Genomic DNA, 144,179 nt, shown 5'->3' with positions numbered 1-144,179 from the left:
ACTTTGACTAGAGGGAATAATAAGAGTAACAAAAAATGGCTTCAGACACTATGTTTGATTGGGAAACTCAATCTAATTTATAGCAATCCTGTTCTAATGATAGTAATACATTATTTCATGATTCTGGACTAACAAGAAGCAGAAGCGCACATTGGAGGTATGAAGGGTATACACTTCCCATAACTGAAAATATTGTGAATCTAAAACACAGGGGAGATATTAAAATTGAGAGTTCTTCATTTGTTCATTTCAACACAGATGATACTCCATGTAGGAGTTGCCACGCAAAATCCTTTAAAATATATATATATAAGGATTTTGCACCTTAAAGTCCCCTGTAATTGGATAATGAAGCCATTTTAGAGTGAATTTGAAAGTTTTAAGAACTGCTAAATTGGCCACGCTGTCTGTAGCTAAACTAAGGGATCAATGGACTGACATAGCTATCCTTTTGATAAAGCCCATTTCAAAAATGATCTGCCAATATATTTACTGAAAAAGTAGACAATGAATCTTGCTTATTTACAGATGGTGTCCATCATCAATGAAAGCTATATATCCATAGTGCTGACAACTGTTTATTTTCAAATACGTTTCATGGCCTTCCTGATAAGTCATGCTTCTTACCTCTGAACTCTGGAGAGCTGTATATTAAGGTAACATGAATAAGGAATGCTTGGAAGTATCACCAGAAAACATCTGGCTGAACTTATGCTTCAAATGTTCACTTCTCCATGTCAGTTTTTGTTCTCTGCAGAGAATCAAATCTACATGATGCCATCAAATAACACATTTACTGATGCAGCTAATTTTTATTGATTTTTTTAAACATGTAAATGCATTTGAGATCTGCTTGGACTCAAAGTTAACCACTAAAATCACACTATGGAATATCTTACAAGGTATCAGAAAAGAGAAGTAGATAGAGAAGTAGATTTAAGACATCACAGGGAGATGCGACGAACTCTTGAAATATCAAGTAATACTGTAGGACATGGAAAAGGAAGCCAAGATCCCCATGGTGTTCTTGATGTGTCTGATTGTATGGTAATGGAGAAAATATATATAGAGATAGATTTTCTCTAGCTGTGGAAGCTCAGAGTCAGACAGTTTTATACAACACAGTGTGCTATGATATGGTACTAAGCCAGTACACAATATGAACTCATTTATTTTGATTTGTAAGCCACACCTTATAGCTTCGAATGCTGTAGAAATGCAATCAGTTGTGGTATAATCAATAAACCATAGCTCATTAAGCTCTGTATAGAATAACAGAGTTGGAAGGGACCTTGGAGGTCTTCTAGTCCAACCCCGTGCTTAGGCAGGAAACCCTATACCGTTTCAGACAAATTGTTATCCAATCTCTTCTTACAAACTTCCAGTGTTGGAGCATTCACAACTTCTGCAGGCAAGTTGTTCCACTGATTAATTGTTCTAACTGTCAGGAAATTTCTCCTTAGTTCTAGGTTGTTCTCTCTTTGATTAGTTTCCACCCATTGCTTCTTGTCCTGCCCTCAGTTGCTTTGGAGAATAGCCCTCTTCTTTATGGCAGCCCCTGAGATATTGGAACTCTGCTATCATGTCACTCCTAGTCCTTTTCATCAAACCAGACATACCCAATTCCAGCAATGGTTCTTTTAGTCTCCAGTTCCCTAATCATCTTTGTTGCTCTTCTCTGCACTCTTTCTAGAGTCTCAACATCTTTTTTTTAATATTGCTTTTATATTTTAAAACTTCTATTAATAATTATTATATTTAATAATTATTATATAATGGTTTTAGGTTATTATTACATAATATATAATGTCTTTGGGTAATGATTGTTTTATTTATTTTACTGTTTTATTGGATTGCTATATGCTGTCCATGAGATGGATGGCCATATAAACCTGATTAATAAGATAAATTTTGCAAAATCACCAACTAGATCCAGAGATCATGCTAAGCTAACATTCAACCATGGTTTCCAGAATCATTGGCAGATATATCTGATTTTGTGCATCAGGATAAAATGAAAACCATAATTGCGAATTCGGTTCTTGTAGAATGGCTTCCACATTAAATCGATTTCTTAGTATTGTTTAATATGAATACAAAATAAAACAATGCCAATATGTGTCAACCTGATGTGTGAAATTAAATTAAATAATGGCTAGCAATGTTAATTTTAGCTCCATCCAGTCACCCGGACTCTACCCCGAATAGGGTCTACGGAGTTGTAAAGTAGGGAGTTTCATGTTAATTTTAGGTCCCAACTCTGAAAGTCTTACATTCCTTTACCAAATTTCTTTCTGTAAACCAAAGAAAGCATACTGAAATGATGCACAGCAACTTAGAATCAAATAAGACTTTTATCTCTACATAATTTTAATCAAGATTTCTTTTGAATACAATGGTCATTGAAGCTGTGCCAATCATGTTTTATGCAGCAGAGTAAAAAAAGAAAGAAAGAAACAAGTGAAGCCATGGGTCACATTAATGATAGATCTGAATAAATATCACCGTGCACCAATATTAGATTCCAGTTTTCTATTCCGCTGAGATTTCTCCAGCTCTGTGCATCAGTACAGCCTAATTTAAGATATTTGTGATAACAGAATTCATTTATTCCGATACGCTTACCAAAAAGAAAAAAAAAGAAAATAATCATAATTGTATTTTCCCCCCCGTGGGCGCAAAAGAACTTTGGAGAGGAAAATTTGTTCTGAAAAATTGTTGAATGAGGACTAAGCTGCAAAGATTCTCTCCATCACCCTTCAGACTTAAAAACCCTGGATTAGTTTGGGTTTGAAAACAATGGGCAGGGAGAGGAAGAATCTTTAAATATTCAGTTTTACTCTTGCCTTGTGCAGAGCTTTTTAACTAAAATTTCAGGCATACTTATGTCATGTGGACTCCAAAACACTGTCAGCTTCATCTGTAAATGAACCAGTTATAACTTGCAACTAACTTATGGAGAAGCCCATTTTATGAAGAACCACAGGCATATAAATTAATACCAGCATAACAGTTGAAAAACCTACTATTATTACAGGAAAGACATGATTATAGAATTGCTCTCTATTCTATTCTATTCTCACTGTTACTAAGTTCACACATTCTATTAAGATTAGTGTGGTTTAACATTATTTGTGAACCCAAATAATTGTGGCTTATGCAGGAAAAGTGGCTTAGCACAGAGGAGGAACCTAGCCCTTTTAAAAACCTGCAACAGTTTTTTTTTTCTCTGCCCTTATAAAATAGGATACAGATAGTTCTCGGTTTTCAACCATTTATCAAAGTTACAGCAGAAGTGGCTTTCAGCAGGTTCTGACCAGTTCTGGAGAACCGGTAGCGGAAATTTTGAGTAGTTCAGAGAACTGGTAGTAAAAATTCTGACTGGCCCCACCCCCATCTATTCTCTGCCTCCTGAGTCCCAGCTGATCGGGAGGGAATGGGGATTTTGCAGTATCCTTCCACTGGATTGGGGAGGGAATGGAGATTTTGCAGTATCCTTCCTCTGGAGTGGGGTGGGAATGGAGATTTTACAGTATCCTTCCTCTGCCATGCCCACCAAGCCATACCCACAGAACCGGTAGTAAAAATTTTTGAAACCCACCACTGAATTACAGCATCGCTGAAAAAAGTAACTTACAACTACTTCTCATACTTATGACCATAGCAACATCCTCGCAGTCACATGATCAAAATTCGGGCACTTGGCAATGAGCTGGTATTTTCCACAGCTGTTTGATCACAGGGTCACATAATCACCATTTCCCCACCTGGCTTCTGACAAGCAAAGTCAATGGGTTTCTGGGTTTGTTTAATGACCACTGATTCATTTAGCAACTGCAGCAATTCATTTAACAACCCTGGCAAAAAAAAGTAGTTAAATTGGACATGAGTCACTTAACAACTGTTTTTCTTAACAACAGAAATTCTGGTCTCAATTGTGGTCGTAAGTTAAGGATTACCTATATCGCCTAGGTGTCTATGGAGATTCTGGGTCATCCAGGTCACAGTTGTCCCAAAGTTGCTTTTTCAAGAGGCAACTGGACTTTCTGGGTTTTCTTTGAAGAAGTTTCGCTTCTCATCCAAGAAACTTCTCACCTGATTGCCTAGGAATTTAAATTTGTAATATACTAGTTAACCCTGAGCTGAACAAGATGCAATTCTGTGAAAGCAATAAGCATATCCTTTGAAAAACACAAGGGCCGATGCAGGGAGGAAACAGCAGAGAGGGGAGGGGCAACTTAAATTCCCTTTCCCAATGCACAAAGATATAGTGATTCTTTCCAACAAGCTCCTACTTACATGAGATTTTTGTCCTTGAGAACCACAATTCTCACCCCAACTTCATTTTAACATAGCATACCTACCTTGTCCAAACCTAAAGTCTCTTGCTACCTTATAAAAACATAATCAGGTAAGACCACACCTAGAGTACTGCATCCAGTTTTGGTCACCACTCTATAAAAAAGATGTTGAGACTCTAGATAAAAGTGCAGAGAAGAGCAACCAGGATTATTGGGGGACTAGAGACTAAAACATATGAAGAATGGTTACAGGAACATGGCATGGCTAGTCTAGTGAAGAGAAGAACCAGGGGAAATATGACAGCAGGGTTCCAATATTTGAAGGGCTGCCACAGAGAGGAGGGGGTCAAACTATTTTCCAAGGCACCTGAAGGCCAGACAAAGAAAAATGTTCTGACAGTGAGAACAATTAATCAACGCAGTGGTGAAATCCAAATTTTTTTTTACTACTGGTTCTGTGAGCGTGGCTTGGTGGGCATGGTGAGGCTTGGTGGACATGGCAGGGGAAGGATACTGCAAAATCTCCATTCCCACACCACTCCAGGGGAAGGATAATGCAAAATTCCCATTCTTTCCCCACTCCTGTGGGAAGGATATTGTAAAATCTCCATTCCCACCCCACTCTGGGGCCAGGCAGAGGTGGTATTTGCCGGTTCTCCGAACTGCTCAAACTTTCCGCTACCAGTTCTCTAGAACCTGTCAGAACCTGCTGGATTTCACCCCTGGTCTTCACCCTCTTTGGTAAAGAAATGATTTATGAAATGTTAAATTTGATGGTGGTTCTTGCTGATCCTAGCTGACCTCAACAGCTAAGCAGACTCAGATCTGATTAGTATTTGAATGGATGCTTGTTAGGAAATATTAAGAATTTAAGTGGAATTATTACGAATAATAATTATTATTATTATTATAAAGTGGAATGAATTATAATGACGAATTGCTCAAAATTTCTGCTACCGGTTCTCCAGAACCTGTCAGAACCTGCTGGATTTCACCCCTGAACCAACGGAACAGAAGTTGCCTTTGGAACTTGTGGGAGCTTCATCACTGGACACTTTCAAGAAGAGATTGGACTGCCATTTGTCAGAAATAGTGTAGGGTCTCCTGCTTGGGCGAGGTGATGGTGGTTAGACTAGATGACCTACAAGGTCCCTTCCAACTCTATTAACCTGTTTATATAATGATGGAGTCCATTTTAAGGTACAAAACTGTAAAATGCAGTTTACAGATCTTTTTTTTAAGTCTTTTTAAGGAAAGGGAGCAATTTATTTCCCAGTATAAGTTCTATCACACAGGAAGGACAAAACTGTCTACTTTAAACATACCCACGGCAAGATCAGCAAAAAGTGCTGCATTGCTTACTTGGGAGCAGAGGGTGATGGATAGATGTAGGTGATCCCGTTGGTAATGGAGCCTAAAATCTGTGTGATTTCTCTTCCTAGGCACTTTGAATGGAGCTTGGAAAGCAGTTACAGGCAACTTAATTTAGTCTTGTCACACACCAGCAAAACAACTGTTAAGGTACTTAACAGCAGGTGGTGATTCACATTAGAATAAGTTTTAATGTTGGTCAATGTTAGACTATCACTTAGATGTGTGTGAAACCCTTCAACATCTCCAAAAGAATTCCAAATGTGTTAATCGTATGCTAAGTGCAATTATCACTTGATAATCGGTATGAAACTGCTAACAGTAACCACAGTTTATAAAAGTGTTTATTAGTTCTTTGTTCCAGTACCCTAACCTTTTCACACCCTTGTCTTTAACCCCAATATACCACATGGAAATCAATTACTATTAATATCATCATCTTCCTTCTCATACAAGAACCAACTTCTGCTCTTACCCCGTATTATGACACACTACAATATTCATATTATCCTACTGCATTCAAATATTCAAACTTCTTGTGGCCAGATGATTATGATTTCTCTTTGCAGTAGCATGCTGGATTTCCATGCTTGAGGTGAAAAAAAAAACCCCATTTATCTCATGGGTGTCAAACTCACTGCGTCACGTTGCCATTACGGGACGTTTCATCACGTTTTCCCATTCGCAGCACTGTGGTGAGCGTGGCCTGCGCATGACACAGGCCACCAGTTTGACACCCTTGATTTATCTGATTCCCCAAATACTTCCTGTGCTGTGCACCCATTCATCACTCTGCATGTCATTCGTAGTCACCAATAGTGACTAGTACAAAATATAAAACTGCTTGGTCATAATTTCATGTATTTATTTTAGTTAAAACATTTGCAGGTAGTTCTCGACTTATGACCACAACGGGGACTGCAATTTATGGTGCTAAGCAAGGCAGTTAAGTGAGTCACACTAAATTTTACAACTTTTTTTTTTGTCAAAGTTGAGCGAATCACTGCTATTAAGTGGATCAAAGGGTCATTAAGTGAATCTGGTTTCTTTCCCCATTGACTTTGCTTATCAGAACTGGCTGGGAAGGTCACACAAATGATGATCATTTTACTCCAGGATGCTGCAAACATTTTAGATACATGCCAGTTGTAATTCTGAATGGTCATTAAATGAATTGAGGACTGCCTGTATATGCAGGTATACGAGCTAACAGGATCCTCTGTTGAAATTATGGTCAACCCATCTGTAAAGCTCATCTCCGTCTCCTTCCTCATCTACCCTCAAAATTCCATCTTCAGAGTCTGCACTTATGTCATGGAGGGAAGATTGTCCCATTCTGACTTGTTCAAAAATTCGGCTATGCAAGGTTTTCCAGAATAGAATAATAATTTCTGTCAGGAAATGTTTGATTGATGCTTCTCATCAAAAGTCCCGAATTGGCCTAGAATAAAGTTTAATTTAAAATTTCTATGGATTTTAGACAAGTTAATAGAAAACATACATTGAGAGATCATAGGAAATATACACTAAAAACGTCCTTTTTATGACCCTGCAGTGCAAGTCTCTTAATTCCAGGTAGAGTTGGGGCTGGATGCCCTTCCTGACACCTATGAGGAGTTCACAGCACATCTTTTTTCTTTGCGCCCTTGGAGATGAAAATCTGCCACTACCTAGAATTGAACTCAAACCTTCCGAATGGGAAGAGAGCGTCTTCACCACTAGGCCACTAGGCCACTCAATTGAAAATATACACTGTGTAAATAAATTCAGGAAGAGATATTGTTTCAGATACCATGGTCCCAAACCCGAAGTCTTTTAGGATTAAAAACAGCATCTTGACTTGGGACCAAAAATGAACTGGGAGCCAGTGAAGTTCAGAGGCAATGAAGATCAGGCAATGAAAATCAGACAGATCAGACAATGAAGATCAAAGAGACTTAGAATCAAAATCACATGAAGTATTAGTACTGCTTTATAAATCCTTAGTAAGACCACCCTGGAATACTGCTTCTAGTTTAGGTCACCACATTAAAAAAAAGACGTTAAGACCTTGAAAAAAGTGCAAAGAAGAGCAAATAAGATTATTAAGGTCTGGAAACTAAACTATATAAAGAATGGTTGAAGGAATTGAAGAGAAAAGAAGGACTAGGGAATGACATGATAGCAAGTATTCCAGTATTTGAGGGGCTGCCACAAAGAATAGAGGGTCAACTTATTTTTCCAAAGCACCAGAAAGCAAGACAAGAAACAACGGATGGAAACTAATTAGGGAGAGAAGCAACCTGGAATTAAGGAGAAACTTCCTAATAGCGAGGACAATTAACCAGTAGAACAGTTTGCCTTCAGAAGCTGTAGGGGCTTTATCACTGGAAGCTTTTAAGAAAAGACTGGACAGCCACCTATCTGAAATGGTAGAATAGAATAGAATAGAATAGAATAGAATAGAATAGAATAGAATAGAATAGAATAGAATAGAATAGAATAGAATTTTACTGGCCAAGTGTGATTGGACACACAAGGAATTTGTCTTGGTGCATATGCTCTCAGTGTACATAAAAGAAAAGACGTTCATCAAGGTACAACATTTACAACACAATTGATGGTCAATATATAAATATAAATCATAAGGGTTGCCAGCAACAAGTTATAGTCATACAGTCATAAGTGGAAAGAGATTGGTGATGGGAACGATGAGACGATTAATAGTAGTGCAGATTCAGTAAATAGTCTGACAGTGTTGAGGGAATTATTTGTTTAGCAGAGTGATGGCCTTCGGGAAAAAACTGTTCTTGTGTCTAGTTGTTCTGGTGTGCAGTGCTCTATAGCGTCGTTTTGAGGGTAGGAGTTGAAACAGTTTATGTCCAGGATGCGAGGGATCTGTAAATATTTTCACGGCCCTCTTCTTGATTCATGCAGTATACAGGTCCTCAATGGAAGTCAGGTTGGTAGCAATTAATTTTTCTGCAGTTCTAATTATCCTCTGAAATCTGTGTTTTTCTTGCTGGGTTGCAGAACCGAACCAGACAGTTATAGGGGTGCAAATGACAGACTCAATAATTCCTCTGTAGAACTGAATCAGCAGCTTCTTGGGCAGTTTGAGCTTACTGAGTTGGCGCAGAAAGAACATTCTTTGTTGTCCTTTTTTAATGATGTTTTTGATGTTAGCTGTCCATTTGAGATCTTGCGATATGATAGAACCTAGAAATTTGAAGGTTTCTACTGTTGATACTGTGTTGTCAAGTATTGTGAGAGGTGGAAGTATGGAAGGGTTTCTCCTAAAGTCTACCACCATTTCTACGGTTTTGAGTGTGTTCAGTTCCAGATTGTTTTGGTTGCACCATAAGGCTAGTCATTCGACCTCTCGTCTATATGCGGATTCGTCATTGTCTCGAATGAGACCAATCACTGTTGTATCATCTGCGAACTTCAGTAGCTTAACAGATGGATCATTGGAGATGCAGTCATTGGTATACAGAGAGAAGAGAAGTGGGAAGAGCACACAGCCTTGGGGGGCCCCTGTGCTAATTGTACAGGTATTTGATGTGATCTTGCTTAGCTTCACCTGCTGCTTCCTGTTTGTTAGGAAGCTTGTGATCCACTTACAAGTCTGTTCCGGTACCTGTAGCTGGTTTAGCTTAGTTAGAAGAATGTCTGGAATGATGGTATTGAATGCTGAACTAAAGTCTACAAAAAGGACCCTTGCATAGGTCTTTGGAGACTCAAGTGCAGAGCCATATTAACAGCATCATCTGTTGATCTATTTGCTCGGTATGCAAATTGCAAGGGGTCTAACAGCGGATCCGTGATGGTTTTCAGGTAGGAAAGCACTAGCCTTTCAAAGGTTTTCATGACGACAGATGTTAAAGCAACTGGTCTGTAGTCATTCAGTTCCTTGATGGTGGGCTTCTTCGGCAATTGGATGATGGTAGAGATGGTAGAGTATAGGGCAGGGGTGTCCAAACTTGGCAACTTTAAGACTTGTGGACTTCAACTCCCAGAATTCCTCAGTCAGCAAAGCAAAACTGAGGTTTCAGAGGCTGAAAAAAGCCTCTGAAACAAAGCTTCAGAAAAAAAAGCCTCTGAAACAGAGGTTTCAGAGGCTGAAAAAGCAAGGCACAGAGCTCACAACCAATGAACCTGTTGCTAAAATTCACCTCTGAGAATAGCTGATTGGGGGTATTCTGGGAGGCTGATCCACCCACCAATCTGCTTTTTTCTTATTTTCCTCCCCAAAAACTAAGGTGCGCCTTATACTCCAGTGCGTCTCATAGCCGAAAAATATGGTAATTAGTTACAAAGCACCAGCAATATCAAATTCCAGTCATTTGTTTGCTGTGATATTTTGTGTTAACTGAAGTTTCAGATCATTTTGCAAGGCCAGGAAACATAATCCGAGATACGGATTATGCAACAAGTCTACCTTGGGGTACTTTGAGACATAGCTGGCACACTAGGAAGAACATTGAGTGATAAAGGGCATCATTACTTTTAATTATTACTCATTACTTATTCAATTTATATGCTGCTCATGCCAAAAATATCTCCAGAAACAACCCCAAACTATGAAACTGATGCTTAAAGAGAAGTGAATACCACTCACCTCCAGAAATAGCACCTTTGTCTTTCTGGACTAAGGTTCAATTTGTTTGGCATTCACCCAGCCCATTATTGTACCAGGCATTGATTCAGCAATTCCACTGCCTCATCTGGATCCAATAAAAAAAGAAAAGTGGAATTGGTTGTCATCAGCATTAAGATGACATTTTAAATCTCAAAATGATCTTACTCAGCAGTTTCCTCTGGAGGTTGAACAGCTTGGAAGTAAAATATAGCTTTGCAGCCCCCACCCCCCCCACCCCGGTGTAAACTCCATGAGGTCCTACAGAAATCCCCCAGCATCGTAAGACCTACAAATAGGTTGCATTTAAGAATGTTTGAATCTGATCAGATATCACATGCTGAAGCACTTCACCCAGGAAGGAGATGTTCTGTTGGCTGTTGACCTATTTTTTTTAAAAAAATATATCTTATGAATATTATTCTCACTACAGATGTATTGTCGCTACAATTTCCCACAGTGAGTCTGGAACTACTCCCCCTTGTATGAATGAATTTATAGGGTTCTGAATCCAACTATACAACTCTTTCCTACTAGATCTGATAACTGATAAACCAGAGGTGTCCAACTCGCAGTCCGACAGCCATATGTGTCAATCACTGGCCACGCCCACCCCCATTTTAGCAAAGGGGGAAAAGTTGCAATACATCACATGACAACGTGATGATGCGGGATTGACACCCCTTTGATAAACCATGAGGAGTTGGGGGTCAAGTGAAATGAAGCAGGTCAAACTCCCATTGCATCAAGCCTAAGATAAATGGTCAATTGTAGTCTGGTGCAGCCTACATTCAGCAGACATTTATCCATAACTCAATAAACAGCCTTCACCAGTGGTGAAAATCCAAATTTTTTTACTACCGGTTCTGTGGGCATGGCTTGGTGGGCATGGTGTGGCTTGGTGGATGTGGCAGGGGAAGGGTACTGCAAAATCTCCATTCCCACCCCACTCCAGGGGAAGGATAATGCAAAATTCCCATTCCGTCCCCACTCCTGTGGGAAGGATATTATAAAATCTCCATTCCCACCCCACTCTGGGGCCAGGCAGAGGTGGTATTTGCCGGTTCTCTAGAACCTGTCAGAACCTGCTGGATTTCACCCCTGGTCTTCATCCTCTTTGATAAAGAAATGATTTATGAAACGTTAAATTTGATGGTGGTTCTTGCTGATCCTAGCTGACCTCAACAGCTAAGCAGACTCAGATCTGATTAGTATTTGAATGGATGCTTGTTAGGAAATATTAAGAATTTAACTGGAATTATAATGACTTCCATGTTGTGTCAAAGACATGTACACGGATAGTGGGTAGCAGTATCTGAATTTGAAGAGGGAAAAGTACTTCATATTTGGATATGGTCATTAACCTGGGAAAGCCAAGAAAAATAATTAAAACCATAAAAAAGTGAAAGTTAGAATATTTTGGACAAGTGATGTGACACCTGGAAAAATACGGCATCCTTCACTTAATCCTCCAAGGAAAGATTGAAGACAAACGAGGTCCAGGCAGAAGAAGAACATCATGGCTTTAAAATTTAAGGGACTGGTTTGTACAAAACTCAAACAGCGCTTTTTCATGTGGCTATTGATAAAAGTAGGATTGCTAACGTGATCGCCAAAGTCTGATGATGGCGCAAGAAGAAGAATTAGCATCTTAAAGAAAACCCACAGATCATTCAATAGCAACACCTACAGCCCCTTGAAAATACACAATTGAGTTAAACAGCTAAATTCACAGATCGTCATCCGTGACGTCACCACAAGATAGGCTGTGATGGTAACCCACAAGATTTTTATCTTTTACTTTTGACATTAAAAAAATTAAGATAAGCACCAAAATCCCCAAAGGAATATGCCAGGTTTTGCTAACTCAGAATGAGATGATCCCCAGATGGAAAAATCTACTAGCTGCTGATAAATTGCAATGATTCATGATGGCTTGCCTGTTTTCAAGCCAGAAGGTGGTTAGTTAGGTTTTCGCTTAGACGAGATGTGAGTAACTTACAGGTCAATTTTATGATATTAAGAACTGATGGCAAAAGGATTGATTTTCAGCAGTACAAATTTAGTGCCTTTTTTTTAAAAAAAAAAAAGTCTTAGAAATGGGATGTCCTGACCATGCTTATTTCCACCCTTTAAAAAGAGATCCAAAGTGATCCAAACGGAACCAAAAGATCCAAGTGTAATTTGAATCTTTTACTTTTGCAAAAGCTTGAGATTCCTGTTTCTATCTTTAAAAAAAAAAGAAGAAAACCATTCCATCATCCCACTTCCAAGTGACATCATGAATTGTGTTTGTCCACCAACGTTTTTTCCAAGGAAAGTTGCACATTATGTTAATATGGGAACCAAACAAACGATATGCTCATCAAACGATAATTAAAAAGACATAGATCAGGGGTGTCAAACTCCATTTTATTGAGGGCCACATCAAGGTTGTGTTTGTCCTTGGGGGGTGGGGGTGGCCAGGATGTGTGTGGCCTGCTTGACCTCACTTGTGTCAGGGGCGCCTGTAGAGGCCCAAGCGCTCTGCCAGCAAAATCTCCTAACAAAAACTCCCGAGCTCTGTTTTCAGCTGCAATGGCTTCTGCAACTCTCTTCCAGCGAAAACGGGGCTCAAGAGAGCCGCATGCAGCCCTCCCAAGCTCCATTTTTGCTAGCAGAGGCACTGCAGGCAGGTCCTTCGCTGTTTCCAGGCTGGCCCCGTGGGCCAGATTTAAGTACCCCGTGGGCCGGATCTAAGTACCCCGTGGGCCAGATCTAAGTACCCTGTGGGCCTGATTTGGCCCGCGGGTCTCGAATTTGACACCCCTGACATAGATTAACACTCAATGAAACCAATTTATGGTTCACCAATTGGCACACAACCACAGCAGTTTGAGCCCATGAACCTGTTTTTAAGAGATTTCAGAGAATAATTCATCTTTTCTTCCCTCCCTCAGAAATTGTACCACTGGACCTCACTCTTTAACAATCCCCACAGACCTGAATGCTGCAGCTAACATATAAAACGGTTATCAAGAAAATAAATCCAATTAAACTTTTTTCTATAAGGCTGAACTATAGGCTAAAAGTCCAAACCACGCAGTTTTATTCAGACAGAATATAACATGCAAGCATTTTGCACAACCTCACACTTTGACTCTTAATTATTGTGGCACAACTGCAACCTAGTTCAATCTGCTTTCTTGAGGCAAGCACAGGTTCAGGCCATTGTATTCATACATTTAAAAAGGAATCTGAAATGACGACAAGGACAATCCCATTGTTTTGTATATTTGATCCACTGTAGATAAAAAGATCTTCAAGTTACAAGGTAGTAGGAACCTACTATAGATTGCTCATGAACATATTGCCTACATGATAACAATCAGAATTCACAAAACTGTGGTTTGAAATAGGCTTGAATGAAAGACTAGTCTGTTAGCAACAACAAATCACAGAGAATTTCTCCATAAAATAAAGAAGAGAAGAGAGGGATTACTGGGCTGTAGAACAAAACATATCTGAAACAATCTGAGACTCTACAAATGTAAGAATCGCAATAAAGATATATTTCTCAGATTACTAAACCATGGAAGTGTGGGTGGGTGCTTTGCCTGAAGAATTTAGTATTCAAAAGACTCTGCTTTTGAAGAGTTTCCCTCCAATACTATAAATCAACTAGAAAAGTGGAGAAAAACCCTATTATATTGTTAATAAAATATAAACTCTGCAATATTTTATACATTTGCTGAGGTATAAACACTTCCCCCCCCAATGTCTTTCTGACATCAGCAAAGAATACAAGTATTGCTATTGAGTAAGTATTACTCAGTAAGGTACTCATAACTCCACAGAGTTATGGAAATAAGGTACTCATAACTCCACAGAGACCAAGAGTGGAATTCTATCTATACTATAATATTTATTCAGAACTAAGCTCCACTGAGTTCAGAAGAATTAACACCCAGCAAAATTGCCTAAATATGAAACCGGAGGAAAAGTTTGTATATGATGGGGCTACTGGAATAGAACATCTTCTGGGTTAATACTGTCCCATCTCAAAAGAAAGGAAAAAATGATGCATATACAGTGCACTTTATTGTGATGTGATCTAGCATTTTTTCATTATAGGTGTAACTCCTTGTAGAACATAGGAATAAGTATCTTGTCCAAGGTTTTTAGTGTCAATGCAATCAATGAAAGTATTTGCATTTAGAATCAGGCTGGAATTGGCTCCAGGTTCAATCCCAACATCTGCAATTAAGAGGAACTTCAAAAATAGCCTAAAAAATTTCTGCCTGCATTGATACAAAATATTTACGGGGATTATCTATTGAATTCCAAATTGGGGTTTGCCAAAGTTAAGCAGACTAAACTGCCGCTCAAACAAGCTTAGCATGGCATTTGAATATACCTGCATGATCTTCACCCAACCAAATGAAACATATTACATGAAAACCTCTAATATTGGCTAGTCCCAGTGTCCCAACAAGGAGGCCTCTTCTAATATGCCAGATGTATTCATTCATCACACCACCCACCTCACCTAAGCGACTCTGGGGGGTTTTCAATACAACAAACGTACTATAACATAAAACATAAAGAACACAGTTAAAACCAGAATTTAAAAGGTTAAGATTAAAAGTTGAAAAGGAAGAAGAAAAAAAACACGCTCAGGACCCCAACCACCCCTAACGGTTTCCTAACTTAAGACTCTTCCACCCTATGCCAATTGGCAGAACCAGGTCTTCATACTCTCTCGGAAGGCCAGGAAAGTGGGGATCTAACTCACCTCTATCGTAAAGAGTTCCAAAGGGAAGGGGCCATGGAAGAGAAGGCTCTTTATCTGGGTCCCTCAAGGAGAAATTCTTTTAACCTACAGGATCCACAACACACCCTTCCCAGATGTTTATGTGGATACAGGTAATATTGGGGAGTCTTTTGGCTTTATTGGTGCCAAAATATTACCTGTATCCACACAAACATCTGGGAAGGGTGTTGTGGGAGAGGAGGAAAAGAGGGAGAGAGAGAGAGAGGAGAGAGAGAGGAGAGGGAGGAGGGAGAGAGAGAGGAGGGGAGGAGAGAGGGAGGAGAGAGGGAGGGAGAGAGGAAGAGGGGGAAAGAAAGGGAGGGGGGAAAGAGGGAGAGAGAAGAGGGAGAGAGAGAAGGAGGGGGAGGGGGAGGGGGAGGGAGAGGGGGAAAAGAGAGAGAGCGCGCTATCCAGGGATGGAATGAGAACGGGAACGGAAGACGCACATTTTGCAAGATTTCCAAAGAGGATTTCAGGGGCAAACTAGCTGACACGTTAAACGATTCCTCGAGGAAGCGGCCGCCTCTTTTCCCCGACCTCCGTTCCCACCACCACCACCACCACCACCACCACCCCGACCCACTTACAGGTCGCGCCGAAGTTGCACCGATTCCCTGGTAGCCCCAAGACCACCAAATGCATCCTTCGTCGACCACCCTTCGTGGAAGAGAAGAGCTGAAACTTCAGGCGACCGTGCCAGGCGGGCAGGTGTCGCGGGAGGAAAGCCGGGCAGAAGCTGGACTGGCATCGGAGAACCGCCGCACCTCCCAGCGCTTCGAGGGCAAGGCTGACCGAGCGCCGCCACAAGGGAGCAGCGGCTGGAGAAAGCGACCGCTCGTGGCAGTTTTCGCCGGCTTTCTATCGCCCACCCGGCGGAGACTTCGCGGGAGCAACAGGCTCCCGACAAAGCGCCACCTTCTCGCTGCCGCCGCCAGAGCCTTCCAAATCACTTAAGCTCCCGCAGAACCAATCAGAAGCTTTCGGGATTTTCGAGCGCCCCGCCCACCGCTTAGAACGGATCGGACTCGGCTGTGGGCTCGAAAAAACGAAGTCGCTGGGCCGGTCGCTCCCTACGACGGTCGGCTGGCTCCTTGTTAGCACCGTCGGTCCCAAAGGTCCTTTTTCAGGAGACAGCTGGACTTTCTTGGGGTCTTTTTTCTTTCTTTTTTTTGAAGACGTTTCGCTTCCCACCCGAGAAGCTTCTTCAGCTCTGACAGGATAGTGGGGGATGGAACCTATCCTGTCAGAGCTGAAGAAGCTTCTCGGATAGGAACCGAAACCTCTTCAAAAGAAAAAGATCCAGTTGCTTCCTGAAAAAAGCACCTTTGGGAACAACCGTGACCTGGATGACTGAGAATATCTCTACAGATTGTTAAACTCCTTCTGTTTTGAGAAGGAATCAAATTCGCTTTGGTGTAACCATCCTTTGCTGTAGGAAACAGGTGGCTGCCTCCTCACAACACTTACACACCCAAGTAAACAAAGCCCCTTTGAGCTTATAAAAGTTGGTGAACTCAACTCAAAAGAGGTTTCCAAGGCTTTGCTCTTCCAGTAGCAAGTGGGGAAGAGCCTCTTAGAAGCTCTGCTCTATCAAAGTAGCTCTTCCTTTAACTTCTAAGGACCAAAAGGGGAATTGCATAAAGTACTATACATTTGTAAATCCATTGTTGAGATATTAGGGGACTGAAGGCTAAAATGTATGAGGACCCTTTGCAGGAATTGAGTATGTCTAGTTGAATGACTGGGGTGACATGATAGCAGTGTTGGATAACCATTTGTCTGAAGTGGTGTAGTGGTGTAGGGTTTCCTACCTAGGCAGGGGGTTGGACTAGAAGACCTCCAGGGTCCCTTCCAACTCTGCTATTCTATTCTATTCTATTCTATTCTATTCTATTCTATTCTATTCCAATATCTAAGGGGCTGCCACAAATAAGACGTGGGTCAACATATTGTTGGTTGCCCTAGTTGCTATGTTGCGATGCATTAACACAGCTAAAATCTCCATATTCCTGCAGCTCAATGAAGTTTTCCTCTCGATTCCATTCACTGGGAGAAAATTCTTCATTGCCAACTTTAAAATGTGCAGACATCAAATCATACATCTTAAAAGTTGCGAAGTTTTAAAAGCACTGATTTAGGCCAATACGATTAGTGTTGGTTTCAACTCTGACTTCCAACTGAGAGTCTTTCTGAATCTTAGCTAGTGATATCACAGATGTCTGGAAAACAGGATATTTTGCACTGAAAACGTAGGCACAATCACTGCATCTCCTCCAATCAATAGTAATTAGTCTAATTAGGTCTCAAATAGCTTTTGAGTTCCCTTTTTAAAGCAAACAACTAAGAGGACCAACAGCTTCCTGTTATTTTGTTACTCACTGAAGATGATCAGGGGCTAAATAATATGTTATGTAAAGAGATTTAATGAGTTGGATCTTGGGGGAAAAAATGACCCAGATGTTGGTGTAGAATATTACAATACCCTTCAAATATCCAAAATGATGTTATATTAAAGAAGGTCAGGATTTATTGTCTCTCATTCCAGAGCACAGAAGACTGGATTTAAGTTTCAGGAAGAACATTCCAAATGAATTATTTTTTAAAAAGATACTTAACCATTAAAAGCAGTTTGACAGTAAAAACAATTACTGTAGTAGGCTTCCTATATGTTTTAATTTGAATTTCTGCCCTGAGTGGTGATGATGATGATGATGATTAATTTTGCAATTTTAACAAGGTGCAGTACAGGACAAATTCAGAATAAAACAAAACTAGCACAATTACAAATCAACCTAATATTACCTCAGAATTCTTAAAACAATGCAAGAACAATACATTTAAATCAGTGCCAGGGTTAAGATCAAATCTATTTATATCTATAATAATTTAAAATAGATGATAACAATAGAACTGCCAGCTAAACAGGAATAGGGTAAAATACCAAAACTTTAGGGTAACCTACTCTACAAATAAAACAGTCTTTAAAACCCTATCACAGTGTAGCAATTGCATTTTTGCTACAAATATATCACTTAATACTTCGCTGAAGAATAGTCATAGTAACTTTGTGTAACTACAAGTAAATTCAAATGTAAATGAGGTTCCAGGCAGTTAATTTTAGCAAGCCCGTGCCATGACTTTTGGGAATATGGCCTCTAGTAGGTCAGTGAAGAGGTATTCTGTATTAACCTAATGTTTAATTTTACAGGATGGTATTTACTTTTGAATAAAAAATTAGGGTTAGATTGTGCTAACCTGAAATAACCAAAAAGATGTACAGTAAACATCATGATGGCCATCTATTTTTTACCAGCCAGCTGTTGGTAAAGAATGAGTCACATAGTTACTTTCCAAAGGATATTTGAAAGAACTTTCATAACATAATTTTCCTAAGTGCTTTTAACTTAACCATTTTCTGGTGTGACCATTTTTCATACTTACAACAGATGCAGCATTCTGCATCTGCACACTTACAACAGATGCAGGTCATGGGATCAAAACTCAGATGCTTGGCAACTAACTCATATTTATGATGGTTGCAGTGCCCCAGATCAATTTTTGCGACTTTCTGACAAGCAAGGTCAAAGGCAAACCAGAATCACTTAACACAGGGGTCTGCCAACTTGGCTCTTTTAAGACTTGTGGACTTCAGCTCCCAGACTTTGGGAGTTCAAGCCCACAAGTCTTAAAAGAGACAAGTTGGCACACTCCCTATCACTAATTCAACAATGCAGTAGTTCACTTAACAGCTGTGGCAAGAAAGGTCGTAAAATGGAGCAAAACTCACTTAATGAACATTTCACTTAGCAACAGAAATTGTGGACTCAGTTGTGGTCATAAGTCCTGTACTTTTTATGCTGCATTTTAGTAACATTCACATGTCAGATGTCATGTCTCTGACATGGAAGCAAGTTGCGCTATTAATGCAGAAATTTCACTCTTAGTACAACGGTAGGTAGTTGTAACTAAATAAATCTTGTTTTTAAAGCAACAAGAACCATTAATGGTAATAGATTTTTCTCAGAACTTAATACTAGGCTGATAGGAGAGGACCGTATTATCTAGTTATGATAATTATAACTTCTAGTTAGAAGTCCAAAACATTTTAAAGCTCCATATTTTTAAAAGAACAAAGTGGTTGAACAGAATTGCTATGCCATAAATGACTGCTTTCAGATTTCAGGTGAAGATTATGCTACTTTATTTCTGTTTCTCCTGTTTTTGCCCTAGGAAAGCCATCTATTCAGTGATGCTGGACTCACCTTGTGATAAAATCCGAAGCAATATATAATAGGGAGCGAAACAGACAAACATTGGCCACATCCTAGGGGATTTGTTTCAGGGAAGTAGGAATGTGTTCAAATTGCTCTTGCCTCAAATCTTTCATACTTTTATTTGTTTATTAAATTTAGAACTCCATGGCACTCTGGATAGCAGACATTAAAAATAGTAAGAACAATAAAAACGAGAATAGAATCAGACCTGTCCAGTACAATTTCAGTACATAAAGACTGTATTGACACAGTAGTTTTAAGGTGGTTGTTAAACATCTAGCAATTATATTCAGACAACTTGTTTAGCTTACTATGAACCTTGATTTATTTTTCCTGTGACTTAGCATATTTGGTCCCTCAAAAGTTAGTCCTGTTGCATTTGTTGATAGAAATAGAAAAATATATCTTTAAAGCAAAGCAAATGAGATAGAAATCACTCTAAACAAGCTACTGCAAATATCCTGAGACAGCCATGATTTCAGTCCAAGTTGACAACTATAAATTTGAAGGATGGAAGTTAGACATTCCACAGTATATATTTTTTCTAATATCTTCTTTTTTGTGCAAGTAGCATTCTACAAGCCCAGAGAAATAAGTTAATTTAGTGGACATAGTGTTTGAACACAGCCATAGTATTCCAACTATTTTTACTTTTGGAAGGTTCTCTTCAACAATTAGACAAGATGCAGGATGTGGACAGTGATGCTGCCAAACATTGGTACCATACAAGGACCACTGACTTCAAGCTTATTTCCACGATTAAGTCCAGCATTCAGACCAAAGCAGCACAGCCTCACCCAATGTGGCAAAATGGTAAATGACCTTCGCTAGGTGGTTCAAAAAACAATTCCATATCTAAATGCATGCTAAGAAAATACTCTACTTTCTCGCCAGCTCTTTCTTGGAGACCTAGGTACACTGTGGTGCAGATGGTTTGGGTGCAAACACTTGAATTTGGTTTAACTTCATCTCAGTTAACTTTTGACTAAAGGTAATTGACTGGAGCAATGGAACCTTTCGCGGTGTTTCCACAAATTCTCAATGCTTCCATTCGAACCAAGTTAATATGATGTAGACACAGCTCACGTGGGAAATCTCTTTTGCAGTCCAGAAGTGGAACAAAAAAAGAACCTCAGCTTGCTTGTAAAAGTCCACTTGGAGAAGCTTGTGCTGGTCCCTTAAGTCTCATATCTTGCTATTGCATAACACTAAATAGTATAGAAAGAAGTGATACAGTATGAATAAGATGTGATATTAGGATCTGAGAATACCCAGATTCAAGTGTTCTCTCTTGAAGTGTGATTTTGGCCCAGTCACTTACTCTTAGCCTAACCAACCTTACATGATTGCTGTTGTGAGGAGATTCCCAGGAAACCTCCCTTGATCCTTTAGATGAAAAGCAGGATATTTATTTATTTATTTGTTCACCCAGCTGGCTTTCATGGTTGAGATGGGACCAGAATGCATGGTGTCCCAGTTTCTAGCCGGGTGCTTTAACTACTAGACCAATTTGGAAATATACTCAAAATTACAATTTTTTTCCTAGGATTTGTCCATAAAGATTGACATCATCACTCTATTTCTCTCTTGGAATTTTCTTGCACAGCATATTTAATACAAACTGCAAGAATTACCCTTGTTCAGAATACAGCTCTCCTAAGTAATCCAGATACGTAAATAGATGCACATCATAATTCCTGATTCAAATGTTTATTTATTGAATATTAACAAATATTACTAATTCCTTAAATTTAATACAGATGCCCACTCTGGTGCATTCTCAGCAGCTTATAAAATATTAGATTAAAACAAACAAAACAAAAGGAAGACAGGAAAACAAAAATCAAATCCAGAAGCACTCACAGATAACTGATTCAGCTGGATTCATTAACTTCTTTATATACATAATAACAGATCAATGGTGAAATTTAAATTTGTTACTACCGGTTCTGTGGGCGTGGCTTGGGGGGGGTTAATGTGACTGGGTGGGTGTGGCCAACTTTTTTTTTTACTTTTAAAAGCATTTTTTCAGCTGAAGAGGTTGTAAAAATGCTTTTAAAAGGCTCTGATGTCTCAGCTGAGCTGCCTGAACGTCAGAGGCTTTTGTTTTCTTTTAAAAGCATTTTTTTGCCTTTAAAAGAAAAAAAAGCCTCTGATGATCAGGCAACTCAGCTGGGATTGTCAGAGGCTTTTAAAAGCACTTTTAAAACAACCTCTTTGGCCGAAGAGGTTGTAGGAAAAAAATGCTTTTAAAAGCCTTTGACACTCCCAGCTGAGCCGCGCGATCATCAGGGGCTTTTTTTTTTAACTTTTAAAAGCATTTTTTCGGCCAAAGAAAAAATGCTTTTAAAAGTTAAAAAAACCCTCTGATGACCGCACAGCTCAGCTGGGCATGGGGGGGAGGGATTTTTGCTACCGGTTCTCCGAACCAGCCACCGCCATCGCTATTAGATCGGGTGATCCAGTCCGAACCAGGAGCATTTCACCCCTGAAGACAGCCCAGAATGAAAACAACCATTAAAACAAAGCACATCCACCCAAAAAACAACCATGTTAATTCTAGAACTGAGAACAAAGCCAGGGGTTTTTTTGGAATCCCAGGAAAGTGGACCCCATGTCTATCTCTGGGGTGTTGTTCTAGAAGGTGGGGGGCTGTGACAGAGAAGACACTCCCTATGTCTTTTTAAAATGACAGGTTTTAATAGATGAGACCTGGAAAGTATCCACTCTACCTGAATGTACTGGGCTGGCAGAAACAATGGGAGAAAATGGTACCTCGGATATAACTAGGTCCTATGCCATGAATGATGTTAAACATCCCAGCCTTTTAAATTGTACCTGGAAGCCAATTGGAAAAATAAAGACAGTATCATGCAAATCAGAAAATCCTGTTCCATATTTATTTTGCCAGTTCACACAATATATATATATATTAGCAAGTACTATAGCACATAGAGGAGAAAAGCATATTGTTTTGCAGTTTTATAGACAACGAGAGTGCTTCTTCTCATATAGGATATGCCATGCATAGCATAAAGCAGAGTCAAGGCACCTTAATCTCCAAAGAGCAGGAGAGAGAGAGAGAGAGAGGGAGGGAGGGATAGATCGGCCTTAATTCAATGGTCTCAAGCAGGGCAGATATTTTAATCTCCAGTCATTGCTGGAAAATGTAAATGAAGTAATTGGAAATTGGATGGGTTTGGTGATCATGCATCCTAACACCAGCAAATTGTTGGGGCAAGAAATGACAGCTGTGTCATATTTATTTATCAGGAGGCTTAGAAGATCTAACAGTTACAATACCCAATAACAGCAAAAATGGTAATGCTACAGGTTAGAAACACTGCTGCTTTTTAAGGCAATACGCATCCCTGTAGTTATGCAAATCACATTAATGTGCAAATGAGATTAACGGTTCAAGGCTACGTATAAGCTCAAAGATAAGTCCAGTTATGTTAGAGGGTTCCAAAATTCAGAGCTGCACACATCTTTAAAGGATAAAATTGGCAGAATTCCTAACCTATCTTTCCATTTTCTTTTCTTCCCTGGGAGCCCTCAGGAGAAGATAAGTTGCTAAAACTCACAAAAGTTTTAGCTTTGCTCTGGATACACACATAATTCAAAATTAAAAAGAGAAAGAAAAGTGCTTGGTATTCAGAGGCGTCCTAACCCCATGAATCTGAAATGATGAAGCATTGTAACATCATGACACAAACTCTGTCTTTTCTGTTATCCACAAGTACACAAGGGGCATTGTGTGTACACAGTTTTATTGTGTGCCTCCTCCTCCCTCCTTCCTGCCCCAATGCAAATCCCTATGCCAGTAAGGAAAGTACACACCCAAGAATGAGGTATACACAATGTAGTAAATTCTAAAGCCAGCTTAACAAACACAATTTCTATTTCTTATAACAGGCTGAGGCAAGCCATATGGAACTATCCAGTGCCAATTTATCTTAGCTGTGCCTAATGTTCTGCATATATACAGCCAATATGTTCAATAGGGCAGACCTGTAGATGAAGTGGGCATAGGCTTATCTTGCTGTGTGGTTCTTTATATAAGTGGTTCTTGAAGATTTGAGATTCGTCCCTCTTTGTTCAAACCACAGTCCATTGAATAAGTCACAAGAGCTGAATTGACACATAACATTCAGCCATAAATCATAAAACAGCTACACTCTCAAATTCCATTAAGCCAAATGGAATCCACATGATAGCTTAATATGATGCTCAAACCAAGCACAAATCGGTCAGCTTCCTAGGAGCAACTGAGATGTTATTGTCAAGGTCAGCTATAAAAACAGTCTCTCATTTGGAGATCTTAATACCGCGTTACTTCCTTGGCTCTCCTCTCTGCCCTTCCTCAGCCCTTGCTGAGATGACACAGTAAAATAAATAATCTTTGTGCTTACAACGGGGTTGTCTCTCTGACCATGCTAGAGTTCCAGACCATGTTATCTCATGGAAATGATGGCAGAGTGAGGCAGACCATACACGGTCCTGTTTTTCAGTTTGGGTTTCTGTGTTGATGATAACCTAAGGACAGAGTCACCTGTGCATCAACACTTGACTTTTGTTTTTGCTCGGTTGAGAAGGTAGAGCTAATCTATATATTACCAGAAAAGTTCAATGCTTCTCTGGGTCAAAAGGCTAACCTCTGGTTGGGAAAAAAAATAATCCCTATTTAGATATGTCGCAGTCATTATGTTCCAGGCAATTTTCAGAGACTCACCTTTTCTACTTCAGTGCTTGCATCTGAAACATGAAGATAATAAATAAAAGTGTTGTATTTGCATATTTAAATATTCCTCATGCTGTAGTTATTAGCTGAGCTTTGGCAAATTGAAAGGTATTGTGCTGATGTTCCAGCAGTAAGGAATTCTTAAAACATGGTTAAGACCTTATTCAGAGCTAAAACAAAACAATACAGGTAATCCTCGACTTACAATGGTTCACTTAATAACCATTCAAACCATTACACTGAAAACACTGAAAAAAGTGATCACTTTTTTGCACTTATGACCCTTGTGGCAGCCCCATGATTCTGTGATTCATATTGACAATGGATTCACATATATGATGGTTGCAGTGTCCTGGGTTCATGTGATCACATTTTATGGCTTTCTGACAAGCAAAGTCAAGGGGGAAGCCAAATTCCCCCTTAACAACCACAATACTAACTTAAGAACTGCAGTGATTTGCTTAACATATGTGGTAAGAACTGTTGTAAAATGGGACAAAACTCACTTAAGCAATTTCTCACTTAGAAACATAAATTTTGGGCTTAATTGTGGTCGTAAATTGAGAATTATCTGTATTAAACAATGTGGAGCAAGATGAAAGATCAAAGAAAACAATAGGTCATTATATAAACCAGCTAAACTAAAACAACGTTCATAATCACACGATTAGAAAAGCTTTCCATAACATTTTAAAATGATCACCAAAAATAATATTTTAAACATGGCTTTGAGCAGACATCTCTGGGGAGGTCAATTTATGGCTGGAGTGCCACTGTGACAAATTCATACTCACCCATTGTGGTCTGTCTTGGTGAAGTTTTTTTTTTCTTTTAAATTTACATTTATATCCCGCCCTTCTCCAAAGACTCAGGGCGGCTTACACTATGTAAGCAATAGTCGTCATTCATTTGCATATTAAATACAACGTCAACTTATTGCCCCCAACAATCTGGGTCCTCATTTTACCTACCTTATAAAGGATGGAAGGCTGAGTCAACCTTGGGCCTGGTGGGACTCGAGCCTGCAGTAATTGCAAGCAGCTGTGTTTAATAACAGGCTGTCTTACAGCCTGAGCCACCAGTTACTGAAAGAAATACTGCACGTAGGTAGAATCAGCACTTCAAGTCCCAAGAAGTAAATGATTTTAGACCCAAGCTAGTTATTTGGACAGATACCTACAGCAAACTAGAATGAATGAAGATGACAAAGCACTAGCATAATTCATCCTGACATTTTGGGGAACTTCTTATTAGCCTTGGCAATTGTTTACAGACTGGATTACTGCAGTGCACACTATTTGGGCTACACTTGAAATCCCTTGTCTTTGCTTTCTGCACATAGTGCAGAAATGTAACCGCAAGGCTGTTAAGTGAGAAAGATAAATAAGATCAAGTAGCAGTAATCTTGAAAACACTTGGACTGATTGCTTCTGATCAGCCTGGATTAATCCTTGTACTAGTGCAGAATGCCTTACATCAGTGTTTCCCAACGGTAGCCATTTTAAGATGTCTGGACTTCTACTCCCAGAATACCCCAGCCAGCAATGCTAGCTGGGATATTCTGGGAATTGAAGTCCAGACATCTTAAAATGGTTACTGTTGGGATCAGTGCCTTACATGAATTTGAGTTTCTTGAAAGACAGTCTCTCTGAAACCAGACAATCTATGTTGAAACCAATAAGGAAGTTTCTGTTCTCTATCCCAAGCAAAAGATTTTGTCAAACTTTCTTCATTTTTTTAAAAAAAACATATATTTATTATGTTTTATCAATGAGAATAAAATACAAAAAAAACCCAGAAAAAACATACAACAGTAACAACAAAAATTGTGTACAAAAAAAAAAAGGAAAAAAATGGTCCAAACATCCAACATTAAACATTAAAAAAAAAATCCACCCTGGCTGGATGCTGGGAAAAAAATAAAAGAAACCTTATAAATTCTCCTCTCCTTATACAGTATAATGGGTCTGCAAATAGTTATAAATTTTTGCATCCTTATTTAACAAGAAAAATATATTATATAGACAAATATTTGAAGTGAAATATTTAATTTATTTAATAATTGAAATGACCCAAAATCTAATACTGTATATATAAAAAGTGAAAGAAAAAAAGAGAAAAGTAACAGATTAGCCCAAATATTATACTAGTCTTCAAATCCCTCTGTTAACCTGTACATAATGTACACAAATGGCTTCCAATCTCTTATAAAGCTGCCTAGTCTATTAACTCTAATCAAGGCAGTTAATTTTACCATCTCTGAGGTTCTTGAAATTGTTCTTGAAATTGGCTTTTTCAGGCCTCTTTACTAATTCAGCCTTCTTCTCTAACTCAGTACCCTCAGCTCAGTTGCTTGTGGACTTCACTTGTATAAATTATCTTAAAACGCCCTTCAATCCCTTTATCTGGTTGAAAGAAGTAAAAGAGTTATTTTTTATTCTGGTTTTTAGGCCTCATAATAACTTGTTATTTTCCTGTCTCCTTTCAATGTTAGGCAAGCTGTTTGAACTCTGCCTGATCTTGTTAAGCATCTGAGAAGAACATCTAAGCAGAAGGCAAAAAATCCACTCAAGCAAGTAAACAAGGACAAAAATATAGCATCAGTTTCTTCCCTTCATTCTGGATACAAAGGCAATGTTTGTAATTTCATTAAACCATAATGAGTAAATTTGGTTTTGGATTCGTATATCATCTGACTTGCCAAACGTAGATGATCAGTAAGGCATGGTTTATTAAATCATGGCTTAGCAATATGTGTAACTTTACACAGAATTCATGAGTTAATATATTAAGGAACAATATAGTTTGTTTCGTGCATGAGTAAGGACAATATGGTTTGTTCAACAAATGCTCAATGTTGCAACTTCAAGATGCTCTCAAGTCTCCAACATTTACATGGAAAATATTTAGCGGTGACATAATTGTAGTAAATACATATAGTAAAATCTGGCATTTAATCAGAAACCAGGATCAAGACTTGTGAGCAAAGAAATTGTCAAGCGCTGGGTTAATCAGGAGAGTCAGGCAATTTAAATGAGTATAAAGATTTATTGCAAGTTTAAGCTCTCTACAAGAATCTGAAATACTAACGGTGAAAAGAAATTAGCAGGAGTTAAGAAAGGAATTCGAGGAGGGCTGGACTTAGATGTCTTGTGGATATGCAGGGACTCATGACTGATGATGTGTTTGATCCCTCCCTTGGGCTCAACCTGGTCATCTCCTATAGAAATATATAATGTTTCAGTCTAAATAACATCATCTCACTTCTTCCCATGCATTCAGGTTAATACATTTGGATACATATTGTTTGTTCCTAACCCTGCCTTACTTCCAAACATCTATTATTTAAAATTTGAGCAAACTTGGAGTATGTTTGTCTTATGTACACAATTGTTACACTGCTGTTTTTTGTTATCATATCTATCTGTCTGTCCGTCTGTCCGTCCGTCCATCCATCCATCCATCCATCCATCCATCCATCCATCCATCCATCCATCCATCCAAATTTACAGAGATTGAAGAACTAGGCAGGTGAGAATTTACCAAATAGATTACTTGAGATTTTCTTGTTGATCCTAATCTGTTGACATTTTAATAAATTCAAAACTGAAACTTCAGGATAACCATAACTTTATTAATATTTAATTTAGAAATGCACAGTCCCATACTGTTGACTATTCATGGCAATAAAAGGATTCCATTTCATTTCTCAAGAATCTGTATTGCAGAAACAAACATCAGAATATAATGAGGAATCCACCTTGGACTGAAATCAGATATATAAAATGGATTTGGATTATTTTGTAATCTAAGGCAGCCTATAAAAAAATGAAATAAGTACTGGGATGTGCAAAGTGACTGCAATTTTTCTTGACAAGGTATTTCATACCATGAAACCAACATTATTTATCATATTGTATACCATCACGGGATGTGGTGACTCAGTGGCTAAGACACTGAGATCAATTTGTTGATCGAAAGGTCAGCGGTTCGAATCCCTAGTGCCATGTAACAGAGTGAGTTCTCGTTACTTGTCCCAGCTTCTGCCAACCTAGAAGTTTGAAAACACGTAAAAAATGCAAGTAGAAAAAGAGGGACCACCTTTGGTGGGAAGGTAACAGCATTCTGTGCACCTTTGGCATTTGTCATGGTGGCCACATGACTACAGAGACATCTTTGGACAGTGCTGGCTCTTCGGCTTTGAAACAGAGATGAGCACCACCCCCTAGAGTCGGGAACGACTAGCACATATGTGCGAGGGGAACCTTTACCTTTACCTATACCATCTTATGTTATCTCTGTTCCATAAGCCAGAAGAAGCTACTGCCTTTACCGATTCAACTGCTGGAAAAGATTTAAATATGATACAAAGCAATGTAGTCACATTACTTTTCGAAGCTAATGGCCATAAGTTTTGGAGGGGTGTTTTGTAAAAGGCTTTGTTGAAGCGAAGTATCTCTTTGAAACTTGGATGGGTAGGCTAAATACAGATTCAATCATTAGCTGGGTTCTCAGAAAATATAGTGTGGCATGTTGTACTCTAACTCAGACGTTATGCTTTGTAAACAATTTGAATTTGACATGATGAACGGATTAGAATAATAGCTGAACTCTGCTAAGATAGGTAAGACCATTACCCACCATTTATGTATCATTGCACAGAAAATTAGATGGAGATTGTTCTGTCTCCTTCCCCACCTCGAAGTAACGAGCTGGGCTTCAGCCAGTGGATTCATGGCTCTTATCAGTCCTGGCCGAGAAATCGCAGCTGCTTTCCAAAGTTCAAACAAATGACTCGCAGAGTAAGACTTCAGCTCTCTTTGAAACGGTTCAGCTAATCTTTTGCTCCCTGTGGAGTGCGACCAGTCCCAAAGCTCCTTATATATCCTGTGGGGTGGGGCTCCTGCCCCACCCTTCCCTTTGATGACGCCGCCTCTCTAATCTTCTGAAGCGCGGGTTAATCCAAGCTTGATTATTATCAGCTGTGTCTGAAGGCGTAGCCTGAGGAAGGGAGGAATCAGGAGATGATGGCCTCATTACATCCTGCGACTGGCCTGGTTCTGGCTTCTGGAGCTGGGCCAAAGGCATCGGTGCTCCCGAGGTAAGCCTTACCGGCCCTTCCCCCTCACTCTCGGAATCACTTTCAGGCATGGGGCCAGGTTCGGGGGCTGGAGTCACAACAGAGGTGCCCATGGTATTACTAGAAGTTAAGATTGTCTCAGACATTTGAGTTTTTTTTAATTCATACTTTAAGACAGGGGTCCCACACCCTCAAGCTTTGGCCCGCTATCAGGCCTTGATCCTTTCGGAACTAGGCCTTGGAAATGGTGGGCAACTGTACACGGACGCATCTCTATTTGCATGAGCAGCAAGCAATCATGTGCACATGTGCTTCATTTGCACGAGCGGTGGGCATGTGTGCCTGCCACTCACACAAATGGAGTTGCGTGCATGTGCACATGCTCACCACACATGCAGGATTATCCCCTCTTCCCCTCCCCCCCCCCCGCAGGTCTGCAAAGCTGAAAATATTGGGAAAATCTGCTTTAAGAAACCAAAAGCACTGAAACACTCCCTCTGTGCTATACCTCTGATCAGCCCATAAATGGTCTAAAATGTTGTGACCCAGGCCCAAGTAGGTGAAGCAAATTCAGTCAGTTTAAAAACAAACCAACTTTATGAGAACTTTATGAGGACTTTATTTAGTCCAAACTAAATCAAAGCAAATTCTTCCAAACACAATTCCTCAGTCTTATCACCAACCTTGGTCTAATTAGGCAAACTGCCAAAGGCCTTTCTTGGCAAAAGTTCAGAAGACGCCGATAAGAAACCAATGTAGCAAGACAAAGATATCAACGTTGTTTTCCGGCAAAGAGCCCAAATGCCATTGCTGGACTTTTAAGCCTTATGGGAGGGGCCAATCATCTCTTGGCCCTACCCCAAGTCATCTTCTTTGCTTTAGCTGCTCTTGCCTTCTGGCAGCTCTTCTCATGTGTGCATCACGAATAGGCTCCTCCTGTTCCTCTGCCACACTACTGTCAGCCTCTGGAGGCTCTGGAGTCCGCACATCACTCCCCGATGGCCCTGGCCCCATGTCTGCCTCTGACGCAGGGCCCTCATCCAGGCCTTCTCTAGCCTCCAGGATTGGCCCATGTTCTTCCTTAGCCTCATCGCTGTCTGACTCTGTTGCCAGCTCCACAGGCTGCTGGCGGACCACAACAAAAAAAGTCTTGAATGATGTTTGCATTGGAAGCTTTGAAAGGTCTATGGGAATTACATAAAGAATTATGAAACCAAATGATAGTGAACCAGTCTGAGGGGATTACATCCAAAGATCATTTGCAACCATTTGCTCTCTCTGTGGAGGTTTTTCAGATCTGTATATTTACAGATGCATTTTGCTCCCATGTACCTTTCTTCTTTAAGCAACAACATTGACAACTTAAAGAGAAAATCAATAGTAAGCTACTAAAAGAATTATTTATCTAGGTTTTTTTTTTTTACTATAATGCTTTGTACAGTATAAAAAGAACCTGAGAATCAAATTAATAGTGTTCAAGTAGTTTAGGTAGCACTAATCATTAGAATGAATTCATAATATGGCTATAACTCTTATGGTTTTATAACTAGTTATAGCAATTTATTTGTACACAAGTCTTTCCCAATAGTATACATTTTTCTTTCAAAATCAGCTGCTGCCATCTGGTGGGCATATAGTGGAGCTACACAATAACCGATAAAGATAATTAAAGTCCTTTCAGTAGTAAGTAAGAATGTCCTATGTCAAAGTTCTGGACATACATTTTTTCAGAAGGAGGAAGAAAATTTAGAGACAATGGAGCTGGGGTGGGTTCTACTTCGCTATCGGTTCGCAATGGGAGCGTGTGTGTGTGTTTGCAACAGGAGCACATGCACGCACTTCTACACATGTGCAGATCGTTCATGATGACGTCTGGATGGGTGGGCAGAGCCTCCCGCTGCCATTACTAATGGTTCGCAAGAATCGGACCGAACCAGGAGCAACCCACCACTGCAATGGAGCGAATGGATTCAAGTCTCAAGACCAGATGGATTATATCCCAGGGTACTGCCTGAACCACTCTTGTGATTGTTGTGTTAATCATTAAACCACTCTTGTAACATCTGAAAAGTCCTAGTAGGATGGGGGAAAGAGATTGAAAAAGGGATAGATTGGCCAATTTATAGTTAGTGTCTTGTCCGTATCCAGTCAATATTACTTTAAAAATCACTTTAATGTGATAATTTAGGCAATTGTGTTAAGTCATAGCTATGCTATGAAATATTGTACAAATGCAGTTTCCTCTCTCTCTCCCTCCCTCCCTCCCTCTCTCTCTCTCCACACACTTAACAAAGAATCTTGATACCTGCATGTATGCACACAAATGGTTATTAAGCCATTCTTTACCACCTGGGATTTTCAGGACCAGCCAATGAGTGCCAGTTTGGTCTAGCGGTTAAGGCACTAGGCTAGAAAGCAGGAGACTTTGAGTTCAAGTCCCAACTTAGGCACAAAAGCCAACTTGAATGAGTTTGGGCCAGTCCCTTTCCCTCAGCACAACTCACTTTACAGGACTGTTGTTGTGGGGGAAATAGGAGGATGAGGATGAAGATGTTCGCCATCTTGAATTATTTGTAAAAAATAATAAAGGCAGAATATAAAGAAATAAAAATAAATAATTAGCTAGGGAAGATGGACATTACAATTATAGTCCACACATATTGAGAAGACACCAATTTGAGGAATGGTGTTTTATAGATTTATAGCCCCACTCCCAATTAAGGTATCTAAACAAATGGAAAACTTATGCCATGTGTATATGAAGAATGCAAACACATATCCAATATTAGCTGGATGCCAGTGCTTCGCTACGAAACAGTGTGATTGGGCGTGATAAATTGACACTTAAGGCTTGAAACTTTATGTAGAATGTGTAACTCTGTAGCATCAGAGCGTATTAATATAGAGCAACTGGCAGTTGGAATAGAGGGGAGGGGGAGCAGGCCAAATGAGTCATGTGCTAGCCACACCCAGGCCCGGTTTAGCAAAGGAGTAGCATCAGAGCGTGTTAATATAAGGCAACTGGAAGTTGGAACAGATTTCTTTTCAGGTGGGGAGGGGGAGTAGAATGTCTAGCTCCTTAGCATCAGACCGTGTGAATATAATACTGTATACGAAATACTAATGATCTGATGGTCATTTTGAAAAATCCTTTCTTAGCGAGCATCTGGAAGCCAAGAGGAACATATGTGCCAAATTTGAAGTTTGTAGGCTTTACCATTCTGGAGATTCCGTGATGAGTGAGTGGTATTTGGCTTTTATATATATAGATAAGCATGGTCTAAAGAGCCATCTTTTTGATATCTTTTGAGTTACATCATTTATGTGAATGATGCTCACTATCACTCAGACTTTAGTTACTTCCTGACAGGATTACTACAATGTGCTTTATGTGAAACAGTGCTTGAAAAACACTCAGAAACTGCAATTGGTACAAAATATATCAGCAAATGCAGTTTTGGACCAACCAAGTTTTCCTTGCCTTACATCTTTGGCTACACCGACTCCCATTAATTTTTATTTATTTATTAAATTTATATGCCATCCATCTCACTACCCAAAGTGACTCTTTGGCATGTGTATGTTTCAGATGCAATCCAAGGTGCAGGTAATTACTTTGAAAGCCGGCATTGGACAGGTTACTAAATATTCTTGCACAAAAAAGAAAAATGTTCTCTCAGAGAATCCTTAATTGTGCTACTATGACAACAAATCACTATTTGCTTGCATTTTATGATCTCCTGTGGCTGCTGGGCATCAGTTTTCCATGTCCAAGTTAAAGTCCTTTCTGTCTTCTTGTGGTCAGACCTCTAAGACCTTCCTGCCCTATGATTCTAGTCTATTTTGGAATATTTCCACTAGGTGGCTTTTAAGTTTGCTTCTGGAATCATCTGATGGACTGATGCTCCCAGAACTGTGAGGAATTTGGATCTGCCCTTTGTTTATGAGGAGAGATTAAGTGTAGGTCTTAATTTTTTGCCAGTCCTGTGCAGTGGTGGGATTCACAGGTTGTGACAACCAGTTCACTGCGTGCGGGCAAACTCACGCTTCCGTGCATGCATATTACAATCAAAAGTTATCTTCTACTGAATCCAGAATAAGTAAAACAGCTGAGGTGCGGTAATCCACTTATAAACTGTGCTTAAAACAAAACAAATATAGGTAGGTTATAGTGCAGGGGCAGGTGGGCGGGCCCATCTGATCATCAGAGCGAACCGGTTTGCTCTCAGCTGATCATTGGAGTTACCGGTATGCCCGAATCTGTCAGAACCGGCTGAATCCCACCCCTGGTTCTGTGGATTGGATACTAGAAAAAGGAGTGTTGAATGTCTTGATGGGGCTTTGAAATACAATTGCATTAGATTGGGTTGTTTTCTATCTAGAGCAAGGCCTGTTCTTTTCCCAATGGGTGCAGCAGGTAGAAGTACAAGTAACATAACATAACATCAGAGTTGGAAGGGACCTTGGAGGCCTTCTAGTCCAACCCCCTGCCCAGGCAGGAAACCCTATACCATCTCAGTCAGATGGTTATCCAACATTTTCTTAAAAATTTCCAGTGTTGGAGCATTCACAACTTAGTTCTTCACTTACCACAATAGAGCCCCAAATCTATGTTGTTATATAAGATATTTGTTAAGCATGTTTTGCCCCATTTTACAACCTTTCTTGCCGCAATTGTTAAGTGAATCACTACAGTTCTTAAGTTAGCAGCACAGTTTTTAAGTGAATTTGGCTTCCCTGTTGATTTTGCTTATCAGATGGTTGCAAAAGGGAATCACAGCAACGGTCCTAAGTACAAACCAGTTGCCAAGCATCTGAATTTTGATCCCATGATCTTGGGAGCAGGGATGAAATGCTCCCGGTTCAGACCGGCTCGCTCGGTCCGGTAGCGATGGCGGCGGGTGGTTCGGAGAACCGGTAGCAAAAATCCCTGCCCCCTCCCATGCCCAGCTGAGCCGCGTGATCATCAGAGGGTTTTTTTTTACTTTTAAAAGTAAAAAAAAAAGCCTCTGATGATTGCGCAGCTCAGCTGGGATTGTCTAAACCTTTTAAAGGCATTTTTTCTACAACTTCTTCACCGAAAAGGTTGTAGAAAAAATGCTTTTAAAAGGCTCCTCTGGCGATCCCAGCTGAGTTGCCTGATCATTAGAGGCTTTTAAAAGCATTTTTGACAACCTCTTCGGCCAAAGAGGTTGTAGAAAAAATACTTTTAAGTTTTTTTTTTAAAAAGTTGGCCACGCCCACCCAAACACATTACCCCCCCAACAAACCATGCCCACAGAACCGGTAGTAACAAATTTTACATTTCACCCCTGCTTGGGAGGCTACAAAGGTCGTAAGTGTGAAAAACGATCATAAGTCACTTTTTTCAGTGCCGTTGTAACTTTGAACAGTCACTAAGTGAACCATTGTAAGTCAAGGACTACCTGTGCTGTTTTGCTTTAGCTCTGATTAAGAACCATTTTTTTTAGAATTCCTTACTACTGGAAGATCAGCACAATACCTGTAAATTTGCCAAAGTTGGCTAATAATTACACCATGAAGAATAATTACACCATGAAGAATAATTACACCATGAAGAATACTTATGTGCGGGCGATACAAATAGTATATTTTCAGAAATTTAAATTGTCACGGGGAATTTTATGAAAATCTAATGGAAATGTTTTTAAATAATGCTATGAAAACTTTTTAAAAAATCTATTAAATTAAAAAAAAGGCAAGTGCTTCAGTATCGGACAAAAACCTTATCACCCACCATGAAAGCTGGAACGCCCACTCGTGAGCGGTAGGGACCAGGATGACTACCACTGATTTAACCAGTCAAATATTCAATAATCAACTGTACATCCCAGCCCACCCGCTACAGGTACAACTTTTTTTCATTTTGTTTCACCATTGTCCTAAGCATTAAAAAAAGATGTTAGATGCACTGTCTGCCATGAATAGTTTGTTAATCCCCAGGCCACTGATTTAGGTTCTGTATTGTCTAACTACCTCCACCCTGCTGCTCCCATTTTAGCAAAAGAAGCCAAGAACATTAAAATTCTGCTTTCAACATTGCACGTATTCTGACTCTGGCTACCATTAATCATCTCAATGTAAGACTTATATCCTAATTTTATCTTGCATTTCATAAGAACAAGCCTATCCTTTTTCAAAATTCTCTGAGGCATGTAGACATTTGCACGGATAGATATTTCAGATCTGGAAATAGGACACAAAATCAGGTACTGCAAATAAAACTGAAACTGTAGAGATGTTTGCATAGCTTTGTTTGCTCACAATAGCCTGGGGAACCACTCTAGCTCTGAAGTCAAGCTATGTGTATACAGATTTTGACATCTCTGTAAATCCTTTCTTGAAATCCAGCCACTTCTCAATGTTAAGAAAAGGTGAATAGTTCAAGCCAAATGTATAAGATGGGGATATTTCAATTTTCCATTCATAAAAGGAGCCCTTTCCCCCCTGCTCTAGCATATTTCCAGATAATATTTCTTCTCACATATTTACAACTGAAACATAGCCAAGAATTCAACAAGCCTTTCTTGTTCCGAGTCTTTAAAACAATTGATATTTAGGAGTAAAACCTTGAAGCATTATTTAGCAACTGTTGTTAATATATATTATCTTCCGTATTTGTCCAATGCTACAGACACTTGGGAGAGCCATATTAACACCTAACCTCACCTCCCATCCTCCAGAAGTTCAGCTCATCCATCTAGACCAGGGCTGTCAAACTCGCAGCCTGTGGCCCGGATGCACTGGCTATGCCCATGCCCGGTTTAGTGAAGGGGAAAAAAGTCACGATACGTCATGTGATGCTGTCGTGACAACATGAGTTTGACACCCCTGATCTAAACCATTCAGAGTGCCGGATGAGTCACATCTATTTTACAATCGGGGTACTTTGTAAACAGTTGGTATCACTGTAGTTTTATTTCCTTCCTTCCTTCCCTCCTCTATTGCCAGTCATTTCTAAGAACGAGACTTAAGACCAGTGAATAAAACTGTCTTCACTTTCTCTAAATTGTTGGCTTGATTGTAGAATACAAATGTTTAATATGGAATATAAACAAAGCAAATCTTCCTCAAAATAGAAATAATACTTCATTATTTGAAAAAAATTCTTTCTATTCTTCCATTGCGGGTATCGAAGTGTCGATTACGATACATAGAAAAGCTGGTAAACTGTGACTTCATCAAGTAGAGATTGTGGATGAGATGCTATTGATGTCTTCTCTCAGTACCTAGAGAACAAAAGGCTTCAGCTAAACGTTGGCAAGATTTGAGTGGATTTGGGTTTTGGAGCCTCCTCTATCTGATTTATCATTTTTGAATAGGATTGCACTGCTTGAAAGAGATCCAGACCACAATCTAGGGATTGTTGTGGCCCACCGGCAGCCAGCAGAGCTGGCAGCAGAGTGGGACAGTAAGGAGGTTGAGGAACTTGGGCCAGTCCTGGGGGCTGGGGAAAACTCGGAGGGCTTTGCGTTGGAGGCAGAGAGGGAGTTAGACAGCAGCAAGGCAGAGGAACAACTGGAACCTGTTCCCAGTGTGCGCATGTGCAGAGCTGCCAGAAGACAAAAATAATTCAGAAAGCAGGGTCAATACGGGAGTAAAGCCACACCTTGGAGGTGATTGACCCCTCCCATAGGAAATAAAAGAGGAGCAAACAGGGAGTGGGCTTTTTCAGGAAACAATTCATTTGTTCCGTGACTGAAAGACTCCGTGCCAAGTTTTGCCTTGTACTTTGCCTTGGAAATAAGTTAGGTGGCAGCTTGCCGAACAAGATAAAGCAGTGGTTCTCAACCTTTATAGTGCTGCGACCCCTTTAATACAATTCCCCACGATGTGGTGACCCCTTTAATACAATTCCCCACGATGTGGTGACCCCAACCGTAAAATTATTTTCATTTTGAATTTATCGCGCCTGAAGCCGTATTGGCTAGCGATCTGAACTGTGCAATTGCCTTGAGGATGGAGACATTAAAGCGGCGACTCCTCCCCTATTAAGTTTATCGCGCTTGAAGCCAGATTAGGCTAGCGATTGGGAGTGATTGCAGCTGGCTTGAGAGGGAGACATCAGAGCAAAGATTTCTCTCTTTTTTAATTCATCGTGCCTGAAGCCGAATTCGGCTAGCGATTTGAAGAGCCTGCAGCTGGCTTGTGGAGTCAACCATTGGAGCGCGATTCTTCGACTCGCAAGTATACTTCCTGTTGTGTCTTGCCTGCCCTCAGAGCAGCCGGGGCCTTCTTACCTGCTCCCGAACACTGAGGAATGTATGCCTCCCGGCCCAAGTCCTGGCTCCATGCCCACACAAACTGCAGAAGGAGCATCTCCCTGCCCCAGCCCTGACTCCCTGCCCAGGCAAACGGAGCAGCTAGACCCCTCCCCCTCCTCCACAGCAGGTGAGCCTGAGGAGGGTTTACTCCCAACAACAGCTGATTGGAGTAATCCTCGCATCAGAAGATTGGAGAGGCGGAGGCAACAGAAGGAAGGGAGGGACAGGCCTTAATGAGTGCTGAGTCATGGAGCCACACCCCATGGCCTATATAAAGGATCTGCTTTCTGGCAGTCTCTGAGTCAGGCAAAAGTCGAACTTATCTTGCTGAAGTCACTTACTGGTCTCCTGCCTGCTCTGAGGACTTTGCTAGGACTTTGGGCAGAGCTGCAGAGGCAAGCCTGATTCGGATTTCCCTGACCCAGCCGTCAGCGGAGGAGTGGGACACGACACTTCCCATATTTCCGATGGTCTTAGGCGACCCCTGGCAAATCGTCATTCAACCCCCAATGGGGTCCCGACCCACAGGTTGAGAACCGCTGAGATAAGGTGTGTTGAGAAATATTCCTCCGAAAAACTGTTTGGACAAACCTTGCTGACTGTGAATAAACATAATTCACCGTCATGTAAATAAAAGAGGTTTTGCCAGGACCAATTCCTGCCTCCTGCTTGCTAAGGGAGCCTAGGTCAGAATAGGGATTCTTCTGGACTCATGACTCTTGCTCGAAGAGCACATGGCAGCCATGGCCAGCAATAGATGGACAAGAGTTACTGGTAGTTTGAAAGTTCTTCAACAAAAAGGAAACCAAGTGCTAAGAAAACTTTACCTAAAGATTGGAACTATTTATTCAATTAAATAAATCTGAAGAATTAAAAGACCAACCAATCAGCAAATGTTTTATTTCAAATGTAAATATTGACAAAAGCAAGTTAGTGGTACTCTCAAAGAAAGGATATTGTCATTGCAAATGGGATGTGGAGTCATTGACTGCAATAGGTGGGCATAGAAATTGAGTAAATAGATAAATTATGCTCACCATAATTTACATCCCATCTTCAAACCAAAACAATCTAGAGATAAAGACCCCCTTGAATGAAATTTCAAGTTTGATAATAATATACCACACCACAGTCATCTTTTGGGATATAATTTTCAACTTTCTTACAGCTCTCAATGTCTGGATGCTTTTCCCCCCATCTCAACACTATTCAAACGTGAACTGCTTACCTTTGTTAGATCAGCCATAGTTGACTGACTATGCTTTAAAGATTAATAGATTTATTAACTCATAAGGCTGGGGACGATGACAACTGTCATACAAAACTTCTAGAGGCAGAAAGTTAAACTTTTACTACAGTATATATAAATATATTCTTAAACTGTGATTTTTATGGCAATTACACCAACAGTGCAGCAATGCCGAGCTTCTGGAAACTATTCCAGTTCAAAGGCTATCTCTGCTCAATTGGTCAACTATAAACAGGCCACTCGCATTTTTAACTCATCTCTTATTCCACTCTTAAAGAAGTAGTAGCCCATTATTAGAACGAGGCTAAATTAATTATGGAGTAATGCATTGTGCCCATGCAGCAAAACCTTTTTTTAAATTAAGGTTTTATTTTATTACATACCAGTAAAATACAAAGCAGAGAAGAAAAAAATAGGAAATTAAGGGAAGGAAAGGGAGGGGGGGCAAGGGGAGTGAGATAAAAGGGGAAAAAGAAAAAGCAAGAAAAGGGGGCATTGACTTCCAACTCTTCTGAGCACTGCACAAGATAAGCACACTCCAACCTCAACTCTTTGCTTTTTTTTAACCCATTAATACATCTAACAGCAAAAACCTCCTTTTTAACCCATACGCTTATGTAGGTCTGCCGGTGCAATCCGAAGTTGCCTAAATAACATTTTAAATCCGCTGTATGTAAAAAAAGAAAAAGAAAACAAAAGTCCAAGACTAAGTGGGCCGTGGTAGCTCAGGCTGTAAGAAGCCTGTTATTAGAACACAGCAGCCTGCAATTACTGCAGGTTCAAGCCCGGCCCAAGGTTGACTCAGCCTTCCATCCTTTATAAGGTAGGTAAAATGAGGACCCAGATTGTTGGGGGGGCAATAAGTTGACTTTGTAAATATACAAATAGAATGAGACTATTGCCTTATACACTGTAAGCCGCCCTAAGTCTTCGGAGAAGGGCGGGATATAAAATGTAAATTAAAAAAAAAAAACTACTTGGAGACCGTCTTCTATAAACGTTGGGAAGCACAGTGCGAACGTATTTGGGTTGCAAAGAATTCGGACGAGCCCCCAAAACCCCACCCTCCAAGAAATTGCCAAAAGAGCCTACGCTTGGCTGCAAAATCGGCGCGCTCGATACACGTACAGTAGCCCCCCACCCACTACCCCAACGGCAGACCCGCTCGTATTTTGCTGGAAACCAGAGAACAGACCCACCAACGGCCGAATCAGAACGGCCTCCCTCCCCCTCCCCTCCCCTGCCCCGCACACATTATTCTCCAGGCGCGCGACGGCCCCGCCCTCCCCACCAGCAGCCCCACCCACTCCTCCATCTCTCTTTCCCTCCTCTTCCCAAAGCCGGGGTGGAGGGTGGGGGGAAGGAATTGTGCTCTCCGCCAGTCCAAGACAGACGCGCCGAACGTCCAATGCGCGCGCGCGCTGCTTTCCCCGAGAGGAGGGGAGTATCCAGAGGCTGTGCCCAATGAGGCGGCGGCCGGAGCGGGACTTCCTTCAGGGATCCCGCTAGAAGGGAGAGGGGTGGGTGGAAGCAAAAAAAAAAAAAAAAAGCAGCCCGGCAGCGGAGGTGACACGTAAGTGCGGGGTTTGAATGGTGTCAAAAAAAATAAAAAGCGAAGGCGGAGAAACGGAGAAGAAAAGCTTCCTCTTTGGGGCAGTTTGGCAACAACAACACACACACACACACACATACAAAAGTAACTTTAACGGGGAAAGGCGCTATTTCGAGAGTCCGGTTGCCTTGGTGGAAGAGACTCTCGCCTTCCTCCCTGCCAAAGAGAGAGGGGCGCTGGGCAGAAGAGCCCCCTCCGGTGCCGGGCTGATGCTTCACCTTGAGATCCGGCAGAGGAATTGACGGAAGCGAGGACGAGCCTGCCTGCAGATGTCCCGTTTCTTCTGAACTTGCCTCTCGCTGGGGACGATGCCTTCCTTTCGGATGCCCGGTGGAACCGGCCTCTTGTGAACCGACCCTCCCTCCCTCCCCTTCCCTTCCGTTGCAGGCAACGCCTGATCTCGGTCCCCTGGGAACCTGCAGCTCTTGCAAAGCTGGCTTGCTATGACCTTGAATCCCTGGCAAGGGTTGCAATAAGCTGGTTAAAGTTTGCACCGGGGCCTATGGCAGCAGCCCTGCCAGAACCTCCTCGTCCCTGAGGTCTCTCCCCTTGGTTCATCTTCTGATCCTGATGCTGCTGAAGTCCTAGGTGGACATCGACTTGGATTCCCACCTCCAAGGTAGGGACTATGGGAAACGGGATGTGTTCCCGAAAACAGAAGCGGATCCTGCAGTCTCTCTTGCTCCTCACCGTGGTGTTCAGCTTCATCTATGGGGTGATGCTTTACTATGAGTTGCAGAGCCAGCTGAGGAAGGCTGAAGCTGTGGCCCTCAAGTACCAACAGCATCAAGAGTCCCTATCCGCACAGTTGCAAGGTAAAGTTTGCTTTCCGTTCCTCCTACCTTGGAGAGCTCCTTTGGAAGTTCCACCTGCTTCTCACCTGGTGACTTGGGCTGTGCTCCCCCATTGCACCATGCAGAGGCTTCATTCACCATATTTTGCTGGCGTGCCTCAAGTTGGTTAACCCAAAGCCAGATGTGCTTAAGTGTGCTATGAGAACTTACTCCTTTGAGTTTTTGGGTCCCAGCAGGTGCATTTTTCTTGTGAGGTTGATGACACCAGTGTTGAAATAAACAGCAACAACAACAAAAAAACAAAAACCCTATGCACAAGCAACTCTTTGTTGGTGTGCACAAAGTCTGTTGGTTTACAAATTCCTTGTTTCTGCCAAGTTTTAATTTGTTATTCTTTTACATTAGTAGAGTTGTGGGCGTAGTGAAGTTCCATGTAGCGAACTGTATCTTATAGCCTTTGATAGACATAATTCAGAAGTCAGATTTTGAAATGTTCACTGTGTCCTTAGTTCCACTTGAAAATGATAATGGAATCAGTAATATCTGGAAATCTAGATTCCCTTTTAGAATCATCTTGAAAACTGTCATATCTTACAATAGACAAGTCCGTAAATTATCTCTGTATTGTGTAAGATTTGCTATTGAATAGTACTAATTAGCTAACGTTTCTTTAATAGGTTAAAGATGCTTTCAAGTTGAGTTTGACTTCTTGAAACTGTATTCATGCAGTATTCTGGACCTATAATAAGAATACTTTCCAACCGCTTTCTTATTTTTATTTTATAGTCTAGCCAACTGCTTGAAAAATTGCTAAGCTATTTGCTATTCAAGTGCCTTGTAGCGCCAAGCAGTGTTGAAAAAGCATACCTTTTCTGATCAGCCAAGGCAGACTAGGTGCTGCCATCTGCTGAAGAATTGTTATAATTAGATGATGCCAAAATGCTTAATTGACAGAGGACAACATCTTTGTTGCTTTATATTCTTTTCTTATGAAATATACATCTACATATTGGAGTTTTTGGTGCTCTCTGAGCTTGGTTGTTTGCTTGCAAGATTTTATTATTCAAGTAGATACCATTACCAGTGTACAGGTAGTCCTCTAGTTAGGACTACAACTGAGCGCAACATTTATGTTGCTAAGTGAAATATTTGTTAAGTGAGTTGGCCCCATTTTACAACTTTTCTTGCCACAGTTGTTGAGTGAATCATTGCATTTGTTCAATTACTAGCATGGTTGTTAAGTGAATCTAGATTCCCCATTGATTTTTCTTGTTGGAGGTCCTAAAAGGTGATCACATGACCCCGGGACACTGCAGCCATCAGAAACCAGTTGCCAAGTGTCTGAATTTTGATCATGTGACCATAGGGATGCTACAACGGTTGTAAATGTGAAAAATGGTCATAAGACACTTTTTTTAGAGCAGTTATAACTTTGAACCAGTCGCTAAATGAACTGTTTTAAGTCAAAGTATTCATTCTCTCTCCCTTTCTCTCTCTCTCTCTCTCCCTCTCCCTCTCCCTCCCTCTCCCTGCTTTCCTCCCTCCCTCTCCTGCTCTCCCTGTACTTTCTGGATAATATGGATTTCTCAGGAACACAAAAGTTAGAGATCTTGGAACTAACCTGCAGTAGAAAAATGTAGAAGCTAAAATTTGCACAAAAATGTTTAAGAGGATCCTCTGAAGAAATTGAATATATAATATTTTATTTGGCCAAAATCAACAGTCAAATAATGTAGGAAACAAATCCGTTTGCTTCTCATGTCATCCATTCTGTTCAATTTAACTTTATTTTTCAATTTATTTGATCCTTGCTATTGTGGTTTGTGAATAATGAATTATGTTTTGATATGATGTAGAAATCTATCCAGTTATAGTTCATTCAATAAAAAGGTAAGTAGGACCTGTAGATTTTATTCCGCCTGTCATTGCTGATTATAGGGGGCTGTACTCATCTCCATTTCAAGGCCATTGAGCCAGTGCTGTCTGAAGACATTTCAGTGGTCGTGTGGCCAGCATGACATCACATAGCGCTGTTACCTTCCCACTGAAGTGCTATCTATTTATCTACTCACATTTGAGTGTTTTTAAACTGCCAGGTTGCAAATTCATTCAATAAATACAATTAAAACCAAACCTGGGTTTATCATGTTTTCTGAATCCAGTCTGTGTAAGTGCCTTAGAGGCTACCTTCCAAATATTGAAGAGAAATAGCATTTTGATGAGAGTTGGATTGTTTTAAACTAAGGAATCTTGTTTCTCTGAAACCAGATGTGCCAAAGCTGAAGTCAGATGTGCAAAACGTAGGGGCTTTTAAATAACTTCAGAGATTGGGAGGGGCGGGTTAATAACCATCCCTTCCTCCTTTGTTTTATTGTTATGATGATCCTGGACAGGCATTAGATATGGGAGTTTAGCAACTAGTTGCTGAGTGGCTTTATGGGCAATCTTAAGTTTGATGATTGATCTGCTTGCCTATCTATCTATCTATCTATCATCTATTTATCTAGTTTAGAGGCTGCCCAACTTCAGAATTACATAGGGCGGCCTATAATTCAAATTTACAGCTCTATTTCTTGATAGTACTCGTAACCTGCCCCAGTTGCAAGAATTTCTGGGTAGCATACCATAGCAAAAAGGAATTAAAAAAGAAAAAGAAAAACTTAACAATAATACTCCAATCAAAAACAGAAGGAAATGTTTTTAATCAGCTAGGGCTCATTCGAATAAATTGATTAAATTGTTTTGGACTGTGGACAAGGGGGAGGTGACACATACTTTTGGGGACTACAGTGGAAAAAGCATTTCATATTGTCTACACTCTATGCACCTCACAAGGAGAAGAGACTCCCTATAGGCCTTCTCTAGATGATTGAACCAAACCAGCAATCCAAGTCTGACAAGACTACACCTGTATTGCCCAGTGCTGCCCTACAAAAGGTTTAAAAGTAGTGACCCATTGATTTGGTCCTGGAAATGTACAAGCAACTAATGAAGCAACTTCAATTTAGGTGTTATTTTACCTTGCAAGAATTAATCTAGCAATAATCTGTCACATTTTGTACCAGCTGCAGCTTCCAGGTAATCTCCAAAGGTAGGCCCAATAGAATCTATTGCAGTAGACCAACTGACTGATCAAGTTGTGAGTTACTGACATTTGCATAATATTTTGCACTAGGGATTAATAACATATTCCTCTTCAGATTTTGTCAGTCTCCAATTTCCCTCTATCCTGACTTGCGTGTTTAAAACACGCGAGGGTTATTGCTCCAAATATTTGCAGACTCGGATCCATTATACATAGCTGCCTGAAAATAAGGCTTGTTAAATTGAATCAGATATCCGAATAAATATGCATATATTTTTAGATGTATAATACATTATTACATCATTGCTTTAGAATTTATGAGATAAATACATGTTTTATAATTGTGAATCATATATTTAGATATATAATATTTAGCCATTTAAAAAGAGGCATATTGAAATAAAATTTCATCCAGATTTTCTGAAGTATTTAAGCCAAGACAATCTGCTGGGGAAAAATACGGTTCTAGTGATCAGTTTTGCTTGCTGGCTAATGACGTGATGCTATAATGAAAGATTGTTAATCTCTAATGCGTTTGTGAGAATTAATGTTCCATAAAGCAATGCTGAGAAGTGGAATCTAAAAGCATAATTACATTGGAATTTTGGAATTGGGATATTGGAATTTCCATTTAGTACTGACATAATGGATATAAACTTTGATATCCCATCTTGTGAAAATCAATTGTGTTGGAGATGAATATTGGAAATGCATTTTAAGAGGTCATAACATACAGTAATTAATATTGTTAAAGCATTAATTATTAGAGCCATATTAGTAACTATAGTAATTTTCAGCCTTTATATATATGGCATACAGATGCTTTTCCAAAAACATTGCATACAGAATCTCAATTAATTTAGTTACTAGTAGATCTGAAAATTAGTTCAGTTCTATTGTATCAGCTTCTATTGCAATCCAGTTAAAAAATTAATCTATATAAAAATAAAATAAGAACACAAATATGTATAATTTAATGTTTGTCATTACTGCATGGATTATTATTAGATGAAAAACACCACAAATAAGCTGTTAAATGATATAAGCCTTTTTTCCCCCTTTTTTTATGCTTTTAATGTAAAAAAGTTTAATAAAGTATATATACGCAAAAAAAAAATATTAATCTATAAGTTTTCAATTTTTTTTTATGTAACCATCCATAGACATATATGCTTCATAAGAATGATGTTTTCTGACTTAGTTCTGACAACCTGATTATGTAGATTGGCAGTAGGGCACAGGCAACATTCCTATGTCACAACTGCAAGACCCGTAGAATTAAATAAACATAATTTTAAAATTACTAGAATTCCATGAGATAATCATGTTAAGTCATTTTGTCTTTCTTAGACAAGCTCTTGCTTAAGACAAGTATGGCAAAAGAATTTTTTATGCTACTGCAGTCAATCTCCAAGATGAGATCATCAACAACTTAAAGATTTTGGGTGAATTACTTTGGAGAGTCGGTGTTATCATAAAAAAGGACACAAGTAAAGTCCACAGAGTCGGGGCACGCTCACAGGGCAAGGTCCAGGTTTCCAAGTCTAAGCAAGCTAATCCGGCTAAGCGAGTCCACAAAGCAGAATCCAGGCACACAACAAATGGCAGTCCTCAGGGCAAAGAGCAAAGACAAGGCAAGAAGCAGTCCTAAAGGCAAAGCAAAGGGCCAAAAGCAGTCCACAAGATAAGGGCAAGGTCCAAGACAGAAAGCAGTCCTCAAGACTAGGCAAAGCAAAAGGCAAAAAACAATCTTCAAAGCAAGGCAAGGCAAAAGGCACAAGTCAAAGTCGGGGTAGTGTAAGCCAAAACAAACCATTGTTCCTGGCAAAGACTAACTCTCCATGGCTTCTCCTTAAGTCACTCCACTCCAGGTGTTCCTTGTGAGGAGGAGTGGGGCGAGTAGACTTGCAGCCCTTCTCTGAGCTTGCCTACACTCTACTCTCTCTACCCCTTGGATGGAGTGGATGAGGCAGCTGTTCCTTATCAGAGGAGATCTGTTGCCTATCAGCACCACTGCCTGTCATCAGCTGATCCTCCCCTGTGTCTGTGCAGGCAGACAGCTCTTCGTCCGGTCAACCCCCCCCCCCCGATGCCTGAGGGGCCTGGGACAGCATCATCCTCAGCTAGTGGCCTCTCCAAACATGCCAAGGGAGACGTATCATACCTGTTGGACGGTCCCGTTTCCAACTCCTCTTCCGAACCAGGCTCGGATGGGGCCATGAGAAAAGATGCTGAAATTATATCTGGGAGCGTAGAAGATATATGCCCGTTCTTGATTGATATATTTATCTATATATATATATATATATTGATATATTGATCATCAATTGTGTTGTAAATGTTGTACCTTGATGAACGTATCTTTTCTTTTATGTACACTGAGAGCATATGCACCAAGACAAATTCCTTGTGTGTCCAATCACACTTGGCCAATAAAATTCTATTCTTCTTTAAGCGGTTGTTCTTTGTTCAGGCATGTGTCTAAGAATGTGTGAAAGATATTATTAATAAATAATTATGATATATTTTACATATAGGGGTGTACTATATACTAGAACAGAATATATGCTGTATTCAACACTCCGGGTTGAAACATGCTAGGGTTATTGAAAACTGGCAGACCCGTACAAGCCAACTACTGCGCCCCAAGTGATGAAACGGATATTTTGGCTAGAAACCGATGATGTGGCAGATGGACCACTCTGGCAGCTTGGCATGTTTGTTGAACGTATTTGGAGAGCAGTTGCCGAGTACGAACATCCTGTCCCCGTACAAGGTTAAAATTCAACGTGTCAGCTTGCTTCTACCAATTTGTTCTTGGCAATCTGGAAAACTACCAGTCCTTTCTCCTGATTTTTTTTTTTTCTAGTTACAGGAAACTTTGGCAAGTTGCTATTTTTGGAGCCAACGGTGGTATTTTTATAGCAAAATAAGCACACAGGGCCATTGCATCATAGTGGTCGGTCAAGAGAAAAAAAGATCATAGATCACAGGGCAGTTTATTTGAATAGGCATTCATGACATAATCTGTTAATACTTAATCTGAATACATTAGGTAAAGTCTCATCCAAGCTCTGTTGAATCTTCTGTTCAGACAAATAGGAGGCTAAAATTCTGGGAAGGGAAGTGTCGGGGGGGGGTCACTTTTCCAACTATGCTTCAATGTGTTTTTTTTAAAATAGTTTTATTGAGTATTTTACATTTTTAAAACCAAAAACATAATGAAAAAAGAAAAAAAGAAAAAAAGAAAGAAAAAAAGAAAAAAGGAAAGAAGACATATACATACATCAAAATACAAAACAAATATAACAACGTTATATAATTATATTGCATCGACAGTTTCCTTGCTATTAAATTCAGTCTAAATAATCCCTTGTTCTTGTATAACCGTATTGAGCATGCTTAGATACAATTTTGTTATATATACTTACATCCTGTATATTGACATGGTCAATATTTTATCCTTACCAATATTCAATACTCTTAGGTTTCAGTTAGTCAAAATTTACATTCTTATTATGCTTCGATGTGTTTATGGTAGGGAAAAGACATACACTTTTATATTTGTTATTACATTTCTTCTTTGGAGTTTTGATTTACCCACCAACACACACTGTTTGAGATTATCCAATGACTTGTGCTCCAGTTCAGGAATTCTGTCTTTGACTTTCTGTTGACAAAAAGTCATACAAATGTCTTTCATTTGCAAATGATCAAAGAATGTTGCAGTCATCAGGTGATGAATAATGAGTATTGTATGGTCCTTTTGCAATTCTCTGTCTTTCCTTTTGGGTTGGTTATTGCTCTTTGTCTCTTTTGTTCACATTAATAAGTTGAGGATAATGAGGATTGTGGAGCAGGGAGAGAAGGCAGCAGGAATGTTTTAAGCACAAATGTCTGTTCTGGATGACAGCACAAAAACCAAGGGTGTATTCTGCTATACCGGTGGAAAGCTCAGTAGGAGCGGAATGCTATATACCATTGAGAAAACTTGGGTTACAATGAATTAGATTCTTTTTTTCAGTTTGGGGTCAAACTAAAATAATAACCAGTTATGTGTGTACCAACATGTAGGTTTATTTTTAGAAGTGTCAGGGATTATTGTTAATGGTTGGCTGTTGTGTATTTGTACAGCTGCTTCCTAGTTAGCATTTCTGGGTCTTAGTTCATTCATAGTGCTAAATCATGAATGGTTTTTTGACCCTGGCTTGTTAAAATGACCACATCATTCAGTTCACAATACAGCTAGTTTGCAACTTATGACCACAATTGGAACCAGATTTTCCATTGCTAGGCAAGCAAGTTGTTTAGTGAATCATTTCCAGTTTACCCCAATGACTTTGCTTGTCAGAAGTCACCTGGGAAAGTCACAAATGGTGATCACAGAACCTCAGGACACTGCAAACGTTGTAAATACATGCCAGGTGCCCAGCACCCCAAATTTTAATCACACGACTATGGGGAAATATGATGGTTATAAATCTTTTTTCAGTGCTGTTATAACTTCAAACGGTTGTAACTTATAATGATTGTAAGTTTATTTATTTATTTATTTTTATTTTATTAGATTTTTATACCGCCCTCCTCCCGAAGGACTCAGGGCGGTGTACAGCCAGAATAAAATACAGAATATATACAATTAAAAGAATTTAAAATAAACTATTACTAAACGGCCGATAATTTAAAAGATTTAAAAATTTAAAATATTACTAAAACCCCAATTTAAAATCAACTATTTATGCCAGTCCTGCTTGAATAAATAAATATGTTTTTAGCTCACGACGAAAGGTCCAAAGATCAGGCACTTGACGTAAGCCAGGGGGGAGTTCGTTCCAGAGTGTCGGTGCTCCCCAGAGAAGGCCCTACTCCTGGGGGCCGCCAGCCGACATTGTTTGGCGGACGGCACCCTGAGAAGGCCCTCTCTGTGAGAGCGTATGGGTCGATGGGAGGCATAAGGTAACAGCAGGCGGTCTCGTAAGTACCCGGGTCCTAAGCCATGGAGCGCTTTAAAGGTGGTAACCAGGATCTTGAAGCGCACCCGAAAGACTACAGGAAGCCAGTGCAGACTACAGAGCAGTGGTGTTACGTGGGAGCCACGAGCGGCTCCTATTACCACTCGCGCAGCTGCATTCTGGACTAACTGCAGCCTCCGGGTGCACCTCAAGGGCAGCCCCATGTAGAGAGCATTGCAATAATCCAGCCGAGATGTAACCAGAGCGTGAGTGACTGTGCATAAGGCATCCCGGTCAAGGAAGGGACGCAACTGGCGAACCAAGCGAACTTGGTAAAAGGCCCTCCTGGTGGCGGCCGCCCGGTGTTCATCAAAGGACAGCCCACCATCCAGGGGATGCCCAAGTTGCGAACCACCTCCTTTGGGGCCACTAACTGCTTCAACAGTCAGCTGCGGGTGCAGCTGACTGTACCGGGGTGCCGGCATCCACAGCCACTCCGTCTTGGAGGGATTGAGCTTGGGTCTGTTTCTCCCCATCCAGACCCGTACGGCTTCCAGGCACCGGGACAGCACTTCGACCGCTTCGTTGGGGTGGTCCGGGGTGGAAAAGTACAGCTGGGTGTCATCAGCGTACAGATGATAACTCACCCCGAAACCACTGATGACCTCACCCAGCGGCTGAGCGGTTGAGAATCATCTGTAACCTTATGCTATTTTAAGAATGGTAGTATAGGTCAGGGGTGTCAAACTCAAGGCTGATGTGCTTGGATCCAGCCTGCGGGGCCATTCGGGTCTACACAATGCGAAGAGGAAAGATCAGGCCAGCGTAGCTTTGGCCCAGTCTACCCAATTTGAAGAGGAAACTTGCCATCAGTTTGGGGAGTGGCGTCAAGCTGGTCACACCCACCCAGTCAGCCACACCCACCCACCCAGCCCCCCCCCCCGAGGTGAACCACAGGCCTGATGTGGCCCTCAATGAAATTGAGTTTGACACCCCTGGTATAGTTAGTCCTGTTCATGTACACTCTTAAAGGAATGGTAATGATTGGAGATTTTCTTCAGGTCTGGATTCTTGGGATCTGGATATGGCCCCAATGCAGAGGTTCCTTTTTCTTAAAATTGTGATATAGATAAATATTTACTTCTTAAACTGTGTCATTCTGCAAGCCAGACCGTTCTCAAGGCGGTGTTAGGTGAGGCTTTAAAAGAAATCAAGAGGGTAGTCTTAATTGTGCAATCAAAGCCCTGCCTCTTTTTATATATACAAACTGTGTGTAAAAAATGGAGTGAGTTGTCAGTCGCATAGGGAACACCACTGTCTTGATTTTCTAAAATCTCCCTGCAAATACTGCAGCTTCAAACTACCTTTTGAAAATTTGAAATGTTCCAGACTAATAGAAATAGAGAGGCAGAAATAAGCAAATATAAAAGAAAGGAATAACGTTCACATAAATGGCACCATATTTCCCCCATTGGTGGAATGTTTGTGGCCTCCCAAAGTTTGGCAATTTGCACACCTGGCATAGTTAATTGATTGCTGTTTCAGTTTATATATCCTTCCAAAACTATCTGCCTTTCAAGAAAGTTGAATTTTTTTATTGTTTTTAAAGAGGAATATTTAAGCGCTATATATAATAACACTCCTCTGGAAGAAGAGACAAGATGCATATTTGTTATTCCCATAATCATTGGCCAATACTGTATGTTCTGTATACAGAGACATCTTCCATTCCACAGTTTCTGAAGTATGTATAGCAGGGGTGAAATCTAAAAATTTTCCCTACCGGTTCTGAGGGCATGGCTTAATTGGTGGGCGTGGCTTGGTAGTAAGATGACTGGGTGGGCGTGGCCAATAACAATAAATAATAAAAATAACAAACAAAGTATAAAAAACAATAAGAGGTACCAAAAACCAACTTTCACACTTTACACACACACAACACAACACAATACAACTGACTCACACACACATACAAAATGCCACATACAGCTTTCTGAGATTTTGTGTGTATGTGTAGTTAGAGTGAAACAGAAACACACCAAATCTCAGAAAGCTGCACAAATATTTTATTTTATTATTTTATTTTATTTTATTGTGGACTTCAATTCCCAGAGTTCCTCAGCCAGCAAAGCCAGCCAGCATTAGTTGATCACTGAGGAAATAGATTAGCTAAGCAATTGATTCTGTCTGGGCTGAAAGTGAAACTGCTTTCGGGCTGGGAAAAAAACCATACGTTCATCAGTAATCAGGTAAGTGCCTTAGAATCTCTACTCTTGCTTGTAGAAAACATGTTTTCTACAAGTAAGAGTATAAGTAAGGTTCTGCTGAGGAGATCGCCAGAGGAGACTTTAATTTTTTTTTTAACGTTTAAAGGCTCTGCCGATCTCAGCTGAGGGGCAGGATCCTCAAAGGCTTTTTTTTTTACTTTTAAAGGCATGTTTTGGCTGAAGAAAACCCGGCTTTTAAAAGTTAAAAAAAACCCCTCTGCTGATGGTTTGGCTCAGCAGAGGCTGGGGGGCGGATTTTTGCTACCGATCCTCCGAACCAGCAGCCGCCATCGCTACCGGATCGCACCAGCTGGTCCAAACTGGGAGCATTTCACCCCTGATGTATAGCTATTTGTAAGAGCTTGACTCAGGATTGTTTTTAATGGCATTCTTGCCTCCCAAAAATGTATATACTTTTTCTAACTATAGAGCATGTCTTGCCTGCAGAAGGGTAAATAGTATTTCTTCTTGTTTATGTCTTACTAAGACGTGAGTACATTATTAGAGAAGAACTGAAAAGTTATGATGCCATGCCCAATTACTGCAGACTTCAGTGGAATTAACATAATAGCCGTTAAGCATATATAATTCCATGCAAGATTGTGATTAAAAAAGGCCCCCTCTATAAATAGTTACCTATGTTTTTTTCCAGTCTGGTTTTACCACTTGTTCTTTTGTGAAATGGATACTGATGTAATTTTGGAGCACTGGAATGTTAGCTCAGCACGCTACACGGCTTTAAATAGGAAACACTCCTATTTAAGTCCTTGGTCTTGAAGAAAAATTAAAAAAATGCCTGCCCAGACTAGCTAAAATAAATATGATAGCATGTAAGGTCTAGACAATTACCACACCATGTTTCAAATAAAATCAGTAGCTAGTATCAGACTGGAGTTAACATCTACCTAAAAATAAGACTGAAGGAAACTTGGAAGTTGTCTTTAAGACTGTGTCTGAAAACAGAAACATTTATAAAGTTTTTGTTTTGTGAATCAGCATCCTAAAATTATACTGTAATGTCCTTTAATGTTTTTCAGTTTCTATTTGTTGCATCTGAAAATCTCCAACGGTAAAATAATCTTTTGCATTGCATTAGACAAATTCTTTTGTCTAATGTATTTGGTACAAAAACTAATGCATAATAGTCTGTTTGCAGTAGATTTGATTGTGGAAGGCTAACTTAAAGTTTGAAATGTACAATACCAACTGTACATCCAGAAAATAGTTTAACATCATAAATAAATTTTTAAAAAGCTATGTGTACTTAACAATAGTAACTTAATAGGAGTAACTTATTTTTCCCCCCTTCAATTTACATCTTATGTTTTTGATTAAGCAAGTACTAATAGAGTTAAGAAGCGTTAAAACATATATTAACATTAATCCAGTCTGGCTATACAATCATCTCTATGATTCTTCCTGAGCAGCATGGAATGAAGCTGCTGACAAGCCCTGAGAGATGGACAGTACAGAGAAGGTTGTGCAGTTGATATGGAAAATCCAACTCCCACCGTTTTTTGCCTTTGGGATCAAGATATCCTGCAGAAAAGAACATATTTTGGAATTAGGACTAGAAATAACAGGCATAAGCTCAACTGATACCTGGTGACTTAAATATAATGAGAAACCTCTTGACAACCCGAACTGTACAACAGTGGAACAGTCTACTTATGGAAGGTGTGCTCTGGAAATGTTTAAGAAGATGCTGGACAACCATCTTTCATGGATGGTTGAAATGGTTTTCCAGCACTTTACAGAGTATTGGACTAAGGTGCTTTTTTTTTCTTACTGATTCTACAATCAGTGGAAAGTTATCACTCACAGAAGACCCAAACCCTACAGAAGAGACAAGTAGTTATTTATTGACTGTGTAATAAGCACTAACTGCCACCACAAGCATGACTAATTACAAAACATTCAATTCCAACAGAGCAAATTGTTGAGATTACTCCCTGATGCGTCTTATAGCACAAGAATGACATTTTCATTTGCTTTATTGTTTACAAGACTATGTTAAGTCAGACATCAAAAGCAATGTGTCTTCTCTATGGACTATGGAATAAAGAAAGGCAGATGCTATACACTTGGATTAGTTTCAAATTATTTCACAGCAAATTGGGAAAATAGAGAAGAAGCGGAGGGATACCAATACTTTTGAATGCATCTGTATATTGTGTAGATGTGTTATATCAAAAGCAAGCCATCATTTAAAGCCAGGGAGTGATTCTGTAATGCCTATTGCTACCAGATTTGGGGTGCAACAATCTACACCAGGGACCTCAAGGACCACTAAATTCATAATTTTCAATCCTGCAGACCACTGTGATCTGCCTAATGATTGACTGGATGGGTGTGGCTAGGTGGTCATGTGACTGGGTGGGCATGGCTAACTTGATGCCATTCATGTCAAGGGGTGCCTTGCCAGCCTCTACTCGCCCCTCCCTTCCCAGCTCCTTAGGGCCCCAAGAGGAAGCAGCTGTTGGAGCTAAGTAGCCACCATGAGAAAGAGTCCATAGTTTGAGGACCCCTGATTTAGTGCAATATAAAAAATGGAAATAATTTTTCTGCGGACCACCAAAACTTTCTCACGGACCACCAGTGGTCCATGGACCACCAGTTGGTGACCGCTGATCTACACAACTATGAAATGGCAGCAAAAGATTTCAAAGAAATCTGAATCTAGAGATGTCTGGATATTTGCAGCTCAAGTTTAGTAACCCTGATCTTGGAAGTTGACATGAAACAGCTGCTATAAATAGGATTTTCCTATTTCCGGATGGCTGCTAAGAGGAATGAAATTAGGAGTAAAACTTCAAGTTACAATGACGCAAACTGAAGAGTTGATTCTTGTAGCCCTAGCCTGAGTTAGTAATCCTTACAAAAGATCCTGGAGCACGGGTGAAGTACCAAAGGACTGGAAAAGAGTTGTTGTGGTTCCAATTTCAAAAAATGGGGGGAGAAAAAATGGAACCAGGAACTGCAGATCAACCACCTTGACATCAATACATGGGAAATATATAGGAAAGAGAATTTGTTGAAATCTCCTGATGTGCAAGTAACTAAAATGGACGCCATTACACTGAATGTTCTCCCAAGAGAAGATGAAATTTGTCCAACAGTTTTTAAGATGAGGCTTATACTGATAGTCTTTTCATAGTGTAATCCTATGATGGCGACCCTAGGGCATGCGTGCCAGAGGTGGCACGCAGAGCCCTCTCTGCTGGCATGTGCGCCGTCGCCCCAGGTCAGATCTCTGTGGGTTTTTTTTCGTGAACTTCTGTTTCCCTGCAAACAACAAAACAGAAGCTCATAAAAGAAAAAGATCTTACCTCTTTCTGTGCTGCTGGTGTTGGGATGCCCCGCCTCCCGCCAGCCAGCTGGTCTTCAGGTCTCTGCTGTGCATGCGCATGTCTGCATATGCGTGCGTATGTGCACCTTTCAGTTTGGGCATGCACGTGCACACAGTTTGGGCACTGGTCTAAACCCACATATCTCCATTGAAATGATCTGGGAAGTTATAATTATCTTTGGCTTTTTTGCTTTATTCTTTTCTTCACACAAGAGCAGAGCAAAGTGGGAATAAACATGCGGTAATGCCTTGAGCTTACTATGCTGCTTATTTTTAAAAGCCAGAATTTAATGAACTTAGGCAGTCAGAACTGACATTTAAGCCTTCAGTAGGATGCTATTTTAATAGTACTGTACAGAAAAACTCTCCTTTAAAAAAAAAGAGTTTATGAGTTTTCTTAATTAAAGAGAATCTCTTTTTGACATTAGTTTCAAAGAAAAGAAAAACTTTGCTAAAATTCTCCTAGAAGGATTGTGGTATTCTTATGCTTGGTTTAATGAAAAAGTAGCCACGGTGCCAAATATGAATATCCTATCTCTTTAGAAATCTATATCCATAAGCATTCTACTGGTAAAATAGGATAAAAAGGTTACATATCTGGTCTTGCATATATTAACTGCAACTGGAATTGTATTTGCACAGCAGTGGAAAAATGATGACATTCTGTTTGAAGGGAATATAATTAAGAAAATATTAGAATGTGCAGAAACGGATAGATTAACGCTCACTATTAAGGATAAAGAAGAAACTGAATATTTTTTGATATGGGACATATTCTATCAATGGCTAGACAATAGAAACAGAAGTTAGAAAGGAGGAGATATAAAAAGAGGAAATGTTAATTTGTTAAAGAAGATGATGTTAAGTGTTATTGTTATTATATTATTAGTATTATGGTGACGAATACTAAAACAAATATGTGGATTCTGATTGTTTAAAAATAACTGTATCCAGATCACACACTGTTAGATAGAAATTGAATGTTATATAAATAAAACAAATAAAACATGAAAAAAGAAAAGAAAAGAAACCTATAGCCACTCTAAATTTCCATGTTTCAGTTAAATGTGGAGAAGTAGTGGTGAGCAATTCTTGTTCTTTGGGAAGTGCAGGTTGTTAGTGTAATGCTTTGGAGTAATGGCAAATAGAAAAATAACAAACAAGTTTTTAAGTATCTTCCCATTTCCATTAAAAAACACTAAAAGGATTTCATAGAAACGCTCAGTTGTGTGGGACAAAAAAAGCTTTTTTCATTTGAGCAGACTTTTGAACTTCACCAATCTCTACCCTGTAATGGGAAAAGTACCGCACTCTAGGGCTAGATTTTATCTTTTTAAACGTGAATTCAAGGCCTCAGAAGACCGAGTAAGGGTGTGCTTTTCAGCTCTTTATTATTTTAAACATTTAAGTTAAATTGAAAAGTGAAAAGTTGATGTTTTCACATGTCTTTTGCTATTGTGATTAATTTAGCAAAAACACTTCATATTTGAATCATATGATTTGAATCATAAATGAGATAGGGAGAAGGAGAGAGAGAGGTAAATAGAAAAATGGATAGGAAGGTGAATAGGGAGGTGGATAGATAGATGGATAGGTGATAGATCGATTACAGACAGAATGGATGGATAGATGAATGGATGAATGGATGGATGGATGGATAAATAGATAGATTTATTTCGTGGAGAGAAGTATTAGGTCTGCCAATCAAGCTGCTTGATTTTCTTTGCTTTTATCTGTTCCAAAATAGGAACAGATGGGAACCAATGTTTGTCCTGAATGTCATTAACTTTCATTACTAAGGGAACAGATTGATACCTCTAACCAGTCAGTCGTGGTCTTAAGAGTTTTGGGGTGGGTTTTTGTTTGTTTTTTGCCTCTCCCTTTATCTTGCAATAAAACTTGCATTAAGGAAGTGGCTGTAACAGTTTTTAGGTAGCAGCAACCACATCTTTCTTGAGGTTTTGTCTTTGTCACTAATTTTTTGCAAAGAATGCCTGAGCCAAGGAACAGTAGTAGCAGCAGAGGTTGATTCATTATTATACCATACGAGAAAGTAGGTTATCAACATTTTGGTGTTTCTATCAGTCTAACCCAGTGGTAGTCAACCTGGTCCCTACCGCCCACTAGTGGGCGTTCCAGCTTTCATGGTGGGCGGTAGGGGTTTTGTCCGATACTGAAGCATTTTCCTTTTTTTTAATTTAATTGATTTTTTAAAAAAAAATTCATAGCATTATTTAAAAACATTTTCATTAGGTTTTCATAAAATTCCCCATGACAATTTAAATTTCTGAAAATATACTATTTGTATCACCCGCGCATAAGTTTAGTTCACATTATGTAAGTGAAACTAAATGGCGCTATAATGCAACCGCAAACAAAAGAGCCTCGTCCCAGAATAGCTTGCACATCTCCCCCACTACCATCCAACTGTAACAGACAAGCAGAGCTGGTAGCCGCCCCCCCAAACCCAAACCATGATGTGCAAGAGGCATGCGCAGATGATGATACACAGTGCATTACTGTGGAACCGGTGGGCAGTTAGAAAATTTTACTACTAACAGAGATACAAAAGTGGGCGGTAGGTATAAAAAGGTTGACTACCCCTGGTCTAACTCATCAGATCTTGCAGAGATCTTGCTACGGGTGCCATTGGCCAGCGATCTACATTTGGTGAATGGCAGAAGATCTGCCTTCTCTGCTGTGACATCCACCTTATGGAACAGCCTTCACCCTAAAATCAGATTGGTTCCATCCCTTTTGATGTTCTGTAAGATCCTCAAGACCAGGGTATGTGACCAGGCCTGGGACTCCCAAAGAATTTGAACCTGGCTTGATGACTGCACTGTTGGGCATTTCTTATTCTTCCTCCATTTTCTTTGTATTTTCTTTTTTATTTATTTATTTATTTATTATTTATATATTTATATATTTGTATTCACTGTTCTTATATTTTTAAACTATTGTTGTATACTATCCAGAGTCACAATGATGATAAATAAATAAAACATTAAAAAACAGTTTTGTGTCTCACCAGAAAAGATGTATTTCAGAACTGACTGGCAATCTACAATATATAGGTCTAGTCGTACTTCTAAAATACACTTGCTAAGGTACAGTCAACCAATCAATCCTACTTTACTGGTCTAAAGATGTTCTTTCAATGCTACAAACTCCTATAAATCTTATACCTTGGAATAAGTCAACAAAACCTACTTGGACTCCATTTTCTTGAAAGCAGTGGACGAGGGTTTAAGCAGAGCTAAATTAAAACCTGTTCGCTTCAGGGTTATTTAATACTGATAAATCTTATTACATCATATTTGTGTTCAGTGTTTGCCAGACTGTTTTCAACCTGTTCACTTCAGGGTCATTAGGTAATGATAAATCTTATTAGATCATATTTGTGTTCAATGTTTGTCAGCTTGTTTTCCTTGGATTGGTGACAAACAGGGTAGGAGTTTTTACACACACACAAACACAAACACACCAAATCAACCCATACTGAATTATTAACCTGCGAATTTCATTAACACAAGAGATGCTGATGGGCAATAACTAGGGTTGTTTTAAAGAGAGATTAGCTAATTTCATGTTTTAAAGGTTTATGTACCTCTAAACTACCATATTTTTCAGAGTATAAGATGCACCTTTTTCCCTCCAAAAAAGAGGGTGAAAATCTGGGTGTGTCTTATACTCCGAATGTAGCCCTGCCCAGCTTCTCAAACGGAGGTTTCAGATGCTGAAAAAAGCATCAGAAACTGAACTTCAGAAAAAAAGCCCCAAATGGAGCTTCAGAAAAAAAGCCCAAAACAGAGCTTCAGAAAAAAGCCCCCAAATAGAGCTTCAGAAAAGAAGCTCCCAAACAGAGCTTCAGAGGCTTTTTTTCTGAAGTCCTGTTTTGGAGGCTTTCAGAGGCAGAAAAAAGTTTTTTCTGAAATGGAGTTTCAGAGGCAGGGGAAAAAAGCCAAAAAAAGCAAGGCACAGAGCTCACAACCAAGGAACCTTTTGCTAAAATTCACCTCTGGGAACAGCTGATTGGGGGTATTCTGTGAGGCTGATCCACCTTCCAATCAGGTTTTTTCTTATTTTTCTCCCCAAAAACTAAGGTGCATCTTATACTCCGGTGTGTCTTATATTCCAAAAAATATGTTATATGACTCAAAATTCCAGTTATGGGGAGAAGTGATGAAAAAGAGATATATCTCCATGTCTTATTTTCAGGTATACCAGAAGCCACCTTGAGAAAGAAACAAAATGTTGGGTTAAGATGGACATTGCCCTAATCCTAATCTAGCAGGACTTTATGAGGCAGGTAGTTGATTCAGTATTAGGCCTGCTTTCAGAAAAGAGTTTTCCATTCCTAACTGGAGATGTTGGGGACATAGTCTGAGATTTTCTATGTCTAAGACATGTACTTCACTAAACAGCACATTGCCCCCTTTTAAAGAGACCCTCCAGTTTGTTCTCCATAGGATCTGAATCAGGCCTTCTGGCCACTAGACCTAGTCTTCTTGCATTTTCCTTATCTTTGTTTATTTTCTTCTAAAACTCATATCATTTTGAATGTCATTTCATTAAATTTACATGGAATAGTAAATTAAATCTTATCTACCCCGTGAAGTTTGATAATCTGATTTTCAGATGGCAATGTAATTATAGAAATTTACAACATGCAAGCTCCTAATAGCGTCCTTTCGGCTGAACAACTTGGCCATGCCTTGTGGCAGAGAGAAAGGAGAATGTGAGAGGGATGAATAAGCTCTTGGTTTTCAGGAGCTCCTTTTGCCAAGTGGAAAATTTTGGGGAAACACAGATTCTGCTTTTATGGATGGCCTGCTTGTTTCTGTTTTTGTGTGGGGTTTGGAGCGTATACCCAGTAGATAAATATCTACCTAATACTGATTTTAGAAGTGTTTATTCTCAAGCAAAATTCATAAGCATTTCAGGACTTAACCTAACAAAATATCTTTAAAAGATGTAATAATTCTTAGATTCGATCTGCAGCACTCTTTTAAGTCTGTAGTGAGCTAATGAGCTAGCTGTACATACAAAGAGGTTAATGCAGCAATATTGTATTTTGTGCTGTATTCAGAATAAATATCCTTTTTGAACAAATCATTAGTTTGCTAGGTGGAAGGGAGAATTAGAAGGGACTTTTGATAGATGATGGCTGAGAAAGAAGCGTTTCATACTCCAGTAAAACTTATCTCTTGAAATCTCCATTAAAATGAAAATCAAAAAATATGGCAATAAAGTACAATATATGTCAAACTTTAGAAACATTCCAAGAAACCTAGCTCATTATAAATGTGTCAGAGATTTTTTAGAATTTCATAAACTAGACAAAAGGTAGAATCTGCCTACCAGTATCTTCCTTGGTGCAGTACAATTCTGTAAAGCTACAAATTTGCCTGGAATATAAACATGAAATCGACAGAAAGGAATTTTAAGATCTGTGAATTATTTTTATTTTTTTGCCCCCTTCTGAATTTTTCACTGAATGTTATTTAGAGCTTCATGTTACTTCATTTATAAATAGAATCTAAATGAACAAATGACACCAAAGTTGAAACAAACATTTGTCCAACATGTAATGTGCCGGTTTGAAAGCACAAGGAATTATAGTTGCACCATATTCGGCTGCAATAGCTTTAACTGAAGGTTTCCTGTAACTGATGAACAGTATTTCAGAACACTATGTAGAAATGTTGTCCCCCTTTTCAGTGGCAGACGGCTTCAAACCAGTAACATTTTTAAGATTAAATGAACTATTCATTTCAGATCCTGCTCAACATTTCAAGGGCATTTAGGTCTGGATTTGGATTTGATTATTGTAAAATATTTAATTTACTCTTCATTTACTCTGTTTAGGTATGCTTGTACATTTGGGATATATCAACCCAATTGCACTTCAGCTGATAGGTAGATAACCTGATATTCTCTTTTGAAATTCTTTAATGCAAAGCAGAGTTTATGCTTGCTTCTATAATAAGAATTTATTTCAGTAAAGTCAACAGATTTTGCTGAAACGGATACATTCATTGATTGTAGAAAAGGTACTATCTACATTTATTGATGAGCAGTAACCTCTTAAAGACTATTTGTGTAAAAATAAAAAAAATCAATTTATGATTTATGGTTTTGGTGATTAGATAAGGTATATCATAGGAAGAAGAGTAATCGGATGGTATTTGAGAAAGAGAGGTTAAATATATATTTGTACTTAAAACTGCTATGAAGTATATTGGAAGCAACTTTTTTTTTATTCCCTTGCACTTTTTGCTTTTACTTTGATTTCTTTCTTTTCCCCTATTTTATATTTGGTTCTGTTAGTTTAGATCTTATTTGGAAGTTTCAATAAAAATTATATTTAAAAAATAACAGTTTTTTTCAGTTCCAAAGAAGCATGGCATCCCTAAATATGACCATCCCCGCAATTGACAGTTTGTTATAAAGTTCTTATTGTACAATTTAATGCATGGGTTCTAGTATACATTACATCAGTGGAGCCCAAAATTTTTACTTTGGGCTCATCTATATATAGAATATTCTGTTAGAAGTATGGAAGATAATCCAGTACTTTTGAAAAAGTTAAGCTGAACATCAGTGTTCTTCTAAGTGAACTGTGGCTTCTGCCTTCTTGTTTTTCATGAATCATCACCTAGTGCTATTCAGATGATGGAGTTGTGAACATTCAGGCAAGATAAGAAGGGCCCTGCAGATCCTAGACATTTCTTGTGAATACCTATGTAATTTTATGCTGTGCTTTTGGAATGATTTTGTCAGGACAGTAGCTCCTAGGAGGATTCACTGTTGTTCCAGATCACCTCCTTTGTTCTTCTTTAACTGGATTGTTGAATGCCCAGAGTTCTAGAAATGGCTTTCTACGGTTTTTCAGACTGATAGCCATCAATGACTTACTTGCAGAGTCTTTCAAATATTTTGTTTGAGCAGAAGTCGGTGTGACTTTAAAAATCTGTATGGTCAGAACTTCACTGTGATAAGTCAAAGTCTTGAGATTTATTTATTTGGGCTTAGCCCAAATCAGCTCTGGTCATTTAATGAAATACTTAAAGACCCTGCCCCTAATTATCCCTTTAATTGAATTGACTTGAACTAGATAATTATATAAAAAGTATATAACTAACATAAATAGCATAGCAATAGCATTTAGACTTATATACCATTCCACAATGCTTTACAGCCCTCTCTAAGTGGTTTACAGAGTCAGGATATTGCCCCCAATAATCTGGGTCCTCAGTTTACCAACCTCAGAAGGATGGAAGGCTGAGTCAACCTTGAGCCTGGTGAAATTCAAACTGCCAAATTGCAGGCAGCCAGCAGTCAGCAGAAATAGCCTGCAGTGCTGCATTCTAACCATTGAGCCACCATGACTCTTAAATGAAGCAGGCACCAAGCTTTGATATTATTTGTTCATTCAGAGTCCCTTTAAAAGTACCCTATGAAGTTCTGATAACAATTGTCCTTTTAAATAACATATCTAGGTTTATGCTATTAATATTTTTTATCAATATACTTTTTTTCATGATACAGTTGAAAATTTCCAAGTTCCATTGGGGAGCCTTTAGCTGGAAGTTCAGAACTCTGAACTGAGTGAATTGTTTTGACTATGAAATGGTACAGGATTATATTAATTTACATAAAAAAATAGAATTGTAGAAGCATGACAGACTCCATTCCTTTTAGCCTTTATCTCTTTAGTAAGAATGATTTAGGCATTTAGACCTCTGCAAGGGAAATTAGTACTTTTCATAAAACTAGTAGTGATATCCTGTTTCTCCAGTTCATCTGCACTACCTGCAGTTACACAATTTCATGGAAGTCATATGGAAAATTTGAACGAAGTACAGTCATCTACAACAGATAGTTTTCAAGAGAAACAGAAACCAAACGATAATTTTGCATCTTAAGTGGATAGTCTAGAAAACACTGTTTTTTCTAGGAATGTAAAGAATGTTTCAAATTAAGACAATTTCAAATTTCCAACCCTCTGCTTTGAGCTCAGTACATCTTATTTTAAGCTCTAAACTGCTGGACTGATGCAGGATGGTGTTTCAAATGCAAAACGGGCCATTTCAAGCATTTGGAGACTGTTCTGAACTCCAGATATTTCTACTTCAAATTTCAATAGTCTCAACGACAGCTCGTTTCAGAACTGAAGCAAAAGTTCTGCTCTCAAACAGGATATTTCAGATTCAAAATCTCCTTTTCCCAGTCTAGGATTCTTGAACTGAGCTCAGTGTTCAACTCTCATGAACTATGTACACCACAGGAACTCAGGAACACAAAAGCTAGGTTCAAAAAGGCTTGTGAGAAGCCGTTGGGTGTGTATGTGGGTGCCAGATAGACTTCCCTGTCTAGTTTCCTACATCTGAAACCTTCTCCCTTGCAAACATCCACTTGACTTCATTTACAGTGGGAGAACAATAAGATGATGCATTTATCCAAATAAAGTTTGGGATTTTAAAGGCCTGTACCAAGCCTTTGATTAGGGCTTGGAAATGAATTGGCAGCCAGACCTGATCAATAGTCTTGAATCCTGCTATGATCCTGTTTTGGATAGGTTCACACATTGTGCTGAGCTGGTTTGTTTAAAGCACAATTTATAGAACCATCTATTGTGATGTGATATCCAGATACCACTGGGCCATGAACCATGATTTATAAACTATAGTGGGTGGGTCCATATAACATACTAACCTGAGATTGAATAACATGCAATATATTTTGAAGTCATTTATCAATCACTCTGGTACTCCCATCCCAAGAGAAGTAGCATTGCATAACCGAGACATCCCCCTTTTTAACATATGTCATGACATTACATACATGGTGCAATACCTCTGCCCAATAGTGATGAAGGTACTGTTACAAATACTGGATACATTACGCCCATAATGCCATAACTTGCACTCAAAATATATCTAGTAGGTTTAATGCAAAACTAAGAAGTATGCAAAATGTTCCGGGTGTGAAGGGTTCCGGGGTTCCAAGATGCACTAAGCCAGTGATAGCTAACCTTTTTTCCCTTGGGTGCCAAAAGTGTGCACGTGCCCACGATAGTGAGCATGTGTGTGCCCACAAGCATAATGCCCTGTCCCCCTGCGCATACACACGCAATCCCCCTGTGCTACCCCACCCCCTTGTGCAAATGTGTGTGACCTCCCCTACGCTCCCCCACCCCCTGTGCATGCGCATGCGATCTCCCGCACCCTGTTTTGGGCCTAGCAGGTCTGCCTGAAGCTTCCGGAGACCGGAAACAGGCCATTTCCGGACTTTTGTAGGCCCATTTTTTGCCCTCCCCAAGCCTCTGCGCAAGCCCTGTTCTTACCTGGCATCCAAAACAGGCCACATGGAGACTCCTGGGAGGGGAGGGGCAGCATGGGCATGCATACATGTCTCCCGCATGCATGGGAGAGACCTGAAAATCAGATGGCCAGCAGAAGGCACGCACGCATGTGCGGTGGAGCTGATGTTGGGTGACAGTTCACGTGCCCATAGAAATAGCTTCACGTGCCACCTGTGGCACAGGTGCTATAGGTTCACCATCACGGCACTAAGCAATTCAAAACCTAACTGTAAGTGCCTTTTGTCATTATGATCTTTACAGGGAAGTCTGGAAGTTGAGAGATCTGGAGAATGGGTAAAACAAAGCTTATTGCTTCACATACACTCCCCAGCTTGCCTAGCTCCTCACCCTCACCCCTTTGGTGCTTGTCAAACTTTTCTGAAAAGAACTTTTGAACTAGGGCTGTGAGCTCAGACTCTTAGATACGAAGGATAATCTTTGTTCTTTTTCAGGATGGTGAGACATTTCTTCTGTATGTGCATGTGTGTACACACACATATATACCTGAGCAATAGGGGTCTGAAAACAAGGGAATTTGAAATGCTTGAAGTCCAGTTCAGTTGTTTGGAGAGAGTGTTTCATTTCACATTTGAAATGTTCTCCATACACCAAACAAGCAAAGACAATTGGTACAATTTCTGGAGAACTGAATTTCATTATATATCCACTATCTGTAAATTTGAATGTCAAGCTGAACCAATTTAACTTTGTAGGTACAAGCTACCATCATCTGTTCAAGTATCAACGTGAATGTGTAGAATATTTTGCTTGGTGCATGCATTTTTATTGATACCTCCGTGTTCCGTCACACACCCATTTTCAAAACATTTAAGTATTTTTCTCTTGACAGCAATATAATTCATTGCTCTTAAAGGTAAAAATACCTTTAAGTCAAGCTCAATTGCCAACAACCACAGGGGTGTAGTGTATCTGACCTATCTAAGTTACCTTCTGATCCTTGACAACATTGTCCAAGTGCTTACTACTTGCTGTGGATCTTCATTCTTACCATCCCTAAAATATATATTTCTTCTTTAGTTGAAGAGCTACTTATTTCCCTGTAATTTTTCCCTCTTTTTCAGTGGTGTATGAACATCGATCAAGACTAGAAAAATCTTTACAGAAAGAAAGGCTTGAACATAAGAAAGCAAAAGAAGGTAATATTTACATTTCAGATGAATTTTAAAAGATTTTATCAGCGGAGAAATGATGTTTGCAGTGTAAGAATTCAGATAGGCAATTTAGGGGGATATGCTCCTTTAAAGTTGGGCTGGATTGAAACTGTCTTTTTTAAAAAAGAAATGACAGGCTTTTGAATGCTCTTGCTGGTGGTGGTGGTTGGATGAGATTTCCACAGCTATGCAGATAAGAGCTGATTGTTTTATGGTTTCTTACCACCATCTAGTGGATAAAACTCATTTTATCTGCAACAATTTCTCTGCAAACAGGGACATATTTATTCAACAGGATGGAGCCAACCACTCAGTCTGGCTGAATTTCTGGTGATTCTATTCTGCCAAAATTGTATACTGTTGTGACAAAAAGAAATAAAATAAAAATAAAATAAAATAAATCCAATTAACAATGTACATTCTGGTGTTTGAAGACTGGATACATACTGTATCAAAAAGTCAGGTATAGACTGAACTATAGGCCTAGCAGAAGGTTGAGTTAGTCATTTGTGCCCTTTTCCAGAGACTAAGGAATTTTATCTCTCAGTAAAGCTAAACTGAAAAGAGCTGAAGAAGCTTCTAGGATGAGAAGCGAAACGCCTTCAGAGAAAAACCAGAAAGTCCGATTGCCTCTTGAAAAAGCACCTTTGGGACAGCCATGATCTGGATGACTGAGAATCTTCATAGACTGAAAATTAGTTTTTTTACACACAAGGACAACTAGATGCATGTTTTTGTGAATGAACTACAGTACTGCATTTACAACATCACACTATCCGTACCTGGATATCTGATGCACTCACTTCAAATCTCATGAATTTGCATGAGTTGCATTTAAACCTAGTTGTTATCTATTTTAATCATGACTGAAGTGCTATTGATTTTAACTGGCGCCAAGTGCCATAATTTGGGAGGGGGGGCACTGAGTCACAGGCGGAGTCAGTTTCCATATTTATCAGTTCTCAGGTACCGCTCAAGGGTATATGGTAATTGAATGCAGAGAAATTGTGTATGGCTGAATTACTGTGTGAAATCTTGACAGTGAAAGGAAGTTTGAGCTGGAGTTGTCTCCAGAGAGAATAGCTGTGGTTCTGGGGTTTTTATTTATGTGTATGTTCCTGAAGATCATTCATTTTTCCCCTTTTCATTTTTGTATTTTAGACTTCCTTGTTTATAAATTAGAAGCACAAGAAACATTAAATAAAGGAAGGGTAAGTCAGCAGAAGTAATTGATAAGTTTTTCTGCACGTAAGGATTTTATCAAAGTGTAATGGATAAGATCTAATTGTCTGAATTCTGAATAACTTTAAATATATAGTCACTTCTTCTAAAAGGAGGGATTTTAAGCAGTGGTGTCCTCCAGGGCTCTAGTAATGGGATCGATGCTTTTAAATATCATAAATGATCTAGAGTGTGTCACCAAATCGACTGCAATTTGGAAGTCTAAAAATGTTTCTGGTGTTTTTGCAAGATAGTTGCTGGAAGGGAGTGATTCATAAAAAGTCCCATGGACAATGGGATCAAATACATAATACTCCTTTCTCAGAATGCTTCCTGTCAGATCCACTGTCCCTCTTCTCATAAAGTTAACCCCATTTAACCATTTACTATTTGGGGGAGGGGGGCAGGTGAAGACATTTCTGAATGGAAATATTGGTCTTCAGCTGTCCCAACATTTTTATTTTCTGAAAAAGCGTGTACAGTAGGGCCCATTGAGAGCCCAGATGTATTTTTAGAAATAAGGATTATGCTGGAAGCTTGTACTTTGATTTTGTACAACACGACAGCTTTACATTAAAAAAAAAATGTAGAAAGTCAGGTGGGGTGTGGAGCTTGGCAAATGACAAATGAGGTTTCCTCAGAGACATTGATGTCTCACTAAGAATGCTTGAGCTGGAGGAACAATGTTGTTCAAGGTGATACCACATTATTTTCAAAAGTATCATCTGAAATAGAAAACAAATTGTTATTAAAATGGAAAATTGAGAAGCCCTGATGGCCCAGTGGCTAGAGTGCAGAATTGCAGGCTATCTCTGCCCATTGACAGCAGTTCGATTCTTAGCAGCTCAAGGTTAACTCAGACTTCCATCCTTCCAACGTCAGTAAAATGAGGACCCAGATTGTTGGGAGGAGGGGGGACATACGCTGACGTTGCAAATCTCCCAGAGGTTCTGTAAAGCACTGTGGGGCGGTATAATAACCTAAGTGCTATTGCTATTGCTAAAATGATTTTCAAAATAAGCATAAAACCTGCGATGGGGGAGGATTTTAATTGTATGCCATGATGAGATCTGAGATGCTGGTGACTTCCCAAGAAAATGATCTGGTAATGGACAATTAAATAAATAAATAAATTTCCACGTTGGGGATAATTAGGAATAGAATTAAAAGTAATTATGTCAATACAGTTCTCAAAGAGATGCCAACAGTAGCAAATGCAAGAAAATTGCTTGTCCTTTTGTAACAATTCTAAACAGGATTTTGGGGTTTTTTATACTTGTGCCATTCCACCAGTGTGACCCACATTCTTGTCACCCTGAGGCAGTTTAGTCAGTTGTGAGTAGGATCCCTGGATAATTCATGGCTTTCATAAAAGAGAAATATGGCAGAAAAGAATATGGGCAAACTGTCTATTATCTTTGCTGCTGCGATGTTTTTTAGATGATTGGATTTAAAGCACCCACATCTTTAGTCAGTCTGCAATCCAGATTTGTTTCAGTGTTGTCTAGAAATGCTGGATTTCTACATCCCTGAACCTCCCCAAGATGGGACCTCTAGCAATTGAATTCAACACTTCAACACAGGGCTGAGCCAAGAAAGTATGCATCTTAAAATCTGTTCCCTGTGCACCTCTATGGGCAAATTCAAGAACACGTTTGCAATTTCCATAGCAATCAGAGAACTGCCATAGCTATGCCAAAAGCAGTTGAGGTCTTATCTAACTATGTGTTTGTTTGTTTTGCAGCAAGATTCCAATAGCAGATATAGTGCACTGAACGTACAACATCAGATGCTGAAGGTAGATACTTGAGTTGTTGTTGTTTTCTCAATGGTAGGCAATTTATAGCCCTTACAGCTGCCATCCTTCACATGCAGTTAATTTCCTGGCAAACAAAGGAAATTTTATGTAAAAGCTGTAAAAACAGCCTTGATAAATTTGGCAGAGGTCCTTTACAATCAATGTAGGCATTCCTGCTGGACCTGAACACTTTTCCTGAACTTGTGGCTCAACAAGGGTGCCCATGCTAGATTCGGAGAATCTTTGTCTGCTTACTATTAGAATATCCAGGTCATTAAATGTAAGGTGTAACTTGAAAACTGTAGAAGAACTGAAAAACTTGAAATCTCTCAGAATATCATTCCACCATTGAACCTATCTTCTGCTCCCCTTTTCAGCTACATAAAATAGGCCCGCCTCTGTCTTTATCCAGTCTTTAACTAGATGATGATGGGTGGGCGATGATGAAATCAGGCTTCTACTCCTATTAAGCATTTCTCAAAATCTCTAGGTAAAAAAAATCTTTTTTGACTTCAGTGAGTCTTCTAGATTTTATGAGAAGGCCGGCTTCCTGATCGCAAAATGTTTTCTATCCAATCATCACCTCCAATTTCTTTGTACTTTTGAAGAGAATTAAAGATACTTTTCACATATGAAACCCCCACAAACATTATATACATTTGATGTGTAAGTACAGAAAGCAATTGGGTGTGAAAGGTTTATGGTTTGGAGGTTGAACCCTGGGGACCTTCTGAGATAGTACAATTTCAGGAAGGGATTTTAAGGATCAGAAATATTGTGAAATATTGTTAATATCAGTAAATAGTGATTTAAATGATCTGAATTTCAAGTTATGCTAAACTGTCATTTAAACTTAATCTGACAGGGTTCCATCTTCCCTTTTCTTCCTGTTCCTGTTTCTTGTTATGATATTTTATTGTTACCGATATACACATTACAGGAAAAAGAAAGGATGGAAGGAAGAGCATGTGTAGCAGGGTAGGGCTAAACCATGCCTTAAAATGGGTTGAAACTTTTTTCCAAACTATTTTTTTCTTATCTTTTCGATGAGAGGAGGCTATATTCTAAAAAATGTCGGAAAGTATCAAAACAAGGACAGCTGGTCAAAATAGGCAGTGCCCTATCAAATCCTGTTCCTGTCAATAGCGGCGTTCCCCAAGGCAGTGTTCTTGGACCAACACTCTTCATATTATACATTAATGATCTCTGTGACCATATTAAAAGTAATTTTGTTCTTTTCGCTGATGATGTCAAACTATTTAATACTACCAACAATACAGTTACCCTTCAAAAAGACCTTGACTTTGTGTCAGAATGGTCAAAAACTTGGCAACTCCAAATCTCAACCAGCAAATGCTCTGTCTTACACATTGGAAAAAAGAATCCAAACACTAAATACAAATGGACATTACCTTACAGATGACCCCCACCCTGTCAAAGACCTTGGAGTTTTCATATCCAATGATCTAAGTGCCAAAGCCCACTGCAACTACATCGCAAAAAAGGCTTTAAGAGTTGTAAACCTAATCTTACGTAGCTTCTTCTCCAGAAACACTACACTACTTACCAGAGCTTATAAAACATTTGCTAGACCAATTCTTGAATACAGCTCGCCTGTCTGGAACCCATACCACATTTCAGACATCAATACAATTGAACGTGTCCAGAAATATTTTACAAGAAGAGTTCTCCACTCCTCTGAATACAACAAAATACCTTATGCCACCAGACTTGAAATCTTGGGTTTAGAAAACTTAGAACTCAACAGGACCTGTGTTTAACTCATAGAATCATCTATTGCAATGTCCTTCCTGTTAAAGACTACTTCAGCTTCAATCACAACAATACAAGAGCAAACAATAGATTTAAACTTAATGTTAACCGCTTCAATCTTGATTGCAGAAAATATGACTTCTGTAACAGAGTTGTTAATGCTTGGAACACACTACCTGACTCTGTGGTCTCTTCTCAAAATCCCCAAAGCTTTAACCAAAAACTGTCTACTATTGACCTCACCCCATTCCTAAGAGGTCCGTAAGGGGCGTGCATAAGAGCACAAACGTGCCTACCGTTCCTGTCCTATTGTTTTCTTTCATTATATCCAATTAATATAGTTATTGCATGCTTATGCTTATATATATATGCTTATATATTATATAGTTACTTTCATGCTTATGCTTATATATACTGTTGTGACAAAATAAATAAATAAATAAAATAAATAAATAAAACGGAGATACCATGAGTTCTCGTTCTGCTTTAGGCACAAAACCAACTGCATGACCTTGAGCCAGTCACTTTCTCTCAGCCCTAGGAAAAGTAGCAATGGCAAACCATTTCTGAAAAACCCCACCAAAGAAAACTACAGAGACTTGTCCTGGTACTCTCTGAGAATCGAACATGATTGAACAGAAGGGGAAAAAAAATCAAAATAAAGAAGTAGACCAGAAATGGTATACTGAGAGCATCATCATCAACACTCCTCAGCCCTCCCCTCTAATGATCATTGTCTCACCCTTGGAGTGATGCTGCATTGAAAAATCAAAATCAAAATTTGGCAGCTGCATAGATCAAGAAATCCTTGTGCTGTTTTCTTGTTTTGGTTTTGTGCTATGCAGAGCCAGCATGAAGAACTAAAGAAACAGCACTCAGATCTGGAAGACGAGCACAAGAGACAGGGAGATGATTTCAACCGAGCAGTTGATGACCACAAGCAGAAATACGTGCAGTTACAGCAAGAAAAGGAGCAGGCGCTGTCCAAGTTAAAAGGTATAGAGGGATGCTGTTTAATTAATTTTGGAACTGAAGAATGTAGGCCATCCTGTAGAGCCAGACCTCATTTGGCTAGTCCAGGGCTCAGCAACCTTAAACACTCAAAAACCCTTTAGACATCTAAAATGAAGATACTGTACCTATCATTTTTTTACCTTTATTCTGTGTATTAAAAAAACTATAGTGTGTTGTATGTATGAAATCAGTGACCTGCTACAGAGAAAACACATTTTTATTTCTGCATGCAGCAAAAACATTTTGAACTCAGAAAAAAAAGATGAGTCGAAAAGCTCAATAGATCACATGCTGGCGGGTGTCGCACATTGGTGGTTGTGACACGTATTTTGAGTGACAGGGAGTTGCAGTAGAGGGATGAAAGAGCCACATGTGGCTCCAGAGCTGCAGGTTGCAGACCCCTGGGCTAGTCGGTAGTAATGATTTACAGGTTTCTGCAGTTTCATACAGTGGTGGGAGGCATATGTTTGGGCCAGACAGGTCTATTCAGATAATGATTGAGTTAGTTAACATTTGGAAACATAAATCAGTTAGAATTCCTCCTACAAAGATATGTCTGTTCGAACCCTTTCTTACCCTGAATTTTAAACAGAATCCATGTACAATCTGCAAGAAGAAAACAGACAGTTGAGGAGATCCCACCAGGATATTCATACTCAGCTGCAAGATGTGAAGGTAAGAACTTGGTCTCCTAAAAAAGACATGAGTGTCGAGAAAGAGAGAAATGCCTCTTTCTTTGCAAAGAGGAATAAAAAATGTTGCCATGATGTGGGTAACACAATGAGAAAAATGTTTCTTCACCTTTGTGACTTAAGGGAATAGGGTCGACATTTTTTAAAGTAGACATAGTAGCATTTTGGAATTGGTCACACAGATCACCAATGCACAGTTTAACATATCATCACTCTACTTCCTGCCCTCTGAATAATTAAAAAGAGAAGTAAACATGTTTCTTGCATATAAACTGTTACATTTTGATTTTTTTAAAAAAAACAGTAAATTACTAAATAAGTCAATACTAAGCCCTGGTTTTTACATGTTAAGAAATCACAGTATCCTTTCAGTCACATTTTTGGCTTCCATATATTGATAGTAGGAATGTGACTTCCTACTCTGACTTCCATATGGTTTGGTACACACATACCCATCATACTCTTCCCTTTTTGAAATTGGCAGGGTAATGCAGAGTACAGAATTGCAGTAAGAAAATAATAAGCTGAAGACATTAAAGGGATGAGATAATAAAAGAACAGGAGATCTACTTAATTCTACTTTATACTAATGCTGTTCACTCCAGATACCTATCCTTTCAAATCCTCTTTGCTTCTACTATATCCGTATGGTATTTCATTCTATCATCCATTTCATCAGCTCCAATTTCTTGGGTTTCTTCTCAACCCATTCATTCTTCCTTCCTGTTATGTTTTCTGTTCCATCCAGATTCATTTTTTCCCCCTTATGACTGAGCAACCTCAAGATTTTTCATACAAGTAGTCCTCAACTTATGACAGCAATTGGGAGGAGAATTTCCTTTGCTAAGGGTTGCAGTACTAAAGCATGGCTACATCACTTAGCAGCAGCAATCCCTGATTGCCGTTGTTAACTGAATGCCATGATTATTAGACCAGGCAACTTCCAGCCTGGCTTCCCACAAGCAAAGTCAGTGGGTGCTGTGGCCTGTCAGCCATCGGCTCCTCCAGCGGCCGAATCAGATGAGGGGGAGGCGTGGGAGTCAGAGTCAGCATCAAGGCAACCTGAGAGCTCCGAGGAGGAAGAGGGTATGGAGCTGTCAGAGAGAGACAGAGACAGACAGAGGCGGAGCCTGGGCTGTCCGTCAGCCCTCAGATGGAAAGTCAACAGCCCCCAGCTCTGGAGGTGGCTGATAAAGTAGAGGAGGAACAGCTGGGTCCAGTGCCTGATGCGCAGAAGGCAGAGGAGAGGAGAGCAGTGGAAATCCGTGGGCTGATCTTTGGAAAGGAAGAACCACTGCTGCTAGAGAAGCCCCACCCTAGTTCTGAGGATAAAATGCAGGGGGCGGAGATGAATAGATGTAGGAGACAACTATTCATCTTCCGGCCGGATGGACTTGTTAGCCTGCGGTGAGAGAGAAACTTTTTGCCGGGGCTGCTGGCAGTCCTAATAAAGGAATTTTTGAGTTAACTTCAGAGGCTTTGTCAGGGGAGCTGGGTCAGAACAGTGGGGAAGCTGAGATGAAGTTACGAGTCCCAAATCTACAGGTAGGTAAAGTGGCTGCTGCAAGGTGGAGACGGAGTGAAGATACCCCTGAGATGTGTCGTGGGGAAGATACATGAGGGTGTGAGGGAAGTTCTAGGAGGATGCAAAAGGGTAGGAGTGGGTGAGAGAGACTCAGTGGAGGTCAGGTAGGATGCACAAAGATGCAAAGGGAAGTGTGGATTGGAAGGCTGCCTGAGGCTGTGAGGGAGTTCACAGGGGCACTGCATAGGTTGGGGATGGTAGGGTTGGAGTGCAAGTTGCAAGGGGGTGCACGAGAGGCCCTGCATGTGTTGGGGAAGGGATGCTAGAGGTACCACACAGGTCAGGGAGCGTGTGAGGAGGTGTGTGGAGACACCAGTCAGAGGGGGAGTGTGAGAACCTCCTGAGCTGATCATGCCAAACAATCACCTTTCTTATTCAATGTTGAGTCTCGGAAGGTTGGAATCTGAAAGTTTTTCTCTACTTACATAACTCAGTCCCAACCTTGGATTCACATCACCTGTATAACTCCCCCACACCCACCCCGTCCTTCCCCAGCATTCACTCAGAATGTTGCACAGTTTTTCTCAGAATTCATTCCTCATTTTTTCATTATCACAGTTCACTGGAGCGTAACATGCAGCACTTGCCTATACATTTCTATTTTCATACACCCTTAAAACTGTGAGTAATACTAGTTCATAGTTTTTGGCATTCAATTTAGCTCTTTTATTCCTAACTGAACTCACACCTTCACGTTCATGCATGTATTCATCAATGGTATTGCACAAGATCAAACTACCTTCGTTCAGATCTATTACAATCCTCTTAGATTCTCAGGCATATAACATACCTATTTTTCTTTCATTCATTCATTTCAGTTATTCATTCATCCTCTTTCCATTTACTCCATTAACATTCCAAGTCTGCAATCTTCCATAAACCATGCTTGTTGCCAAATGGATAGTTCACAGATTAATTATCTTAGCTTGTAATTCTCTAAGAATTATGAGCTGCAGAATCAGTTTAAGGCTAGAGTAAAAAGGCAGTATCTAAAGAGAACATTTGTCTGTGTTTAATTTATAAATGAATGGATAAATAAAACATATAAATGTTGCTTATGGTGTATTGAAATCAATACAATAATTACACCTAATAGGTTTTTTAAGCAGATGAAGTTCATAGAAATGTCAAATGCATTAGATAGTGAAAGAAACTTCCTTATTTGTTCAGAACCATTTTTCTCCTGAAATGTATGAGGAAATAATTTTTATTGATGGGAAATGAGGAATAATACTTTTCTGTAGAAATTCATGCACAAAACCACTGGTCCTGAGAACAAACTAGCTGGTGTGTTGAATAGGACAGGACAGGACAGGACAGGACAGGACAGGACAGGACAGGACAGGACAGGATAGGATAGGACAGGACAGGAAATGTGTGTATATGTATGGACAGTATAAAACTAAGCTTTCCTCCATGAGATTCATTTTAATTAAGAAAGACAACCTATTTAACTTTAGAGGCTATTCGGGGTCTGATGTATAAGGCTAATTAAGAACAGAAAAATCAATTTTAGCATTTTTTTTCTTGCTAAGCCTTTTTTTTTTAAACGATGGCACACTTGACTATATTCAGGCAGCAAACTTGTACACTAAAGTTTGTCAGCCATGGTTTAAGTCTGTTCTCAATCTGTGTTTTCTAGTTGTGACTGCCTAAACCCACCCCTCATTTATTAAAGCTTGATAAAATGCACATACATTGTAACCTCATATTAATGAACTTAAATGGCATGAATGAAAACCCTGTTATAATTACATTATTTGTCATAAATGGTACAATCTATGTCATGCATAATGATGGTGCCGGAAATAACATACTCTTTGATTTAATAGTGAGAAACCACTCCTTTTAATTTACGTGTTAAACTGAGGCTTTGCTATATACCGGTATTTAATAAAAGCAAGGTTAAAAAGCAAATGAGAAGTCAATGAGATATCTTTTAAGCTTTGAAGAAACACTTGGGCTCACATTTGATGTGGTGTTTTCTTTTGTATAGTTTCAGCATAAGAATTTAATCTCCCAACACAACCAGCTTGTAATGACACTGGAAGAACACAAGAGCGCACTAAAAGCTGCGCAGGTCAGCCACCAGATCGGCATTGCGTTAGCAGTGGTGGTTTTCTTTTCTCTCTCCCCCCCCCCCCCACAAATTGTCTAATATTTCTTGCTTCTTTTTTTCCTGCTGACCATAACTTTTATGCATGCAAGTGTGGGTTCTTTGATTAATAACCAGCTGCCCTCTGGCAAGATCTGCATGCCTAGAAGGATTTCTGCTATACCAGAATTGTGAAGCTAAGAAATCAGTACCAAACTATTTTTTTTAATTAAAACAGCTATAGTAATATGCAGGTAGTCCTCGATTTACGACCACAATTGATCCCACCGTTTCTGTTGCTAAGCGAGGCAGTTGTTAAGTGTCCTTTGCCCCATTTTACAACCTTTCTTGCCATAGTTGTTAAGTGAATCACTGCAGTTGTATAGTCTGAGACAGTAGAGACTGTAGAAATAATTTTGCAAGACTGAATATGTTTTCCTAGCCTCATTTTATTTTCATGTGAATCAGGGAGGGGGTTGAGGTGTTACCTCAAATTAGTTTCTTGGAATAGTTTCAGCCCTCCCTGTATCCAACTGTTGCTTGGGTAGTGATTCTTCCTCTGTCCTTCGGGGCCATTTTCTGTTCATTCTACTTTGAGAGTTAGATTCTGCCTCATTTCTGCCAGAGCTGTAGCTATGTAATTTACACCTAAATAAATTGAATATTTCTTACCTAAGAGTAATTATGTTGTTACCCTGAGGTAAAATGGGCAGCCAATAGGTTTTACAAATAAATAAATGTTGTTGAAGGGAAGTAAAAATAAAAGGCGCAGCATACCTAATCTACTGCCCCATATTATAAAATATTAGCAAAACTAAAGCCAAGCGAGCCTTAATAAGTCCTTGGATCAGGCTGGGGAGCCAGAAGGTATCATGGGAGCCAACTGTCCTCTCCTGCTTCCAATCATGGCCTTCTCTCTCCATCTCCCATCATATCTTTCTTAATCCATTGTAACCATAGTGAAGTTATGTTGATAAACAGATTGCAGTTTGATTTGTGTGTGTATATGAATTTCCAAAAAGGAAGGAAAAAAAGATAAACAGATAGCAACAGAAAAAAAATCCTTATTTGTTTTGCTTTGCCTATCCATACCATCTCTTCTTATGTATAACAGCTTTTTTTTTCTTGAGTGAGAACAGACATGGCTGGTCCGCATATCTTTTTACCCTGAAAGTAGTAGCTCAGAACTGTCCCTTGAACACAGCATATCTCCCTGGCTTCCCAGTTGATGCCAATTCCATTGCTTCTGCTTTATCAGCAAAGGCTGATCATGGTATTTTTCCTACATTAGGATTAAATGTCTTCTGTTTGGCATTAAGCTAAAAACTGTCGTCACTGACATCAGCAGAGCCTTTATAAAAGCTCCTAAAATTTAATTTCCTATCGGCTGCTGACTGGAGATGAGTGCTTTTCATATCAGGAAGTGGATGAGGACTGAGAAATGTGCTAGTGTGGTGGAATATATGGAGAAGCATCTTGGCTCTCTGGTTTAGGAACTCTATTGCAGTTGCTTCCTCAACATCCAGTTTTGGTCACCATGATATAAAAAGAAGCTGAGACTCTAGAAAGAGTACAGAGAAGAGCAACAAAGATGATTAGGGGACTGGAGGCTAGAACATATGAAGAACGGTTGCAGGAACTCGGTATGTCTAGTTTAATGAAAAGAAGGACTAGAGGAGACATGATAGCAGTGTTCCAATATCTTAGGGCTGCCACAAAGAAGAGGGAGTCAAGCTATTTTCCAAAGCAAGTGAGGGTAGGACAAGAAGCAATAGATGGAAACTAATCAAGGAGAGAAGCAACCTAGAACTAAGGAGAAATTTCCTGTCAGTTAGAACAATTAATCAATGGAACAAGTTGCCTCCGGAAGTTGTGGTTGTTCTAATATTGGACATTTTTAAGAACAGATTGGACAACCATTTGTCTAAAATGGTATAGGGTTTTCTTTCTATCAAGGTAATGATGCAGTTGTTGTTTTGTTTATAAAAACTATTTAAACTTAGGCTCTATCTATTTGGCGATTAAGTTAGTGAAAATAATTTTATTTTTATCTATGTAGTTTTGTAATTTTTTTCCATGCTCTCTGGCAGTAATAATTTCACTAGGTGTTTTACAGTGGAAAGTAGGCCCAATTTAATGTTTGCTAGATAGATGGTGATTGAAATATTGTATAGCAATAGCAATAGCACTTAGACATATACCGCTTCACCTGCTTTACAGCCTTCTCTAAGCGATTTACAGAGTTAGCATATTGCCCCCCCCCAACAATCCTTATTTTACCAACCTTGGAAAGATGGAGGGCCTTGAGCCAGTGAGGATTGAATTCCTGTGCAATGAGCTGAATTAGCCTGCAATATTGCATTCTAACTACTGCGCCACCATGGCTCTTAGCCACAGGTATAACATAGACACATTGCAAAAAGCCAATGATCACTGCTACTCCATTCACTCAGTCATGTCTTCCTTTCTGTGAGGCTATTAAAGTTAACTCCACATGCAGCCTTCATCGCATGGATTTATAGGGAGTTTTGAACTAGATAGTATCTATTGGTGTGGCTCTATCACCAGGCCTTGCTCTTGTGACCTAGTAATTGTGCTGGAGAATGATCAGTAGTTTGTTACAGGGAGCTATCCTGTCACCTCTCTCTGTGTGTAGGTATTTTATCAAGAGTCACTCTTCTTAAACACTATTGACAGCAGTAGGCTGAATTTAGCAGGGCAATATTTCCCAATCTCTTATTCTCCAGATTCTCTCCAAAAGTCCCCAAGAAGTCCTGGGGTTGATCCATTCTTAAACAAACACTTTTGTTAAAAAAAAGGAAGGCCTATCCTTATGGGCAACTGAACAAGACAGTCCTTCCTCCCTCCCTCCCTCCCTCCCTCCCTCCCTCCTCTCCTCCTTCCCCTTCCTTCCTTCTTTCCTTCCTTCCCCCCCTCCCTCCTTCTTTCTCTCCCTTCCTCCCTCCTTCCCCTCTTTCCACTTCATTCCATGATGCTTTCTATTTTGTGGGTGGGGTTTTTTTTTAACCTTCCCAAAGATTGAAGGAAGATGTAATAATTCACTACTGACAGTTTCTTCTTCTGCGTGGCATGAAAAACTAATCCCCTTTCTGGGCTATGGGGATTTTCTGCTAGACTTTGCATGTCTGCTGTAATGTATTAAACTGATGCACTCTGCACTCTGATGCATAGAAAGATGTAGCTTTAGCACATGGACATTTTTGATCAAATGTGCATGTTTAGTTAAACTACCTGCATCAGCTCGGAGCCTCTTGCTTCCCTGCATTTATTACTGAGACCAGCTTCTCTGTCAGTGAAATCTAATGGTTACATCTGATTTCTAGTCTCAGGTGGAAGAATACAGGCAGTTGAAGGACACCTTAAAAAAGATGCCCAGTTTCCAGAAACCTGAAAAATTTGAGTCGCCACATGGTTTGCCTGTGACACCTGTGCCTTCTCCTCTGAGTGATTCCAAAACACAGGGCACAGATGCCGCTAAAGAGCAGAAAGAGGTAATATGAACTGACTGTATTAAGGCAAAGCAATCTTATTTAATCATCATCATGGTTATTAGCATTGATACAGTGCTCTGAACATTACTGCAGCAGTAATCCATGTAACAATCCTATTAAAAAGGTCGCTGTTATCATTTCAAAGGGCAGGAGAAGAGAAGCTGAGCAGGACAGATGATTTAATCTAGATATCACATTAAAAGAGTTTTAAAAAAAACCTGGAATGGTAATTTCCTAAGATAGTTTTCACTCAGCCAGGATATGAACATTGTTTAGTCTTCCAACAATGAATTGTGATCATTATGGCAATAGCTGCCTCCAACTATGATAAAGGACACTTACTTTATTCTAGCAATTATTTAATAAACACCAGGGCATTGGGCACAATAAGATCTGATTTACAGCCAATCTGTTCTTGCTTCCAGAGCTCCCTCTTGGGATAGGTGAAAAAATGCCTAAAAATGAAACCCCCACATCTGAGGGGGCGGAGGAGGGGGGAAGGAATCATACAAATTAAGAAAAGTACTTTCGGTTGCAGGATCTGATGTATTTCTTCATTTTCTGCTGCTGTGTCCTCCATTTTCAGATGTAGGCAGGCCACAATCTGTCTCTGGATTAGAGGAAATTTTGGAGAATAGAAGCTTCTGGCAAATTCTTGAATCAGATTCCAACTTCATCAATGTCCCCGACTCCTGTTCCTCTGTTCCAGGCATATGAATTAGTAGTGAACCAGATTTCCAAATGATAGAACATAACTATACATGTATAACAAGCATCAGCTGGTTTGGCGGAAGCCTGAAATGTCAGGAGAAAAATATATTTTGGAATGGGGGTAGGGAAATCTTGAAAATGGACATCAGGATGAAGGATACCAGAAGCTATTGGCAACTGAGTGCAATTATTGACAACAGTCAATGACAGTTTGAACTATCATGAGTAAAGGTTGTCTGGCCAGAATTTTGACACCAACTATTCTGAAATGAGTTGTAAGACCCATTTGCCAGTTTTACAATGGTCATTTTGAGTAATTTGACCTGACTCCATTTTTATTCAAATGACTTGAATTAAGCATGGTACATTTTTGACATCATAATGTACGTTACACCACTATATTGTCTATTGGTATGCATGCTTAGTTTGAGAATCAGTCTGACTAGGGTTAGCAATTCAGTGCACCCCAATTGTAATAGTTTTCCTTTTTTATATTTGTGAATAACTTTTAGTAAGGGTTTTAATTACAATAGTAAAATCTAATACAAAAAAAAAAGAAGACTAGAAAGAAAGAATGAAAGGTGCAAAGGAGAAGAAAAAAAAATAGAAAGAAAAGTAAATGTTTATGGAGATTCTCAATCATCCAGGTCATGGTTATCCCAAAGGTGCTTTTTCAAGAGGCAACTGAATTTTCTTTGAAGACGCTTTGCTTCTCATCCAAGCTCTGAAACGGAAGAAGCTTCTTGGATGAGAAGCAAAACATCTTCAAAGAAAAAGCAGAAAGTCCAGTTGCCTCTTGAAAAAGCACCTTTGACAGAAAGAAAAGTAAGAATATAGTAGACAGAAAGAAAAAAAAGAGATATGTAAAGTGACTTCCAATCACAAGTACTGCATAAACCATTTTTGCATCCCCTCTTAGTTTACAACCAAAGTTCTCTTTATCCCGTAACCCTTCTCCTATAGACAAATCTATAAGGCATAATCTTTCCAGGCCTTGGATCAGCAAAAAAGTCCATTCCAGACAAAATGATGGTGGCAGTTGAAGTAGAGAACATATAGAGGACATCTGTTTTCATTCTAACTGGGTAGCTAGAACAAATTCAACTTTATAAGTATAGCAATAAGAATTGAAGAATTTAACTATTCAACTGCCTTGAAACTCTATTGAATTTAGTACTCAATGCATTTCTATGTGAACATTTTGTTCCAGTACTCATCTGACAAGCTAGAACTTGTCAGGGCTTCCTTGTGACTCACTATATTATTCCTTAGGGGAGAAAATGTTTGGTACTCATTGTTTGTGGTAATCATTGCGCCTCCTGGAACCAATGAACAATAAGTACTGAGATACCACTATACAGTGGAATTCTTGGATCGACATAGGGTGAAAGGACAGTGGTGAAATATGATTTCTAGATGTTCAGATTTTTCAGTTATGGGAAAACATCCCGGTCATCTAGGGAAGGCTGCTTGCATTTTCAGCACTACGATGTAGGACTCATTTTGTTATGTGTGTCCAAAGTATAAAAGAATCCAGCAGAAAGCTGTCAGAAATAGCCAGTCTTCATTTAAAATGAAATAAATCATAAATATTCATTCAAAAAAGGTTTCTTTGGGGATTTTCATGTTTACTGAGTTTGATTTTCTTTTTACAAATGTCACAATTAATGAAATGTTTGCAAGAAGAAGAAAAAAGCCAGCTCTGTGAATATCAATATTTCAACATTTTAACCCTAAGCTACACATATTCTCCACTGTTGCTATTATAAAAAAACTGACTTACCTGCCTAAACTTGTCAGAAAGTTTAGCAAGGTTGTTTACAGAGCAGGTCCACATGAAGTCATAGATGGCTCTGGCCATTACTCTTTGGCCTGCTGAAGACCAAGAATTTTCACTACACTAAATATAATAATAATAATAATAATAATAATAATAATAATAATAATAATAATAATAATAATTAGTATTAGTATTAGTATTAGTATTAGTATTAGTATTTAATTTGTATACCTCCCTTCTCCCGAAAGACTCAGGGCGCTGAACAGCCAAATAAAAACAACAATCAAATACACACAATACAGATAACACAGTAGCTAAAAAACTTATTCAAATTTGCCCCAAATTTAAAATACATTTAAAATCCTAAAAAACTAATTAAAAATTAAAAAACCCATAAAAATATCTAAAAATTCTATGCCAGTCCCTCGCGGAAAAATAGGTACGTCTTAAGCTCGCGGCGAAAGGTCCGAAGGTCAGGAAGTTGTCGAAGTCTAGGGGGAAGTTCGTTCCATAGGATAGGAGCCCCCACAGAGAAGGCCCTTCCCCTGGGGGCTGCCAGCCGACATTGCTTGGCTGACGGCATCCTAAGGAGTCCCTCTCTGTGAGAGTGCACGGGTCGGTGGGAGGCAAACAGTGGCAGTATGCGGTCTCGTAAGTAACCCGGTCCTAAGCCAAATATACGATGGTGATGGTTTCCAGGTAGGGACATTCAAAATGATCACTTTGTACCTTAGTTGGACTAATCAGGTCTTCTGAATAAGTTCTACAGTACATGTTTGATGTCAGAGTGGTAAGTCAGCAGTGTTAAGTCATAGCCCAGAGTAACTTACAAAGTAATACATATTTCAAGAACAAAGCAGCATGGTATACACATAAAAGTAGTCCACACTTACCAACCACAGTTGGAACTAGCAACTCCACTGCTAAGCAGCACAGTCATTAAATGAAACATTATACAATGGTACTGACTTACAACATTAGTTTTGGATGCAGTGAATTACCTCAGTTCATTTGTAATTCACCTTACTTGAAGCAGTTGTTTGCCTTCCATTATAGCCAGGTCAGAATCTGGACACGTTATCTGAAATGTCTATTTCCTAGATAAGTACTAGATAGTTATCCTCCAGCCTGCCTAGATATGTTATAGACGGAGAAGTACAGAAAGCTCAAATGTATGTATAAAAGAGACAGCAGAGCAATACATGACTCACAGTTTGGATTTTCCTCTCACCACATAAGTAAAGATGGTGGCTTTAAGAAACATCGTAAAATCTGCCCTCTCAAAGGAAAAAAATGAAACGGTATTACCATGAGCCAGTGTAAAAGAATTTCTGATATTTAGAAATGTGACGTTAAATAAATAATGGCAGGACTTCTCCCTGAAGTGAAATAAGGTGGAGCTCGGTTGAAATACAAGTAGTCCTTGACTTATGACCACAACTGAGCCTGAAATTTTGATAGTAAATTGATAGTAAATTGTCATGACCATTAAACCCACATAGCTGTCTCACTCAATGACCACAATCCCAGCACTCCCCATGCCTCACGGGGTGGAGGAGGCCTTGGTAGACTTGATACCCACAGCACATGGAAATTTGCCAACAGTATGCGGGCCTCCTGCCTCCCCACCACCACTCCTGAGAAGCCTGGCCTTTTGTCCTCCATCCTCACTGGCCTTCTCTCTGTCCTACCACGTCCAGGTCCATTTAACCTTTCCCCTTTCCCTGCAGCAGCTGACAGGTGCACCCAGCCAATGCAGAACTCAGCTAGAAAGCTAACAAATGCAGTTCTCATCAAAGCGCGAGAGGCAATCTTTCTCATGGCTGGCCAGGAAAAGAAACTTCACTAGCTGACTTTCTACAGCACTGCAGCAGAATACTTAACGTCATTAAGGATTAATATTATTAATTGACATTAGGCAGAAATATTAAGACAAGGCAGAACGCAGGCAGAAAATTGGATGGACGGATGATGGAAAACAGGAGTATCCTACCTCACACAGTAAGCGTAAATATGTGCATGGAGTCCCATTTGACATCTTTAAAGTAACTGGCAGGTACGCTCACAATTGGCTACTATATTGGATATGGTGAGTCATAATATACCAATTTATCAGAAAGCTTTCCCCTAGAGTGGTGTAAATCTTTCACAGGTTACTTCATGTCAGCAACGCTTCAAAGTTATCCCTTGAAGATGTTTTGCTTGGGCAAACAGATACAATATCTAGAATCAGTTTCTATGCATTCTAAGCACTTGGGCAGGATGCTCTTCCAGTCAGTGACTCTTGTACAAGTTGCAGCTGAACAAGTCACTTCCGGATATTGGCCTGAAGCCATTTGAGGCTTCAGAGAGATACCGAGCACCGTGTTGAGGAGAACCACATTGTTTCTTTGTCCTGATAAGGAAAATTTTCATCATTTCTGCAATGTAAAGCAGGTTAATGAGGAGAGTGAAGCTGCTTGGTTTACTTTTTTCTCTGGTATCCTTTTGGGACCTTTGTGGAGCTCAAAGCCATTCTGTAAATAAATAAAATGTCATATTTTGTTCCTGTGCTTTTAATTTTGTATTGTTTTATTGTTATTTTTCTGTATTTTACTTCGTGAACCTCGCAGAGTTGTTGGGAGTTGGGTGCTACATATTTAATCAATATATGCATAAATAAATAGCTGGTGCTTTACTTTGCCTGCCTGCTTTCCATCCATCCATCCATCCATCCATCCATCCATCCATCTATCCATCCATCCATCCATCCAAAAGGCAGCTAGGAAGGGATGTGACAGGAATACCTTAGCAGTCTCAGGCACCTTACTGCCTACCTACCCACTAGAGCAGGGTTGTCAAACTCGCATCATCACGGCGTTGTCACATGATGTATCACAACTTTTCCCCCCTTCGCTAAACCAGGCATGGGTGTGGCTAGCATGTGACACATCTGCCCACAGGCCTCAAGTTTGCCCCCCCATAATTGTTACCTGTTTCAAACAATTACTAATCTTGAATTCCTAAAAGTAACTTGTCTTTCAGCAGCAGCAATGGTGGAAGTTGTATCAGCCACTCTTCCCTTGGTGTTTGTGCTTTCTTCTGCTCTTGAGACATGAGTTTCTTCAGATAGAGAATTTTTCCTTAACTTTTTTTTTTTTGGTGAAGGAAAGGGAGAAATCCTTTTTTTCCCTAGCTTTTACTTCTTAATTTTCTTTTGCACATGAGAAAGAGAAGGACGTTCCTTCCAGTTGACACACAAACAAAAGAGGCAGTCTCTCTTTGATTATTTTTCCTTTCATTTTCTCTCCCACTTTCAAGGTCACCGTATGTCATGATGCAAAGCATCTTGCACATGGATTTTCTAGTTGGGCTGTTTCCAGGGGTGGGCTGCTGAGGGTTCGCAGAGTTCGGGAGAACCTCTTGCTAAGATTTTGTGCAGTTTGGAAAACCCCCATATCCCACTCCTGGCTGGCCCCGCCCACCCTTCTCGTCCCTCCCAGGAGTCCCCACGCAGCCCATTTTGGATGTAGGTAAGTGCCGGGCATGCGTGGAGGCTTGGGGAGGGTGAAAAACGGGCCTACCGGGAGTTCAGGAGGGGCCTCCAGAGGGTCTCCGGAGACTGGGGAGGCTGTTTTCACCCTCCTGGAGGCTTGAGAAAAACCTCTGGAGTCCAGGGATGTCAAAAATGCCCTCCCCCCTGCCGTGGTGCAGGAAGTCAACTAGGCCACGCCCACCATGTCCACACCCACCCAGCAACCGGCCAGAGAACCCCTTGTTAAAATTTTTGAAGCTGTTTCACACCTTTGTTGTTGGTTTAAGACAGGTTTTCAGTGTTTTCTACCATAAAATGATAAAAAAAATTGCCATTGATTTTCAGCAACTATCAACTTTTGTCCTATTTAACTATAACGAGGGAACAGGTTGTTACCTAGCATTTGCTCTCCTACCCATGGTTTATTTTCCCCCTCCCTCTCCATTCTGGGGAGTTGTATTAATTGGAAAACTAGTTGCTTGGATCAGAAAATGCAGCCCTTGGCACAAGAAGAAGCAAGTTAGTGGTCTGTAATATAAAAGTATGAATCATAGCATTGATTTAGCTTAGGCTGCGCAGGCTGGAAGTAATCCGAAAAGAGATCTTTGTGTCCTTTTTACTCCCACAGCATATGGACAACCATGCATAATCAGATATGGTCCCTCTGTGAATACTTGTTTTTAATAAAACATTGATAGAGATCTTTGCTCTTTCCAAATGTCACATTATTATAGTTTAAGCAAGGTAAAGCAGTCTAAATTCCAGATATCGTCTTGTTTGGGTACAAAAAGCTTCAGTTTTATTTCCTAGTGAAAATCTGCAAGTCTGTCTTTTTTTCCTCCTTAAGATTGGGATGAAAAAAAATAATGAAATCAAGAAAGAATAAGTGGCAGGAATGGGTGTTTCAGAGCGGGAAAATGTAGCTTTTGGAAGTAGTTGTGGGTTGTGGGATTGAGAAAAATAGGTTCTAAAAATATTATTGATGTGGGACATTAGCTGTGAAGGAAAAATACAGATTTATGTAGGCAAATTGAGTTTTTTTAGGGTTAATTTCACACATGAATGTCTACCTGTTGATGTCCTAGGTCTTAATATTTTAGCAGTCTGATACCCAACTGAGCAGTGGCTCAGTTGGCTATGACTCTGAGCTTGTTGATCGAAAGGTCGGCAGTTCAGCGGTTCTAATCCCTAGTGCCGCATAATGGGGTGAGCTCCCGTTACTTGTCCCACCTTCTGCCAACCTAGCAGTTCGAAAGCATGTAAAAAATGCAAATAGAAAAATAGGGACCACCTTTGGTGGGAAGGTAACAGCGTTCTGTGTGCCTTTGGCATTTAGTCATGCCGACCATATGACCACAGAGACGTCTTCGGACAGCGCTGGCTCTTCGGCTTTGAAATGGAGATAAGCACTGCCCCCTAGAGTTGGGAACAACTAGCACATATGTGTGAGGGGAACCTTTACCTTTAACTTTTATCCAACTATGGAAAGCAATCCAGTGCTGAAATTGTCACCATATTATGCTTAATGTGGCCTTAATTCTCGTGTCATAATAAGTGATTTCTATCTCTGATGAAATATATACATGTGAATTTATCCTTAAATATCTATTCAAGTTGTGATGGATCAGAATTTAAGTCTAGCTTTATGATACAGCAATTTCTAGCAGAATAGTTTTAGAGAGTAATACAGGTTAAAACTAAAATTGGGTTCTGTAAAGATTCCACTTAATTTGTGTATAATAGGTCAAATAATTATTTCAGTGATCACTTTGTCTTAGCATAAAGCTATTTCCATTACTAAAACATGGCAACATAATTCCCTGGACCTTACTGCTTGTCCCCTGTATATTGTATTTACCTTCCTTTTTCCTTAGGCTATTCATCTTGAGAATGTGAGTTGACTGAGGGATAGCTTTTGAATTATGTAAGATGTGTACCAAGGCACATAAATACTTTCTTTAAAAATGCCTAAATTCCTTACAGCAAGACTATATAGACAAAAATTGCAGGAAAATGTTTAAAAATGATCCTTCGCCCTAGTTACATTTTTTTTAAAGAAATAAGTAAAAATAGTGTAAAATAAATCATCAGTTTAGACAAAAATCTGGATTTCTTCGAAACAAGATAAACAAGTTTTTTTTAGGACAGCAATTATCTCAGTATTTTGTGGTGAGTACTTCTTCCTTAAAAGGAGAAAGAGCCACAAAAGTATAGAATAGAAACGTGGGTAAGCTTAAGACAAATAAAAGTGAAATTAAAATTGAAATAATTCAAATGAATTTCTTATAATTAATTCCCATATATGGTTATTGTAATATTAAAAAGGTAAAGGTTCTCCTCACACATATATGCTAGTCATTCCCGACTCTAGGGGGCGGTGTTCATCTCCGTTTCAAAGCCAAAGAGCCAGCGCTGTCCAAAGACATCTCCGTGATCATGTGGCCGGCATGACTAAATGCCAAAGGCGCACACGGAACGCTGTTACTTTTCAACCAAAGGTGGTCCCTATTTTTCTACTTGCATTTTTTAGTTGCTTTCGAACTGCTAGGTTGGCAGAAGGTGGGACAAGTAACAGGAGCTCACCCCATTACGCGGCACTAGGGATTCGAACCACTGAACTGCCAACCTTTCAATCGACAAGTTCATTGTCTTCGCCACTGAGCCAGCGTGTCCCTGTAATATTATTATATTATTATAATATTATTATAATTATTAATTATAATAATAATAATAATAATATATTAATTATAACGAATTTGTTTTTTATTCATTTCTTTCATATTAAACATAATTCAGTAGCAACTGTTCGAAGGATCTCTGGAGCCATGTTCAAAGATCCATTTCAAGACCCTAGACCAGGGATCTCCAAACTTGGGAATTTTAAGACTTGTGGACTTCAACTCCCAGAATTCTGAAGTTGCCAAGTTTGGAGACCCCTGGTCTAGACTGTGAGTTTCCAAGTTTAACAAAGCTCAGAACAAAGGTGAATGTTTTCATGGGTTTTGTAAAACAAAAATAAAAAATAGGACATTTGTTTTAGGAATTTGTTTTAGGTCCTTGAACTGAAAAACAACCCGCAAAAAACCTCTGTCCTTCACTATTCTCACCTTGAATGAACCTATTATCAGTGAACTATTGCAAAACATATGCAGTCTCATAGGGAAGGAAGCAGTTCATAGGTGACCTAATTCTAAACTATCCTAGCGCTTTAGCAGTAAAAAGTAACACTTTGAATTTTGTATTTTTCACCAGGCAAAACTTCCAAAACACCTTTCAAAAGCTGTTCTATTTTCCCCTTTCTGTATCACTGTGTGTATATATATATATATATATATATATATATATATATATATATATATATATATATATATATATATATATATATATATGAGTATTCTTCTTGCGTTGACGCAAGTCCCATTCGTCATCTTCAGGCTTCAGCTTTGTGCTTCTGGGAGCAATGCAATTGCATTGCTCCCAGAAGCACAAAGCTGAAGCCTGAAGATGACGAATGGGACTTTGTCGAAACGTCGCCAAGACACTTCCAATTTTACGCGGGAGAAAACCCGAATAACCAAAGACCTACATACAAACACCCGCGAAAACCTCAGAAAACATATATATATATATATTTATTTATTTATTTATTTATTTATTTATTTATTTATAATGTATATTCTAACTTTTCCAATGTATCTATCGTGATCTATGTGCTGGTTAGATTAAAATTCCTCCAGGAAATCTAGGTATCATACAATAACTTCTTCCTCCAGTTTTTCCCCCTATAATAGCAAACCACATAAGAAAGTACAGCAATCTTGCAAAGCAGATTGGGTAGAATGATCATATTTGGCCTGAAGTCATCTAAGTGAGCTTCCATGGTTGAGCGGTCTCCCAATCCTAGCCCAATTTTATATATTTTAACTGCCACATCAGACTATTGAAAGCGTGACAGGAGGTAAATCCTTTGAAATTCAATGTACAGTCCAGAAGCATATTATTTGAAACTAACCTCTCAGATTTAATGATTTATATTATTGTAGATTATGCAAAATGGTGAGCAGCCACAAGGAGGAGAAGAAGCCATTAAAGCAAACCCTGGGGAAGGAAGAGAACAAACAGCAGAACTTTTTCATCCTGACAGAAAAGTGGTAGAAGGTCACGGGCCACGGGAATTAAATATCCAGGAGAAGCAAGAAGCAGGAGAAGATGAGGAACAACATGCAGAGCAAGATGAAGAAGAGCAGAAAAAAGAATTGGAAGAAGAAGAAATGGAGCAAGCTGGGCAACCAGAACACTTAACAGATGATCTTGATCAAGTCCCAGAAGAGCATGGATGGAAGGACAAAATACAGACTGATGAGGAAACCAACATGGTTGGAGAACACAGCCATTCACAGGTGTGGGGGGGGGCTCTTTTCCCCCTAAGAATATTTACATATTTTAAAAAGCAGTCTTCCTCAAGTCAAGTTCGACTCTTGGTGGAATCTTCATATTGTTCATGGACATTATTCATTCATTATTCATTATTGTTTCTGTGGCAATAATGGAAAATGGCTTGCCATCTTTTTTTTTTTAACTTTCCAGTCTAGACCAGGGGTCTCCAACTTAGGCAACTTTAAGACTTGTGGACTTCAACTCCCAGAGTTCCTCAGCCAGCTTTGCTTTGCTGGCTGAGGAACTCTGGGAGTTGAAGTCCACAAGTCTTAAAGTTGCCAAGGTTGGAGACCCCTTGTCTAGACCACAACCTTACGACTTCGTGTGCTTTCCCATCTGAGTACTAACCAGGTTTTGATTCTGCTTAGCAATTTTGAGATTGGCCGAGGCTCTGAATCAGGTTAGGTCTTTCTGAGAACCATCTGCAGATTTATTTGGAAGTCAGTCCCACTGTATTTAATTAGAATAAATCGGCTACCTTGGATATATTAAGACACACTTGTTGAGAATTTTAGGTTATCATTTCTTGGCAGCAACCTCAGGGTGCCTCCTGCCATTGGCAACGATTGAATTAATTTGTAATTAATAGGGAAGAAAAGGCTGTTGGATTGTAGACTAACTTGGGCTTCATTGCATTTCTAACAATGTAATGGTAAGAGGGATTAACCCTGGGAGGCAGGAGAAGAACTGCAGCCAGGGAACATTCAGATAAGAGGCAGGCCTGCAGCAGAATATGAATGTGGCAAATATCTCAGAAAGGACCTTCTTCCATGTTTCTTGGGTTGAAAAAGCAATGTGGAAGAAATATATTTTCAGACTGGCAAGATTAATGCTCGCCCTAATCCAGAAAAAAAGCATGCCCAGTTCAATTAATTCAACTTTATTGTAAGGATACATTAACAGAATCTTGTTAGCCTGAAAGGCAGACTTTTCTACTTGCAGATTTATCTTTAAGAATCCGGAATGCTCTTTCCTCCACCTTGGTGTAAGTTAATATTTTGCCAAATCCTTTCACTTGAAATACGATATGCATCCAGCAGCCAGAATCCCAGAGGTACAGTTTATGCAGGTCACATTTTGTACAGAACTATAAATAGAAGTGTCAAGAAATGCTTCTACTTTCTAGGTCATATCTTGGGGCACCAAAATATACTTTTTCGTTTGCTTCAACTGATTTTCAAATTGAAGCTTATACAGTGTGCCAAGCCCTCCTGATGTTTCAGGCTTCTGAAACTATTATCCCAGCGCCAACATTTGATGTTGTCTTTGTATTCATTCTAAGGAGGAATAAAATTATAGAAGCTTAGTCATTTAACCTATCTCACAAACATTTAAAATGGCCATTTCTCCCTAATCATCCTTGATTACTACTGTCAAAGGATGCATTCAAACTTTCCATTCAAATTCCGTCCTACGCCCACTTCAAACTGTTGTCTCATTTAGCTTAATAGTGTCTTTTCTGGCTCTCAAGAATGAGTGCTTTTTTTTTTATACCTTGTCTTGAGAAAAATTAGTGGTGGGTGAGTTTGATAAATGTAAACCTGGCCCTGGGAATGAGGAAGGGATGAAGTTTAAGTAATTAGTAGTGGAGCCATAGCCAAATGTGAGTTAGACAATGTAGATTTTCTGGTATTTAATATGGCACTAATTAGGTCTCTTTCCCCATATCTTTTCTTGAGCATGAGGCAGTAATACATTTTTCTTAGCAAAAGCTGGAAAAGAAGGTTTTGGAAATGAGGCTACGAGTTGGCAACTCTTGTTTAAAGTCTCATGCAGATGTTTTTCTGTGTCTACTGGGATGCCAAAGTAGAACTTGGGGTTTTCTCTGTGCAAAACAAAATGTTACATTATTTGCGCGATCTTGTATGTGTGTTCCACCAGGAGCCGCCCACAGCGAAGGTTGTAACTAGGTACAAATCAGCTTACGAGCAGCAGCTGGAGCAACAGAAGCTGGCTGCCCAGAGAGAAGAAGAAGCCAGCCGCCTAAGAGACCATCAGGAGGCTCTGCATCACGAGAGGCTTCAGGAGCAGTTGCACCGGCATCAGCAACTTCAAGAGAGAGAGCTGATGCTGCGGAGACAAGCCGAACAGGACGAAGAACAATTTAAGCAACAACTCAGGTTGTCTTTGCAACAAAGGGCCAGTACTCTCTGCCCGACCTTCCCTCACCTGAGAAAGGAAGAAAGTTTAATTTGTCAGAAAATTCTAGAATAACAAAACTCTTAGAATGCTGCCCCTCCCTTTTTTTTTGGAATATTTTCTATGTCAGGGTAGTAAATAATAGGTACATTAACAAGGCCTGAGAAGAAAACAGGCAATTCTCTAATGAATTGCCTATCTGAGAAGTAACTGTTTACAAGATGGCATTTGTAATGGCTACCCTCAAAAAGTGACTTTTAAAATTTTCAGTATTGGGACTGTGTGTCTCAAATGGTCAGCAAAAGAATGCCTGTGTATCCTTTAGGAATCCTTTAAGTCAGGGAAGTCAAACTGGATTTCTTCAAGGTATGGATCAGTCTTGTCGTTCTCCTCTGCGGGCCGGCTGGGGCAGGGGCGGGGAAAGGAGACGAAACGGATGCCTCCTGCCGGCCAGAGGCATCACGGGCCAGTCCTTTGCTATTTCCCCTGTGCCCCATTTTGACCGCCAGGGTGCTGCAGGAGGCTGTCAAAAACTAGGCACAGGCGGGGGGGGGGGCACAGCCCCACCCTCCCCGTGTCCCCTTTTGGCTGCCAGAGGCACCACAGGCTGGTCCTTTGCTATTTCCAGGCCAGTCCCATGGGCAGGATTTAGGCACCCTGTGGGCGGCATCTGGCCTGTGGGCCTTCAGTTTGACACCCCTGCTTTAAGTGATTCATATGCCATTGGTCAAGCTTTACCATTGTTTGTGTAAACTGTGTGCATATAAGGAGAGGCAGACAAGAGACAGAATTCATATATCTTTGTATATACAGTACACTAAGATATATTACTGTCTTTTTTTCCTGCTGATTCTTTTTCCCTGAGGAAAGCAACCCTATTATTAGCATTGTTTAAACCAGAGGTGGAGGAACGCGGTGGCTCAGTGGCTAAGACGCTGAACTTGTCGACCGAAAGGTCAGCAGTTCAGCCGTTCGAATCCCTAGTGCTGCATAATGGGGTGAGCTCTCGTTACTTGTCCCAGCTTCTGCCAACCTAGCAGTTCGAAAGCACGTAAAAAAAAAATGCAAGGAGAAAAATAGGGACCACCTTTGATGGAAAGGTAACAGTGTTCTGTGCGCATTTGGCGTTGAGTCATGCCAGCCATATGACCATGGAGACATCTTCGGAGAGCACTGGCTCTTCAGCTTTGAAACGGAGATGAGCACCGCCCGCTAGAGTAGGGAACGACTAGCACATATATGCGAGGGGAACCTTTACCTTTAAACCAGAGGTAGCACCTTTTTGATACAATAGTCATGTTTGGAATTTTGAGAACATGTCCTGGGTTGTTCAGACAAAATTGTTGCCACTTGGAAGGTTTCCCTAGATACAGAATGGATGGGGATGAGAAAACATTTTTTTTCTCTAGAAAACAAAATAAAAAAACTTTGCCCCTCAGCCTCTGCTCACCACTACCCCCAATCCTTTCTATTGCCCCAACGCACTTTTTTATTATTTAAGGTAAATGTGGAAAATGCTTCTACGTAAATCACTAGGCTGCAGTCACCCACCATTGGAACTACATAATGTTGAAAACAATTGTAGCCCTTAGAGCAGGGGTGTCCAAACTTGGTCCCTTTAAGACTTGTGGACTTCAACTCCCAGAGTTCCTCAGCCAGCTTTGCTTTGCTGGCTGAGGGACTCTGGGAGTTGAAGTCCACAAGTCTTAAAGGGACCAAGTTTGGACACCCCTGCCTTAGAGGCTGAAGCTTCCCCATCTATTTGCATACATTTGTTTCTTCAATTTAGTTCAGTTTTTAAGGGGGAAAGTTATTTAAAGTAAAGCCAAATGACAGATACCAAGGCAGCCTGCATGTTCTTAGGCATAAAGAGATACTAAGAAAGATTCAACCAGGGGTGAAATCCACCAGTTTCTGACAGGTTCTGGAGAACCAGTAGCGGAAATTTTGAGTAGTTCAGAGGACCAGCAAATACCACCTCTGGCTGGCCCCAGAGTGGGGAGGGAATGGAGATTTTGCAATATCCTTCTCCCAGGAGTGGGGAGGGAATGGGGATTTTGCAGTATCCTTCTCCCGGGAGTGGGGAGGGAATGGAGATTTTGCAGTATCCTTCTCCCGGGAGTGGGGAGGGAATGGAGATTTTGCAGTATCCTTCTCCCTGGAGTGGGGTGGGAATGGGGATTTTGCAATATCCTTCCCCAGCCATGCCCACAGAACCTTAGAGAAAAATGTTGGATTTCACCTCTTGGGGAGAGATCATGTTTTCCTAATAGAATGGGAATTGTTGAGATGGAACATCTCAAGTTCAATTGCTGGCCTCTCCAAGTAGGGTTGGGAAGAAGTTTTGTCTCAGACCCTGGAGAACTACAGACAATTACACTGACCTAAATAAACCAAGCATTTGACTATATTTTCTTGTACTCATTCGTCCACCTTCTGGGTAATGTTCAGCTAGCCTGGCGCAAAAAAGAAACATAGCATTAATTAGCCCACATGTTCTGTATCAATAAGGGTTCCTTCTATATGAATCTGAATTAATAGACCTTCTAATCATTTCAGCCAGCAATCCCATTATGACAATGTAGATCAGGATATCGTGCAAGGCGGAGAAGGAGATGCACATGAAGAAGATGAAAGTAAGTAATAATTCTCTTCCCTATCAACAGTTTGTCTTATTTCTCTGATATTTTTTTCATACCATTTATATTCCACTTAATACAGGTAATAATAGTTTACAATAGAGCTTAACTGTTAATTTAAAAAAAAAACATATTTTAAACAGATAAAATCACCATTAAGCTAAATTCCATCTGAAAAGGCCTGGCTTGGGGGGAAAAAAACCCTCCTTGAAACAGCAATTATGGAATATAATTTTAAAATATAAACATTAAAACAACCATTTTTATTGGTTGATCATATCCAATATAGGCAAAAGACACTTGGCTTATGAATAGAATGTGTCATCATTTTGCGGTGTTACGATTTTCACGCTGAATCCAGAGCTGAGATGCTGTTTTTATGGTGCTTCCAACTGTGGAATTAAGCTTGTGATGATGCTTCCTGCCTGTGGGAAGAAAGGATGAGATGGATTTTTTTCCCCATTAGATTATGAGAGACATAACCAGCATCCAAGAAGAGTAGAAGATGATCAGAATAATGCACATGATCAACAGGACCCAGAGCTGGAGCACCAGTCAGAGAATGAGCAAAATGAAGAGCCAGTAAGTGGCAGTAACTTCTCAGCAACTTTTTAAGAGAAACAGATTCTTTTCTAGCTAATGTGTTCATTCATTCAATCTATTATCTGTCTGTCTGTCTGTCTGTCTATCTATCTTTCTCTATCTATCCTTCTCTATCTCTATCTGCCTGCCTGCCTGCCTGCCTGCCTGCCTGCCTGCCTGCCTGCCTGCCTATCTGTCTGTCTGTCTGTCTGTCGTCTGTCTGTCTTTCTGTCTTTCTGTCTGTCTATCTATCTATCTATCTGTATCACTATCTATCTTCTGCTATTTATCTATCGCTATCTCTTTCTATCCATCTCTCTCTCTCTCTCTCTCCATCTCTCTCTCTATTGCTATCTATCTATCTCTGTCTGTCTGTCTGTCTGTGTCTGTCTGTCTGTCTGTCTGTCTGTCTGTCTGTCTGTCTGTCTGTCTGTCTGTCTGTCTATCTATCTATCTATCTATCTATCTATCTATCTATCTATCTATCTCCATTCTGTACCCAAAAACAGTTTGATAAACTGAAATAACAAAACTACCGTATTTTTTACTCCATAAGATGCACCTAGGTTTAAAGGAGAAAAACAAGCAAAAAGTTTGGAGCAGCAGTGTAGTGAGGGCAGGAAGCAGAGTCTGAGAGGACCACAGATAGATGTCCTCTCATGTGCCAGCTCTGCCTATTGACTCCTGCACTGAGGAAAAGAGACAGAAGAGGCGGGTAATGACAAGGACAAAAGAGGCGGGGTTCAGCACTTTAAAAGGACCCCGCCACCGCAGCCCGGCTGCTATTTGCCAAAGAACTGCAAAGGACTTTTGGGGAGGAAAAAGTGTGCCTTATGGAGTGAAAAATACAGTAAAATGCTGGAAACTGACAAAAAAAAAACTCATTGAAAATCAACTGTCACAGAACCACGAACCATAAAGATGAGCTGATTGCCAAGCACCCAAAATGTGATTACGAGGTTGCAGCCATTGTAACTTCAAAGTTGGGTCATAAGTAACTATTGGGGAGTCCTCCATAACTTCAAACAGTCACTAATCAAAATCTATTTGTACTTCTTACCCTCCTGTGCTTTATATAATGCTATTTATCCCAAGAGAGAATATGTATTTGTGTTTGTATGTTTCATACATAATAGCTCTGTGGTGGTTTGTATAACAGAAATATGATATGGGAAAAAGAAAACAACCAAGCTCAGAGAACACCAAGGACCCCTTATTTCAACCCTGAGCTACAAATATTCTCCTTTATCGGTAGACATATGTTAATTCTTTTCCAGAAAGAGATAAACATAAAGCTGGTCAGGCCTGAAGTCATCATTTTAAGAACTTTAGGGAAAACAAAAAATTAGAGCAATGATTGCCAGTTACCCATACAATATCCCACTGCTGAGCTTGACGGTCTTGTTATGAAAACAAAAAAGAACAGTGTGTCTAGAGGTGAAGAATCTTCAGATGGATTATGAAAAGAAAACAGTATCTTTAGGCTCTTTTCTCCAGAGACTGTTTTTTGGAGAAAGTAAAGAAGAGCTGTGTATGAGAGTAGAATAACAGTGCTTAGTGTTTAAATGATACCAAGTGAGTACCATCAGAGTGCCTTTCGATTTCAGCAAAGATGTATATCACATTTTTCTAAATAAATGCCAATTCCAGGGAAAAAACCTATAAAAAGAGTATAATAGAGTTTTCAGAATGCGATCCAGGAACATATATGGGTATAAAACCAGTAGCAGGGGCATTGGGGGCAAGAGACGGTTACTGTATTTTTCAGAGTATAAGATGCTCCGAATTATAAGACGTGCCTAGCTTTTGGGGAGGAAAACAGGGTGTGTGTGTGCGCGCGCGAAATCTGACTCTGCCTCCCAGCAATTTGCCTCCTTGCAGCAAACAGCAAATAGAGAGTTTCAGTTTCAGCACAGCCTGATTAGCACAAGAAAAAAAAATCTGCCTCTGCCTCCCAGCAATTTGCCTCCTTGCAGCGAACAGTCCATTTCAATTTCAGTTTCAGCACAGCCTGATTAGCGCAAGCAGCTGATTGTCAGTTGGATTGGCCTCCCCACGATCAGCTGTTTCAGGCTGCAGGGATTGCCATAGCTATTGCCGCCTCTGCACGCCCCATTTTCACCCTCCGCATCCCATTTTTGGCCTCCGTGTGCCCCGTTTTTGACCTCCGCAGACCTGATTTTCCACCCATTCCAATCCCTGCTGCCCAAAACGGGTGGCAAATGGAGGGTGCATAGGCTGAAAACGGGATACAGAGGCTGAAAATGGGGCATGCGGAGGCGGCAAAAAGGTATGGCAATCCCTGCAGCCTGAAACAGCTGATCATCGGGAAGCCGATTCAACCAACAATCAGGTGCTTGTGCTAATCAGGCTATGCTAAAACTGAAACTGAAATGGGCTGTTTGCTACAAGGAGGCAAATTGCTGGGAGGCAGAGGCCAAAGGGTAGGGGCTTGTGGGTGGGCGGCACTGCATTTGGTGTGTAAGACGCACCTTAATTTTCAGCCTCTTGGGGGGGGGGGAAGTGCATCCGAAAAATATGGTACTTTCCTCGGGAACCCAATCATATCCTTGATAAGAAGAGATTGGAGAGCTGTTTGTCTGAAATGGCATAGGGTTTCCTGCTTGAGCAGGGGGTTGGACTACAAGACCTCCAGGTCCCCTCCAATTCTGTTATTCTGTCTAGCATGAGAGTTCATCCTGGCTTGCATGTTTATAGTTCAGTAGCTATAATAACTTCCAAGATCAAGCTTACGCTATATTAACTTACAGGATGAAATTCTATATTGAGATGAGATTAATCCAGATGATTCTAATGCATTATGGACTTACCCATCTTCTGTTGTTATAGCTACAGTGCTCATGAAGACCAATTTGCAAGATGACAAGGCAGAATCAAACTGGCAGAATGAGTTGCTCTAATGGCAAAATAAATTAGGCACCGAGTGGATTTGACCTTCAAGTCTATGGATAAGATTTACACATCAAGCAAAGCCACAATTTTGTTTACATGATATAATTACTGAGTTCGAAAAAGCAAACTAAGCCTATATCAAACAGACCATTTTCTGGTTTTCTACATTTGGTCATAAATCCCATTGAGTGATTTTGGGACAGTCTTTCAAACATCATGTCTATAAACTAGAAATCATAGCTTAGAATCATAATGGCTAGGTTCTTACATTCTCCAAAATCAAAATCAAACATTAAACACATGGTTTAATCCAATGTGTGAGCCCCATCATTATTTTAGTATTACCTGCTTTCCAAGGATGTTGTGGCATTTTTAAAAAACAAGTTAGCTACTGTATATGCATACCACAACATACCAACTGGGTGAGAGGTTTGTGGCTGCCATACTTCAGAATCCATCCGTCACCCTAAACCTTGCTTGTGGTCATACACAAGATTCCTGAGGAAAATGTGGACTGTATTAGTCACTGTCCCCAAACAGCAATTTTATTAAAAATATTTGGAGGGCACCCTTTTTTAAAAAATATTTACAGCGCTCTTATTATCCAAAGAATAAGATGAATAATGCACCTTATTCCTAAAAAGGAATTCGTGCCTGAATTTACTTTCTGTTCTGCTTGCTTTACTTGTTTTTTTAAAAAGAATTTATCAACATATTTCATACTGCCTTCACCTGTGCATTTATGCTGCTGACGTGTTGTATTTTTCTTCTAATGGAAGAAAAAATAGAATAGAAATTTCTACATTAAACATATTATACAGGTCGTACGCTGAAAGGTTATAAATATAGAATGTATTTCTGTATTGCTCTGGTATACGGTGTTAGGAGATGGTGTTAGACTTCTGGAAGAAGAGGGAGGAACCTGCTCCACTTTACATCGAGGGGGGGCTGTGTGGAGAGAGTTTCTCCTTTAAATTCCTGCAAGTCTATCTCAGTGAAGATTTCACCTGGAATATCAACAAGACCCAGGTGGCCAGAAAGGCCCAACAGAGATTCCACTTCCTTAGAGTCTTGTGAAAAAAGAAAGTGGAACAACAACTGATGACCTCCTTTTACTGGTCCACAATAGAACAGTGCATTACAGTGTGGTATGCTGGCTTGACATAGAAAAACTTTACAGAGAAAAACATTACAGAGCACAGCACAAAACATTGTGGGCTGTCCCCTGATACCACTAGACGACATCGCAAAGACTCGCTGCCTTAGAAAACTGAGGAAAATCCTCAGGGATGACTCACACCCTGGTCAGCACTTTTTTATTCTCCTTCCATCGGGAAGGAGATATAGAAGCATAGGCAGCCGCACAAGCAGGGTGAAGAACAGTTTTTATCCATTCAGACTCCTGAATGAAAAGTAACTACAACAACATAGTACAATTGACACGCAGGGCCGGTGCGACGTGCAATAAGTTCACATGATGCAATAGGATTGGGTGATTGTTAGCAGGATTCACTGGGATAGGGATTTTTTGTTGGTCTTTCACTGTGAGTTATATTGTGTTGGGGGGTGGGGGTGGACGAAGTGAGGCTCAGCCAATCTCATAGTACACATCTTGTACTCTGACAATAAAGGTTTGAATTTGAATTTGATATCCAGAAGGTGCTAGTTGGTTCATAATATGTTAAACCTAAATGACGGTGGTAGTATAGTAGTGAAATATATACTGCTGTTGAGTTTTGTTTTGTTTTTCACTTCATCTTGTAAATGCAGAAGACAGTCATGGATGATATCAACCCAGCTGATGATCCCAACAACCAGGGAGAAGATGAATTTGAAGAAGCAGAGCAAGAGAGGGAAGAGAATCTCCCTGAAGAGAATCAGGAGCTAAAACCAAATAACCAGAAACAAGTGAATTCTGAAATGGAAGACCATTTGGTGGTGAGTCAGTGAAACCCAATGCCTCGCTTCATGAAATGATTATAACTTCAAGTTACAATGCATGGGTGAAAAGAACCCTTGCAAACATAAGGTGCAGTACGTGCATTATAACATCTTAAAGCTCATCTGATGGTCAGGATGGCTACTAGAGAAATTTAGATTTCCTATTGTTATAGCATTTTATGGGTTTCTTTTGCCCCATCTACCTCTCATACTTCTTTCGGATGAATATGGAAAATTTCTAAAATCAATCTCAGGAGTCTTCCATCTTCTGTTCTTTGATATCTCTCCCTCATCTGCTCCACTCAATGTTACCCTTGTGCATCTTTGATGAAGTGCAGGACACCGAAGGAATCCAGATGCAATGGTATGCTTCATTGCATTATTTCTGCTTTATGAGTTATGCTTCGTGCACATGAGCATGTGTGAGCATCTGTAGCTTGAACGGAGAGAAGGGGAAAGGATGTAGGGGGGTGGAATCAATAAAGGAGAATAGAAATTGGAAGGAAGCTGTACTTACAAATGATTTATGAGAACTTCAGAAAACCAAAAGGGAAGAATTGCAAAGCATCAGCACTCTGTGGCCAAACTCTGCCAGGTATTAGAATCACACACAAAAAAGGGAGAAATAGGGAAATCTGTTTCCTTGTGTTACACATGAATATCAATATAATGCCCAGCAGTGAACTGCATGAATGAAAGCAATGTTCTCGGGTGATTCTGTTTATGCATCAATCTGCCAACCAACAAGTAGACAAAAAACATGTAAGACAGTCTTCCCTAATGTAGTATCTTCAAGATATAATGAATTATAGTTCCCAGAATTCTCAGCTGGCCTGATCAACCGCCCTGAGTCCTACGGGAGATGGTGCGGTATATAAGTTTGATTAATAAAATAACTAAATAAAACAATGCAACGGGAAGTTTGGTGTGAGCAAAACTTAGTTTAATTGTATCAATATAAAACTTATTTCTGTTCCTAAGCAAGCTTCTGCTTCTGGCTTTATGTAGTACAATAGGATATATTTTCTGTACCTAAAATGAAAATTCAGCTTGGTTCACACATCACACAAAGGCATTTTCAATTTTGTTTGGTTTGGTTAACAGTTTGTCTAAACTCAACTGTTCTGGTGTGTAAGTTTTGATTTGTATGACTCTAGTCAAATTGTGGCATATTCAAAAAAACCATGGCTTTGCACAATGTGTAAACCCTGTTCGTATCGCCCAATTCTGACCAAATAATGAAGTATTTTAATGAAAAATGGTGCTTTGATGACGTAATTAAAGCTACAGCTAAAGATAAATATATATATCCATTTTTACGTGCAATGTACATAAAAGGAAGGAGCTTCAATTACACTGTTGAGGCAGATGTATTGATGGATTTTGTTGTTGCTTATTTTTATTTACCAAATCTATCAAATTTTCAAGCAGAAGCTCTGGATGATGTACAAATAAAGTATTAAAACATAAAAACGGTACACAACACACAGAACAATGTAAAAAGTTAATTAAAAGGGCTTTCTGGATGCTAACGAGTCCCATGGCTGCGTACACCACTATGAGCTCCAAGCAAGGTTGCAGAGCCATGTTTTCATGTCTCTCCAGAAGGCCAGGGAAGTGGGGCCCATCTCACCTCTTGGGGGGAGTATGTTCCACAGCACAAGGGCAATGGCAGAGAAAGCTGTGGACCCCATCAGTCAGAATTGTTTGGCTGATGGGGTCCACAACTTACCTTCCCAGTCTGACAGGGTAGGATGAGCCGATGTGGTGAGATGAAGACAATACCAAAAGTAACCTGGCCCAATGCTATGTAGGGCATGATCATAACCAACATGTTGAAGTAGACCCTGGAGCAAACTGACACCCAATGCAACTTGTGCAGCAACCGTGTTAACATGCACCATTTTTGGACTCCTAATAATATCCGTGCATCCGCATTCTGTACCAGCTAAAATATCTGCATACTGTACAAGGATAGCCTCATGTTGTTGTTGTTGTTAGTTGCGAAGTCGTGTCCAACCCACTGCGAACCCATGGACAACATTCCTCCAGGCCTTCCTATCCTCTTACCATCCTCTGGAGTCCATTTAAGCTCACACCTACTGTTTCAGTGACTCCATCCAGCCAACTCTCTGTCGTCCCCTTCTTCTTTTGCCCTCAATCTTTCCCAGCATTAGGCTCTTCTCCAGTGAGTCCTTTCTTCTCATTAGGTGGCCAAAGTATTTCAGTTTCATCTTCAGGATCTGGCCTTCTAAAGAGCAGTCAGAGTTGATCTCCTCTAGGACTGACTTATTTGTTCGCCTTGCAGTCCAAGGGACTCGCAGGAGTCTTCTACAGCACCATAGTTCAAAGGCCTCAATTCTTTGGCGCTCAGCCTTTCTTATGGTCTCATGTAGAATATGTTTATTTACTATAACCTCCAGACACCCTAAGGGTGAACCCCAGCCTTGTTCCTGTAGTAGTTATCTATGACATAATGATTTTTTACAATTTAACCAGTGCGTGCAATCATTTCCCGGTTACCAAATAACTAAAATTCTTGTGAACTCTCCTTTTGAAACCACTATATACATATTATTAACATTTGAATGCGCCACTTTTTGTATGATGAAATTTGTTGATGTATTTCTTTAGAATATTTCACCTCACCTTCCTTGGCAAACTCAAAAGCCACGTAAAAACAAATAGAAATCAAAACAACCCTAAGACATAATAAAATTATGTTTTTATTTTTAGAAGAGGAGCAACATATAATAGAGCTCAATTTAATAAATCACCAGAAACCTGCTTGCAAAATATAATGCAAACACATCAATTAAATTCCAATACAAGAGAATATATGTAGCTTTGGTGCTCTCTGAGCTTTTGATCGACTGATGATGTTACCTAGGAAATGTCTGCAAGTAAACAGCCAAGCTCATAAAACACTAAAGACTCCACTTCAACTAAATGAATAGTTTTAATGTTTTAGCAGAATACCTTGGAGAAAGAGGTTTTATAATGGAGCTTTGAACATCGGAAAATGTATTTTTCGTGTCAGGCTTCTGACATTTTCCTTTTCAGTGAAAACCAAAATATAGTAACCAAACCATCATTTAAATAAAACAACCTTTGATCTCATTCCTTTCTTAATTAAGAACTTGGGAGTAATCTATGCAAACTCCACTTACAGCCAATGATAATAGAGGTATACATTTGGAACATACCAAGATGGAGAGGCTATCTTTTTTTCCCCATAGAAATTGCTGATGCTATTGAACTGTTTGACAGCATGTATTCTGAACATTTTCCCCCAAGAATAGGGGTTGAAACTCTGTCACCTTTAAACACAGCTGCCTTCTGCAAATTAACCACGTTCATGGGGATGTCATGTCACAAATCTCACCTTGACTTATTCTTCAAAGCAGGGGTGTCAAACTCACGTTGTCACAGTGACATAATGTGACATATTGGGACTTTTCCCCTCTGTGCTAAACTGGCCGTGGGTGTGGCCAGCGCATGATGCATCCGGCCCACGGGCCAGGAGTTTGACAGCCCTGAAGATAGAACAAAATGGATGGAAACCCATCAAGAAGAAAACCAATGTAGCACTAAGGAGAAATTTTCTGACAGAACAATTAATCTGTTCTGTCCCCTCCCGGTCTCAGCCACGCGAGCTGGCTAAATGAGCCAGTAATAGAGTTCACGGCTGCTATCAGTCCTGGCAGGGAATCTGCAGCTGCCTGCCAAAGTCTCCCTTTTAACTTGGGGTTGCCAGGCAACCAGGAAGTCAGCAGTCCAGGCCGAATGTTCAGCTCAATTCTCCAAGAGTCAAAGAGTTCAGCTCACTTCTCTGAGTCAAATAGTTCAGCTCAATTTTTGCTCGTCACAGAGCAGAAGAGCAGCCAGGGCTGCTTTTATACTCTGTGGGGTGTGGCTCCATGACTCAGCACTTCCTAGGCCTGCCCCACCCCTGCTTCTGTTGTTCCTGCCTCTCCTGCCTATGAAACCTAGGGTCCAGCCAGGCCTGATTGCTATTAGCCGAGTCTGGAGGCGTGGCCTGGGGGGGGAGAGTCAGGCAACAGAGGCCTCGTTATCTCCTTCACCTGGCCTGCCTCTGGCTCCTGGAGCTGAGCAAGGGAAGCCGGTGCTCCAGAGGTAAGTCCTGTTGGCCCTTCCCCCTCACTTTCCGAGTCACTTTCTGGCAGGGGGTCTGGCTTGGGGGGTGCAGACACAACATAATCAATGGAATGACTTACCTTCAGAAGTTGTGGGTGCTCCAACACTGGAGGTTTTTAAGAAGATATTAGACAACCATTTGTCTGAAAGGGTGTAGGGTTTCCTGCCTGAGCAGGGGGTTGGACTAGAAGTCTCCAAGTTTCATTCAAACTCTGTTATTCTGTTACATAAGTCACTCGATCCTGTTTTTTAGGAGAGGTGGCTCAAACATGTCCCTCTCTCTGTCGTGGCCTTTATTTTACTTCTTACGAAGAAGCAGAAAGGTATTGTAAGTATTTATAAGCTTTGTTTGAAGCATTTATATAATGTGCTACCCCTTCTGCAGGGGTCTGCAGTCCTAGACCCCTCTGGCAAATCAGCCTTTTTCTGTCTTTGGGTGGTTGGAAAAAGATTTTATTAAGAAAATCGGGCTTTTTTTAAAAAAAGCCTTCATGCGGTTAAAATATCAAAGTATTGTTTTCTCCCAAAATGCTTGAGGGGAGAGCTGCCCTATACCCACCTTTTGCAGAATGGCCCTCTATATGCCATTTTGTGGCCCTTGAACCAACAGGACTGGCTTATTCCTGGTCTAGATACTCAAAACTACTTTTTGAATATTTGTTATTGTTGAAATACAGTACAAAGCATGCTGTGTAAAAGCATTAGCAGATATTGAGGATGTGCTGTGTAAAAGCATTAGCAGATATTGAGGATGTGCTTGTTACAAGGAGCTTTTGAAAGAAGGAATGCTTAATCCAGCGTCTGGGTTTCTGATGTTTTAAAAAATTATTAAGAGGAGCATTGATCGTCTTTCCCCTGCTCAACATTGATTCTCCTAATACATACAAACTAGCATTATAAGGTCTAGACAATAAACATTAATTTATTCTTGTCCTCTGGATAAATTCATTATAAAGATAGAGATCAAGAGAAAGAGTGAAGCATTTAAGAATAAATATTGAATTAAGTAATCTTGTTTCTAAGCACTGTATCCACCTTTCACATCACTGAAGAGAGTTTAGAAGTGGAAATTATATTAGAATGTATTGTTTACAACAAATATCCATATGATTTACTCAAGCATGAATATAATATTAATATAATTTTAATTGCTGTGTTCCATATTCTTAAGCAATGGCCAGATAAATTGTGTTTTATACTATCCATATTCAGTGGTGACTTTCAGTATATTTCTAAATAATAATAGTTTATTAAATGCGTATGTCACCTGACGCCCAGTGACTCTGGGCAATCTAATTGCTTCCAGATTATTTTTTAAAAAAGAAATAAATACAAAAGTTTCAACACATTTTGGTCACCGTTGTGATTTGGAAGGCTTCTCCACAGTTTCATCTTGTGCTCCAGTTGCAAGTTTTCCTTCATTATGGGGCCTTGTTGATAGTCACTCAAGCCTTGGCCAACTTTCATTTGGACTACTAATAAAGGAGAATACATGTAGCTCAGGATTGAAATGAGGGGTTTTGTTAACACTGATGGTGTTACCTAATTTAGCTAATGAAGCATCTACAAGAAAACATCCAAGCTCAGAGAGCACCAAGGACCCCACATTTGGACTCATTTTACATGGGGCTATCTTTGACCATCACTCTGAGGTCATAAACTAGTCCAGCACATAGAACTCAGATTGTTAGGGGCAAGTTATTTATTCAAAAATGAATACCTTTTCTGTGAGAGCTGCTCAGGTTACCTTTTGGGTTTCCAGGTATGACTAAATGTGTTCGTGGTTCATGTAAATCTCTTCATAGCTTTGGCCTTGGATTATCTTCTGGAAAGTCTTCTCCCAGTGGCCTTTGTCACCTGAAGAGATCTAAGAGGAAGGACTCCCTCTGGGTCCCTGCTCTATATATGCAGGGATCCTGGAGGCCTGCCCTGTTTTTGTGGGCCCACTTTTCTGGAATAACATCTCTGCAGATGTTATTCATATTCTCCCCATTCTTGGGTTTCTATAAAACCATTGAGATCTGGCTGTTTAAGCCTTTCGAGTCTGAAGGATGGAATGAATTAATTCTTTAAGTGAATGTTAATTAGCTAACTGATATTCCCAGTTCTCAGATTTCTTTTTCTTTGTTTATTAGTTCGATTAGCAGCTGGAATTGTTTCATGAATATTATTATGGTTGTATTAAATTTTTAGTACTGAATGGACCATGTAATCACTCAGTCGTTGATTGGAGCAGCATTGTCAACCTTATAAATGTAAATAATTTGTTTATGGGAAGAGGACATCCAATTTTTTTAGTGTTGATTAATAATGTATTTGCTTTCACCTCAGTCTTAAAATATATCAAAGCAATTAGTGGATAATCCAACTGATGTATTGTATGTCTAGAATAGAATAGAATAGAATAGAATAGAATAGAATAGAATAGAATAGAATAGAATAGAATAGAATAGAATAGAATAGAATAGAATAGATTTTTTTATTGGCCAAGTGTGATTGGACACACAAGGAATTTATCTTGCTGCATACGCTCTCAGTGTACATAAAAGAAAAGATACGTTCATCAAGAATCATAAAGTACAACACTTAATGATAGTCATAGGATACAAATAAGCAATCCGGAAACAGTATCAATATAAATCATAAGGATTCAAGAAACAAAGTTACAGTCATACAGTCATAAGTGGAAGGAGATGGGTGGTGGAATGATGAGAAGATTAATAGTAGTGCAGACTTAGTAAATAATTTGACAGTGTTGAGGGAATTATTTGTTTAGCAGAGTGATGGTGTTCGGGAAAAAACTGTTCTTGTGTCTAGTTGTCTTGGTGTGCAGTGTTCTGTACCGTCGTTTTGAGGGTAGGACTTGAAACAGTTTATGTCCAGGATGTGAGGGGTCTGTAAATATTTTCTTAGCCCTCTTTTTGATTGTGCAGTATACAGGTCCTCAATGGAAGGCAGGTTGGTAGCAATTGTTTTTTCTGCAGTTCTAATTATCCTCTGAAGTCTGTGTCTTTCTTGTTGGGTTGCAGAACCAAACCAGACAGTTATAGAGGTGCAGATGACAGACTCAATAATTCCTCTGTAGAACTGTATCTGTATCTGTAGAACTGAATGAATGAGTGATTCATTCCATCAAAATTCTGGATTGTTCTGCATTTTTTAAAATGGGTCTTATCCTGGATGAATGACACAAAAACCTACGTTTATTTTTGCATACATCCTTGCCAAAGTATGATCTTAATGTGAATCTAAAATTAAAATTTAGTGCAAATTTTTATGCAAAATGATAAGCATTGAGCACCCTGTATTTTTTAGCTGAGAAATATTTCAAAGGGTAGGCGAAAGAACTCACTGAATTATGTGCTCATTTGTGCCGCAACAGACTCCGTTTTGGCAGACAAAGCCTCTGTGCTTGAAAAGATATCCATGATAGATATTTTCAGCATCCCTACGTCAAACCATGTATCAGTTTGACTTTATGGCCCTGTGGATCAAACTATTCCAGATCTTTCAACCACAGTTAATAGACTGACCAAACTTATGCCTGTACAATTCTCCGTGATATGTGAGCTTTCAGATTTAAGTCTTTGCAATAGCCCAGCCGGTCTATAGTTTTGCCTGACCTTTATTTTTATTTTTTTTAAGTTAATACTTATTTTCTGAGTTCTGGACCTGCAGGAATAAGAGCAGCAGAGTCTGTTTGATTTATCTGCAGGTGGTGGGCAATCCAGATCAGCAGGAAGACAATGTGGATGAGCAGTACCAGGAAGAGGGAGAAGAAGAGGTAAATAACCTGAAATTATGAACCCTACTTTGCAGGTTTATGGTGAGGATAATATATGGTGGTGGGTTGAATTTATGTGTCCTATTCTTCTTGGAGGAAGGGCAGCCTGAATGATGAAATTCATTACAGGAAAAAGCTGCAATAATATATTTGAGTGGAACCAGAAGCCCATATTTTTGAAGTGGCAGGTGTACAAGTCCAACAATGTAATGTTTAGTCCATAATAATGTATAGGTAATGTATAGGTAGGAGGCAGTGGCTCAGTGGCTGCTGAGCTTGTCAATCAGAAAGTTGGCAGTTCGAATCCCTAGCGCCGCATAACAGAATGAGCTCCCATTACTTGTCACAGCTTCTTCCAACCTAGCAGTTCGAAAGTAAGTAAAAAATGCAAGTAGAAAAATAGGGACCACCTTTGGTGGGAAAGTAACAGCGTTCCATGCGCCTTTGGTGTTTAGTCTTACTAGCCACATGATCACGGAGACGTCTTCAAACAGCGCTGGCTCTTCGGCTTTGAAATGGAGATGAGCACCACCCCCTAGAGTCAGGAATGACTAGCACATATGTGCAAGGGGAACCTTTACCTTTACTTTTCAGTTTCTGCAAGCAAGGACAAGGTAAAATAGTACATATCCCTAAGAAGTATTTCGTATACAGTTAGTTCTCAACTTACTACTATAATTCAGCCCAAAATTTATATTTCTAAGTGAGAAATTTGTTATTTTTGCCCTATTTTACGACCTTGCTTGCCATATTTATTAAGTGAATCACTGCAGTTGTTAAATTAGTAACACGGTTGTTAAGTGAAATCTAGTTTCTCCATTGACTTTGCTTGTCAGGAGGTCACAAAAGGAGATCACATGACTCCTGAACACTGCAAACATCATAAATGTGAGTCGGTTGCATCCGAATGTAAATCACATGACCATGAGGATGCTGCAGCTGTCATAAGTGTAAAAAGTCACTTTTTTCAGTCGTCGTAATTTTGAATGGTCATTAAATGAACTGTTGCGGACTACCTGTACTTCATAAACCTATTGCGTTAGTCTGTCCCACTCATGCTGTCAGAGGAGGAACAGGATTATAACTGCCAGAAATTTTATGACTGGGAATTCTTACAACTTTATTCCAAGATATTAAAAAGAAAATTAGTTTTTTTTCCATTCATTTGTTCAATCAATCAATCAATCAACCTCTATAACTCCCAAATCAACCAAGTGACTTACAATTCTAAAACTATAAAACAGATAAAAGCAATAAAGTAGTTAACACATCTACAAAATAAATACATACGGTGGCCAAGATAAATGTTTCCTACCCAATAGATGCAGTGTACCCAAATGGGTACTTTATCTTCTATAATCATTTTGTTCTTAAACATGTATATTTTTAATAGGCCCAAGGAGATCTACCTGAAGAGAAGAAAAGAGGGCTGGAACACAATGGTGAAGATCCATATGGTGAAAATGATGAAAATGTAAGCACTACGCAATTAAATAATGAAGGGAAGAAGATGCTACAGTGGGAAATGGACTTGGATCTAAAATGTTGTGCTTTATCCATTGAATCTCTTAACTGTTACTCTTTCTGCTTCAATAAAAGCAAACGTATTCCTACTAAAGCAAATAAGTCTTAATCAGTGTTTGGCCTGGTGAACACTTTGGAGCTCATAGCAGCTTTTCAGAACTTTTATAAACACAACAGATGCCAAATTCAACAGAATCAATGACACAGTTCTTGTGGTGGGGGAGGGAAGTGACTGCTAATTAGATTGTAGCGAAACCAGAATGAATACCAGAGATGTATGGATTACCTGTGAAGCCCTGTCACAAATCTGCATAGCATTAATAAAATGCTAACAAAAGGTCCATTATGGTGAAGCAAGCTTTTTCCAATTAGGGTTGCACTTGGCTTTTGATCAGCATCCTTTCCAAGTAGGCAGCTCAGGAGAAAGCAATAGAAAATTACTTAATTTTATTTTTTTAAGTTAATACTTATTTTCTGAGTTCTGGACCTGCAGGAATAAGAGCAGCAGAGTCTGTTTGATTTATCTGCAGGTGGTGGGCAATCCAGCTCAGCAGGAAGACAATGTGGATGAGCAGTACCAGGAAGAGGGAGAAGAAGAGGTAAATAACCTGAAATTATGAACCCTACTTTGCAGGTTTATGGTGAGGATAATATATGGTGGTGGGTTGAATTTATGTGTCCTATTCTTCTTGGAGGAAGGGCAGCCTGAATGATGAAATTCATTACAGGAAAAAGCTGCAATAATATATTTGAGTGGAACCAGAAGCCCATATTTTTGAAGTGGCAGGTGTACAAGTCCAACAATGTAATGTTTAGTCCATAATAATGTATAGGTAATGTATAGGTAGGAGGCAGTGGCTCAGTGGCTGCTGAGCTTGTCAATCAGAAAGTTGGCAGTTCGAATCCCTAGCGCCGCATAACAGAGTGAGCTCCCATTACTTGTCACAGCTTCTTCCAACCTAGCAGTTCGAAAGTAAGTAAAAAATGCAAGTAGAAAAATAGGGACCACCTTTGGTGGGAAAGTAACAGCGTTCCATGCGCCTTTGGTGTTTAGTCTTACTAGCCACATGATCACGGAGACATCTTCAGACAGCGCTGGCTCTTCGGCTTTGAAATGGAGATGAGCACCACCCCCTAGAGTCAGGAATGACTAGCACATATGTGCAAGGGGAACCTTTACCTTTACTTTTCAGTTTCTGCAAGCAAGGACAAGGTAAAATAGTACATATCCCTAAGAAGTACTTCGTATACAGTTAGTTCTCAACTTACTACTATAATTCAGCCCAAAATTTATGTTTCTAAGTGAGAAATTTGTTATTTTTGCCCTATTTTACGACCTTGCTTGCCATATTTATTAAGTGAATCACTGCAGTTGTTAAATTAGTAACACGGTTGTTAAGTGAAATCTAGTTTCTCCATTGACTTTGCTTGTCAGGAGGTCACAAAAGGAGATCACATGACTCCTGAACACTGCAAACATCATAAATGTGAGTCAGTTGCATCCGAATGTAAATCACATGACCATGAGGATGCTGCAGCTGTCATAAGTGTAAAAAGTCACTTTTTTCAGTCGTCGTAATTTTGAATGGTCATTAAATGAACTGTCGGGGACTACCTGTATTTCATAAACCTATTGCGTTAGTCTGCCCCACTCATGCTGTCAGAGGAGGAACAGGATTATAACTGCCAGAAATTTTATGACTGGGAATTCTTACAACTTTATTCCAAGATATTAAAAAGAAAATTAGTTTTTTTTCCATTCATTTGTTCAATCAATCAATCAATCAATCAATCAACCTCTATAACTTCCCAAATCAACCAAGTGACTTACAATTCTAAAACTATAAAACAGATAAAAGCAATAAAGTAGTTAACACATCTACAAAATAAATACATACGGTGGCCAAGATAAATGTTTCCTACCCAATAGATGCAGTGTACCCAAATGGGTACTTTATCTTCTATAATCATTTTGTTCTTAAACATGTATATTTTTAATAGGCCCAAGGAGATCTACCTGAAGAGAAGAAAAGAGGGCTGGAACACAATGGTGAAGATCCATATGGTGAAAATGATGAAAATGTAAGCACTACGCAATTAAATAATGAAGGGAAGAAGATGCTACAGTGGGAAATGGACTTGGATCTAAAATGTTGTGCTTTATCCATTGAATCTCTTAACTGTTACTCTTTCTGCTTCAATAAAAGCAAACGTATTCCTACTAAAGCAAATAAGTCTTAATCAGTGTTTGGCCTGGTGAACACTTTGGAGCTCATAGCAGCTTTTCAGAACTTTTATAAACACAACAGATGCCAAATTCAACAGAATCAATGACACAGTTCTTGTGGTGGGGGAGGGAAGTGACTGCTAATTAGATTGTAGTGAAATCAGAATGAATACCAGAGATGTATGGATTACCTGTGAAGCCCTGTCACAAATCTCCATAGCATTAATAAAATGCTAACAAAAGGTCCATTATGGTGAAGCAAGCTTTTTCCAATTAGGGTTGCACTTGGCTTTTGATCAGCATCCTTTCCAAGTAGGCAGCTCAGGAGAAAGCAATAGAAAATTACTTTATTTTTAAATAAAATTGACATTTATATTAATTAGGCAATAGATAACAAGATTGCATTTAATCATTTTTCTGCTGGATGGGTTGGGTGACTCCAAATGCTTAGATTATTTATTTTATTTTATTTTATTTTATTTTATTTTATTTTATTTTATTTATTTATTTATTTATTTATTTATTTATTTATTTATTTATTTATTTATTTATTTATTTATTTATTTATTTGTCAGATGAAAATTACAAATCTGAATGAGCAAAATAAAAACGATTAAAACGTGACAGGAACAATAGGAAACATTAGTGCGCTTACATACTCCCCTTAGGGACCTCTTAAATGTAGGGTGAGGTCCATGGACGTTAAGTTAAAGCTGTGAAAGTTGGTGGCTGAGACAACTCAATTGGGTAAGATTATGTAGTTTAGAAGCTGCACAGTGTGCACACTTCATTTATGACTTTCACCTTTAAAGAGCAAAAGGTGTAGGACGCTAATATCAATAGAATAGAATAGAATAGAATAGAATAGAATAGAATAGAATAGAATAGAATAGAATAGAATAGAATAGAATAGAATAGAATATGCTCTCAGTGTACATAAAAGAAAAGATACCTTCATCAAGGTACAACACTTACAACACTTAATGATAGTCATAGGGTACAAATTTAACACTTGATACAACACTTAATGATAGTCATAGGGTACAAATTTAACACTTAATGATACAACATTCAGGAAACAATCAATATCAATATCATAAGGATATATTACACCTATCCCTTTGAATTTTCTCCCATTTTCAGAAAATTATCTGGAGGGGAGGGAAGAAGTTCCATCTATTGTGCTTCAACAATTAGAATACTATAGAATTTAATCTAAATTTAAATCAGAATAGAGCTGGAAGGAACCTTGGAGGTCTTCTAGTCCAGGCCTCTCAAACTGGCGGTCCACAGGCCAGCTGAGTCACGCACTGGCCACACCCCCTGGCTTCACAAAGGCAAAAGAAAAGTCATGATATATCATGATACGTCACATGATCTGATCAAGTTTGACACACCATGTTCTAGTCCAATTTCTGCTCAAAAAGGAGGCCCTGTACCATTTCAGACAAGTGGCTGACTGGTCTCTTCTTAAAAACCTCCAGTGATGAAGCACCCACAACCTCTAAAGGCAAGCTCTTCCACTGGTTAATTTCCTCATATTGTTAGGACGTTTCTCCTTAATTCCAGGTTGCTTCTCTCCTTGATTAGTTTCAATCCATTATATTTCCAGTTATAAAATGTATTAGTTTTACTTCCCAAAAGTGTATCCTTCTCTCTATTTTGTTTTGTGTTTTTTTTTCAGTCTGTGTTTTGAAATCGTCTCTCTCTTTTATCAATTTTGGATATCCAGGCTGAAGAAAAGATAAGCGAAGGAGTTGATCAGGAGGAAGACATTCAGGAAGGGAAGCAACAGAAAGAAGGACATGATGAAAACTATGAAGAAGAGGAAGAGGAAGAAGAGGAAGAAGGTGCTCCTGTTGCAGATAAAAGCCGCAGACGAGGGGAAATGTAATTCTGGGATTGTTTTCCTGACATTACGCGGAAAAAAAAGGGACGAGGGCAAGAGCAAAACTGTGTAGATTCTAGAGAAAAAAAAAGATGAGCCTTTAAACAAATGAATATATTATATTTTTTTTATTGGATTTTTTTGTGCATTTATATGAACACAGTATTTTTAGGTTGCATTCTTAATATAAGTTTTATGGGACAAAAATAGTATAGGAAAAGTATTCTTTTTTCTTTTTTTCTTAATTTTTTAATGATTTTTTTTAAAAAAAAGAGTACCTGTTTTTGTTTGGCATTGCCCAAATAGTGAGAAGCCAAGGTATTCTTTAAGCCAACGATAAAACTAGTGCCTGAGCTTGAAGCTTGAGGAAGGGCTGACTGCTCCCAAATCTCAATTTGTTCACTTCTATGAGCCTGCTGGTTGCTGACTTGCCCTGTGATCATTTTGGTTAGAATCAGAGGTCGTATTCAGCCGGTTTGTACGAACCATTGGTGGAAATTTGGCCAAGGTCACTGAACTGGTAGCGATGGCTAGCTGGCCACGCTCCCAAACCAGTCGACCGGTCGCCGCTCACTCACCCCACCCGCCATGATCATTGCTGCCATGTTCTTCGCACACACGCATCCCATTGCCTTGCAAGTCCAATGGGATGCGCAAGCACAAAGAACATGGCAACGAACAGCAGCTTTTTCTGTGACCTCCAGTACTTTTTGGCAGCCTGCAGCCTGCAGCCAGTTGCCGCAGCCGCAAAGCGTTTCTCAAAGAGGCTTTTTTGCCAGCCGCTTTCCAGCAGCAGCAGCTGGCTGGGGGCCGCTGAAAACGCCGATCAGCTTGCCTTCCAGCTGCCACAGAAGGTAAGCAGCCAGAACAAAGAGGCGGTGGTGGGGGAGGAAGCAGGCCTAGGGCCAGGGCCGTTAAAGGAGGGGAAACGGGGGCGACTGGCAAAGGGAGGCAGGGATAGATTGGAGGAAATTCTAAAAATTTTCCTACCTTTTCTGGTGGGCATGGCTAGGTGGGAGGGTGTCATGTGACTGAGTGGGCGTGAGTAGGCCAATTATAATAGGCCAACTATTATCCTTCTTCCATCCTTATGACCTTCCTAGTGGTTGGCCATCGTATGACACAGAACACAAGTCTAGATGGTTGTTTGTTCTGATCCAGCAGGGTAACTTTTATGTTTGTCCTGCCTTACATGCCCTAGTTCTTTCTTCAGGTGTGTTAGGATTGCAACTGGGTAGAAATTTTGGGACTTACAGCCATAACTCAACTAGATGGTATGAAGCTGAAAAAGCTGCCTTAACCCAAGATTGGTTGTCATCCATTGATGAATATAAAATGTTCTTAGTTTTTCATTGACTTTGTTTTCATTTTCTATGAAAGCTCACATTTGAAAACTATGGGAATTGCTTCTGAGTGGACCTGGGTACATTTTTACTATTAGAGACTCCCATTTTGTCTACTTTAAAAGGTGATGTGTATATGTGACTCTCTTCTTCCTCTGGTTTATTTGCAGTCAATCATACTTGGTTTTCACCATTGCCTAATTTATAAAAAGTGACACTGGACTAACTTTTAGATCTTTAAGGTTTTTTAAAAAGAGTACCTGTTTTTGTTTGGCATTGCCCAAATAGTGAGAAGCCAAGGTATTCTTTAAGCCAACGATAAAACTAGTGCCTGAGCTTGAAGCTTGAGGAAGGGCTGACTGCTCCCAAATCTCAATTTGTTCACTTCTATGAGCCTGCTGGTTGCTGACTTGCCCTGTGATCATTTTGGTTAGAATTAGAGGTCGTATTCAGCCGGTTTGTACGAACCATTGGTGGAAATTTGGCCAAGGTCACTGAACTGGTAGCGATGGCTAGCTGGCCACGCTCCCAAACCAGTCGACCGGTCGCCGCTCACTCACCCCACCCGCCATGATCATTGCTGCCATGTTCTTCGCACACACGCATCCCATTGCCTTGCAGGTCCAATGGGATGTGCATGCACAAAGAACATGGCGGCAACAGCAGCAGCTTTTTCTGTGACCTCCAGTACTTTTCGATGGCCTGTGGCCAGCCGCCGTAGCCACAAAGTCGCTCTCAAAGAGGCTTCTTTGCCAGCCACTTTCCAGCAGCAGCAGCTGGCTGGGGGCCGCTGAAAACTCCGATCAGCTTGCCTTCCAGCTGCCACAGAAGGTAAGCAGCCAGAACAAAGAGGCGGTGGTGGGGGAGGAAGCAGGCCTAGGGCCAGGAGGGGAAACGGGGGCGACTGGCAAAGGGAGGCAGGGATAGATTGGAGGAAATTCTAAAAATTTTCCTACCTTTTCTGGTGGGCATGGCTAGGTGGGGGTGTGTCATGTGACTGAGTGGGCGTGAGTAGGCCAATTATAATAGGCCAACTATTATCCTTCTTCCATCCTTATGACCTTCCTAGTGGTTGGCCATCGTATGACACAGAACACAAGTCTAGATGGTTGTTTGTTCTGATCCAGCAGGGTAACTTTTATGTTTGTCCTGCCTTACATGCCCTAGTTCTTTCTTCAGGTGTGTTAGGATTGCAACTGGGTAGAAATTTTGGGACTTACAGCCATAACTCAACTAGATGGTATGAAGCTGAAAAAGCTGCCTTAACCCAAGATTGGTTGTCATCCATTGATGAATATAAAATGTTCTTAGTTTTTCATTGACTTTGTTTTCATTTTCTATGAAAGCTCACATTTGAAAACTATGGGAATTGCTTCTGAGTGGACCTGGGTACATTTTTACTATTAGAGACTCCCATTTTGTCTACTTTAAAAGGTGATGTGTATATGTGACTCTCTTCTTCCTCTGGTTTATTTGCAGTCAATCATACTTGGTTTTCACCATTGCCTAATTTATAAAAAGTGACACTGGACTAACTTTTAGATCTTTAAGGTTTTTTTTAAAAAAATAGCATTCTCTCAAGGCTTTTTTATCACAATGGTTTTCACAAGGGTCTGAAAACCTTCACCTTGCTTATATCAATTCAGAGTACAGGAAGTACTTTATGCATACAAAAAGCTAGTGTGTTGGGATTAATAGAGTAGTACAGGATTGGAAGTATATTTATATTTTTCCTCGTTGAGTATCTTGGTCCAAAAGTCCAGATGGCTGTTCTTTATTGCACTGGATTTTAGCCCAGATTTGTTAGCCCTGTCACCCATCTAGCATCTGAAACAGTACAGCGTAGACACGAGTTAATCACTTAGTTTAGTCACGGAAAACTTTTACTCTGGTGTCTAATATACCATATGTTCTCTCTATTCTACTCTACAAAGCTCCCCTTGCACACCCCTTCCATTATCCATGCCCCCTATTTTTAATGCAGTCTGTCTTGTTTCATTTAAATTTAAGGGGATGTTTCTAGTAATCATACTCACAAGAGAATCAGATATTGTTTCCCCAGATATTCTGGTCTTAAATGGACTTTTTCCATATCTCTGTTTTGGGGCAACTGTGAAACATTAAAAAAGGAACATGTGGATAGCTAGAGGGAGCCTTTGGCCAACTCTCTTGCTTTATCCATTCTTGTATTTCTGATGTCAAGTTCTTTATAGCTTCCAAAATGATCTTGGAGCAACTGTATTGTCCCTTAGTATTGGGAAACAGAGGCAATTTCTTTTGCATCTGCTCATCTTTGGAACTAAAGTATGAGAATTGACTAGTCGGTGTCACAATCGGTAAACAGAATGAAGTTTTCAAATACTCATAGCCATTCCAGTCTTCTTCAAATATTAATCACTTGCTTTGATTAATCAATAGTGCTTACCTCATGCACTTGCTGATGGAATAATCAATATACAGTACATTAATATGTGCATGCACAGAGGGTAATAGTGCCTGCACCACCTGATAAGGGTCACAAATGCTGTGCAACCACCTAAGAAGTAAAAGATTGCTCCCAAACTCAATATACTATGAACTCCAACTTAGTAACATACTCTATGCAGAGCCTTTGTCCTCCTATGCCACAGAGCCTTGATGAAGATCCCACCCCAAAAGTCATTTTCCTCACTATAATTCTCCACCTTATCTTTTGCACAAAAGAGTGAACTTCTTTCAGATATACACACATTGGGGAAAATTCTCAAGTTCAAGGTTTATTCCAGGTTTCTGCTCACATCCAATACTGTCAGGTATGTTAACCTTATATATTGATTTCATTATGTTTATACTGGCCTTCAGCCTGTATTGGTCTCTGGTGCTTCCCCCCCCCCCACACCTTATTACAGTGCACTGGGAATAAGGGGATATTTGTGATGTTTGTAACTCGCAGTATATGCACATATACACATACGCACACCTACCTATATCCTTGGAGATTTCAATTATTTATGGTGGCCTCAGAATTCCCCATCTTAGCATGGTTGTTGCTGAGAAGAGTTTGAATCAAAAGGTTGAGAAGATTCCTTCATGCACAGGCCAATTGGACATCTTGTGGAATAGTGTTTCTCAAACGTGGCAGCTTGAAAATGTGTGAACTTCAACTCCCAGAATTCCCCAGGCAGTTGAAGAATTGAAGTTCATGCATCTTCAAGTTGCCAAAGGATAGGAAACAATGTTCCATAATGTTTTTCAGAAGCACAAAACATTCTTCAAATCAGGGGTGAAATTCCATTTTATTTCTATCGCAGGAAAGAAAAAAATAATAATCCAATGCTTGAGAATCTTTTCCCATTTTTTTCTTTTAAGATACACCACAACCACCATAATGGAAAATTTCTTTTAATCTTTTTATATGAATGTAATATAATTCATTTTGTACTAACCTCACGGTAATTTACTTTTGTAAATGTTTTGAACCATATCTTTATACATTTTTAAAAGGATTTTGTGTTAAACATGGCATCCAATTGTATATGTATAACAATACAAATCTGAGTTTACTAATTAAACAAAATTATCTTACAGGTGGTGAAAGAACTTCCCTGTTTACAGTTATGTAAAGTGTATGATATGTATATACCCTTTGGAATACGAATATTTTGATAAAATTCTGTGTATTTTTCATGCCTTGGGGCAGTATTTAATTTTTCTGAGGCTTTAACTAAAGACCATCAATAAATGGTAGACTTTGAAATAATGCTGATTTTAAGGTGTGTGCTTTTTGCTTTATTTCCATTATTGTGCTGGCTGTATGTTCAAGCAATGTGCATCATCCAAGTAGATGAATAACATTGCTTTTCAATAATCAACTTCAAATAATCTGGGCTTTGATTCAAATCAGAAATCATTTTCTGATCATTGCAAACAAATATAATGAAGTACGTGATCAAGAAAAGAATTTATTGAATCGAGATCCAGCAATGACCTCGTTAAAATATAATGCTTATCATAAGTACATAAACATATAAGTTTAGATTTGATTATCATTATACTTTATAACACAAATAAATATCTCAGAAACAATAATTATTGATGTAAAAAAAATTGTTCTTTTGAAGAATACTGGTATAAAGTCTGGGAAACATTTTTATAAATTAGCAGTCAGATGCAATCTCCACACTGAGACTTCAGATCATAGATACTACCTGTAGAATGTTCATAGAAAGACTTTGTTTTGTGTTTGATTTTTACTACTTATATTCTCCCTTTGTCATTGTTTTTCATCTATACCTATTTCCATCCCCTAGTTCAACTATGGTTTCTCCAGCCCAGCAAAAAACATTCTCCATTATTGGTTGCTATTTTCACAAACTTCCTTTGTATTGATTAATTTGGTTAATAAAAAAATTAACCAAATTAGCTTTTAATTTATCTGATTACTCAGCCAATACCACACAAACCACACAACTTTTAATTACACTTATGACTTCAAGCAGAATATGACACTAACTAAAACTAAAAGTAACTTACTTCATGGAGTTGGGAAAAAATATATTTGTAAGGCTCATCGCTTGGATCTTTTCTTATCCAATTCCATCTTGTTAATAGATTTGAGCTTAACCTTTGACGATGAGTTATTGTGCCTCTGTATTCCAATCTGTGGAGCTCACCATGCTGATACAAGCTACTCAATGCAAGTCACAACCTCTAATGAGAGATGCTGTTACCTACTTTTATATTCCAATTTAACTATGGAAATGTATATGTTGATACAACCTATCACTTGTGTGGTTGATACTCAATTAGTAGACATAACTGTTTTCATGAGACACCTGAATCAATAACTCTAATAAAAAAGTAAAGCACAGTAAAGTTGCTTTATCACAGTAAAGCAAAATCCACCTACTGTTTTTATTGGAATTCAAATGCCACTATAGTCCACTCAAATCCTGGAATATAAAAAAGGTAACTTGCATGCTACACATGGTTTCTATGGAGAAGATGGAGCTAAGCTTGTATGCATTTTATTGCTTTTAAGAGAATCTAGCTGTAGGAAGTACATTGATCTGTTTTAAACCTCAGCTTTAATAGGTTTCATTCAATTTACCAAGAAACAGAAAATGTATTTAAACCATTATAATGGTGGTAAGGCATAAACTGTAACTTGGATCCCAGGGCTATATCTGCCTCCTCTAATTTTTGGGTATTTACTTCAGAATCCTCCAAAGCTTGCTATCAAATTGTAATTTATACATGTGAAAGAAGAGGAAGAAAAATACTATGTATTAATAAATTTTAATCTATTGGAATTATAGACTCTTGCAATGTAATGACTAGAAGGAATTAGATGGAAAACATAAGGCTGAGCCACCTGCCAGTGCAGATAACAATCCCTAACCATCCAGGGTTCATTTAAATAACAATGCACTTCAGTTTCCAATTGTTCGTTGTGTCAATTATTCTCTATAGGTCTAATTGGACAGCATTCAAGAGAGAAGACTAGATAACTTTTAGATAAACTTTTATTGGGGACAGAGGAAAAAATGATTAAACCAATGTATAAATTTTTATTAGAATACAAAATGGAGGAAAAGTGTGTTAAAGAGACGATGGTGGTATGGGCAAAGAACTTTGGGTACAATATTGAATTGGAAAAGTGGGAAAAATTGTGGGAAAGAAACAGGAAGCTAACTTTGGCCACGTCGTACAAAGAGAACCTACATAAAATGTTTTATAGGTGGCACCTACCACCAGCTAGGCTAGCCAAAATGTACAAAAATTTATCACCTAAATGCTGGAAATGTGGTCAAATACCGGGCACCTATTACCACTTATGGTGGACAGGTAGAAAAGCAAAAGAATATTGGCAAAGGATCCAAATGTGGTTAGAAGAAATGACAGGACAGAAAGTGGAACTCAAACCAGAACTATTTCTATTAGGAATAATAAAAGAAGGTTTAAGTAAAGAGTTAACATATTTAACTCTGCGTATCATAACAGCGGCAAGAATAGTTTACGCCCAACAATGGAAGAGTAAAAACATACCGAAATAATGGGAAATAATAAGAAAGTATTTGAATGTGCAGAATGTGATAGACTGATGTTAGAACTGAAAAATAAAGGAGAGACAGAATACGATGAGATTTGGAATAAATTTTACCAATGGTTAGACTTAAGGAATTGAAGTCGGAACAGATAAGAACAAGGATGTATAGATTGAAACAAGATGCAATATATGTAATATAGTATGTATCTGTAAACATGTAAAAGAAGTTAAGTATGTGTATGAAATTAGTAAGTAGTAATGTATATTGAAGATATAAGAAACTTATGCTATATGGCGGAGATATTGCCAAGACAGTTCCACCATGCCCAACTTTTGTTTTAACAATAAAGGTTTAAATTTTTTTTAAAAAAGAAGCAAAACAGTTGAGGTGATCTACTTTCTCCTTATCAAGTATAATTATTCTTTCCAGGCATCAGTCCCATCCCTTCCTTTTTTCCTTTTAACTTCTGACGTAAATAAAAATTGCTTGTATTGCTTTTACTTTCCTTGTGCAGCTCAAATCCTTTTGTGCTTCCTGTAGATATTAGCTACTTGCTGACAATTCAAATGCATTAATTAAATTTGTCATTACGTTAAAATGCTATTTTTGTCCTGGTCTGGAAAAATGTTGCATGCTGCATATTATCTCAGGATGATATTTTATTGCCTCTACTATGCCTATTTATTTTTCTTTCACTCGCATCATACAAATATTCTTCTTTGCTAGGGGTATAAACAAATTAAAACATAGATTTCAATGGTTCTCTTTGTTTTGTGAAGAACCAATGGCATCTGTAGTTTCCCTTAACCCTTAAGGAAATTAATAGAACAAAGTATTGAGAATATTTTCCCAACTCTTCTGTCTCTAGAAAACATTATATAGTCATTGTATCCATCTTGCAAAAGAAGTTAATCAACTGGGGACACAGAACTATTCAGTTCATGCTGAGAAGATGGGAAGCCATATTACTTTTATTTGAGAGAAAGATGAAAATCAAGGGATTACAAGAGATACAATATGGTTGCTGAAAATTCACCAAGCATTTCTACCAAAGAATCAGCTAATTTTCAAAGCATTCCCAGCACCTTAGCATGAAGTGCTAACTAACAATTCAGTGTTATCAATTAATAACAAAAAAAAAAAGATTAAAATACACCATGGTTTAATGTGCTGTGCAAACCTATGGGTACAGTCCTTGCTCCTGATCACAAAAACCCATATGGTATTATTTTTTTAAAATAAATAAATTTATGTAAGATAAAAACATTCGTCCATGCAATTTCTGCAGATGTATGTACTATGCATCAGATTCCTCTCAAGGAATTTGTTCTTCAACTTACCTTGTAAAATATGTAGCTTTCCCCACTCTTTTTTTTCAACTGCTGAGGAAGGGAGTCTATGTAGAGCCATGTGGTTTTTAATCTAGCAAGTCATTTCATTAATGCTATTGTGGAGCAAAGTGTATCACTGGATCACAAAATAAAATGGGAAGTGTTGAAGTCTCCAGAGTCCTACATCAGCAGAATAGTTCAAACGGGAGGAAAATTGCTCAGTTTCAAACCCTCTTCAGTTACATTCTTAAAATGGATTGTAGGAGTTAGCTGTAAAATATTTCATTTTGATTTTGTAAGGTACAGAGAGAACTTCTCTCAGAGAGTTCCTGAGGTAAAAACAAACAAACTATAGTTAATCCTTTCTGAAAATATGAAAACTGGTTACTTTTTATATTTTGACCCATTTATATTTCCTTGGCTGCAGGATGAACGCATCCTGATAATTGGAAAGCAGGATTAGAAAAAAAACACTATACTGACAGCAGGAGAGGATATTAAATGGCGTGCTCATTAAAAAAAACAAACACAAGGCCAAATTAGATAGTCTTATTTAGTCAACGGAGAGAATGTAAGTGAATAATACCTGAGTTCTAGCTGGTATCATTGAAACCTCTTTCTCTCATGCAGACTCTGCTTTAAATAACTACATTTGGGGTTCCCAAAGTATTCCCCCAAAAAGCAAAAATATCCATTTGGAGCAGAAAAAAAAATGAGCAATGTTATTCAGGTGATTTTTATTATTAGGGCAACACAAGCTCACTGAAGATGGATTCGGAGTTGAGACATTATTTGAATTTTTAAAATTATTAATTTTAAAATTAATAACCACATTTACATAAATTCAAGTTACACATAGAAAAAAAACCTAGAAAAACAAGGGATTTAGTGCAATGTGAATAAAGAGGCAGGTAATATGAACATCCCTATTGTCACGTGATCAAAATTCAGGTGCTTGGCAACTAGTATGTATTTCTAATAATTGCACATTATGTGTCAGTGGGGACTGTTGGATTTGCCTAACAACCATATGATTCGCTTAACTGTAGTGTTTGCTTAATAACCATGGCTAAAACTGTTGTAAAATCAGGCATGACTCACTTAACAACCTCCTTGCTCAGCAACAGATATTTTTTTAAATTAATTCTGCTAACCACCGTGACGATGTGAGTTTGACACCCCTGAGCTAGATTGACAAGATTCTGTTATTGTAACTCTATGATAATAATAGTATTAGGAGTCATAACTTTGGTTTCCTAGTACGGTCTAAGAACTGACTTCATTCTTCTAAGTGTGAATGTGTCTCCTTGCCTTTATTTTTTATTTTGGACTGTGGTTGCCATCTGGAACAAAATCTGTTTGTATAAACACCACTCAAGTGGACTTTTTCATCACCCATTTGTTCTGCCCAGATGGCAAACTGATGGCCAGTGCATCTCTGATCCAGTGGCAGAAATGTTAAGATGATATATGCATCACTGACAAGCTATCCAAAATGATGTGATTCCCAACAACAACATATTCAAGTCCAAATATCTTCCATGATTTCCTCTGAAGCAGTCAGAAGCATAGCTCTGGATTTATATGGTATAAGATATAAGGTATAAAATATAAGGAAAAAAGGAAAAAAAGTGATGTCACATCTTACCATCCTAATTCTTTTTGAATATGATCAATGGAAAGTGTAGCTTTAAATATTCCTGCGGAAAGTTTCCATGCATTCGAAGTATTTTGTGGAAGGTTGGGCAAAAGAATGATGTAACTTTATTTATTTTATTTTTATTTATTTATTTATTTTGTCACAACAATATATATAAGCATAAGCATGAAATAACTATACAATATATAAGCATATATATATAAGCATAAGTATGTAATAATTATATTAATTGGATATAATGAAAGGAAACAATAGGACAGGAATGGTTGGCACACTTGTGCTCTTATGCACACCTCTTACAGACCTCTTAGGAATGGAGGTGAGGTCAATAGTAGACAGTTTTTGGTTAAAGCTTTGGGGATTTATATATCATTTATATATTTATATCACTTATATTTATATGTAAAACTTTGGTTAAATATAATGCTTTAAGATGTCATGCCCTTGTCAGAGTCTGAATCTGCGGAGGACAAGGAGCCTGAGCTATAGCTGATGGAGTTCAAGGGGTTGGCTTTGTTGGAATTTGGGGAGGAGCAGGCCAAGGCATTCCAGGGCCCCTCAGAATTGGGACGGCTTGTAAGCAGGGAGGGATGGGGCAGGATGACTGAGAGAGGGCAAGCAGTGGACATGAGGAGCAACGGAGCTCAAGCGATGAGTAAGGACTGCCCCCTCCTGATCTCTGAGCACGGAGAGTGTAGAGAAGGTGGGAACAGTGCAAGCTGACCCGAATACTTGGTAAGAGAGCCACTGAGATTTAAGGAGATGCTGTGTGGAGGGGCGTTCGTTGGGAACAAATGCTGGATTAGTTGAGTTTGGTGTGCCTGTACAAATAGTTGAAGTTTGCAGAACTGCTTGCTTCTACCTGATTTCGTGGATTCAGTGCCTTGCTCCTGACTATGTGGACTCAGTACTTCGTTCCCTATTTGTGGATTCATTCCCCTGTTCCTTTGTTTTGCTGGACTGGGCACACTTTGCTCTGGGACTTGCCAAGAATGTGGGAGTGTTTGGGGAAAAATTGGAGCATTAAAAGGGAGTTTGAACTCTCAGCTGTCTGTGTGACCTTTGTGCCTTGTCCTGGGTCATCACATAAGGCTGTGATCCTAAATGAGTAAAAAGGGAAATAAATTCTATTTAAGCCTTACCATTAATTAGAGGAAAGGCTGGGGAGCATTCTCTGGTTTTGGTAATTAGGCACAATGCTTCCAAGTCTGAGGCATTTATTCTTTGGCTTTTCAGCATAATGCAACAGCTGTAGAAGAAGCAGGTGTTTTTTAACCAGAACTTTTAAGGCAAAGGCATGGCTTCAAATTTACTGAATAATCCACAGTTATCTGGGGTCACACATCATCTAAGACATGAAACTAAATGTAAAACTTTAGGACTCTCCTGAAAATTTTGGATGTTGCCCCAAATGCCTCCCCAAATTGTAACAAATTACAATGTGGACAAAAGAGAAACTCATGCGTGACCAGAAGGAAATAGTATTTCCAAATTTAATTCTAATTACATATAAATGGAATTAACTGCAGTTTTGCCTAGCCCTGCTCACTGCTTTTTGAAATGTCAGTCAGCAACACACTTTCTGAACATCCATGATGATCATTATGCAACCATTAGACAAATATCCATCATTTTGGTAAGGATGTTCTGATCCTTAGGATGTCACTTGCCCTCTATAAAAAAGGATCATAATTCCACTCTTTTTATACAATCTCTCTCTCTCTTTGTCTGTCTGTCTGTCTATCTATCTATCCTAATTTTATTGAGGTTAACAAAATACAAATTACAAATGGAAATATAGATAGTAAGGAATTGAGAAAGGGAAATGAGGGGAAGGGGAAATGTGGGATAAAAAAAGGAAAGGAGCACTGGTGGCACAGTGGTTAGAATGCAGCATTGAATTGAATAGAATTGCAGGCAAACTCTGCCCAGGGACTGGAGTTTGATCCTGATGGGACTCAAGATTGACTTAGCCTTCCACCCTGCCAAGGTTGGTAAAATGAGGACCCAGACTGGCAATATGCTGACTCTCTAAACTGCCCAGAGAGTGCTGTAAAGCACTATTGGGTGGCATATAAATCTAAGTGCTATTGCTAAAAGAAAAAAAAAGCTGACTTCCAGCTTTTTTCAGTACTGTAAAATACAAAATAAAATGACAGCCTCAATATTTTACTTTTACATACTTAGTAAATACTAGCCATTTCTATAAAAACAAATTAATGTAATCAGCAAAACTCAAAGTCGAGCAACTCCACTCCACTTTGGGGATCACCTTTGTCTCCAGTGCTATCAATAAACCAATTTCAGTGTACTTCAGTGTAACATGTCCTGGTTTGGGGGATAAATTACCCCAAAATGGTACTTTATTGACTTGATTAAAAACAATGCACCAGTCCCTCGTATCATTGTTATGTCCAAAGTGCTTCTTGATACTTCTTAGTCCTTATTTGCCTTCTCAAACTATTAGATTTAAAAATAAATCAGAATGCAGGTGGCTGGACTTTAATGTTGGTTTTCAAATATGCCAAAGCCCAGATAAAGTTAAGTGGCACAGAATATCTCGAGAAGTAAGAAGTAAGAGATAAGAAAGAGCTTCGCCCATTTGCATTTTAATAAATTACCTTTTAAGGTCTGGTGATATCTACTATGGCAACCATTTTGGGGCAGACATCAATGCCATCTGTCCCAAATTCCAAAAGACTCCGCTTGCGCACACACCATCATCACGTCCAATTTTGGACCTTCTGCGCATGCGCAAAGCCTTCTGCAGACATACAGAGGGTCAAAAACAAGTTACTTCCGGGTTAAAACCAGGGAGTAATGACATCTGGGCGGGTGGGTGGAGCCTTGTGCTGCTGCCACTACCAATTCACCAAACCTCGCGCCACCACCGCTACCGGTTTGCACAAGTCGGACAGAACCAGCAGGATTTCACCACTGCTCCTATCCCATAGTCAATGCTAGACCTTGCTTGAAAGAATGCTATTCCTTCAGGTAGGTACCAGGCAGCTTTCAAAGGGTCAATTTATCTCAGCCTGGTCATTATTTATATAGATTTAGAACATTGCAAGCACTTTTCAAAAGCTGTTTGAACTGTAGATTGTAACTTATTTTTATTCCTTTATTCTTTATTAACTGCTTTGAAGGCCTGCTGTTAAGCCAGGCATAATATAAACATATTTCAAATAGAATAAATAATTTTATGATCTAGTAACACAATGAAAAAATAGCCATTCTCATTCACCTTAAAATGGTCTGCATTTTATTCAACCAAGAGCTGAAGAAGCTTCTTGGATGAGAAGCGAAACATCTTCAAAGAAAAACCAGAAAGTCCAGTTGCCTCTTGAAAAAGCACCTTTGGGACATTCAGATAGAAGCAATTTTTACTTCCACAACTGAGGAAGCAAATAATTTTATATCAGCCTATCGGTTCAAAATTGTTTGGATTCATTATCTGGATATAGCCCATGTTTTCTGCTAACAAATAACATCTTAATTCTGGCAATTCTTGCAAGTTGGATTGCATAAGACTAATACTGGACACACTGTTTGAAGAGTAGTCAGATAATTTTATCTGAGAGCATAGAAACAGCACTAGAAGGTAGCTACAAATAGGAGTACAGAGACTAGAAATATTTATAGGAAAGGTAGTTCTTTTGTGAAATGTTGGTGCATGTGTAAATGTGCCCACTGTAATGGTTAATTTGGTGGGAATGTTCTTATCTTACTTTTCTGGTGTAGATGTTTTTCTTTGATGTGTACACAAAGAAATTGTGGTGGCTTTTTTTGTCTTTGTTGTTTCCATCTTCTGTAGTGGGAGGACTCCGCTTGAGATAACCTTTTCCCATCTTATTCCCTAAAATGTATAATCCTGCTGTCCCTGTTTTACCTTCCTCCCCACCTCAAACCAGGGGTGAAATGCTACTGGATCGGACTGGATCGAGTGAGTAGGTAGCAGAGATTGGGTCTGGTTTGCCGAACTGGTAGCAATCACTGGCTGGCCATGTCTCCGAACCAGTCCATGTCCCACAGTCCAGCCTTCGCAAGCTGGACACCAGGACACCAAGAAGGCAGCTCACCATCTGCTTGCTGCTGTTCACCCTTCAGTCAAGGGCCAGGGGCCATTTCCTAAGGCCCTGGAGCCACCACCTGCTCACCGCCTGCCTCAACTGGGTCAGGGAATGCACCATTCCCCAATACCAGCCTTGCCCTGGAGCCGCTGTCCGCTCTTCCTTCGCCATGTGGCGTGTACTTACCTTCCTCCAGTGGCTGGCTGCCAGGAAAGGCAAGCGTCTGAAAGTTACCAGAGCTGCTTTCCTTCTTGAATATGGCACCACCATCACCGCCTTGTTCCATGCGCCAGCTGCGCAAGCGTACACCATTTATTTCATTCATTTATCAGCATCAGGTTGGGTATGCACTTGTGCAGCTAGTGCATGGAACAAGGCGACGATGGTGATGCCATATTCAAGAAGGAGAGCAGCTCCGGTAACTTTCGGATGCTTGCCTTTCCTGGCAGCCAGCCACTGAAGGAAGGTAAGTACATGCCGCATGGCAAAGGAAGAGTGGACAGCAGCTCCAGGGAAAGGCTGGTGTCGAGGAATGGTGCATTCCCCGACCTGGTTGAGGCAGGCAGCGAGCAGGTGGCAGCTCCGGGGCCTTGGGGAATGGGGCATCCCTGGGCCTGGTCCCTGACTGAAGGCAAAGGGTGAGCGGGCAGCGAGCGGGCAGCAACTCTGTGGAAAGGCCAGAGTCGGGGAATGGTGCATTCCCCGACCCAGTTGAGGCAGGCGGCAGCTCCGGGCCTCAGGGAATGGCGCATCCCTGAGCCCCAGCCCCCAACCCAAGGTGAAGGGTGAACAGGTGGCAAGTGGGTGGCAAAGCGGGCAGAGAGGCTGCAGCTGCAGGCATCTCGCAAAAAGGGAAAAGGCAGAATAGAAATTTAAAAAAAAATCCTACTGGGTTCTGTCGGAGTGGCTTAGTAGGGAGGTTTGTGACTGAGTGGGCATGGCTGTGAGTGACATTGAGTTGGCCAGGCCCACTCAGTCACTGCACATACCCACCCACCAAGCCACACCTATAGAACTGGTAGGGAAAATTTTTAGATTTCACCCCTGCCTCAAACCAACTCAAACTCACACCTCAAACCAACTTGCTTTGGTTGTCACTTCTGTGTACCAGGGAAACTCTGTATTATGAAAGGATTTTCATTGTCTGTTATTATTTGTGTAGGTTAATTAGTTTAGTCTAGTCATTAATTATCAGAGGAAGAAGTGGATTAGTGATCTTTGCAAAATGGTTTTCTAGTTTCAGTTACTTGTGGGTCATCTTAATGACTGAAAGGAAAGTCAGAGACAGTGTAGGAATAAATCTAATTTTGAATTAAAATTCTTTCCACAATTACTTAAATTCTTCTCACGTTAAGAAAAGGAGTTTATTGTATTCATAAGCACAGATTAACTTTCCAGTTTTTTATAAGCACAGCTGAATACTTTGAATCCAAGGTTGAAGAGAAAAACATTTGAGAAAAGCTTCTTCTCCTTTTTCTTCTTTATGGAAATTTATCATGCAATAGCTATAATAATATATTTTAATCGAGGGTGAAGGTGGAGTATTGTTTGCATTTATTTAAAAAGGTTTGAATATATCCTGAACATTTATCTAGTCAACACTTCAAGCGCTTTCCATTTATATATTTATTCAAAGTCCCTCCAGGAGAGCCTGCAGAAATTTCAGTGCAATAAAATGATGCACATCACAATACCATAAATGATGACTAGAAATAATTTGTTTCTAGGGAGATATTGACTTACAACCATAATTGAGCCTGGAATTATGGTCAATAATCATGACAGACATTAGGCAGTTCATAAAGTGACCATACCCAATTTTACACACCTTTTGGGGTAGTCTTAAAGTGAATGCTGCAGTCATTAAACAAACATCATGATAGATGAGTGAATCCATTATCCACAATGGCCAGTTTTTATCAGAAACCAGGACTAAACATCAGTCAGCAACATGTTGACAGGTAAATGACCACAGGACACTGCAAATTGCCATAAATACAGGCCAACTGTTGAGCACCCAAAAGGCGATTGTGTGATAATAGGAGTGGCTTGGCTGTAGGAACTTTAAATCCATTCTTAGTGGCAAGGTCCATTGTCAAGGACTATCTATATATAGGAATCTTTTCAAACCTGATAATCTGCAGATACTTCAGGATAATATTTCCAGCCTGGAAGATATGACTTGCAAGCTCACAGATTTATGAGCACCCAGTTGCAAAATGTTTTAGTTAAATTTTAATGTGGGTTTTACTGGTTTTTATTGTTTTAGTGATCAGGCCAGGATAATATTTAGTTTTAACTGGGTTTTAATGCTTATTTATTATATTGCTTTTAATATGCCTGTGAACCGCCCTGAGTCCTACGGGAGATGGTGCGGTATATAAGTTTGATAAATAAATAAATAATAAATAAATAAATAAATAGACCAAGGTATAGAATCAACTATATATCACGTGCAAATATTTCACATGCTAAGATGTTTGATGATGACGACAACGGCAACAATGGTATTATACCTTCAGTTGTGTCTCACTCTTGGAGATTCCAATGGCCAGGTCTCTCCGTGTCTTCTGATCTTCCGCTACTTCTTTGAATTGTTCTTTGCTCTAGCTGTGGTCAGCTTTAATGGTATCTAGCCATGGTGTTCTTTGGTGGCCTGGTTTCTTTTTACCATGAACTCTTCCAAAGATAATTGCTTTCTCCAGTGAATTCTCCCTCATCACATGGTCAAAATAAGTGAGACACAGTTTTGTGATTTTGCCTTCCAGTGACACATATGTTGTTATGTGCTCCAGCACTTGCTTGTTAGTCATCTTTGCTGTCCAAGGAATGTGCAGGAACCTTCTCCAGTACTACAGCTCAAAGGAGTCGATTTTTTTCCCCATCTTGCTTTTTCAAGTCAAACTTTCACAACCATAGGTAGCTACAGGGAACACAATAGAGCCGGCTAATCTACATTTGATTGCCAGCTGATGTCCTTGCTTTTCCACATTCAGCTCATGTTCGTCATTGCTGTGAGACGAGTGCAATCTTAGCAAAGTGTTCATATCTAAATAACTAAAACAAAGATTCATAAGTTGAAATTCTGAGCACTCTGGTATTGGCTGACTAGATTGATAGATTAATGTTTAACATTAAATATGCCACCATTCTAATAGTGTTTTCCCAGAAACATACTATAATCACCAAATAACCATCTAAAGAATGAAAATTGGTCAGTTGGGTGAATCAGTTGTTTGAGATCCTTCCTAATTCAACAAACTTAAAATGAACCAGAAATGTTCTGAGGTCAGATCAAAAGGTTCTAAAGATTGTTTTCCATTCTCAATACCACCAACTCTGACGAAGAGTGGCTTCACACCTTACATTTATTTACTATCCTAGGCTCTTCTACTAGTAGTCTTCCCAATAAAAATACATAGGATGGTGCCTAGCATGGTAAAATGACACAGCTTAACATGTAAACATCCTAAATGTGCCACAAGCCCATTTTTACCTTATAAGACATAATGTGGTGGCTTTTTATTTGCTTTAGCATCCTGTATGTGACCTTAGCCATTGTAGATTGTAAACCATTATTTATGGCTTAGTATAATATATAGACAAGATGTGTTGTGGTTTATGTATCAAATTACCATTAAACAAAACATTGATTAGTATAATGTGTGAATTCAGCCTAGGTACTTACTCTTCATTGAGTTTGTCAGAGTTTCTTGCAAAAATCAAATCCAGAAGCAAACACAGATAACTGTTTCAGCTGGATTCATTAACTTCTTTATATACATAATAACAGAATGAAGTAAATTTTACAATACCAATAGCAGAGTTCTTTCAATGTGGTAACAAGTAGAGAGATCAGTTACAAGCAAAACACAAGGCAGGAGAGAACAGTTAATTTCATTTCAGCAGAGCAGACAAGCCCAGTCTTGTTTCATTTCAGAGCTGAGCTTAATACAAAGAGAGCCTCCTCTATACAGGGCAGTTAAGCTTCTGCACAGACTCAGTTGCCTAAGCCACGCCCAGACTTCTAGCTTAAGTTTCTGTTTCTAAACAGTCTTCATCGGCTGAGCCTGTTACCATGCCTATTCATTGGCTGACCTTGTTCCCATGTCTCCATTCAGTCCCCATTGGCTGATCTATTCCAGTCCATGAATATTTCATACTCTGGCAGAATTGACTATTTTATTATCAAGTCCATACTTGCCTCAAAAGTGGATTTCCAGCCATCTCAAGAATGAAGGCTTTTTTTTTCTTTGTCCAAAAAATCATGGTGAATTCAAATTTAAAATTCCTTTATAGCCATTCAACAACTTCAATCAATGCTATGCAGTTAGGCAAATCTGAAAAGGCGATTTAGCAAAACAGTGTTGGTACAGGCAAAACATGGAAGCGGCTACATCCTTCAGAAGGCTTTCCTGACTCATGAATGTTTATATGTACCATTTCGCATCACTGTCAAGCCCCGAGAAAAAGTTGTGTCTGCACATGCATACACATTCCACTGACAACCTGTAAGGCATTTCTTAAAACAGCTGAAGTTAGCAATGCAATGTAATCCATACATTTGATTGAATAGCATGACAGCTCCTAAAAAACACAAGATCTTGTTCTTGGAGGTTCTGGAAAGGAGCAATTTGACAATCACATCACCATAGATGAGCCCACGGTCTCTATCCCGAGTTATTTGTAAACAAGGACAACTGAAATAAATCATGCCATTCAATTATTATCAAAAGGGCCTCTGATGGCTCAGCAGACTAAGTCTGTCTGTCTATTAACACAGCTGCTTACAATTACTGCAAGTTCAAGTCCCACCAGGCCCAAGGTTGACTCAGCCTTCCATCCTTTATAAGGTAAGTAAAATGAGGACCCAGATTGTTGGGGGCAATAAAAGTTGACTTTGTATATAATATACAAATGGATGAAGACTATTGCTTAACACAGTGTAAGCCGCCCTGAGTCTTCGGAGAAGGGTGGGTATAAATTCAAGTAAATAAAAAAAAACCAAAAAAAACAGCAACCCCAAAAACTTTGTGCTGGCTGGAAACCGTGTGTTCAGTGCAACTAATAGCTCTGAACCTGATTCTGTTACCACACTATATGAAAACATTGTTTATTAACCATGGAGTTTTTTTCCCTAGAGTTTTCTTACATGTGCAGTGTCCACTTATTTCAGCTTAGCTGACAGTTGCTCCGTTTGTGTCAGAAATTGATTGATGGCTTGTCACCCAACGCTTGATGTTGTGAGTTAGAGAGTGACTGGCCCAAATTCATCCAGTCAGGTTCATGTCTAAGGTAGGACTAGAACTCACAGTCTCCTGATTTCTAATTCTTAAATACTAGCTCAAATTGGCTTTCTTACTAACCATTGATTCTATTTCTCAAAAGACAATAATTATGGCTTACAAATTGGAATGAATGGCTTCATAAGATAGTAAACCACACACACACAAAACATACACACCAGAAGTGGGTTTCAGAAGGTTCTGACCAGTTCTGGAGAACCGGTAGCGGAAATTTTGAGTAGTTCAGAGAACTGGAAAATACCACTTCTGACTGGCCCCACCCCCATCCATTCTCTGCCTCCCGAGTCCCAGATCAGGAGGAAATGGGGATTTTGCAGTAACCTTCCCCTGGATTGGGGAGGAAATGGAGATTTTACAGTATATCTTCCCCTGCCACGCCCACCAAGCCATGCCATGCCCACCAAGCCATGTTACACCCACCAAGCCACACCCACAGAACCGGTAGTAAAAAATGTTGAAACCTGCTACTGATACACACACACACACAACACACATACACACAGAGAAACATTAATGTATATTGTGAAACAGGTTTATACCTACTGCTCTTGCTAAGCTAGATATGAAATTTTGCATCAAATATTGAGAAACATCTAAACTGTAAACTGTATGCAGGCAAATCATAACACTTTTAATGATTATTTCAGAGCAATCATAATTTTAATTATTACTAATAGTTTTGGTGGTCATGAAATATATAAATATATATCTAACAATCAGCCTTTTGGCATTTAAAATAAATAGACAGGTGGATAATATCCAGGAAGTATATAATTTAGGAGAAAGAAGACTTGTAATGATAAATAAGAAATTCCAGATTGGACTTTGACATTAAGTTGGCATTTAGTAAGAAGGTATTCCGTTAATTTAATTTTTCCCCCTCTCCAAAAAGCTTATCCATCTTCAAGTGCCTCTGGGGAATTACTTAATAACACATCTATTTCATTGAGGATAATCTAGTTCACTTTAATTTCCCAGACAGTAATACTCTGGGCCATCAATTGTGATTTGGGAGCTGTTCTTTCTCCTTGGAGCTGCTTTGGGGAAGAAGGAAGGACAGAAATAGTGCAAATCAGCTCTTCTGTGCCAAAATATGAAATGCCAAGGAAGCTTTCAAGTATGATACAGAAGGAAAAATTAAATATTTTGGATTTTGTCCATCCCACAATCCCTTATCTGATCAACTTTATTTTTGACTTTGTTCCAATAGGCGATGTTGCTTGCAGGATGACAAGTATGATTAATTTAGAAATAATCTTATTACAAAACGTAGCATTATCCAGAGATCCATTTTGCAGGAAACCCATGCAGACATGGGAATTGACCATCTGGAATAGTTTCTCGGATGACTACAACAGAGGCAATCTATCATGATTTCGTCAGGATCTATGAGTTGATTTCCCCCGTGCAGGAAAATGACATGTTTATCTGTGAAGGTACCATGGCAGACACTATACCATGCATGGAGAAAAGAGCTAGTTGTTGCTCAAGTTATGCATATAGGTATCTGCAAAAATGGAGCAAGCAAAACCAAAGGCAAAATATCTATTGGTAGCCCTTGACTTAAAAACCTGCCTATCACAGTCATAAATTGTGATGGTCATAAAATTATAACCTTTTGCCTTATGCTAAATAAATAAATACAACCTTTTTTCTGAAAAGGTCATTAAGCAAACCAATGGTTTGCTATGGGCATGGTTTTGTTTAAAACTGGCAAATCTGTCATGACATGCAGTCATGTGATTGCAGGACCCTCCAAACAGCCAGACATGTCACGTGACTGCAGGGGCAGAGGTGGGTTTCAGCAGGTTCTGACCCATTGTGGAGAACCGGCAGCAGAAATTTTGAGTAGTTCGGAGAACTGGGTAGTGAAAATTCTGATTGGCCCCACCCCCATCTATTCTCTGCCTCCCGAGTCCCAACTGATTGGGAGGAAATGGGGATTTTGCAGTAACCTTTCCCTGGATTGGGGTGAGAATAGAGGTTTTATAGTATCCTTCCTCTGCCACTCCCACCAAGCCATGCCACACCCACCAAGCCACACCCACTGAACCAGTAGTAAAAAAATTTGAAACCCACCATTGTCCAATGGGTATGACCATTATAACTTTGAATTTAAGTTATTAATTGTTAGATCTGATGATGGAAGAGATGGGCAAAACTCTTTCAGTAACAACAACTCTTTATTAGTAAACCAGTACAACAGTCTAGCAGTGTCCACTTTTATAGAGGGTTGCCAGATAGCTTAACCAATGAGATTCAAGCACTTTCCCACCTTTTTGGAAGACCTGAGTGAAAAGTACAGCACACTCCTTATATGGTACATAACATTAATACCCCCAAGGTAAATCCAACATAACTTTGAAGTGGCTGATTGTAAGTCAAGGTCTACCTGTATTAGGATGCAAATAAAAAGCATAACGTTTGTGTAGTGATGTCATAACACATATTTTATCATTCTGGCATGATCATGGTTAGAAACAGGCACCTCTGATTGTGTAGAGGGACCCCAATACCTGTGTAACCCTGACCCCAAATGATGTACACTTGGTAGTCTTTATAATCATATAACTCTGTATCAATTATGGAACATTACTGTGTGTGGGAAAGCAGAAGTTATCTAGCTTGACAGAAGAATTATGTTGCAACCTGAAAGAACTATTTGTACATACTGTAACTGTGTACATCTTAACCCCTGGAACATACTGGGTAAGAATAGGGTAAGGAAAGTAACTAGTGACACGTGTTAGAGGATGTCTCATGTCTTGAAAGGTGTATGATAATGCCATATATGGTCAAGTTTACTGTAAACCAATTACGTATCACCTCGTGTTTTCCTGTTTGCTACTTTCTGTACCAAATACTATAAAAGAATATGCTTGGGCGGTGCCTGGTGTCCAGGCTTTCTTTTCCACGTGAGTGGAAGTCTGTACCTATTTGCGCAGATAATTAAATAAATAATTCTTGTTTCTCCAATCTTTCGTGGTCTTTTCTCCTTCTATTGAAAAGTGGGTGTAGCCCCATATCATACATTGTTGCATGCTTGCCAAGATTTCAGGATCTGAAAAATAAGACAAGTTACCTCTGAACTTCTAGTGGACCATTATGTGATGTAGTTTGCCCTTTAAACAATTATAAAAGCTATTTTATACTGACTGAGTTTGTGTTTCATGCTGGCCACAGTTTGCTTAATAATCTTTATTAGATTAACCACAATAGGCATCCCCTCAAATAGCATTAACACAAACCCTGCTCTATAGATTACAATGGCTGAGTTTGCACAAAACTGTAAACCAAAATCAAACAGCACACATTTTCATTTAACCCCTTGAATGAATCTAACAACTGAATTAGAAGACTATGGTAATCCACGTACCCACAGATTGCTGGTATTCACTGGGTTGACACACTATACTCAGAAGTGATTTGCTTGGATTTGAGTTAAAGCACTAAATGAAGATAACCATTGTAAATAGTGAAGTACATGGTTAAATCAAATTGTGGTTTGCACAATTATGTAAACCCAGCCATTGACTCGCCATGGGTCCTCAGAGTTTCAGACGTATCTCTATCATTAAGGAGATATGACATTGGCTTTATTCACATAATAGAGTTGTTCTAGTAAAGGCCAGCTTGTTTATTTTAATCCTTAATTTAATTTGATTGTCAGTCCTGGAAGCAATCTTTTGTATTAGGCCTTCAGACCTGCCACATTTACTACTGGGAGGAGGGATTATATGGAGCATGGGTGATATATAGTCATAATAACATTCCTTTCTCAGAAAACCAAGGTCATCTTGCCCTGCACCTGCAAGGACTTGTGGGTGTTGGGCACGGACTTGAACTTTTCTTTGGGTGGGGAAAACCTTCAAATTTGGACTTTCCCAGATGTGCCAAATCTCTAATAAAATGTAGCTTTGAGGCATTTCAAGCCTCAGAGCGTTCTTTCGTTGAGGGTGTTACTTGGAACCCTGACATTGATTTAATTTAAACCTTTTAATTCTCTTTTTTTGATGGCCTAGTGCAGGGGTGTCAAACTCCTGGCCCGCTGGCCAGATGTATCACGCGCTGGCCACGCCCACACTAGGTCTAGTGAATGGGAAGAAAGTCCCGATACCTCATGAGACGCCACCATAACTACATGCGTATGACACCCCTGGCCTAATGTATTCTGAGGAGCAGTCCATCTGATTAGCTTAATGGTCATCTTATTCTGCAAGGGCAAAAAATGAGATAATTCAATAAGCTTATTGAGTATCTGGTCTGCGTATAGCGCTTGGGTATATACTCCCATTCATCTATGGCAGGGGTCTCCAACCTTGGCAACTTTAAGACTTGTGGACTTCAACGCAGCTAAGCTGGCTGAGGAACTCCAGGAGTTGAAGTCCACAAAGTTGCCAAAGTTGGAGACCCCTGATCTATGGGCACTGTGTCATTGCTCTTTTTTCTTTCAAAGAAGGAATATGTGACGAGACTATCAATAGCTACTTGCTCAAGTTCTTTCTCTGTTTATATTTTTTCTCACCACAGAACTCTCAGCAGCAGCCATTACTATGTTTCTACTAGAGCAGGGGGTAAGTAGCAACGACAAACAATAATCCTTGCCATGGGGACCTTTTTCTAAAGAGAAGGCTGAAAGAACATCCTCTTCAAATTAGAATGGAACTTCTCTGGAGCACATATTGCTAAGAGCCTCTCATAACTCAAAACCAACCAGATTGGGTGAATTTATTTAAACTCTGCAAGTCTGGGAAAAAAATCCATTCTGTACAAAGATAAATTTTTCAGCCTCCAGCAATGCTAAGCATATATTTGAAGATAGTCAAATTCTTTCATTTGTTCTAAAGTTTTCATTTGAACTATTTCCTATCATTTTTATGTTCCATTTCAGACTCTGGTGTTGAGGAAGTATTGCATTTTAAAGGCTAACAAAATTTATACAGCAATGCTGGAATTCATGACCACCTTGATTGATTTAACAATTGCATAAACACACCTGCTCCTTCAGTGATTTGTGATTTTACAAGGACTGCACCATTGTAGCTGGTCTGCTAATTTGGAATAAACTGATGGTAGTGATAGATGGTACATGTTGGCTGCAAAACAGGAGATAGACTCAAATACTTGGAAAAGGAATAATTTAATGCAGGTTACCTCAACTTGTGGGTTGCAATTGCAACCCCCCAGCCAACACACTCATCTTGGAAGATAGTGAAATATGGAGGGAGGGACTTGCTGAGAAATTGGAAATGATGTAATCCATGACATTTTGTGCTTCATCTCTAAGAAATGTTAAAAGAGATAAAATAAAATGAGTATGCCATGGGACTCACCATGGGACTTATTTGCTCATAAAGGGTATGTGTGTGACCAGTATGATGACCTCAGAGAACACTTTTGTAACACAGCTGTTTATGAACTCGCAATTGTGTGGTTCATCTGACTCCCAATCTATTTCCAGGTATGATTCAAGGTGTTGGTTTCACCTTTAAAGCTTTACATGGCTTGGGGCCAGTCTCTTCCCCATTACGTAGGCCATTACTGGTCTACTAGAATAAGAAGGTTGTCAGGGTTCTGATGGATGCCCTAATTAAATTATGAGTCTCGAGCCAAGCTTCAAAAGAAATCCAGTTATTTATTAGGAGCTACATGTCAGCACGTTCCCAAGTGAAGCCAGCTCTGACCCTACATAATTTACGCTCCAATATGAGCCTGTTTCCCTACACCACCCCCAGGGTGTGTCATTAATCACATTCACCAATGGAGCAATTTCTTAGGTTGTAGCGGTCACTCCCCTCACTGCTGTATGTAACCCTGGGATACAGCCTTGAGAGAGATAAACTTGGAATGTTCATCTGTCTTGGGCTGCTGTGCCATTTCGCCGGTTTTCCATCCCCCCCCACCTGGCCTATGGCAACTCAGAGGCAGGCCAGAGATGCTTTGCGAGTTGGGAAAGATATGGTGTGGATCGCATCTATTAGGGATGCATATCTGGCAGTACCACCGAAAAGGGCCTTCTCAGTGGGGTCTGGAATTTTATTCTCCTTGAGGTATGATTGACTCCCAATAGTTTTGTGGGTTTTTTTTAGGTTGTGGGTTTTGTCAGCATGCCTGAGAACTTTAAAAGGAGAAGGAACCAATGAAGAGATTTGATTGTGTGGTTTGATTGTGTTGCCATGGGGTACAATGGGTTTTATGATTTTTCGATTGTGGGTGTTTTTAAAAATGTTGTGAGTCACCTGGAGTCATCATTGTATGATTTGGTTGGCTGTATTAATTCATTTAATAAATAAATGAAATGTCTGCCATAGGATTGAAGTTCTCCATGGTTCTGTGTGGTTAAACGGGATTCCAGCTCATAAAATAAGGGACACTTTGATAGAGATAGAAGCAAAGTATTGTGTCAGTTGTGGTCCTGCCTCACACCCACTGCAGAATCATTCTTTTCCTTTGATTTTAGGGATGTCACATCTTTGTGCTTTGATTATTCATGAGTTGAATGATAGTTGCTAATCCATCACTGTCCTAGTCTCTCGCCTTCCTTGATTATATTTATTTACATCATTCTTTTGATCCGGGGCAAATGCTACATGAGGATCTCATTTCTTATTGTCAGCATTTTCAATTATTAGTATGAAAGACAGCATGTTAACTGAATACACACACACACACGTCATACTGGACCTCTGCCTCAAATGAAAAATGATAGCTCTGAAATAACTTAATAGTGTGTATTGGAGTACAGTTCTGTAATCCTGCCCCTGTGTGTTTTTAATGTACATTGAAATTGATCAAAGCATCTGCCAGTAGATATGTTAAATTCATTTTTCTGTTTTAGGGCTAGTTAGTTGACTGCTGACTGAGTATGGTCATGAATTTTGTAGGTGGTTAGGTCCAGTCTACAGCCCAAGTGAGAGCTGCTGAATAATGAATGAAATGGATTTGATTTTAATCAGCAGAAGAGGAAGCAGCGGAAGACAAATTGTTCCATTAGCTCCTGTTGCAATACATCCCATGGCAGGACATTATATATCTTTGCTAAAAAAAAAACCCACAACCCACCGTAGTCTCCCATCACTGACCTCAGCTTTATGCTTCTCTTTGGTAAAGTTAGGTTCCTGTCATTGCAGTATTGAAGCTCACTAGAATTCATTGGTACAGCACAGATATATAGTGAAGATTGGAAGAAACAGAAGACTGGGATGCATTCACATTAACAGATCACCCAGCTTCTCAAAACCAAGTTGTAATACATCTACAATGATTTAGCTGTCAGGGCTCACAGTTACTGTCTAATCCTGCGTGAAACCCAGGGTCGCATTTTTACTACATAGTTAGAAGGAAAGGAACTGTACCTATCCTGAAACGGCTGCCAATCAGCTTAATCCCAAAAGAGGTTAATGTAATTTGCTATGATTTTCTAGATGTGTCAGACTTCTACTTCAGACATTCCCTGCCATGCTGATTGGTGGTGATGAGAATTACGTTGCCCAACAATTATAGACCATGAAGTCTTGGGATGTGCCAAGTTGTGAAAAGTTAGGAAAATCAAGTTTTGCTACAAAGAAGGGGGTGGGGCATCAACCCAATTTCTAAAGCACCTGAAGCAAGACAAGAAGCAATGGATGGAAGTTAATCAAGGAAAGAAGAAGCCTAGAACTAAGGAGAAATTTCCTGTCAGTTAGAACAATTAATGAATGGAATGACTTACCTTCAGAAGTTGTGGATGCTCCAACACTGGAGGTTTTTCAGAAGAAATTGGACAACCAGTTGTCTGAAATGATATAGGGTTTCTTGCCTGAGCAGGGGGTTGGACTAGAAGAACTCCAAGGTCCATTCCAATTCTGTTATTCTGTTAAACCATTCAAGACATCACAAGTAGACATTGGCATATGAAAAACTGAAATGATGTATTTGCTTAAGATACCTTTTGATTTCAGAATTTGGCCCATATGCCCTGAATGTCCTGAACTACTCTTAGCCGTGAAGTGTCTTTTGGATTATACCAAATCTACATTATTTTTATTGGATAATGAGAAAATACTAGTAAGACGTATATTAATTATTTGAATGATTTTTGGGGAAACAGTTGGACTATGCCATATTGATAAATAAATGTTTAAGTGCTTTTAAGAAAATTAAGTGTTTTCTTATTTTCTTAAGATAAGAGCATTTTTTAAAAAACCCAATATATTGCTTTTCATGGTTATAGAATTCATAGGCATCTTCTAGAAGCAATGACAAATGTGCATGATGACATTACCATACAAATGTGATGGGATGCTAGTACATAATGATGGTATTTACAAAATGATATCTATACAACATGTGCCATTTTGGCATCATGAGTTCCCTCGGGCACTGCTAATTGGACCATTCTGATACTCTTTGAAAAAGGCTGGAGGTGAAAAATAATGAAGTGGACACTATGCCTGTGTATATGATATAGTACAGGTTTGTTCCACTAAGTTCAATTCTGGTTTAATATGCATAAGTTGTTGATTACCAAAAGGAATGGCATTTAAAGTTTTCATGTATTGTTGAATTATATACTCAAATTTGGAATTTATAAAAATCCAAAGTAATCAGTGTTAAGTTCGGGAAGTAACGAGGCTGGAGACCAGGGTAGTGACAACAGCTCTTTAATATATGGTGAACCCAGCAACCGGGCTGGGGAAAAACCTCTCCTTATATACAGTTTAACCGGCGGCTTCAACCAATCAGCAACGTGCTTGTTTCCCGCCAAAACATTTAAAGATACATTACACTCCTTCCCTCCCAGAAAACACTTTACCCCTATTTACATGATATTTACATATTATTTTTCAACGTAATCACGCAAATAGACTGGGCGTCTCCTGACTCTTTCGGACCTGCGCAGTTCATTCCCTGGGAGTGGGTCGAGCTGACCGGAGGGGCTGTTTGCTCCTCTCAGCTCCTCCTCTAGGCCATCCGGCCCTGGATTATTTGCAGAGTCGTCCCTGCTGTTTACTAATGGAACCTGTTGGCGTCGCTGGACCTCCGGGAACTCAGATAAGTCCTGCGATTTTCCCGGGTTTGAGTCAGCTGTGGATTCAAACATTGTATAGTCAGGGCCTGTTTCGTCTAATTCGGATTGTTCGGCTATGCGTTTTCGTATTTGGTCTATGTGGCGCCTCCATACTCGGCCGTCTTTTAACTCCACCAAGTATGATTTTGGACCTGTTATGTTTAGGATTTGTCCTGCTACCCAGATTGGGCCTTCACCATAGTTGTGTGCCCACACTCGGTCGCCTATTTCCATCCCTCTTGTTTTTTCGAGTCCCCCCTTGTAACCCTCCGGTGTATAGTTTGGATTTAAACGGTCTAGTGGGCACCTGAGTTTTCGGCCCATTAATAATTCTGCTGGGCTTCTGCCGGTTGTGACACAGGGGGTTCTGTGTTGGACGGCCAGGAAAACATCGATTTTTGTTTGCCAGTCGCCTGGCTTGATTCTGGACAATGCCTCTTTTGCGCTCCGGACGAAACGCTCTGCAAGGCCATTCGTCGCAGGGTGGAAAGGCGCCGAGAGGGCATGTCGGATGCCCTCTTCTGCCAAGTACTCCTCAAACTGGGTTGCCGTGAATTGCGGGCCGTTATCGGAAACTAGTGTGTCGGGCAACCCATGGGTTACAAATAGGTGCCGTAGGACTGAGATCACGGCCTCGGCTGTCATGGATCTCATGAGAATGATTTCCAGCCATTTGGAGTAGGCATCGACTACTACCAGGAAGGTTTGGCCGTGGAAGGGGCCGGCAAAATCAATGTGGATTCTCGACCAGGGCCCTTGGGGTCTCTTCCATTCCCGAACCGGGGCCGTTGGGGGTAGCGGTCTGGACTCCTGGCAGGCCTGGCATTTCCCTACCCTTTCAGCAATCTCCGAGTCCATTAAGGGCCACCACACATAGCTTCTCGCTAGACCCTTCATCCTTACAATCCCTGGGTGACCCTCGTGGAGGAGATCCAACACCCTTTTCCTCAATTTCTCTGGGATCACCACTCGATCCCCCCATAACAGGCACCCCCCTTGAGCCGAAAGTTCCCCACGTTTCTTTACAAACTCTTTAAAACGCTTGCCCGGCGCAGCGGGCCACCCTCTTTGTACCCAACCAAGTACAGTTCTCACAATAATGTCCCGGTATGACGCCCGAGCCACATCCTTGGACGTGACTGGGCCAGAGTCCAGAGAGTCAATTAACAGTATGGGCGTCCCCGGAGTGGGGTCCTCGATCGCCCCTGGTAGTGGGCATCTGCTTAATGCGTCCGCATGCCCCAACTCTTTTCCTGGCCGATGCCGCAGTTTATAGGAGTATGCGGCTAAAAAGATAGTCCATCGGGTCAATCGGGGCGAAAGTGCCACAGGCGTTGGGCGGTCGCCAGCCAGTAACCCTAACAGTGGTCTATGGTCTGTAACAATTTCAAAGTCTCTCCCAAAGACGTATTCGTGAAACTTTTTTACTCCTGAAACTATAGCTAGAGCTTCCTTATCCAGCTGACTATAGTTCCTCTCTGTCGAGGACATCGTTCTGGAGTAGAAGGCTATTGGGGCTTCTGTGCCATTTGGAAGCCTGTGGCTGAGCACAGCACCCACTCCGTAAGGGGAAGCATCGCAAACTAATACCAATGGCATCGTGCTATGATACTGGATTAGTAAGCTATCGCTCGAGAGTAGGTTTTTTACTGCCTCGAAAGCCCTAGCTTCCGTCTTTCCCCAAGACCAAACAGTATTCTTTCCCAGTAACTTATGTAGCGGCTCGGCAACGGTTGCCTTGTTTTTCAAAAATACCGCGTAAAAGTTCACTAGACCCAGGAATGCCTGTAGCTCTGTTTTGTTTTTTGGCGCTGGAGCCTTTCTTATTGCCTTGACCTTGCTCTCAGTGGGGTGGATTCCTTCCTTGTCTATTCTGTAGCCCAAGAACTCTACGGATTCTACCCCTATTTGGCATTTGTTCACTTTAACCTTTAGACCGCTGACCGAAAATGCCCAGAACTTTTCTCAAACGCCCCCAATTCTTCTAAATTTTCGCTGATACCAATACATCATCAAAATAGGGACTACCCCGGGAGCCCTTGCAGAAGTCGCCCATTAAATTTTGAAATAGACCAGGTGCCACACTCACCCCAAACTGTAACCGGGTCCACTTGAAAGCACCTCTGTGAGTCACAATTGTCTGGGCTTCGGC

The 144,179-nt window shown here is 39.6% G+C and overlaps 1 protein-coding gene across 3 annotated transcripts; it reads left to right on the top strand.

Moving 5' to 3' along the window:
- The first annotated feature begins 40,220 nt into the window (after positions 1–40,220).
- GOLIM4 (golgi integral membrane protein 4) lies at positions 40,221–113,871 on the top strand. Of its 3 annotated transcripts, XM_058188588.1 has the most exons (16): positions 40,222–41,138; positions 65,223–65,297; positions 66,474–66,523; positions 68,278–68,331; positions 70,950–71,100; positions 71,711–71,793; positions 75,392–75,475; positions 78,835–79,002; positions 89,051–89,407; positions 91,326–91,564; positions 94,143–94,219; positions 94,689–94,804; positions 99,488–99,655; positions 109,655–109,723; positions 111,126–111,206; positions 113,084–113,871. In XM_058188588.1, exons 1-16 carry the CDS (start codon positions 40,952–40,954, stop codon positions 113,243–113,245), a joined length of 2,121 nt encoding a protein of 706 aa, XP_058044571.1. In that variant the 5' UTR covers positions 40,222–40,951; the 3' UTR covers positions 113,246–113,871. The 3 variants fall into 3 exon arrangements, with proteins under 3 accessions (XP_058044572.1, XP_058044571.1, XP_058044574.1); XM_058188589.1 differs by lacking the exons at positions 109,655–109,723; positions 111,126–111,206; positions 113,084–113,871 and adding exons at positions 107,532–107,600; positions 108,994–109,248 and having other exon boundaries at positions 40,221–41,138; XM_058188591.1 differs by lacking the exons at positions 75,392–75,475; positions 78,835–79,002.
- Positions 113,872–144,179: the final 30,308 nt, after the last annotated feature.

The sequence above is a fragment of the Ahaetulla prasina genome, chromosome 6 (genome assembly GCF_028640845.1).
Source record: "Ahaetulla prasina isolate Xishuangbanna chromosome 6, ASM2864084v1, whole genome shotgun sequence".
In the NCBI taxonomy this organism is placed as follows: Eukaryota; Metazoa; Chordata; class Lepidosauria; order Squamata; family Colubridae; genus Ahaetulla; species Ahaetulla prasina.
The sequence above is the reverse complement of the archived record's forward strand: the minus strand, read 5'-3'. Positions and strand labels throughout refer to the sequence as shown.

Coding starts and splice junctions, on each gene's coding strand:
- GOLIM4 (XM_058188588.1), top strand. CDS start 40,952: ATGGGAAACGGGATGTGTTCCCGAAAACAGAAGCGGATCCTGCAGTCT. Junction 66,524..68,277: donor AAACATTAAATAAAGGAAGG/GTAAGTCAGCAG, acceptor TTTGTTTTGCAG/CAAGATTCCAATAGCAGATA. Junction 89,408..91,325: donor GAGAACACAGCCATTCACAG/GTGTGGGGGGGG, acceptor GTGTTCCACCAG/GAGCCGCCCACAGCGAAGGT.